We start from the raw sequence: 139933 nt of genomic DNA on the forward strand, positions 1-139933 counted from the left end.
AAGCAATGACGAGGTCCCAGGGAGGTCAGACCCCAAAGACCTGCCCCAAATCTGCCTCCCAAGAGCTCCTTTCACAGCTCCCCAGCAGCACAACTGGCTGTATCCTGGCTGCCTCCTGCCAAACAGGAAGGGAAATCTCCCCCCACACATCCATGGCTAAGTAGCTCTACGTGTCCTGGTGCATTTTTTTCCAGGCATTGTGCTGAAGGGGTTCCCATGGTTCCAGATGAAATGTTCAGCTTATTCCAGTGCTTGACCTGCTCACCACCCCTGCTGACAGCATTACCACTGAGGTGCCCAGTTTGGATGAGATCATTCCCTGTGTAAAGAATGTTTGTTTGAAAGCAAAACTGAGGAGCAGAGATTATTTCTACAACTCCCTGAAAAGAGGAAGGGAGATTACAGATGGGTGGGGGTTGGTCTCTTTACCCAAGTAATAAGTGATGGTTCAAATTGTGCCAGGAGACATTTAGATTGGATATTAGGAAAAAAATTCTTCCCTGAAATGTTTGTCTGGCATTGGAACAGGCTGATCAGGGCAGTGATGGACTCATCATCCCTGGAAGTGTTCAAAAAACTTGTGGATGTGTCTGCTGTGGACAGGGTTTGGTGGTGAGCACTGCAGCGCTGGGTCAATGCTCTGTGGGTTGTCACTCCTGATGCAAAACCCCGCAAATACCCAAGGTTGTAGCTGAAAAGTAGAAATGCTCAAAACCCACCCAGATAACTCCTGGCGGAAATGGAAAATGTTGGCACCACATAGCCCTAAATGGAGCAATTCCTGGAGAGGGGGAGCCTGCTGCTCTTTGCTCAGTCAGGATATCCCAGGCTCCTGATTTCCCATCCACGATGAGCTCAGCCAGCCTGGCAGCACCCTGTGATGGTTCCCACCACCCCCCAGAGAAACCACCCTGCCCAGACGGACAGATGATGACAGACAGTTGAGCTCAGGGCTGAAAAGCAGCTGTGGCACAGAGCCAAGCCCGAGCCATCATCAATTTGGAAACCCCAGGGAGCTGGGGATGTTTGAACTGCTGTCCTCAATCCTGCCCTGTGCTCCCCTGGGGGTTGAGGAAAACCACTTAAATCTTTGAAGCACCCCATGGTCAGGCTCCAGAGCAGTTGAGCAAAGCAGCAAGCAGCTAAATCAGTGTTGTGAGAAATAGCTACTCACTTTTCATAGTTTAGGAAGGTTTATTAAACCTTATCAATAATACAACAGAAGAATTTTTTAAAAGGAAATAAAAACAGAAAAATTAAAAAAAAATTTAAAAAAGGTTACGGCGCCAGGAGCAAAAGGTTTTCCCCACCATGTGCTCAGCTCCCCCACAATGGAGGTTTTTTTCCTTTTTAACCCTTTAACCCCTCCCAAAGTTCTGTCCATCAACCCCTTCTTTGCTGTCCAGTGGTGGAGATCCCCTCCTCAAATCGTGATTGGAAATGTCACCACAGTGACAAGCCAGCCCTCCCAGATGTCCCAACTCCAGCTGTCCCTTGATAACCACGCGCGGGGGTACAACATAACTATAAATCTATAAAAACTTTTCTTAACCTATATACTGATATTTCTCTATTAATTGTGAGAGTCAATCATCACATTACTCATCTATCACAGTGTCCAGTGGTGCTGCTGGGAGAAAGGCAGTGGTCAGCTGTGCCTTGGTGGTGCTTTCCTGGTGTTCCAGGTTGCAAGGCAAGATGTATTCCATTACCATCTGTGTGGCAGTTGTCTTTTGTCAGTGGGCAGTTTGCCTTATCTCTCTCTCTGAGTGCTCACAATCACTCCACCCTCAGGAGGGGACACCTGCTGATAACAGCCATTGAATGTCCCTGCATGGCTGATAAGAACTACAGCATCCCATTGGGAGATGTGAGCCCAGAGGGAGGAGCCAAGCATTCCTACCTGGATATAATCTGAGATCCTGGGACAGCAAGACAGCTTCTCCACAGGATTGCCCAGAGGAACAGCAGTTGCCTCTTCTTCCACTGGATCTTCAGAGGAGGACTACATCCTTTTCTACAGGATCCCTGCTCCAGCAGAACCACACCTCACACTGCAGGAGGGCTGAGCCACAATTCCAATTGGACTGCTACCAACACCCTGACCCACAGGGTGTCCGGCTGGGTTCTGACTCTGGCAGTGTTAGTTTAGTTTACCGCATTGTTTTATTTCATCCTTTTCTTTTTCTTCCCTATGAAAGAACTGTTATTTCCTGCTCCCATATTTTTGCCTGAGAGCCCCTTAATTTAAAATTTATAGCAATTCAGAGGGGTGGGGAGGATTTACATTCTCCATTTCAGGGGAGGCTCCTGCCTTCCTTAGCAGACTCCTGTCTTTCCAAACCAAGATACCTGGGGAAGCCGTTGGTGACACGGATGAACTTCTCCAGGAGCCATCACAGACCACAGATAAGCTCCTCCATGAACCATCACAGACCACGGATAAGCTCCTCCATGAACCATCACAGACCCCCCTGTGGAGTGCAGAGGGCACTTGGCAAGGCACCACAACATGTCCCCAACTTAGCAGAGACACAACAACACAGGCAGCTGCTGCTGGTGCTCCCAGGGGACGGGATAACGCAGCAGGTGCCGGACACCTGGCTCCAGGCAGAACAAAACCTGGGCTCCATGGCTTTCCCTCGACACTGACATCACCAAAGGTGTTGTGGGGACAGGACCCAGGGCTGCCCACCCTCCAGCTGAGGTGCAAGTCTCAGCATGGTTGATATTTTAATTAAAGTCACAAGTTCTGAAGTCGATGTGGTGATGGAGGTGGCTCCACTCTATTTTTGGCCAATTTTAGCCCTGATGCTTCTCCCTGAAGCTGGAGACACAGTTCCTTGAATATTTTAGCAAATCCACATTTTGAAGACAGGCTCAGGGGCAGGCTGGAAGCCACTCTAATGAGCTGCATTCAATCACTCAGATCCCATCGATGGCTCCTGTGACGGTGTTCACAGGGGTCTTGGGATGAGGGAAGAGACGAGAATGTTGACTCCATGTTTCAGAAGGCTGATTTGTTATTTTATGATATATATTATATTAAAACTATACTAAAAGAATAGAAGAAAGGATTTCATCAGAAGGCTAGCTAAGAACAGAAAAAGAATGAATAACAAAGGTTTGTGTCTCAGAGAGTCTGAGCCAGCTGACTGTGATTGGCCATTAATTAGAAACAACTAACGTGGGCTAATCAAAGAGCTACCTGTTGCATTCCACAGCAGCAGATAATCATTGTTTACATTTTGTTTCTGAGGCCTCTCAGCTTCTCAGGAGAAAAACATCCTAAGGAAAAGATTTTTTAGAAAATATCATGGCTACAGGCTCCAAGACACATCAAATGTCCTGCTCTGGCAGTGAGACCCTGCCTGGGTTCCCTGAGCTTTGTGTTAAACTTCACTGTGAATTTTTCAGGAGAAAGAGCCCAGGTCTGGGACTCCTCTCTATTTTTATCATGTTCCATCACTCCCAGCAAGAACCAGACAAACAAGCCCAAGAAATGGGGTTGGAAAGTCTGGAGGACAAAAATAAATGCCCAGACTGTGGTTAGAGGGGCTCAGCTTGGCTAAGCCAGCTTGGACCGGAAAACAAGCAAGCTGTTTTCCTTTGAAATAACACTGGTGCTCAGAAATGCCATCTCATGGGGTCAGGAGAGCATGGATCCATGAGGCAGGAGAGAAGGACAGCCCTGGCCTCAGCATTCCCAGAGAAGTGCAATCCCTGGGCTACATTAAACAGCTCCTTTCTCTCCCTGTCTGCCTCCTCCTTTCTCTTTGCCTCTCAGCCAAGCCTACATCAGGATGCACCAAAAATAACCTTGGAAATCCTGTTTTGGCCCAACTTCGGCCACCCATGGGCAGGGCTGGGGAGCAGATGTGGGACACGGTGGCTTTGCGGTGACATCACCCAGAGAAGATGTGGGTTTGTCTCCTGCTTCACCTCACAGAGTTTCTGTGCAACCCCAGGCAGGAGAGTGGGACACATCATCCCTCGGAGCATCTCTTTCCTCACACCATCTCTTTATTCACCTTTTCACACCAGTTGCTGGAAATTATCAGGTTGAAATAAATAAAATGGACACTCTACCCTGGTGAGATCCCACCTTCAGTGCTGCATCCAGCTCTGAGGAGCTGCAATGTCAGGAGGACATGGAGCTGCTGGAGCAACTTCAGGAGAGGCCACAGAGATGCTCTGAGAGCTGGATTTCCTCTGCTCTGGAGCCAAGCTGGGAGAGCTGGGGGTGCTCACCTGGAGATGGCTCCAGGGAGGCCTTAGAGCCCCTTCCAGAGCCTAAAAGGGTTCCAGGAAAGCTGGAGAGGGACTGGGACAAGGAATGGAGGGACAGGACACAGGGAATGGCTTCCCAGTGCCAGAGGGCAGGGATGGATGGGAGACTGGGATGGAATTCCTGGCTGTGAAGATGGTGAGGCTCTGGCAGAGGGTGCCCAGAGAAGCTGTGGCTGTCCCTGGATCCCTGTAAGTGTCCAAGGCCAGGGTGGACAGGGCTTGGAGCAACCTGGGATGGTGGAAGGTGTCCCTGCCCATGGCAGAGGGGGGAACTGGATGATATTTAAGGTTCCTTACAACACAAACCATTCAATAATTCTATGAAAAGAGCCAAGAAAATAAAACTTGTGACTTCTCCAGACCTGATGGAAGCAAAGAATCTCCCCACCAATGCCCTACAAGCCAATACACTGAAATAATCTGGGCTCTGGGAAGGAGCAACACACAGACCTGTCAGGGCATCAGCACCTTTCTGGGAAGGGAATTTCTGTGAATTCCTTGATCCTGTCAGGGTGAGAAACCCGGGTGTGAGCGTGGGATATAACCCAAGGAGCAGCTTTTCTGGAAACTGAGATCAAGAAACAGAGGAGACAGGAGGCACCAACATCGTTTTAGCAAAGAAGAAAGGCTCTCTGAATTGTAGGGACCAAATTCCCTGCCAGCTCCTCTGCTGGACAAAAGTTTGATCTACAGCTGTTCTTGTGAGCATGGAAACTGCCTTGAACAGAGATGGAGATGGATCCACCAAGTTTCTACCTACCCCTAAATCCTCTCTGATGTAGAACTCTGGATCTTAGTGAAGGATCCAGGAGGCTCTGCGTGCAGGGCCCCGCTCTGGCTGGCCTTGCTGGCAGAGCAAAACCCTCCTGCTTTTTACCTGCTCTAAACAAAGACACAGCCTGTCTCGAGTCTTCTGTACTCCTGGCAGCTCCTCGGGAATTCCTGCAACCCTCAGTAGTGAGAATAATGTGATTGCCTCCTAATGTGAGATTTCCTTTGCTGGGTAAAGTACACCTAAGGGCTGCTGATGTAATTCTCTCATACTAAGCTGATTAAATGCTGAAGAGTTAGAGCCTTTTATAATTTTATTACATTAGATTCCAGAGATGAAATGAATAGAAATGACCAGACAGTGAAGGAGGCAGAGATCTGTGCCTGCAGATTTTAGAGACTCCAAATTACATTCAGACAATCCAGCGAGGTGTCTGCAAGAGCAAATCTAATAACAGAGAGTCCTTCTGTTCCACAATATGGATAAACTTGGGTTATCAGGGTTGTACAGCATTAAAAGGACAATTACAAGCAGACAACACGTAAGGGTCTTGATATCCCAAGGATTCCTGCTGTCCCTTTGAGGAAGACCTTTAGTGCTCCACAGGGTGTTATTAGCACCACTAATGACTTGGAGTGAGACAGGAAGGGCTGGACAGGGTGTGGGAAATGAAACAAGTTAATAATTGGTTGGATTAAGTTGTTTTTTGATTTAGAGATGTGGTAACTGAGAGGCATTTCAAAAACTTTTATTCTGTTTTTAGTCCTATATGAAGGGTGAGACAATACAGATGTTGTTATCTGTACCCCAAAATGCCTGAGCTGGACCACATCTCGGTATGGAACCTCGTAAAGGTTTGGCTGAGTTGGAAGAGAAATCAGGCTTGAAGTAGCCTGGATAACTTTAAAAATCCAGGCAGAAACAGCAAAATGCTTCAGGGGAAAAAAAAAGAAAGAAAGAAAAAGAAAAAAAAAAAAAAAAAAGAAAAAGAAAAAGAAAAAGAAAAAGAAAAAGAAAAAGAAAAAGAAAAAGAAAAAGAAAAAGAAAAAGAAAAAGAAAAAGAAAAAGAAAAAGAAAAAGAAAAAGAAAAAAAGAAAAAAAGAAAAGAAGAAAAAGAAAACCCTGTATCACTGACTTTGGGTCAATTGGCTTATTCCAGCCAAACCCATAATTTCACTCTGGCTCAGACAAATCAGCTGGGACAGAGATCACCATGAGGCATCTGCTTGCAGAGCTCCCTCCTGTTCCCCTTCCGAGGAAAATCTGGATTTATGAGTGGCTTCCAAGCAGGTCCTTGTGCACACCCTTGGGCCATCCTGCCCCTACTGACCACACGTTTGCAGTTGTTGGACTGGGTGATTTGTGATTTATGCCTCTCACCAACAAAGCAGCCAGTGATGGCCACAGGAATTCAGGCACAATGTGAAATTCAGGGGATTTTCATGCTCTGATGTTTTACATTTTTCTCTGGGCACTGCTGTCAGCAAAGGGCTCCAGTATTCAGATGAGGGTCCTGCAAAAGGTCAAACTGAAATTTGCTTGCATATCTGAGCAAATATTTGGGAACAATTTCCCCCATTATTCTCTGAGCTTTACATATGGCCTGCTCAGCCCAGAGAAGGTGGTCCTTGTTAAAATTCTGCTTCTGGGGACTGCAGTGACTTAAAAAACTGCCTGGAAGCAATTCCTAGGCTGACTATTCAAATGCATTTTCTGCAAACAAAAGTTTATTTGCTATGTATAGATAAATGCTGTCAGTGGGCTAATTTGGAAGCACTGTTGATTACCCATTGTAATGAGGCCTATTACATAATTAAAAGTGTTTTCTCCTAACTGCATTTTGCTGCTAATTAACATTTTATGCCATCTACAATGGACACTTTGGGCTGCATCAAAGACATTATTATGCAATTTTATCCTAAGAGCAGACTATGAATTATTAATTAATATCAAATCTGTTGATTAAAGGGTAATTTGTAAGTAAGCCAGTCATAGCCAGGAACATGCTTCACCCATAAATATTCCCCTGAAACACAGTCCAAAATAATATGGAGCAAAGAAAAGGTAGAAGATTGGGAGTGTGAAACACAGGAGACAGGGATAATTTATGAGAACCTCTGATGTTTTTCCAGAAATTCCTGTTGTTGGTGTTTTAATTAAACAGCATCTTCTAAAAAGCTCTGTCATGTCCCAGCAGGATTCACACAGGGAAAACGGTGGAATCCTCCTTCCTTGAGCAAGTCAGACAACCACAGGAACTCGGTGAACAAATTCTCCTCAGCCTGGAAGTTCAGATCAAAAATTTATCCAGTTTGGGGGTGGAAGCAGCAGATGTTGGCAGAGACTGAGGAACACCTACAGGAATTATTTTGCTGTGGCATCACCTTGAAAAACGAGATGTGTGTGAGAGCAAGGCCGCAGTGTGAACGTGGAGAGAGCTGCCTCCCCTCTGCTCACTTACACAACTGCCTAGATTGGCGCACATTTATACAAATGCCTGAATTTAGGTTCAACTGGTCAGAGCTGGTGAATGGATACTGGATAAAATCCTATTATTGGGAAATTCCAAATAATCATCATCGATGCAGCAAGTATAATCAAAACTAAAGACATAGCAGCAACCCAACCAGAATATACAGTCACAAAAAATATTAAATTTATTATATTATATTATATTATATTATATTATATTATATTATATTATATTATATTATATTATATTATATTATATTATATTATATTATATTATATTATATTATATTATATTATATTATATTATATTATATTATATTATATTATATTATATTATATTATATTATATATTCTAATATAATACACATTATAATATATATTATATATAATATTTTATATATAAATTATATAATATCTATTATATATACTGTAATAATTATAATAATATAATAGGTTATTGTCTTCAGGCACATACTTTTGTTGTTGTTGTTGTTGCTATAATAATTTTAATGGGTGTTGTTGTTGTTGTTGCTGTTGTTGTTTTTATTTTACTCATTATTATTACTGTGAATCAGGCTGGTGATGTGCCTGCTGCAGCAGGGCTGGAGACACCTGAGCTGCACTCCACATGCTGCACAGATTGCATCCAGGCTGCTTTCATCCAGCCTAATGCCTGTTGGGAAAAGCTGCTTGAGCAGCCTTGTTTACCAACATGAGCAGGCTGCGGGGAGCTGTGTGGTACCACACACCACAGTCAGGCTTTGTGCTCGAGCTGGAAAAGGGCAAGGGGAGAGGGAAGCATTGGGAGGGATGGTGGTGTTTGCAGTGAGAGACAATCCCAGCTGTGCTCACCCTGTTTGTCACACCCACGGTGAGCAGAGTGGCACCCAGGTGAGAAAAATAGCAAAATAGGTCATCAATTAAAAAATAGGTCAAGCAAAGAGCCACAGTTCATGTCTTGGATGTGCATTGGTGTCCTTGGATGGAAAGGGCTTCTCTGCAGGCTGAAGGAGAACCCACAACATCCACCCCTCCAGAATACTCCTAAAAGGGGAAAATCTCCCAGATTCCTGGTTCAGGCCCCAGCCCAGAGGGGAAGGTCCTCTCCCCTCTCATCACATGAGCTCTGTGTGTGATCTGCCCCTTGCCCAAACCCAGCCTGGCCACAGGCACCTTGCTGAGTCCTGCCAGACCTAGGGGCATTAACCAAGCCCAGGACCACTTAATTAATCACTGTCCTCCTTGCAAGAACAGCACACAGAGAAAATAATAATTGGGATTCATAAGCCCTTGGATACACGATGCTTAATGAGAGCCTCTAACTACAGAGACCTGTAGGAAGATGCAGCTCTGTTTACAGCAGCCCTTTTCATTATGTTTTTCTCATTTCAACTTCTCTCATTATTTCTGGAGGATGCAATGGGGAGCTCCTTCAGACATGCAAAAAAATGAAGCCAGACAGCACAGAGAGGGTCTGGAATGTTTTTCTTTGCAAGACTTGGTAATTCTGAAGGCAGACTAGAGGAAAGGTGTGGTGTTAACATCTTTTTTTTTTTTTTACACTCTGTGTTGCCACTTCACCTTTAGCAAGAAGTTTTGCACTTTGACAGGTCCTATTTCAAGTGAAAACCCCAGTGCAGGAGATGTCACTGATAGCAGATCTCCCACAAAAATCATGATGGTCCCCAAAACTGAATGTCTGTATCCCCCAGTCCCGCAGCAGCTCTCATGGTTTTTTAGGTAGGGTTGTGTACAAGATATCTTTCCAAACGTGTTCCTGGGCATCAGGACTGCAGAGGAAGCATGAAAGAATTAACTGGATGCAAAAAAAGGGGGGTTAAATGGTAGAAAATCATCCCCTTCATTGCTGTTTCCCTCAGGTCTTTAAAACAGTGCCTCACTGGCTGATTTCTGCTCTTTAACCCCCAGAAGGTGGAGATTGTTGGGGTGCCCCATTCACCACCCTGTGTAACTCCATCCTCTGCATTTCCCCTCCTCACTGATGCTTCTCACAGTGAAACCAACCATTCATTGGTAAAGCCATGAAAGCACAGAGGACATCCACAATTCCACCTTGGAAAGCTCTCCAGGTGGTTAAAGCCATGACATATTTCCTGCTCCCACCACGTTGACCTGGGCACTTTTTGACCCTGGCCACTGGAAGAAAGCCCAGCCATCCTATGGACTGCAATTTTTTTTTCTTTTTGTTTTTAATAAACATGTCATGTTTGAGAGCCTATAAATATCCAAGCAATTTATTGCAGATTTCCCACTCTCCGTTTTCCTGATCTCAGCTCCTGGGCTCAGAGTTCAGCCCCAGTCCAAGTTAATACACGGCAGCAGCTTTGCATGGCAATTAGAGGGAGAAGGTTGTGTTCTGGCTCGACCTCTGAGATCAAGTGCTAATGCACTGCTGAAAAAGGCAGTGATCAATCATCCAAACCACAGCCAGCACCACTTTTTCCCTGGAAGAAGGGTTTGCAATAACTCACTCCACACCATCAGTCATCTCTTGGGGACATTCCTGGTGTTTCTCCAGGACCAGGAGCCTTCAGCCCTGGACACTGATTGAACACAACACCTTATTACTCATTTTATGGCAGCAGCTTGGTACCCAGCTCTGGAGCAAGACCCAGATGTGGAGAGCAGCAGATCCCACACCCAGGAGCTCTGTGGTTTGGGGATGTGCCATGGTTTGATGGTGGTTGTTGAAGATTGCAATGCAAGATGTTTTCCATTACCATCTGTATGGCAGATTACCTTTGTCAAGTGGGCAGTTTGCCTTTGAGTGAGCACATCACACCTCCCTCGGGAGGGGACATCTGCTGATAACAGACTATTGAATGTCCCTGCATGGCTGATAAGAACTATAACATCCCATTGTGAGATGCTCCACCCAGAGGGAGGAGCCAAGCATTGCTACCTGGATATAATCAGAGATTTCAAGCATTCCTACCTGGATATAATCAGAGATTTCAAGCATTCCTACCTGGATGCAATCTGAGGTTTCAAACATTGCTACCCAGATATAATCCAGAGGTTCTGAGACACCAGCACGGCTTCTCCCCTGGATTCCCCAGAGGAACAGCAGCTGCCTCTCCTTCCATTGGATCTTCAGAGGAAGAATACATCCTTCTCTACAGATCCCCCTTGCTCCAACAGAACCACACCTGACACTGCAGGAGGACTGCAGCCACAATTCCAATGGGACTGCTGCCAACACCCTGACCCACAGGGTGTCAGGTTGGGTTCTGACTCTGTTCTGACTCTGTTGTTCTAGTGTACTGCATTGTTTATTTTATCCTTTTATTTTTTTCCTTTCCCTATGAAAGAACTGTTATTTCCTACTCCCATATTTTTGCCTGAGAGCCCCTTAATTTCAAATTTATAGCAATTCAGAGAGGTGGAGAGGGTTTACATTCTCCATTTCAGGGGAGGATCCTGCCTTCCTCAGCAGACTCCTGTCTTTCCAAACCAAGACATTGGTGCAACAAATGCTCCTCCCTGCAGAGGGGTTGCTGAAAAGGGAAGCAGTAGGGGAAGGAAAAGTGACCTGGCCATGAATTATGTCTGGGAGCAGTCAAAAAGCAAAATGTTTTCAGGCCATTTCACTGGCTTTTGTTGTGTATTGGAAATCCCAGTCTGAGCTGTTCTCCTGCACAGACCAAAGTGGGGATGCAGCAGCACCCAAGGGGACCAGAGATGAAGATGTGACCCCAAAGGACGAGGGGACACAAGAAGAAAGAGCTTCCAAAAGATATCTTGGAGTGTGGCACAGCTCAGGCTATTCTTTCAAAGGGAGTATTTGAGGACAATTCAATTTTTTTTAATTCCCCCATAAAGAATTTTATTTTCCTTCTCTTACTTTTTTTCTTGTAGAGGGAAGATTTTAGGCAGGGAACAGGTGAAGAGCTATAAAGCCTTCACCCAGCACAGTCCCAACACTGATGGCAGCCTGTCCCTGTGGGCAACGTGGGCTGGGAAGGATGCCAGGAGCCTGGGAAACATTTCCAAATATCTGCCCAGGAGTGCAGCCACTGCATCCCTGGGGAAAAACAAATCTGCTCATCAGAGACACTCCCAGGAAAACACCTCTGGGAGATGGTTTATGGGGCAGGAAGGACCTCTTTGGACAGGATTGCCCCTCACAGCACTCACAGCACTTTGTGCCTCTGCTTCCAGGAGCAAAGCCCCGTCCCAGGTGCCCTTCAGGGAGGCTCAGAGCCTTATTTGCTTTTTTCCCCCAGCTGCATATTCATCTGCTTAGTTTGTAAATCCCTGGAGCCTCGTTTGTCCAATTAGTGCTTGCTGAGTCTCTTGCTACTGGCAAATAATGGGCTCATCCATGCACTATTGCATTACCCAAAAGAAAATTACTTGGCAGCTAAGAGCTGAGGCATCTCAGTGCCACAAGGAATTGGAGGGAGGAGAGGCAGCTCCTGCCCCTTAACTGGCCCTGACATAAGCCCTGATTGCTCAGGAGGGCTCAGCCCCTTCCCTTGCAAGGTGTGAGGTCATTTCAGTGCTCTGGGATGCTTTGGGATTTGAGAAAAACCTGATCCACCCATACCCAAAAGTTTTGCAAACAAACCACTTTACCTTCTCACTCTTCTTCTAAGGCTTCACTTTGCAGGTGCTGCAGCATCCCACAGCTCCTCAGTGGCATTCCTTGCCCTGCTCCCCGTTGCAGCTTGCTGCAATCCCCTCCAGCCAGACCTTTTCCAGCAGAACAAATCATCTGAGCGGGATAAAAAAGATTCCCAAGCATTTGAAGAATGAGGCTGTATTTTTAGCAGCTACAACCAAAAAAAAAAAGCTCTTTTTTTTTCTTCCTCCTTTCTACTGGTTCAGTTCATCATTCAGAGGGAAGGTTGTTGACATTGTTGACACTTTCCACTAGCCAAAGTTGCTCCAAGATCCATCCAGCCTGCCCTTGGACACCTCCAGGGATCCAGGGGCAGCCACAGCTCCTCTGGGCGCCCTGTGCCAGGTCCTCAGAATTTCTTCCTAAATACCAATCTAAATTTCTCCTCTTTTAGTTTAAAACAATTCCCCCTTGTTCTGTCACTGACATGACAGCAGAGCATCCTGTTGGAGACAAATCACTGCTCTGGGGGGAAAAAATAGGGACAAAAATTCAGCATCCAGACAAAGGAGCAAAGCTGATGGAATCACCCACAGTGGGATGTAGCAGAGCCCACAGAGCCCAGGCTTTCTTTACTGCAGCCTGACATTTAGGGCAGACATATATATTCCTTGACAGAGGTTTGTGAGCAGTTTGACCTGTGCTAACCCTTTCCCCCTCCAGCTGGGAGAGAGCCTTGCACCAGAAATCAATCTGCCTTTCCTCCCCTTCTTGTCTGACTGCACCCAGTGCCTCAGGAGGAGGCAAAAGTGTCCCTCTCTGATTTACCATACAACTTCAATAAGTGCATTTTATAGCTCGGGTCGTATCCTTTCATGAGCCTCATTACTTTGGACTGGTTTTATAACGGGGAAAATGTGCCATTAAAGTGTCTTTCTCCAATGGACTCAAGCAGCCCTTCAGTTTAAGCCTCCCTCATGGCTTGGAAAGCTGGAATTTTGTTTCTCAGTGCTGAATAAGACACCAAGATGATGGCATGAGTGTCTAAAAGGTGTGTACAGTAATTGTGGCTGCAGCTGGAGTCTGCTGGGTGTGGCTGGATCATCTCTCACTCCCCCAGGAGGGGTTGGGAAGCGCTGCTCATTCACAGCTTTGCCAAATCCTGCCCCTGGGGAAGGCTCTGTGCCCACAGCTCTGCTCTCCCTTGGCTCAGGGTTGGCTTTCCAGAGGGGTAAAGGAGAACAGAACTGAGCTTGGATCTGCTGGAAAACTCTCCCCATCCACAGGCCAGGCTGGCACTGAGAGAATTTAAATCTCATCAGATTTCAGTGGGCATTTGTGACGGTGTTCAGGATGAGGGAAGAGACGAGGATCTGACTCCATGTTTAGAAGGCTTGATTTATTATTTTATGATATATATTACATTTCTTCTATACTAAAAGAATAGAAAAAAGGATTTCATCAGAAGGCTATCTAAGAATAGAATAAGAAGGAATGATAACAAAAGTTTGTGGCTCGGACTCTCTGTCCGAGCCAGCTGACTGTGATTGGCCATTAATTAGAAACAACCACATGAGACCAATCACAGATGCACCTGTTGCATTCCACAGCAGCAGATAACCATTCTTTACATTTTGTTCCTGAGGCCTCTCAGCTTCTCAGGAGGAAAAATCCTAAGGAAAGGATTTTTAATAAAAGATGTCTGCAACAGGCATTGGGTCAGACCTTTAATTGTTATTCAACTAAAACCAACATTAGAACTGGAAATAAGCCAAACCCAGAGATATTTGCCCAAATTTTAGAATAAGCTTAGTCTGAACTCAGTTACTAAAACCTGAAGTTAATTAAAGCAGAGATAAATCTGAGTATTAACTCTGGAGCAAATTCACCTGGATTTTAGAGACAGCTTGCCAAGGTGCCACACTCTCCCTTCACAAACAGCCCTACCCCTCCACACCTGAAAAATCAGAGCTCTCCTTTCCTTCCTGGCAATGTTCAGCTGTGTAAAGTGCCCTCGATGTCACAGACATATTTGATGAAAAATCCTTTCATTAGGATCTTTTCTTCTGAGAAGGTGAGAAGCTTCAGCTTCCCCATGTTTTGCTGCTTTGGAATGTGATCTGGAGAATTGTTTACCCAGCATGTGAATTGTTTTTACTTGATGACCAATGGCAGCCACAAGATTTTATTATCATTCCTTTCTTTTCCTTTCAAGCTTTCTGATGAAATCCTTTCTTCTATTCTTTTAGTATAGTTTTAATATATCATTTTCTTTTAATATAATAATATATCATAAAATAATAAATCAGCCTTCTGAAGCACGGAGTCAAGATTCTCATCTGTTCCCTCATCCTGGGACCACTGCAAACACCACCACATTTGGTGAGCCCTGAGTGAGGAACATTGCCACACTCTCAATCCAAAATATCAACAACAAGAAGCTGGGGAAAGACCCAGGCAGGGTCTGCTGCCATCACAGCCCCTCTGGCAGGGCTGGCCCAGCTCCATTGAGCACCAGCACGTCCCCCATCCATGGCAGATTGCTCTAAGGAATAACAAAAATCCCCATTTTGTGCAAAGAACAGAGAGAGCCTGTTCCTCAGACCGCATTAAAACGCTGAGCTTAGTGTTGCAACAGGTTTTTCGAACATTTCTGGCTCTGCTGAAACATTTTAATAACCCTGATAATGTTTATCATGTGGTTAGGGGTGCTTGGGGTGGAATGAGCCGTAATTCCAGCTGGCAGGAACCCCAGGAACCAAAGAGCTGCTGGCTCTGTGAGCTGCTGTCCCTCACTCACACCCTGCCCAGGCTGGCCCCAGGGATGGGAAGCAGCACAAAGCCCTTGGGGTTTTTTTGATTTTTAATGGCCTCAGTGACTTAGGCACATAATGCCGCTCAAAGCCAAGGAGGCTTAGGGCCAGATGTTCCATAGGATTCCAGCACGGGCTCCCATGAGGGTTTAAGCAGAGCCCCAAAGAATTACATGGCAGAAAAAGGTGCAACAGCTCCTGGAGCATCACCTGGAGAAGGGACTGAGGGGGATGGAGAGGAGGTGTTGGGTCCAGAGAAGCCATGCCAGACCTGGATTCCAGCACCCCACTCACCAAACCCCTGCTCCACACCCTGAGGAGCTCTTATCCTGCCAGCACCTTGCAAAAAAAAAAAAGCCTTGTATTAATAAATTCCTTATGAAGAGGATGGTTTCAGCTCCCTGGGGGATGTCACTCCTGTGTGGTGCCTGCTGGAATGGTGGGAAACAGGGCTCTGGGTAAACAGGATATTCCCTGCAGGGAAAACTCACATCCCCCAGCAAGCAGGAAAGAGGTGCATTCCTGGAGCAGGGTATTTTCCACTCTCTGCTACAAATAGGTGGACAGAGCCCCAGGCTGTGCTTTTCCTGTTATGTGAGCAAAGCTTTAGGTGGGTTACTGTTTTCTTTTTCTCTTTTTCCATTTATCTGGGACATTCCGGATTTATTTTGTTGATTCAGTCGAACATCTGACTGTGCCACACCAATTTATTGGGGTTTTCACCCTGGCTTCAGGATGTGTGATGTTGTTATGTCTCCTTGCACATGTGCAACGACCCAGGGTGATTTTTACACTGCTTGAAAAGTGTAAAAATGGTTGGAAAGGATTCCCATCAAAAATATCAGACCCACGTGGTGGAGGAAATACCTCCAGTGAGGGGCTGGAGCAGTTGAATTAATGGATTCTTTGCTTCTTTTTTGACAGGGTTGGGATTAAATGGTGAGATGGAATTTATTGTTGGGATTCAGATGTTTGTTAGTTCTTATCTCTGTCACGGTCTCACAAACCCTGAGTTCTGCAGCACTTCACTCTGACAAACTAAAAATGGAGCCCCATCTCTCTCTCTACAAGGCCTTTTAAGGATAAATTGTCCAATTAGGAAATGACACCTAAACTATTTTTACTTTTAACCCAAATAACCAACCAGCCATGGCGGCAATGGGGACTTTTTTATCCAATTACACAAAACCACCCAAACCCATGGAGAAGAATGTGAAGAAGAAGGAGCAACCTCCACCCCAAAACCTCCATCTTGCTTTGTATATATATTACTGCATCTAAAACCTTAAACTCTAAGTTTTCCACCCTGTGATATCACACACTTCTATTCAAACTCCACACCCACAATCCCATTTCTATCATTCCATTTTGGAAGCTTCTCCATGCCCTCAATCAAGGTCAAATGCAGTGTTCTCTTGGGGGTCAGAGCCTGTCAGCACAGAAAGTCTGAAATTCTCAGCATCCAGGGCTCCAGCACTGAACCACAGGGCACTGAAAGGAATTTAAATCCCAGCCTGTGCAGGAGCTGGGAGGCCACAGGAGAAGGTGCTTCTCAGGAGATGTTCACTCTCCAAGGATTCAGTGGTTGGAGCCTGCCCTGGGGGACCCAAATCCCTCAGGAAGGAGGTTGACAGCTGATAAAATAGTCCAGCTCAGAATTGCACCAGAAATTGAGACCTGTGCAATAACAAGTGCTTCCATCAGCTGGTCACTGCTCACCTTGCCCACTCACCTTGGCTGCTGATATCTGGCTTTACTTCCTAAAAATAAAGACAAAGAACAATGCTGTAACAGAGGCACCATTTAAGCCTCCTCTGCAAGGAAAACAGTGACCAACCCGCTCAGGGAAAACCCCTCACCCAGGATGGGGCTCTCTGCCACGGATTTCATCCATCTCCATCGGAAAGAATGTTAGGAGAAAAGTCAAAGTGCTGCAGGATGACTTAACAGCTCCAGTCACCTTGTGTCCATCTACAAACCCATCTAGAGTCCAACTACGGCCTACAGGACAAATTTCAAGTATTTTTTTTTTTTTTTTTTTTTTTTTCGGGCTGCTCTAAAAGCAGGAACATTCCATGATGGATTACAGGACCTTAAACAAGCACATGGACCCTATGGAGGGAATAAATTCAGTGGGAAGGTTGAGTACCAGGAGTCAGAGCACTGATTGACATGAAATTGGCTTTGGTGGAACTGTGCTGATTTATTGCAGCTGAAAACCTGAGCTGAGGTGGGAAGGAGCAGCCAGCAGAGAGGCATGGAATGGACAGGCTTCCCTGCTGGAGGCTGGGGCAGCTTTGGAGCATGGGCCCAGCGTGGCATCTCTGTCTCCAGGGGTTTCCAGGGCTCATTTATTCAACAGGAACCAGGAAAATCCCATTCCACAGATCCCCAGACATACTCCCCTCCAGCAGTGCTGTGATTCCTGCTCTGGGCTGTGTGCTTTGCTCCTGAAGGACACAAGTGTCCCATTTCCCTGCTGCCCCAGGATGGTGGGGGGACACCCAGCACGTTGGCACATCCAGACCAAACCATGTCAGCTGTCCCCTTGCCAAGGCAGAGTCCCCTGAGGTCCTTCAGCCACCCCTGCTGTGACCACTGACCCCTGAACCTGCTGCCACGCCAATTATTATCAGTAACAAACCCTGCAAGGAGCTGAGGGGTGGCCAGAACACACCAAGGGACTGTCACCCCCCTTTCAGGGTGCTGTGAAAAGCCCAGCACAGCCAGGCTCTGCAGGCACTCTGCAGCTGGGCAGCAGCTCCAGGAAAGCTCCAGCCTCTGGCTCTGAAGGTTTTCGGGAGGCTCAGCTCCTCAGCCAGTGCCCAAGGCTGCAACAGGGAAAGGAATCCCAAGGAGGATTGGATTTCTCTGGGATCTGAGCTCCATTGTCCTTTCCAAACCCCAGGGCAGCAGAAGCAAATGCAGCATTTATCAGGAGCAGCCCCTCCCAGACTGGGCTGGCACCTCAAACCTCAAGCTCCACAGAACACCTTCCCACCAGGGCTCCAGGCACCCACAGACCTGCTGCTGCTAATTACCCTTGATGTTAACGAGTCAGGAGCTCCTGAGCCCGTCATTAGGAGCAAAAGGAGGAGATGGATGGGTGGCAGGGGAAGAGTGGGAAGCACGAGCTGCTCCAGGTCAGCGGGTGGGCTGGAGAACATGTGCAACGAGAGACCTTCATGAGCATCATTAATCTGGAGCCTCTAATTGGGACTTTGGAAGGAGCCTTTTCCATCTGTCTCCAGAGGAGGAGGAGGAGGGCCAGAGCTGCCTGGAGCAGGGTGGCCACCAGTGCCTGCCAGGCTGGCTCAAGGAATGGGTTCCATCTGCCCTCTCTGCAAGCAGGGACACACCAACGTGCTCCTGGCCCTCCTGTGCTGGCTCAGCCCTGCAGCCCCTGGGGAGGATGAATTTCCATCTCTGCTTTCAAGCCGTGCTGCTGGTTATTGCTTACCACTGTATCAGCCATCAAAGTTCCCATGAAAACACTGAATGGGACACAAATTGCAAATTAGGCTTTAATTAGAAGCTGGCATCTGCTTTCTGACCAAGAAATACAATGAAGACATCTATATGTTGCTATGGCAGTCCAGAAACATAGATTTCTGTTTCAGGACCCTTTGAAGACAAATTTACTCAGCACTATAAACTTGTATGCCAAAGTGATTAACACTTTAATGCTAATATCAAGCTGGACCAGTTACACGCACTTTATTCATTAGAAGGCATCGTTTTTCAACTGTGTCTTATCAGTATGCAAATGAGATTTTGACTCAGTCATTGTCTGCTCCCAAAAGCGCAGCCGAAGTGAATTCAATTAATGCGATTTACATCCCAATGTGACACGCGGGGCTGTGCCGGCCCTGATAAGGGAGCCAGATGGGAGCTGGGCTCCCGGCACAGCCCAGCCTTCAGGCGAGTTCCTGCATTTAGGAGCAGGCACTGAGCCTCGTTTTAGGGGTTTTGGGATGACTCTAAGACGCCAACACATTCTGGTTTTAACCAGGTGCTGGCAAAATGCCCATGAGGAAATTCCCAGGAGGGGGCTGCCTTTCCTTTTTCCATTTATATTGGACATTCTGGACATTTATTTGTTTCCATTTATCTCAGGGATTATTTTGTTGATTCAGGCAAAGATGTGACTGTGCCACACCAAATTTATCGGGGTTTTCACCCTGGTTACAGGATATGTGATGTTGTTATGTCTCCTTGCACATGTGCATCAGTCCAGGGTGATTTTTACACTGCTTGAAAAGTGTAAAAATGGTTGGAAGGGATTCCCATCAGAAGCTCTGGCCAAACAGGCGTCAAAGAGTCTGCGCCGGCCCTGATAAGGGAGCCAGATGGGAGCTGGGCTCCCGGCACAGCCCAGCCTTCACCCTCCTCCTCTTCCTCCTGCTCCCCTGGGACAGACACGCAGCCAGCTCCAACCCAAACCTGGTTTTCCTCCTCTCTGGATGCTCCTGCTGGCAGTGGAGCCGCTGAGGTGTTGAAAAACACGGGAACGGCTCCAGTGCCAGCCCAGGATCACTCAGGGCGATTGAGGACAAGCTCCAGCCTTTCTTCTTGGCTCGGTGGAGCTTTACAGATGTGCACAACAGCTGGTTCAGCAGCAGCTCCCACTGCAGAGGCAGAGCCTCGCCAGACCCTGGCTTCCCCCTGAACAACCCCTCTGGCTTCTCCCTGATCTGGGCCACACTCCTCATCCTCCTCATGCCTGGAGGACCCTGCTCGCAGTGCTGGCCCTGCCCCAGCCCCAGGTTTGGGCGTGAGCACCCAGAATTGATGTGCCAGGCTGGGGCACTGCTGGGCTGGAACAGAGGGAAGCAGGACCCTCATTGTCCCCTCATTGGCACACGGAGCTTTCATCACAGAGCTCGGGATCCTTCCAGGGCCTCCACGACTCTTTGACACCTGTTTGGCCAGAGCTTCTGCTGGGAATCCTTTCCTGTGGGAACCCAGAACATCCCTCTGGCTGTCCAGGATGGCCAGGACCACTGCCAGGGGGCTCAGAAGCCCTGGCACGGAGCCCAAAACACCTGTGGGTTTGATTATGACCCGTGGAGCAAATTACCAACCTTAGATGAAGATCTGCAAGACACAACATCTTAGGTAGAATAATAGTGAAGTTATCACAGGGTGGAAAAAGTAGATTTTGGGGTTTCTGGTATGGGGGTTCAGAAGGCAAGATGGAGGGAACTGGGCATGTCCAGCCTTTCTCCTTCTTCTTCTTGGCCTCCATCTTCTGCTGTGATGTTGGCACCTTTAGATTGGTTTAGAGTAGAAGCTCACTGTCTAACACAGGTGATAGGTATTGGAAATTGTAAACATTATGTACGTAGTTTTTAGTATAAAGACATAACACCACCCCAGGGGCAGGCAGAGTGCCTGGAACTGTCCTGCTGGACGGACCTTGGCAGGACAGGAGAAAATTTTTTATAGATAAGATACAATAAACAACCTTGAGACCGAGAAATGAAGAGCCCTGACGCCTTCTTCGAGCGCTGGGCTGAGAAAAGAGACTTTCCAACTTTTCTTGGGGTCACTGATAAGCTAGAGATCCCAACATTTTCCAACCATTTTTACACTTTTCAAGCAATGTAAAAGTCACCCTGGACTGATGCACATGTGCAAGGAGACATAATAGCATCACATACCCCGAAGCCAGGGTGAAAACCCCAATAAATTTGGTGTGGCACAGTCAGGTCTTTGCCTGAATGAACAAAATAATCTCTGAGATAAACGGAAATAAATAAATGTCCAGAATGTCCGATATAAATGGAAAAAGGAAAGCAGCCCCCTCCTGGGAATGGCCTCATGGCACCTGGTCAAAACCAGAATGTGGTGTAGTCTGAGTCATCCCAAAACCCCTAAAACGAGGCTCAGCGCCTGCTCCTAAATGCAGGAACTTGGCCAAAAGTGCTGCTGATATACATAGCAGGTGTAAGAACACACACCCACGAGCCTGAGTTAAAAAAAATAACATTTTCCTTAAGTGACTGAGCTTCACCTGGGAATTCAGTGGGTGTTTCTGCCCTTGCCTATGCCAGGACACTGCCCAGGCACTGAGTGGATGCTCCTTGGCTGGAGGTTTGAAGGGCTGGCTGCGAGGCTGAAAGCCACCAGTGCCAGGCCAATCTGTCCACAGGCTCATAAATTTCCTGCGGAAGGGATGAGCCCGTGCTAAAATTCCCAAAGCAGGCAGCATTTATTGCTTTATTTGCCTGATGCTGCTTGCGTGCAGGTGAACCACTGAAGTCTCTGTTTGCCCAGCCCAGGTGGGTGCCCTGTTTGGGTGGCTCCACAAGTTGAATGCCACATGTGGCAGAGCTGGCAGCCCTGGCACAACTGGGGAGCAGCAGTGGAGCAGGGCCCACATCTCAGAATCTCTGCTGCTCAGAGTGAAACCAAGATAGGTTGGAAAGTCTCTTTTCCCAGCCTGGTGGTCAAAGAGGAAGTCAGAACTCTTCAGTTCTTGTTCTCAAGGTTGTTTATTGTTTCTTATCTATAAAATTCTTTGTCTGGCCTGCCAGCAGGTCAGACAGAGGCACACTGATGCCCTTGGGGCAGTGTTATTTTTTTATACTAAAAACTACATTATTTACCATAACTTCCCAATACCTATCACCTATGTTAGACAGTGGTTTCTACTCTAAACCAATCTAAAAGTGCCAACATCACCCAGAAGATGGAGGCTAGGAAGAAAAAAGAAGAAGGACAAGGCACGCCCAAATTCCTCCATCTTGGGACCCCAAGCCCCCATTCTAAAAACCCCAAAAAAATCTATTTTTCACCCTGTGACAAACTAACTATTATTCTATCTAAATTATTTTGACTTGTAATTATTCATGTAAGGTTGGTAATTGTTTTTTCCAAGGGTTAAATCAAAGGCACAGGGGTTTTGGGCTCTGTGCCAAGATCTCTGAGCCCCCCTGGGCAGCCAAAGGAATTTCCTGGGTTCCAGCATATCCATGAGAGTTCATTAATCCAGGGAATGTGCAGCAGGGAGCTGAGTTTGTCCCCAGTGTCCCTGAGCCCTCCATCCCTCCCGGGTCCCCACCCTCCCCTGCCCCTCCTCTTCCATTCCCCAAAATCCCTTTGGTTTTCTGTGGTTGCACAGCTCATTCCCATGGTTTCCATGCAAGGTGGTGAAATAGAGATTTTTGGAGTTCACTTGAATTAGCAATATGAATTAAGCATTTAAAGTTTAGCCTCTAGAACTATGTGTTGAATTTTAACCTTTTTGCTTAAGAAACCTCTGTTGTGGAGTTTAATTATTCTGCATATTGCTTCAATGGGAAAGCTTTTCCAGGCACATCCCTGTCCTGCTTGCTCCCCTCCTGCCCAGGCACGGACGTTCATCCCCCCTATTCCAATATTCCCTGGCCTATTTCCACCTCCTGCATCCCCAGCCCCAGGGCCTGATCTGACCATTTCCCCCAGAGCAACCTCCCCATCCCAGCTCCATTTGGGTTTCCAGGCATGGGTTTGGCTGGGCAGACCCTTTGTGCTGAGAACCAGCAGTACATAAATCATGCTGTGCCCCCTTTCAGCCAGCCAGCACTTTGCTATCCCTGAGCACAGTTAACCTTTTTTTTTTTTCCACAAACAAAATATTCCAGGACAATTATTCACCTTGGCAGAGCGATTGTGGAGGAAAGCAAAGAGGAAAAGACATTTTTGGGGAAGCAAATTCTGCCTGGGAGCTGGATCCGTCCTGTGACCCCCAAACACAAAGTCAATTGTTGCTGAAAATCTTCCCTTTTTAGGGTTCAAAGGACAGGCAATAAGCAAGCTCAGATGATGGCTTGGCGTTAATGAAGCTGCAGAATTGCTGTTTATTCATGCAAATTCACTGTAACCAGCTTAGGTACATTATCCAGCGGGACCAGGGGGGATTAGGGGAGGGAAACTCGGGGCTGGGTATCAGCACAGGCAGTTAAGGTGCTTCCAAATATCCCGATTAATTCCCAGATTGGCCTGGCATTAGGATAACAGAAGAGGCCCTTGTTGTCTGAGTGTTAATGATGGACAAAGTCCCCAGGGGCTGGGACAGGGAAAACAGCATCCCATTGATCAGCCCTGCCCTGATCAATACCTGCTTTGACAACGTGGAAATGCTCATTTATCTGTTACCCACAGGTAATAATGAGAGTGTCCAGATGGCTGAAATAAATCCTGGGGGATGTTAACAACCCCCTCCCAGAATTCTCATTTCTCTCTCCCACACGTTGTCTTATTTATCAAGAGTTCTATTATAGAGCAAGGATTCCATACCGCCGGAGTTTTGTGCCTCCTTGATGTTTTCTGTAAGCACTTCCTCTAAGCACTGACTCTTCCTGGTTCCTGCAGCAGTCATCTGACTCCTGATCCCACCAATCCACTCTTTTATACCAGTTGTTCTTATTGGCTACAGGTGTGGCCTGTTAACATTAGGCCTGCTCCTAATTTTTAGTAATTGCTTCAGCTGCAACTCTTTGGGGGATAAGATTACATTCCATACCACCTTCATTTACCCATACTGTATAATCTCCCTACAATTCCCCCTTCTTCTTTTTAACCACAAAGCTGCAGCATTTCCAGAAGTACATATTCAAATAAATTAACATTATGACATATTTGTACATTTCATTTAGAACTAAGAGTTATGTAAGTGTTCAAACAGCATATTATAGTACAGATATATATATATTTCTAAATGTTAGTTCAGTTTTATAATTTACAAAGTGCTTATCTTCACATTTAACAAACACTATTAGCTGTAATTGATATATTTTGTCAATAGTTTAATATTCAAATCCTGTTTCCCTGAATCCACAGGGTTATATGGTCAAATCCAGTTTCCCCGAATCCACAGGGTTATATGGTTTGGTCCTGAATCCACAGGTCATTCCAAATCCACAGGGCAATATAGTTTAGTCCCAAATCACATCGGGATCACCATTTGTTATCTTATTCATCAAGAGCTCTATTATAGAGCAAGGATTACATATCACCAGTTTCATGCCTCCTCGATGTTTTCTGTAAGCACTTCCTCTAAGCAATGACTTTTCCTGGTTCCTGCAGCAGCCATCTGACTCCTGATCCCACCAATCCACTCTTTTATACCACTGTTCTTATTGGCTACCGATGTGGCCTGTTAACATTAGGCCTGCTCCTAATTTTTAGTAATTGCTTCAGCTGTAACTCTTTGGGGGGGATAAGATTACATTCCATACCACCTTCATTTACCCATACTGTATCCCCCTACACCCACAGGGGCTGCAGATTTCAGACACAGAGCCCTGGTGGCTTGTGCTGCCTGGGGAAGGGCAACCACAAGCCATTGCTGGCCAGAGCTCATGGGGGCAGGAAGCAAAGCAGCTCCCTGGGCTTGTTTTTAGGGGGATTTGGGCACCCACATTCAGTTGGGAATTTGAAGCTCAGAATTACACACTAAAGTAGCACAGAATCTGAAAATTATAAAAGCTAAAACCTGAGGCATCACAGCCGGCTGGTTCAGGTTGTCCAGGGGGTGGTGGGATCACCAGCACTGCTGGGTTGGGGTTTTCAAGTCCCTCAAGTCCAGAGCCAATGACCCTCAGCCAAGCATCCTCACTGCTGAGGGGAGAGCTCAGAGCCCCTGGCAGGGCCTGAAGGGGCTCCAGGAGAGCTGGAGAGGGACTGGGGACAAGGGATGGAGGGACAAGACACAGGGAATGGCTCCCAGTGCCAGAGGGCAGGGATAGGTGGAATATTGGGAAGGAATTCCTGGCTGGGAGGGTGGGCAGGCCCTGGCACAGGTGCCCAGAGCAGCTGTGGGTGCCCCTGGATCCCTGGAAGTGCCCAAGGCCAGGCTGGACAGGGCTTGGAGCATCCTGGGATAGTGGAAAATGTCCCTGCCATGGCAGGGGTGGAACTGGATGTGTTTTAAGGCCCCTTCCAACCCAAACCATCCTGTGATTCTGCAATTTTAAGTTCCTTCTGCTGTGGGGGCCAGAGTTTATTGTCAATTTTCAGTCACTGTAGGGTAAATCCAGAGTGACTGAAGCACACACCACCCCTCATGAGCAGCACCCTTGCAGGTGATGACAGAGTTTGGCATCACTGATGCAGGAAGAGGGAGCTGGAGGAGCTGCCCAAGGCTTGGGGGATGGAGGGAAAAGAGAACAACAGGCTGGGAACCCCATGAATCTCATTAAAGCTTATACCTGGTGCCGCAAAAAGCCAACAAAAAAGATATTTAAGTGCATTTAGCTCAAGTCTGGGGTGTTCCCAGAGCACATGGTGAGCCTGTTCACCAGGAGAACCCACATCCCTGCAAAACAATTGAGCAGCATGAGCAGATGCATGGCAGGAGAGACAGGCCAAGCTGGTGATTTGTAACTTCAGGAAAGTGGGGCACCACTGGAAACGTGTCATTTTTCCATTTGTTATTTTCCTATTTAACGAGGCTGTCCCAGGGGCACAAATATCAACTTCCTTTTCCTTATCAGCTGCAGGGGAGGAAGGAATACCAGGCTGCTGACCCCAGTTGACTCCTTCCCACAGCAGGGCGCTCCATGGATGTTACTGCATCCCCTCCAGGCCAGTGTGTTATCCCAAGGATATCTGTTTCAACCCAAAAAAAAAAAAAATCCCACAGTGCTACAAAATAAAAAACACTGGAGGGGAAAAGGGGGTTTGTTTTCAGCTGAGTCTGTTAAAAATATTGGGTGCCATGAAAGTGAGAGCCTCGTGTTTCCAGGAGCAGCTTTGTGGCCCTAATAACTCAAAATTGGCTCAGGTTGAAGAGGCTGAAGTCTCCCTGCAGGTGGTCTCCCAACCAGCCTGGAGAGCAGGATGGGATAGAAAAGCCCTGGCAGTGCCTTTTAAGTGAAAAGGAGAGAAATGTTTTATTCACCCCAAGAATTCCCTCCAGTTTTTTCCTGTTAGGCTGCCACAGCCAAGCCAGCATCCATTCCCTCCCACCAGACTCCTTCAAACACCCTGAAATTGCAGGGCTGGGGTCGGCTACATAAAATTATGAAGGACCAAGAGAAAAGGAGATATTTGGTAAAGGCTTGACAGGAGATGGGCAGGACAGCCAGGGCTCAACCCCAGACCTTCCTTCATGACAGCTGATGCAGGTTGCCCTAGAACAGAGACTGGACACAGTTAAAGGATAAAGTAGGGATTTATTAGGAGACCTCAGTGGATCCACCTTGGGCAGCACAAGAGCCCAGCCAGGGCTGCACCCAAGATGAACCAAAATGGTCCCAAAATGGACAACAGGTCACGAGGTCTCTCACTTTTAGAAGTTCTGCTCCATCTGCATCTTGCAGTTCATTGTCCAATTCCAGCTTTAGCCTATGCAGTCCCATCCTGCTTGTTTTTCTCTCTTCAGTCCATGTTGTTTGTTCTCAGCTGGGGAGGAAAGTACAGCCTGAAGAAGATTAAAGATTGCCCAGAGAATTTGTGGATGCCCCATCCCTGTAAGTGTCCAAGGCCACGTTGGAGAGGGCTTGGAGAAACTTGGGATGGTGGAAGGTGTCCCTGCCATGGCAGAGGGGTGGAACTGGATGATCTTTAAGGTCCCTTACAACACAAACCATTCAATAATTCTACAAAAATAGTCAAGAAAATAAAACTTGTGACTTCTCCAGACCTGATGGAAGCAAAGAATCTCCCCACCAATGCCCTACAAGCCAATACACTGAAATAATCTGGGCTCTGGGAAAGAGCAACACACAGACCTGTCAGGGCATCAGCACCTTTCTGGGAAGGGAATTTCTGTGAATTCCTTGATCCTGTCAGGGTGAGAAACCCGGGTGTGAGGGTGGGATATAACCCAGGAGCAGCTTTTCTGGAAACTGAGACCAAGAAACAGAGGAGACAGGAGGCACCAACATCGTTTTAGCAAAGAAGAAAGGCTCTCTGAATTGTAGGGACCAAATTCCCTGCCAGCTCCTCTGCTGGACACAGATTTGATCTAGAAATATTTTTGTCATGGGGTTTGGACTTTAATGGTCCCTTCCAACCCAAACCATGCTGTGATAACCCAGGGAAACCTCACAGCAGTTGCAGGCAGGGACAGGACGTGGCAGCTTTGGCACAGGACAGGATGCTCACCCTGCTGACAGACAGCCCAGCACTGCCTCCGCACATCACCCATCAGCCAAAAACCATCAGGGCTTCCCTTCTAAAGGCAAAACAAGCCACAGATATTCCTTAATCAAACGATAACGTTAAAGAGAAATTATATTGGCGTGGGATAATGCTACCCTTGACTCCCCATAAATGCAGGGAGGGGCAAGGTATTTCCAGAGGCAGAAGAAATGAATCCTCGGATACTCCTATCACTGTGACATAATTTACATTATACCCTGGCACCAGTGGAGATGCAATCATGTCACATGATGGATGATCCTGTAGGAGGGTGCAAATTGCTTTATTGACCCACTGAGTCCGGGCTGCTTCAATCCCGTTGGCCAAGGGAGGGATGGGAAGGGGATGTTGCATCCACCCCAGTGAATTTTGGAGGTGTAGGAGCCCCTTTCAAGCCTGTTCCATTTCGTCCTGCCAGCCAGGCCCCATCTCGTTGAACCTGCTGATAAAACCTGCCGCTGCAGGGACGTGTGGCAGGCACAGAAATTGCAAATGAGGCTGTTGCCACCTGCTCCTGCACAGTGCAAATCCCATTCACTCGGGACAAGGAGCTGCTGCCGGGAGCCCCTCGGCTGAGCCAGCACCACACCAGTGCTCCCAGTTCACCACCGTGGCTACTGTGGGATGCCAAATGAATCTCTGTCGCCGGCTGGGGGTCTCTGTACAAATCACAAACGGGACGGGACTGCTGAAGAATGTGCCTTGAGCTGTTTTATTTTCCAGCATCAGTCTCATTACATGGTTATGACAATGGGAAGATGCCATCAGCTCACATCATTACAATACCTGTTTGTAAGCCTTAAAACACAATGCACAGAGCTCCATTATTAAGCTTAAAACTTCCTAATATCTCACTAGATAAACTTTTCTGTAGCTTAGGGAGTTGTTTTAGACAAGTGTTAATACACAGACCATTGTTCTATTTCTCCTTACTTTTCTACATTTTACATCATTTTTCTGCTGACCTATCTCATGGCTGCTGCTTAGCTCTAATCACAGTTCTGCTGTCTCTGAGGCCTGCCTTTTGCAGCTTTCCCAAAACTTTCTGATTTATGGATTCCCACAAATCTCCTCCTCACCTGGATAACACAAACTGAGTAACAAGAAAAGCCCTAAAGCCATCCCAAAATTAAAACAAAACCCCCGAAAGGACATATTTGTGTTTTATATATTAAATTTCTATTTCCCTTGCTGATGTCAGAGCAGCCAGGGCTGGCTCCTCCAGGCACAGTCAGCACCCAGCTGTCCTTCACCAAACCCTACAATTAGGCAAAGCACCATAATCTGTTTTAAACCCCTTTTTCACGTCTCTGTGTGGTCAAGGAAAGGTGGCAGGGGGTTGGGTATTTCCAGGGAAGGAGAGAAATCCCAAATATCCTGTGGTCACTCCATGGACGTCACCTCGGAGCAGGGCTCAGCCTCCAAACCATCCATCTCCAAACCATCCATCCCTGAGCACTGCAGCTGCTGCCCCAACTGCCCAAATCCTTCAGGCTGGCCAAAAATCCATCATCCACTTCCCTCATCCAACCTCCAAAAAAATTCCCTCATCCAACCTCCAAAAATTCCCTCATCCAACTTCCAAAACATTCCCTCATCCAACCTCCTCCAGGAGGAGCAGGAGCTCAGAGCCAGCGGAGTCCTGGGGCTGGGCTGTGCCAGTCACAAGAGGCAGAAAAATGCAAATCATGGTAATTATCTGCTGCAGAGCCCTGTTAATGATTAAGTTTGGGAGGCGCTAACAATCAAGGCTATTGAAAAGAACTACAAGGGTTTCAAAGTGTTTCCTCCGGACCATGTGACGGCAAATTGCTGCGAGTAGAGGGCTGTTAATTCAGATGCTGGTTGCCATGGGGACGGGATGAAACCCCTCCTGCTCGGGGATGCCGCACAAGCAGCCGAGTGTTCCACACAATCGGCTTCAGAGCTGGGGCCACGCTTTGTAAATAAAAAATAAATAAACCCAAAAATGATCTGGAGAGTGATATCGGTGCAAACCTTTCCTAGAGCAAAACGGACAAAAGGGCAGAGGGATCCGGGCTGGGGAAAGAGCTGGGAACACATGGATGGATCCACGGATGGATGGATGGATGGATGGATGGATGGATGGATGGATGGATGGATGGATGGATGGATGGATGGATGGATGGATGAATGGATCCATGGAGGGATGGATGGATGGATGGATGATGGATGGATGGATGGATGTGGGATAGATGGATGGATGGATTCATGGAGGGATGGATGATGGATGGATGGATGGATGGATGGATGGATGGATGGATGGATGGATGGATGGATGGATGGATGTGTGTGGGAAGCAGACCACTGTGGCCCGTGCTCTCACAGTGTTGATGTGGTTCAGCCACGTGTTCACAGGCAAGAGTTTCCCTCTATTCCCAAAATGTCCCTGGCAAAGTGCCAGAGCTAAAAACCTGCCTGGATGCTGCCAAGGCATCAGCAGCCACTGCAGGAGGGCAGGAGCGCCCACTGGCACTGGCTGGGAATTCAGATATGGAGAAACGTGGAGAAACAGGTTCTCCCAAGGCCAAGCACCACTGGCTCAGCTGTGATCACCTGTCCTGATGCATCTTTTCGCACAGCCAGACCTTTGGAGGGCTCTCCCACACCTGGAGCACCTTTAACCTCAGGGACAGCTGAGTGGAGCAGCACAGGAGCCCTGAGGAGAAGCTGAAGCTGATTTCAGCTTGCTCCAAACTCCTGGGATTCATTCCCAGATGTGTCTGAACCCAAGCAGAAATCAAACCCTGCTGCTGGGAGGGATGGAGAAGCTGAAGCCTTTGGGCAGGCTCTGAGCTTAGAGCTGCCAAATTTGGGCTAAAATCAGCTGTGACACCAACAGCTGCTGCACGCGCCGCTCGCTCGCCTTCTGCTCACAGGGCCCAGGGAAACATTTGTACAAAACATGAAATCAGTTCCCAGGGGCTGCTGGAACGCGCCAGGAATTTCAGGAACAAATCCTGCGGGCTTTAAGAGCTTTGTTCACATTTGGGGTTGCAAGCACAGGGCCAGCAGGATTTACCAGTGATCCCTAGGAGTGGTGGGTGTTTGATCAGTGGATCTCCTTGCCTGGGGACACCACGGTTAAGGGAGCTCCAGCAGGGACAGGATAAGCTCATGGATGTTTCCTAAACCCATGGAAAGCACACGGAACCCATGGAAAGTGGGTTCTTAAACCCATGGAAAGTGGCTTAGGATACCCCATGCTGCAGACCACCAGCAGCTGGGAGAGCATCACTACAGCCTGCCCAGCCCCTGGAGAGGGCTTGGAGAGCTTCTGTCCTTACCCTGCCCAAAAACTCTTTTATTTTCCCTGAGGTGACGCACAAAACCACAAATCCCCGGGGGCTGAGAGGTGTGTGACAGCCCTGGAGGGCCACGGTGCCACCCCAGAGCTCCAGCCCGCTCCCCCTGAAGGCATCTCTTGTAAAAAATGCCAATCACTTGTTTTTAAAATTTTAAAAGTTTAATAGTAATAAAATTATTCTAAAAAGTAGTAATACAATTAGAGTAATAATAATTTGGACAAATTGAATTAGGACAATATGAGACAATAAATACAAAGAGTTACGGACAGTCCGGGTACCTTTTTCTGGGCAGCATAAACCCGAAAAAGGACCCACGTTAACAGAGGATTAATCCTTAAAAGCAACAGCCTGTTGCATATTCATACACCTCATCCATGATGCATAAATTCCATTCAAACACAGGATTCTGTCTGGTCATCGTCAACTTCTTCCTCTGAATCCTAACAGCGCCTTCGAGGCAGGAAGAAGTTAGTTTCTTCTGATAATGGGGCAATAAATTCTTTTTCTCTGAAAGATTCAGGTGTCCTGTGGCTGCTGTCTCGCTGCAAGTCCTTTCTTTGAAGAAAGTATCCTACATAGCATAGTTTCTATTTTAACATTTTTTATAACCTAAAACTGTATTTAACACACTACTTAAGAGAATTAATGCAGCATTACTTTCTAACACAACACATATAGTATTCATTTTAATATTTGCGAAAAGCCAATCACAAAATACACATTTTTCACATCTCAGAAAGCAGCCGGCTGCAGAGGGAGCAGCTCTGACGGCTGCATTGTTCCCCCGGGGAGGAAGGAGGGGAACCATCACCTTCCCGCGTGGGAGCCGCCAGACAGACGGATGAATCATTTCCATCGCCACCTCCTCCCCCGGTGCTCAGCATCCTCAGCAAAGAACAGCCGGCAATCCTTCCCCTCCCGGCCCCTCCTTGCCATGAGAGGAAGGGAAAAACCAAAAAACCGGATTGCTGCCAAAACCCCATCCCTGCAGGGTGTGTGTGACCCCCAGACCCAGCTGGGATGGAGCAAAGGCTCTCAGAGCACCAATGGCACCCTTGGGTGCACACAGCAGCCACAAATGTGATTTGCCCGCCCAGGGTTTCCCCCTCAACAGGAACCCAAGCCAAGAGGATGGTGGGGATAACCCTGCTCGTGAGTGGCAGCCTGTCCCCATCCCCAAAGTGAGCCCCATAGGGGTGTGGATGCTGCAGCATCCCCCAGCACAGGCTCCCAGTGGGATGCATCTCCAGCTGATGATGAGGAAAACCAACTAAAACAACTGGGAAAAGGCAAAAGTCAGCATCACACCTCTCCCAGGGGTTCTGCTCCTCATTCCTGCCTTGGGAGAGTGGTGAGACAGCTCACACCTCCCTAAATTCCCTTCCAGGCTGATGTTTGTCCCATCTTGCAACTCCCTGCAGGCAGAAAGCTCCTGCAAAGCCAAGGCTGCCTTCACCACTTGCTCCCATGTCTGGTAGCCAAGGAGTTTAAACCCAAGTAGGAAAAGATGTGAACCATCCAAACCCTCTTAAAACTGTCAGGGGACTCACAGCAGTCCCACCATTGCTCCATGCAATGTGTAAATATTTCAGGAAATTAAATAAGATGCTCTTCACCGTCTGCACTCCAGTTTGGGGAGACAGAGGTAAAAAATTGTGCATTTGTGGTGCTGTTTTATCAACCTGCACGTGGGATCCATCCAGAGCCACCACAGGAAGGAAAACCACTGTTACAGAGGCAGGAATGTTGTATCCTGCAAAGCACCTCCCCTGATCTAAAAGTCTCTCTACCTCCAGGACGCCTCATCCTCCCCAGCCAGCAGAAAACACTCGGAGGTTTCACATAAAAAGAGGTTTTTTCATGGGAGAAAAAGGATGAAAGTAGGGAAAACATAAGTGGAAAACGATGACTAAAATGAGGATGCAGCAGCTCAAAGCCTGTGTGGTTGCTGGCCTGTGCAGGCTTAGCTCAAGTCTTTGGTCTGAGCCTTTCTCCCTTTGCTGAGCGCCCGGTGTACACAGAGCCCTGAGCAAATGGCAATGGAATATTGTGATCTCATTTTAACAAAATTAAAGCCCTTGCAACCCGAGTGGGAGAGCAAGGTAAACAGCACAGGGGAAGGCTTAAATGTGCTTTTCCATCCCACTAACTCCAGGTTTGCTCCAGCTTAGGCAGCAGCAGGACATGGCCACTGCACCCACCCAGCTCAGAGCCAAACCCTCGCCTTGTTCCTGCCAAGGACAAGCCTTTGCCACCATCCCAACACTCAATTCCCATTTCCCTCCCTGTTCTCCCATCCTGACAGAGGCATTTGGTGGCAGTGGACGGGGAGAAGCCTCGGCAGAGCCTCCCATTTCCAGGGGGACTGATTAATGAAAGGCTTCTCTATTATCGGGTTATCGCTCCCCGTTTTTCCTTAATTGAGGCGAGGCACCTCCATCCTCTAAACTTCAAGGATGACAATAATTAGCACAGCGAGTCGTTATTGCTCTCATCATCTCTCCCCTTCAGGAAGTACAAGATCTAAGGCACCAGCCATGAATAGGAAATCCAGCTTTGCCAGGCACACTCTCCCCAACCTCGGAGCCCGCCCCAATCTTGTAATGAGAGGATTAGCCCAGAATACATATGTGGCCCTTTAAAGGAGAATATTTATTAAAAATACATCAATATATCGCTGCTGGGGTGCACATGCAGCTTATTAACAAGAGGCCCCCCTCCTGAGAGGGCTTTTGTCAGCAGCAAACAGAGCTGGGGAGATAAACAGCAGCTCCTGTAATTAAGAGTAGCCCTTGTGTTAATGCTGGTTGCTGTTACAGCAGCTTATTGTCAGCTGCAGGGCCTGGGGAAGCAGGATGATGGCAAAGGCTAATGCTGAAAGGTGGATTTAGTCAGTAAAATTTGAGCCTGGGACATGGATTTTAAGCAAAAGGTGACAGGAAAAAAATTATGCTTGGATTTCGCCATCCTCAGGCAAGATTTAACTGCAAATTAGGAGTTAGAGAGTCACAGAATGATTTGGGTTGGTTAAAGGTCATCTCATTCCAGCCCTTGCCATGGGTAGGGACACCTTCCACTATCCCAGGCTGCTCCCAGCCCTGTCCTGGCCTTGGAGCACAGAACTCCTCCCCTTATTGGTGAAACACACACAGACCTATAGAGATGTATGTGTAACATATGGACATGATGGGATCAGAGCCCCATTACTGGCACAAGGCATGTCAAACGTGCACTGCTGGGGATCCTCTCCTGCTCTCAGTCCCACAGGATTCACCCTTTACCCAGCTCGAGGGGGTGAAATTGCCTCAGCTGCCAAAAGCGCCCTTCAGACAGAGATTCACCTCAAATACCACAAGATTTGCAATAAACTCACCCTGAGCAGCAAGAACACTAATCCCAGGAGAAAAAAACCCTGGGGAGAGTTTGTGTTTCTGCCTGTACAGCCCCCCCAGCCCAGCAGCAACACTTACATGTGCATTTAAAATAAATACACTGTGCGCTGCAAAGCTCTTCAAAAGGCACCTCGCAAGGGGGCAGAGGGCAGACCAAGGGCACCCTGAGACATGGAGAGAACTGCAGAGCCACAGGGCAACCCCAGTGTTGGGACCCAGAACATTCCTCTGGCTGCTCTGGGTGGTTTGAGACTCTGGCAAGGAGCTCAGAGACCTTGGCATGGAGTTACAAACACCTGTGCCTTCCATTTTAGCCCATGGAAACAACTTTGTGTGAAGATTTACAAGCCACAAGGGTTTGAGTAGAATGATGGTTAATTTGTCACAGGGTGAAAAAGTAGAATTTTGGGGTTTTAGAATGGGGGTTCAAGAGGTAAGATGGAGGAATCTGGGCGTGTCCTGTCCTTCTTCTCCTTCTTCTTGTCCCCCATCTTCTGCTGGGATGGTGACACTTTTTGATTAGTTTACAATAAAGACAAACTGTCTAACATAGGTGATGGGTATTGGAAAATTATTGTAAATAAAGTACAGGTAGTTCTAAGTATAAAAAGCCAGCACCACCCCGAGGGCAGGGACTGTGCCACAACCCAACCTGCTGGACAGATCTCAGCAGGTCAGAGAAGGAATGGAATGGATAAGAGAAAATAAACAACCTTGAAAAGCAGAACTGAGGAATCTCGACTTCTTCTTCGTTCGTGGGGCTGGGAAAAAAGAGACTTTCTAATACCCCAAAAGTCATCTCAGCCACAGAAACCTGAGACCCCACATCCCCCCAAAACCAGCAGAGAGCCCAGCTGCCCCTGCCCACCCCCCCAGCAAGGTAAGGGAAGAGGGGAAGCTACATTTACATTCTATTATACATATAAAAATACATAATAGATAAAATATAGAGATCAGATATTGGGAAGGAATTCTTCCCTGTGAGAGTGGGGAGGCCCTGGCACAGAGCAGCTGTGGGTGCCCCTGGATCCCTGGCAGTGTCCAAGGCTAGGCTGGACAGTGCTTGGAGCACCCTGGGATATTGGAAGGTGTCCCTGCCATGGCAGGGGATGGAACTGGACAATATTTCAGGTCCCTGCTTACCCAAACCATCCTGTATCCAATGATATTTAGAAATTCCTGCTCCCTGAGTGTCCCATTTTCAGGCCTTTTCCCTACAAACCCTTATTCTCAAGAGAGCAGTTGTGTTCTCACACACACACCGACAATCAGGCTGCTGCTGCTCGTTCTCCTCCTCAGGTTTCAGGGGCCCTTTGAGAGGACAGAGGCATCAGTTTCTCTTTGTTTCAGCTGGGTAACAAAAAATGCCTCACAAGGCTGGGAGCAGGGACTGATCCTGCTCTGCCAGGGCAGCATCTTGGTGTCTCCTTAAGCCAAGATTTTCACTCCCTCACAGGGCAGGACTTCTAGGGAAACAAACAAACAAACAAACAAAAAAAAAACAAAAACAAAAAAAGAAGCAGGATTTTTAGGCCAGACCTCCTGGAAAGCACAGCTGACTGGTTGGGAGTGCAAGTCCTGCTGTCACTGAGTCCCCAGCCTGAGGCATGTGCAAAACAACCTTTTTTTTGCTGTGTTTAACACCTGGGTGAAGGCTGGGCCCCCATTCTGAGTCACTGAAGATCCAGCAAATCATCTCAGCCATGTGGGGGGAAGCAGCACTGAAAATTTCAGCTGTTGTGCTTCCTCAGCCAATTCACCCCTGCATCCATTGAATTAATAATGACCAGCCAGGGCCAGCAGTGCTGATACAGACCAGCTCCCTCTGCTCCTGAAATATTTATTGGTTTTAAAGAATTCTATCCCCAGCCTGGTGCAGCTCAGGTTGTTTTCTGTAGGGTTGGATGAGGATGAGCCCATTTGTTTAAGCAAGAGATCAGGTTCTTCCAGGATGGCCCTGGGCAGCATTGGCGTGCTGCAGGAACACTCTGGCTCTGGATGTGAGCTTTGAAATTGTCTTTGGGGTCTTTATTTTCTCTGCTTTCAGCCTGGTTGAGATGGTGAGGGGTGTTTTACCCAAATAAATCCTGTGAGAACATCACAAAGGCCTTGAACCTTCAGAGTCTCCACCCTCTCGTGGTCCCACAGTGACACAAACAGGGCCCACAGCCACACTTGACAGTGGTTTTGTTAATATCAAAAACTGCTGAAGGCCAGGCTGGAGATCCAAAGCCCATGGGACCCCTCAGCACAAAATCTGAGCTGGATTTGAACCCCAGATCTGCAGAATTTTACAGGGTGAAACTCAAAGCTGTTTGCCAGGCCCCCATCCCATCTCCACTGAGGGGTCCTGCCATGGTCACACTGGGGTTGAGGCTGAAGTTCAGGGTCTGGGGGGGTCACAGCTGCACAAAAAATGCCCAAACAGCCAGGTGCAAACCTGCCCTTCCCACAGTGGAAGGAGAAACCCCTGGGCCTTGCCCGTGCACAACATGGGTCGCTGCAAAAACACGAATAAAACAAACCCACAACATTTCCAGCAACATGGAAGGAGCCCAGCTGGAGGGCCTGCGTTTCCCCAGTTTAATTAGCTCCTCAGTGATGCAGAGCAGCTTCCCCAGGAGCCTGCAGATGTATTTTTAGGTGCAAGCACTCCAGAAATAGAAGCATCCCCACAGGAAGATGCAAACGGGCACCAAGGAGCCATGTGCAGGCTGGGCTGTGGATGCAAAACCTGCACCCATCCCCAGCACAGGGGACATCAGAACAGGGGCACCTCCAGCAGCCACCCCAGCACCCTCCCAGAGATGCCCTTGGAGAAAAAGAAACATAGAAATTCAGAATTGAGGTGTTTGGTACATCCCTGTGTGATAGCACGAGGAGGGGTTTGCAAGGGGACACAGCACAGGGGACCTCCCCAGTGAGCTCCTGAGCAAGCCTTGGCTTTCCCATGGGTTCTCCTGCACTTCTGCTCATTCCTACAGACTTGGGAAAACTCCTCAAGACTTCTACTGATGGGTTTGCTGTGGCAGTCTCACAGAGCAAGACATCCACATGAAGGTCCAGAGGAGGCCACCTCAGACCCTGATCCTGCCCCTGTGACAGGCAGAGCTCTCAGCAAAATCTGACCCTTCAGGAACGAGTCCAGCCTGATTTTAAGCAAGTCTGGGAGAGAAGACACCCTCTGTGAAGATCTTTGGTTAAATCTCCCTCCAAGGAGCAGCCCTTGCCCATTGCTCCCCCCACAGCCACTGCCCAGGGGATCCATAGGGATTTGTGGCACCTCCAACAGGATGTGAGAGAAAGCTGGAATGCTGGGAAAGTGCCAATCATCTCCAATTTGTTTTAAAGCTTTTGGAGACTTTACATCCCAGAGCATCACCAGAGGCTTTCTCCCCAAAACCTTTCCTCTCCAGCCAAGTCTGGACCCATGGAGGAGTTTTTGCTGGATGTTTAACCTTGAAGTCTGGCAGAAATTTGGAGTTTTTCACCTTCTGGATGCTCCCTCAGGAATTCCCACTCATCCAGCAGAAGCTCCCTCCACTCAGCTTCCACCAAGACCCACAGAAGATCCCCCAGTACACCCCCTGTGCCAAACCCAGCCTGGCAAGACCCTTGGTGACCACCAAAGTGCAAACAACCCCTGAGAGAGATGCAGGAGACAGCCAAGGTCACACGGGGAACAGGGGGACACGGGGACCCCCGGGAGGACACAGCTGTGTCACTGCAGAGGGTTCTTATGGCAAAATCAGCTGAATTATTTGGGGTGGAATTAAAGCTGCATGAGCTTTCCTTTTTTAATCGCAGGAATAAATAGCTGAGTGAGTCAGTGCCTGAGAAAAGGCAGCAGCAGCTCCTGGGTAAACAACCTGCTGCTCCCCAGTGCTGGATCCAGCCAGGAAAGGCTGGGAGGGACCCAGGAGAGGCAGCACAAATTCAGGGAGACACCTCAGAGCCTTCCCCTGCACCTCCCAGTGATGTGACAGCTGACCTAGAGCAGAGGCTGGACAGAGTTAAAGAATAAAGCAGGGATTTATCCAAAGCATCTCCTCCATGGATGCACCTTGGGCAGCACAAGAGCCCAGCCAGGGCTGCACCCAAGATGAACCAAAATGGCCCCAAAATGCACAACCAGGCACGGGGTCTGTCCCTGGGATCAGTTCTGCTCCATTTGCATCTTGCAGTTCATTGTCCCATTCCAGCTTTAGCCCAGGCAGTCCCACCCTGCTTGTTTTTCTCTCTTCTATCCATTTTATTTATGTTCTTGGGCCTGAGGTTTGGGTCATTTGTCCTTGGTGCCCAGCTGGAGCAGGAATTGTTTTGTCTCCCTGCTCTGTACACAGAGCTCACCATCCCCTGATATAAATCCCAGACCCGCACACTAAAGCAGCACAGAATCTGAAACATAAAAAAGCTCAAACCTGAGGCATCACCATTCCCATTTTGAGGGAAGATGCTGAACTGAAAGCAGGAGGAGCCGGGTTTGTACAGGAGCCAGGCTGCACAGGCAGCACCTCACAGACAGCCCTCAGCCCCACATCACCCAGTGCAGCCTCTCCCAGTGCAAATCACCTCCAAAAAATAAACAAACACCAGAAAAAATCCAATTGCCAGCATCTGAACATCCCACTTTGGGCTTTTTTCCAAGCAAAGCATCCCTGTATCCATTAGCCATTGTCTCCCTCTAGTGCAGGCAGACACCATCCTGCTCCTCTCCTGCCTGGCTGGGCACCAGGGCTGGAGTTCTGCAGAGATCCCAGCCCTGGCAGCACACCAGCACCAGCCCTACCTTCACACTGATCAATCAGCTTCCCACAATTTTAAATTTTTTTTTCTCATCCCATTTTCTCCCAGGAGGGATTTCTCAGTGACCACACTGGAGAGGAGCAGTGTTTTCTGCAGGGCTGGAGAGGACAGTGAGATGAAAAGAGCATCCTTCCCTCTTGCCAGGGCTCCTGGGGAACCAGCCTGACCTCTCCTCACCCCTCAGAGAGGGGATCAGGCTTTGCTCAGCTGAGCTTTCCAGGGGATCTTTCCACAGCTGCCTCTAACACCTCTGTACATCCCCTAAAGCCAAATAAAAACCTGAGCTTAAATTTCAAAACGAAAAAGATCTCCTGTCCTCCCCAGGGAGAATTCCTGCCAAGAGAGAAAGGGAATGATGCTGCAAATCTCTCCCCTTTTCAGCTGAGCACTGCAGCAGCACCTTCACCCCCTGCCCTGCAGCTCAGCCCACACAAAGTCAAGAGCCTGGAGACACAGGAATGATCCAGAGGCTCTCCAGGCTCTGCTGTCCCTTCCAAAAGCATTTATTTATTTATTTATTTATTTATTTTATTTATTTCTTTATTGAATGAGGCACCTCCAGCATTTACAAACCACCTTTTGAAGGAAATTAAGGACATCACCTCACCTGCAGAGCCCAGTTCCCATTGGGATGGTGTTCCAGAGGAGCTTTCCCAGCATGGGTGGCCAAGGGGACTCCCCTGAGGGGCAGGAAAGAATCAGAGCCATAGGGACACCCCCAGCCCAAACCATCACCACTGAAACTCCTGGGTGATGTTCTTAAATCACTTTAAATCAGTCAGACCTGCATGGGTCCAATAAACTGCCAATTACACCCCAAAATAGGTGTTTGGTCACCTGCTAGAGCCTCTGACCCCAACCAGGGCAAGTGGGGAGACCCTCCAGGGCTCAGGTTTTCCTTGGACCTGCAGTTGCAGAGGTGTTTCTACTTTCCACATCAAACACCCACACAAGTCAGGCTAATGGCATTTGAGTTTTAACTCCATGGAACACAACACTTCAGTGGCCACAGCTGGAGCCCAGGGGTAGCTCCTGCTGTGAGGAAACCACATTTTCCAGGCTTTTTTCTCCCTCTTCTGAGCTATTTCACAGCTCTCAGCAGGACTTGGCATGATGCATATCACTGGAACCATGTAAGGAAGAGGCTTCTTTACCTCCTGCCTGGTGAAGGCCAAATATTAACTAAAAAACAGCACAGAGGGGAGTGTGAACAGCTCAGGGTGAGCAGTTTGATCTGTTTCCCCTCTGCAATTAACCCCCAATTAACGACTGACCCCTGTTTTATCACCTTCCCTCAGATAATCACATCCTCAAGTGGTCTAAAGAATCAAACCACCCCTCAGCTTGCCCACTGCAGAATCCCACAGGACTGAGAGGTTCCTCTGACATACAGAGGAGGGGCCACCTGATCTCCCCACAGAATCCCTGTCCCATCAAAGACCCTGCCCACACTTACTCCCAACAAAGCACAAGGGAACAGAGCATCCAAACCCTGTCCCAGAACTCCTTCCAGCCCAGATCCCACCCAGGGGGTGGATTTAGGGGCAGATGGACACACTCTGCTCACCACTGGCTTTGTCACATCCAGTGTTTCCAGCTGTTCCCCCCCTGGCACTCCCTGATCTTCCCCAAAGACAACACATGGCACAGAACCACAATTTACATGGCCCTTTGATGGGGATTTCTTGTCTTTTTTAAAACCTGGTGCCTCCTCCTCTGCCCAAAAACAAGCACAGTGGGTGCAGCCTGATGCTCATTTTGGGGAGGGGAGAGGTGGAAACCTCACCTGAGTTATCCAAACTCACTTGAAAGAAGAGAGCAGGAACACCTTGAATAATAGCATCCCTTTATTTGCTGACACCATTACAAAAACCGATTACATTAGCAACCAAAAAAAAAAAAAAAAAAAAAAAAAAAGGAGTGTTTACTTGAGGTTGAAGTCAGAGGCAGCTAATCCCAAAAATGTAATTAAGTAAAACAGTGTACAACATCAGTATTAAAATGTCATTTCCCACTGGTGACTTTACCACGTTGGAGTTTTCTGAACAAGTTTTATTGAGCAAAATAAGATAAAAGATTATGTGTTTACTGTCTCTCCAGGAATGTAAAGGTCTAATTATCCAAACAGGTTTGTTTTTATTATAAAACTAAACTCTGGAGGTGTCTACAGAGTTGGGGTTTTTTCTTTAAATCAGTAGTCTAACAAGGATTAGAAAAGACAAAACTCTGTTCAGTGTTTCTGACAAAGTAGAAAGGGTGAAAACATAAATAAGGCTTTAATTTGGCAAAATATAATACAATGCCTTCTGCTATCCTCAAATGAACGATTCCCCCGTGATTTCACTCTGCAAGAGAAACACAAAGCACCAGGTCAGAAGAGCAGCCTCCCGAGGAGGGTTAGAATAATTCCATAATTCCAGCACCTTGCCTGCATTTCCTTGGTGTCAGGCACAAGGAAGCCCAGGGGAACGAGCCTGGGTGGTGGAGGCTGAGCAGGAACAGCCTCCCAGAGCAGCCAAGGTGCAGCAGCATCTCCCTCCCTCCCTCCTGGACACCCAGGTACCCTCAGCCCCTGCTCTACCCAAGCAGCTCTGCTGCCCCTGCTTTACAAAGGCAGGAGCATAAAAAGCTCCTGAATCAGGAATGCAACAAATCCCATCCTCAGCAGATGAAAGCAGCTCTGACACTCCTCAGTTAGTGCTGCCTCCCAAAACAAACAGTTCCCAGTTCAGACCCAAATCTGCATCAGCTTCCTTTAAAAGTTCCATGTCTTGAGCTTATCCAACCTTCAGCTGACTCTGGGTTATTTAACTTTATCTACAACTCCCGGAAAGGTGAAGTTGGTTGCACTCAGCTGGGGCTGGGCTCTTTCTCCAGCAGCACTGACACAACCATCACAGCCTCAAGCTGCACCAAGGGAAATACAGGTTGGATATCAGGAAAAAGTGTTTTACAGAAAGAGTGAGAAAGTTCTGGAATGGCTGCCCATGGGGGTGGTGCAGTCCCTATCCCTGGGTGTGTTTAACAAAGCCTGGATGTGGCACTGGGTGTCAGGGCTGAGTTGAGCTGTTGGGGCTGGGTTGGACTCAATCTTGAAGATCTCTCCCAACCCAGTGATTCTGTGAATTCTGTGAATCACCAGGTTTCCAAGCTGGCTGAGTATTAAAATTAAAGTCTTGTCCACGTGTCTGTAACTGTTCAAGAGCTCATGGCAGGCTGGTGCTCAGACACTCCCAGCCACTGCTGTGGGTTATTCCATATCCTCCATCCCAAAGCAATCAGAGCATGGGAGTGCAGACAGTTTGCTGGTGGAGCAAACAAAGAGGAAAAAAGGCTCTGGGAGAGCAAAACTTGGGGCATCCTGCTGCAGGAAGTAGCAGGGAGGGGTGGAGTTACCTCCCTACACGAGGGACTCAAGATAAGTCTCAGCTAATTGACATGTGCATCCAGAGAGGAACAAATCCAGTGCCTACCAGGAGCTTTTTATGATTTGCATGTGGAATTTGGATGAGCATTAGGAAAAGATTCTTCACTGAAAGTGTTATCAGGGTCAGGCATCAGAACAGGGCAGTGATGGAATCTCCATCCCTGGATGTGGCACTTGGGGACATGGTCAGTGCTGGCCTTGGCAGAGCTGGGGGAAAGGCTGGATTCAGTCTCAGAAGGCTTTTCCCACCTGAATAATTCACTGATTGCAAAAAGTCTCATATTCTGACATGAGAGCTGTTAATTTGAACAAAGCCCCACCATAACACACCAGTGTCCCTCCCAGCAGCTGAACTGGGGGGGTCACTGTCCACACCCACCTGGCTGTAGTGTCCTCATCCCTTTGACAGCATTTGGCTTACTGACACCAGCAGCTTCTTGAGGTGACCCACATCCTGGGTGAGATTCACCACCACATTTCTCCTTTTATCACTCAATTCCTGGAAGAAGGAAAAAAAAAAAAGGAAAACATTAAAAACTCATTTACAATCTAATTACCAAGAAAGCTCAGAATTAGATCCTCTGTATAAAATTACAACTCCTGGTGCAGAAGGGAACAATTCTTGTCAGTCAGAGGGTTATGGCCATGTTTTAGGAGAACATGGTTCAAAGTCAAGGAGCCCTTTCCTGTTCCAGGAAATCACCTGCACATCCAGCTCCTACCCCCCTGCCTGGGACTCCAGCCCTCTCTGCTTCCAGGAATTGTGCAGGTAACCACAGCTGATCCAGCCCCAAAGGTTATTTCCCCACCAGCCTGGCTGAACCCCACAGATGTGGTTTATAACACAGGCCAGGGTGCACAGATGATGCCTCAGGTTTCAGTTTTTCTGTTTTTCAGATTCTGTGCTGCTTTAGTGTGTGGGTCTGGGCTTTATATCAGGGGATGGTGAGCTCTGTGCACAGAGCAGGGAGACAAAACAATTCCTGCTCCAGCTGGGCACCAAAGACAAATGACCCAAATCTCAGCCCAGGAGCACAAACACCGTGGGCTGGAGAGAGAAAAACAAGCAGGGTGGGACTGCAGGGGCTAAAGCTGGAATGGGACAATGAACTGCAAGGTGCAAATGGAGCAGAACTGATCCCAGGGACAGACCTCGTGCCCGGCCGTGCATTTTGGGGCCATTTTGGTTCATCTTGGGTGCAGCCCTGGCTGGGCTCTTGTGCTGCCCAAGGTGGATCCATTGAGGAAGATCCTTTTAATAAATCACTGCTTTATTCTTTAGCTCAGTCCAGTCTCTGTTCTAGCTCAGCCTTCCCAAGGCACCACAGGCACCACTCCTGACCCCAGAGCTGAACAGCCAAACTCCTGCTCCACCAAGGGCTGGGTGTGACTGAGGAGCTGAGGGATGTGTCCTCAGCAGTAGCCAACAGCCCAGCCCAAGGCAGCTCCAGCTGTGAAACAGCATTTGGAACAGCTGCCTGGAGACCCACACCCTTCCCCACCCACAGCCATCCCATGGATTCACCCTCTGCTCCAAACCCCTGGGAAATTCCCATTTGCCAGCAACACCTGGACTTAAATGAGGGCTTCAAACAGTCCAAGCACCAGAAAACAGGAAGAAAAGGAAAAATGAAAGCTACCACAAGCTAGAAAGCTTCCTGTGCTGAAATGAAAATGCTGAGCTTGTGTTTTGAAACAAAAGTAAATGCCTTTTTTTTTTTTCTAAGAATTCAACAGTTTCTTAATCAGGAAGTGTCACAGCTGAAGATGGATTCTCCCCCTCCTGCCTCCCTGCCTGTCAGCCTTGCTGGGCTAACAGTGCTGTGTAATCCCTGTTTTATTATATATTTATTGATTAATTAACCCATTTTATTATATTTATTGATTAACTCCTCCAGAGATGCACAGAGCACTCCACATCCAACACACACCCACCTTACTGCTCCTTACTCAGCCCAGAACACAGACATGCAGATCACCTGCAGGAGAGCTTTTCCTTGAAATTTAACAGCACAAAATAAGCAACTGTGCCATGGTGTCAGCAATGCAGAAGTACCCAGTGCTCCACAGAGGTGTTTGCAAGCTCTCAGCATCCCTCAGCCCCGCGCTGGTGTTACCCACAGAATGAGACTGATGCATAATGTGGGTGCAAATCTCTCCCCAGAGCTCCAGGGAAATTAGAGGGAGCTCAGAGAGGGCCATTTTCCCTGCTCCCATTTGGCTGGAAATGCAAAATGAGCAGTAAATCAAACTCAAGCACCTGCAGCATTACAGGAACCACTCTGGGCTCAGACAAGAGAACAAAACAATCTACAGCAAAGCTCTTACTCCTGTGCAACTGGAAAACATTTTTCTACTGTAACAAAATCACTGGATCTGTATTAGGGTAGCCTTAACCTGTTTTACCCTTACTAAAGTAGAAAACCAGGTCTGTCGAGGCTGAGACTTGGCTTAGCAGTGTCACACAGCCTGATGGAAGTGGAAAGGTAAAGGCAATTAGCAGCCAATAGATGAATTAATCCAGCTCTGACCAGCAGTGAGGCAGCCTGGGCAGCAGCACAGAAGCAGCAGGAGCAAGGAAGGAGCCCCCAGTGCCCTCCCTCCCTCCCTGCCTCATTTACTGCATCCCCCTTCTGTTCTGTGACCTCACTGATGTCAGGCAGTGCTCACTCATGAATCACAGACACATCCCCAATCCTCCTGGGGCCAATCCTGACCAGATCCCAATGGATTTGGGCTCAGCACAGTCCTCCTGCAGCTCCTGCTAACCCAGGGGTGCACAGCTGCCTCACACTGCTGAGCCCCAGCCCTGTGCTCTCCATCACCTGGGGGAAAGAGGGAACATTTAGGTCAGATAAACAGAATAAACCCTTCCCTGTGAGGGTGGTGAGGGCCTGGCACAGGGTGTCCAGAGAAGCTGTGGCTACCCCTGGATCCCTGGAAGTGCCCAAGGCCAGGTTGGATGGGGTTGGAGCAGCCTGGGATGGTGGAAGGTGTCCCCATCCTCAGCAGGGAGTGGAACTGATGGTCCTAAAGGTCCCTTCCAACCCAAACCAGTCTGGGATTCTGTGATCCATTTCTTTGGGACAGGAGGTTGAAGAGAGGAAGAGGACGGTGGTGGGGAAGCCCCTGTGATTTCAGACCCAGCAGCTACAAGAGGAGCTGGACAGTCTGGACAGATCCCCCTTGGCTGTTTCACACACTTGGCATTCCCAGTTTCCAGTGATGGACTGCTCTGCACTGAGATCTGGGGGGGAAAGCACATTACATTGCACATAAGCCTCAAAATAAGCTCAGTGCCTGAGCAAGCTGCTGAATATAAATGACTTCCTTAAAGCACACTAAAAGCCCCCTTTAGTCATCAGCTGGTCCCATAAGTGACAAAGCAGCTGATTAGAAACCCCAAATGGTCTATTTTAAAATAGAAAGCAAAAGAGTCTAAAGAAAACACTCTGAGTGTGTTTGAGGGTTTATGCAAGTATCATTTCTCAATTTTTGTGGGTTGGTTCCAGCACCCAGAAGGAACAAATATGTTCATTTTCAAGCATGTGTTTTCAGGTCTTTAGTTAAAAAAAAAAAAAGATGCACTGTTGCTAGGTGGAAGTAGCTGGAAGACTTTCTTTTTTGATCTCAGAGCTATTTTCAGCTGGGTTTTTAGGCTTCTGGGGAGACAGTTTCCTTTTCTCCCCTCAAAAAGAGTCAAAAAAAAAAGGCAGCAGAAAAGGCTTGGAGAAAAGATAATGTTCTAATTCCAGCCTCTGCCAATGGCTACCTGTCAAGAGTGCTGCTTAGACAATTAATGTATTTTTACTAATGAAGGCTTAATTGCAGGTTTATTAGGACTGTTTTTCCACACTCCTCTTTAGAATAAAGCCATGGATATTCTGGCAGAAACCTGGGCCCCACGATGTGCAGCAAGAGCAGAGCAATGAGAGAGCCACAGGGGTTTTGTGAGGTAAGGCAATTAAAGCAAACAAGCACATCTGGGCCACCACAGGGCACATCTGGTGACAGCCCAGCTCAGGAGGGCTGCCCAGAGCCACCAGCCACAGATGCCATGGCTGATGGCTCTGATGGCACTGCTGTCCCTGTGGATAAGCCATGAAGGCACAGCACAGCGAGCTGGGGAGTGCTTTGGAGGGGGCTTTTCTTCAGCTGCTGCAGACAGGGACACAGCTCCTGACTGGCACTGATGCCTCAAGTTTGAGCTTTTCTATTTTTCACATTCTGTGCTGCTTTAGTGTGAGGGTCTGGGATTCATAGCACGGGATGTTGAGCTCTGTGCAGAGAGCAGGGAGACAAAACAATTCCTGCTCCAGCTGGGCACCAAGGACAAATGATCCAGATCTCAGGCCCAAGAGCACAAACACCGTGCGCTGGAGAGAGAAAAACAAGAAGGATGGGACTGCATGGGCTGGAGCTGTAATTGGACAATTAACTCAAATATGCAAATGGAGCAGAACTGATCAAAGTGAGAGTGTCACAGACATATTTTATGAAAAATCCTTTTCTTAGGATTTTTCCTCTTGAGAAGCTGAGAGGCCTCAGGAACAAAATGTAACCAATGGTTATCTGCTGCTGTGGAATGCAACAGGTGCATCTGTGATTGGTCTCATATGGTTGTTTCTAATTAATGGCCAATCACAGTCAGCTAGCTCAGACTTTCTGTCCGAGACACAAACCTTTGTTATAATTTTTTCTTTTTCTATTCTTAGCTAGCTTTCTGATGAAATCTTTTCTTCTATTTTTTTAGTATAGTTTTAATATAATATATATAATAAAATAATAAATCAAGCCTTCTGAAACATGGAGTCAGATCCTCATCTCTTCCCTCATCCTCAGACCTCTGTGAACACGGTCACATGAGAGACCCCATGACTGGTTGCCCATTTTGTGACCATTTTGGTTCATCTTGGGTGTAGCCCTGGCTGGGCTCCTGTGCTGCCCAAGGTGGATTCATTGAGGCTTTTTAATAAATCCCTACTTTATTCTTTAACTCAGTCTAGTCTCAGTTCTAGGTCAGCCTTCCCAAGGCATCAGCTCCAAAGCCCCTGGCCTCCCCTGGGAGCACAGGGAGGGCTCAGCAGCTCTCCCATCCTGCAGGGATCAGCTCCCAGGGTTGGCACATCTGAAATCTCCCAGGCCCAGCTGCATCTCTGGCTCAGCCACAGCGAGCCCAGCACAGGGCTCCATCAGCATCCATGAGTGATGAGCCTGGAAAAGCCATTTCATTCCTGCTAATGACTGCAAAGGCTTTCCTGCAGCTCTCCTCAGAGGACCCCGAGCTTCCTCTCACAGCTGATGAAGCCATTTAGGTTCAGCAGCTAAAAGGAGCTGATATAAATTATCTGTGCTATCAGCAAGTTCTCCTCTGCCCCTCAAATGACAGCAGTTCCTTCCACTCTGTCCCTCAGAAAAAATGGGGAATGAGCTCCATTGACACCACTGAGCTGGGAAAGAATCTCCTTCAGCCTTCCCAAATGCCCTCTGGGAAGCTGTTCCAGGGCTGGTGTGAAAGCTCTTTTTGCCAGAGATGGGAAAAGCCAGTGACAAAGCCCTAGCCCTTGTGCAGGTGGTGTCTTTAGGGCAATGCTCTGAGGACCAGCTCCACACCCAGCCGTGCTCACAGCAACCCACAGGCTCAGGGGAGCCACCTGTATCCCAATTCCAGACCCTAAAGCTGGAATGTCACTGCTGGAGGATACAGGAACACCTCCAGCCTGCAGAGTCACCCACCCACAGCACTCAGGGCTGAAGCTCATCTTAGCAACATCTTGCTGCTGGGCCACATCAAGGTCAACACAAATTCCAGCTGAAATCAAGTTCTGGCTCTTGGCCACAGCTGCAGAGGAGCAGAAGGAACCATGTTCTGGCAAGAGAATCTCTGAGTGTTACAGGTTGTGCAAGACTGCCTTTCTTTGGCATTATTGATGTCAGAAGGGCCAACCCCACAGTGTTTTCAGCCCAATTAGTCATCAGCAGAGTTATTTTTGGCTTCCCTTTTCCCTTCTTGAAGGGACAAGTCTGGGGATCTCCCCATTTTTGCCCAAACCAAACAAAAAACCCACCAAAAGCCCAGAATCCCTCCCCTTCCTCCTTGCAAATGTGAGGCACGGGAAGGAGGCCACGATCCAGACAGCAGCAAAATTCCCAGTGAATCCTTGACACCCTGGCAAGCTGTAGCACTGGATAAAGCCCCAGTCACCCAAACATCCTGTTCCTCTGCTGGGCCTCACTTCACAAAGTTACCACTTTGAGATTTGAGTGGCCCCTGAGCAGGAGCTCCAGGAATCACTCACCGAGTCTGTGCAAACGTCGCTGTTTTCAATAACATTGGCATCCCCAAAAACCTTCCCAATTTCTCTCTCCAGAGCTGCCAAAGACTCCTGGGCCTGTAAGGGAAAGAGAGGATTAAAAAAAAAGACATATTAAAAAAAAAAAAAAAGAAAGGAAGAAACAGGGAAAGCACAACAATGAGCAAAGCCCCATCCCCCTGAGAGCATCAGAGACACAGGAAATCTTTAGCTCTGTCTAAAGATTTCTGTTTTATGCCACATTTGCAGGAAAGATTTCTGTTTTATGCCAGATTATGCCAGGAAATCTGTTTTAGGCCAGATTTGCTCCAGGGACCAACCCATTTGCCAAGAGTGACATGTCTCCTCACAATCAGCATGTGGCATGTCAGCCTGTCTGCATCTGAGAGCAATCCTACAGGGAAACCTTAATAGTCTCACATCAGGTTATCAGGTAAAAATCATGCAGTAAATTTCACAAGAGCAGGAGTGCAGGTCTCCAAAACCCTAACCCCAGCTCTGTATTTATGTAGGCTATACCATGAACCATGGACATCAGCACAGCTGGTTTTGTATGTCAACACCCAACACAACTATCCAGAGCAAAATGTTTTAAATTCTTTATTACACCAGGTTTCCTTTAGCTTCTCACCTCCTCCAGTGTTTTAGTGATCATCTATCCCTGTCCAGGACAAAATATGCTCCCCTAACAGCATTTCCCACTCCAACCCTGGAAGAACTCAGCCCAATTTGATATTATCCTGGAGGAACAAGGTGCTGCAGAGGCTGGAGCCAGAGCCCAGCACTCCACAGGCTATTCCTGTCTCCATTTACCAATTCTCCCATGACACGTTTGTTTCTAGAGTGACAGACAGCACTGAGACCTCTGATGCTTCAAGATTTTCCACTCCAACCCATCTTGTCATTGGGGAAAAGCACAGGAAAGCCACCTGTTTGTCCCATCACGCTTGCACAGATCCAACTTTTAGGATTTGCAGTTTCCTGGGTTACACTGGATATGTCACCACATGCAAAAGGGCAGATGCTTTGTAAAGCAGCTTGCAACCCTCTGCCATTTGAGACTGGATTTAAAAACTTGTAGTGTGGGTGGAGGGCTGTGGGATGGGCTTTTTGTTAGGCTGGGGTTTCTTTTAAATGAAGAATTGTCAACCCCAAATCACCACTTGTACCTATTGGCATAAAATTATCGTGAACAGGGGAGTCTTTCAAGAAGGATGATTAAACAAGAGCTTTTAACTGCAGTTTTATAATTTCATTTTAGCTGCAGTTTCATGCATTTCTGACATGCAGGTAGAGCTCTTACAGTCCCAGCCAGTGGAGCAAGACACCCCACCAGCTCAAATCAAGTTCCTTCAAATCATCATTTCCAGCACTGCAAAACTACAGACATTGAGGGGTTCTGCTAACATTTATATGTGCAACTGCTAAGGGTCTCTGCTTACCTTGGGCAAGTCACCAGCTACTTTTTCTCTCTCGTTTTGATCAACTTTGAGTTTTGATAGTGTTTCATTTAGCTGTGTTTTCAGCTGCAAAAGAGTAACCAAGCAAATCAGTTCCACTCCCACACACAGATCTCCTCTGTCTGTCCCAGGGATTAACCCAGTGCACACGGACTGCAAAGGGAGTAAGATTTACTAACAATTACTGCACACAGGGGATTAGTGGACATGTATGATGAGGTTTACCAGGACAGTCAAGGAGAAGAGACTCCATCTGTAAAGATAAAGGTAAAGAATGGAAACTGCAGAAGACAAAAACATGGTTGGCATTGGCTTCCTTACAAGTGGTTTCAACTTTTCAACTCCATTCCAGGAGGAGCATCAGCCTCTCCAGCATTCTTATCAAGGGAGTCAGCCCAGACTCCAACTTAATTCACAGCAAATATACAAAAATGAAGATTGTCATCTTGCTAGAGCAGGCTAAACAGTCTCTCTACTGCTGAATAAACTAAAAAGCTCTACTTATCATCTTAATAAAGCACCACTTACTACAACTATGTTGACTTAACCAGTCTGTTAACGGCACATCAAGGCATAAATCACTGACAGGGGGATATTAACTTGTCGATTGTGTTTAGATTCAATCCAGAATAGTGGAACTGTTTCAATCAAGAGGGATGAATACTTGCTACTGGCTGCAGCCAGTACTTAAACTGCAGCCTTTCCAAAGGATACACAGTTTTTTAAAGGATATTTTGATTGCTCTTCAATACAGCACACAGAACCAGGCAGAGCACTTGAGGCTTGAGCCTCAAACAGAAGTGCTAACAAGGAGCTCAAGTGCCAATTTTGTTGGATTTGTGCCTCTGAAGTGTGCTGTGCTAATGTTCACTATTCCTGCTGTCAATCTTCCTGGAAGCCAGCAGGAGATTAAAGGGGGGAACAATGGGCTACTCAGAGCCCTGAATTTTTACTGACTCCAAACCTACACATTGTGTTTGTCTCACCCTTGGAAGGTTTCCCCCTTTGCAGCACCTGGGCTGGTGAATGCTAGGCTTACACATTTGGAGGAAGCTCCTCTGCATTTTCACTCGCTTACCTTTTAAATAGTGGGGAACCCGTTCTGAAATGCCACAATTTCTATTCCTCAGGAATAGGACACTCAGGACAGCATTCCTGAGGCAGCTGCATGGAGCTGGTTGTTTAACACACCCTCACAACTCCCACCAGCACAGCACCATCACACTGCACTCAAGCTGCCCCAGCAGGGAGCTCAGCTTTTTAAGCTTCTGTTGTGCACAGACATAATAAATTGTTGCCTCAAAGAGGTTGGTGTTTACTGATTAACTCCCAGATATGCATTCAATTCCCATTTTCCTTGCTTTCAGAACGAGAGGCTTTGCTTGCTGAGGCTAGTGTACCATTAACTTCAGCACACTGTTACTGTGGTGGTGGTTATTTTTCTCAATCAGCTATTTCAGCCCAGTTCCATCAGTGGCAGTAGCCTGGTTGTCCAAACATCCCACAGACACGGTGACAGGGACAACCCTCCCTAATTCTGGCTCAAAAGCAGGAAAGCACTGGCCAAACACAAGCAGAGGAAGGCTCTGACTGCTCCTGCAGCCTTAAAAAACAGGTCACTGAAACAAGTGAGAAGGGAAAGGGCTCAAAATGGAAAACCATGCATCCTTAGGTCTATCCTGTTAATCCCAGTCCTTCTTGAGAAAGCTGCTATAGGAGCATTATTGGCTGGAAGCATTTCCAGCCAAACAGGCTGTAACACATGCAAGCACCAAGCCAGCACAGCCATTCAGCCACAGCAGGGTGTCAGCAGCTGAATGGCTGAATACTCTGAATTCATCCAACTTTGGGTCTGGCCAATTTCTGTTCATACAGAGCAGGATGGAAAAGGCTCTGCACAGTCAGAGCAGGGATAGCACTGCTGCATCCTCAAAAGCTTTTGGGGGAAAAAAAAATCCACCAGAGGAGAATAATCCTCCAGTCAAACTGATGAGAGCACCACTTTTGCTGCTCCAAGGACATTACATTTGCTGCTGCATATGCCTACACTGCAAATCTTCTCAAGAAGTTTCAGGAATGAAAGTCTTACAGACTTTGGGAAAAAGTCTTAAGAACCAGACATGCTATTGTTAGGAGCAGAGAAAAGAGACAAATTGTAAAAGTCAGACTACATAAATGATTTCAATGGACAAAAATATCAGGCTGAAGAGGTTAGCAGAACAGACAGGATTTGAAATAAGTCTCCGCTTCAGACGTATGCTGGGAGCCTCGTTTGTGCCCAACAAGCTTCTTACCAAATTTAACTCTTCATTCTGTCTTACTGCTTCAGAATATGAATCATCAAGTTTTTTCTGCAATTCAGTCAAGAGATCTTTGAGCTGAAATGAAGTTTAGAGTTTTTAGGATTTGTCTCCTTGGTATGCCCGTTCTCTTCTGCTCAGTTATTAGTGTGCTGCTCTAGCCTAAGGTCACAAGCACACAAACTCCTCAGCCACAGGGGCTAAGCACTAGGTTAGTTTGCCAGGCAACTGGTAACCAAAAGAAAAAAAAATACAGCTTGGACAATTGGGTTTACCTCTCTGACTTCTGAAACATAAGTAGATCGTTCTATTTCTGCCTTTTCTAGTTCACTTTCCAAATGTTCTCTCTCTTTTTTAAGCTAGAAACAGAAAAACAGAGTTAAAACAGATGTTTCCAGTGCTTTCTTGCAGTATCAATTGCTTGATTACTGGCTTGATTATTTGCTTATAATTGGCTGTAAATTTCTATCAAATATTCCATGATGTTTAGAGAGCATTTCAAGCCCAGCGATCGCACAGATTTAAACATCAGATTGCAGATTTGAACATCAAAAATAAGATAAAAAGTGAAAGAATCAAGCCCATGATTGTCAACAAGCAGTGAACTGCTCAGTCTCCCAAGAAAGAGCCCCAGTGGGTGAGTACAGAAGTAAAAACCAGAACAACTTTCCAGCTTCTCTGCCTTTTAAAAACCCTGCCCCAAAGGCTCAGGTTAAACTGCAGCACAGGCTGGGAGAAGTTCAGATTTACAGCACAAGCCTAAACTGTGTTTCAACAACAGAAAGCTTCAAAGACAAGAAGAAAAAACCACCTGCACCTACAGTTTCAACTTCTTTGTTTTCTTCCTTTAACCTCTCCACCTCGTGCTGCAAAGAAGTGACCACGGAACGCATCTGCAGTTTGGGGGAAAAAATAAAGATATTTAGTTGGCTTGGTCTGAGACAAACTCTGCATAAATACACAAGGTTGTAGAAATTATCTACAATATTTTATCCTAAAAATATTAGAGATTAAATCAGAGTGGTTGAACAAAATAAGATGCTCACTCAAATAATTCAATTTACTGAGTCTACACCATTCCAACCTATTCCCAGCTCAAGTTCTTTGACATACTTAGAAGCCCACATGCCTGAAAGATTTGGAATAGAAGCACTAATCCAGTTGTCCATTAGCCATGGTAAGGAAAACATCCTTCCCAGACTGGGAGTATTCACCATCCATGTACCCAAACCCAGCATTTTTAGCCTTTTTTGGGGCTGTGTAAGTGCAGCAGATGGCAGCACATCTATAGTTCCAGATCTGACAGCCTTTATAAGCCACTCAAACAAGATGTTTATAAATCATCTGTTTGCTGCCAGGCTCACACAGTGGCACTCAAATTTACTAAGCAGAGATATTTTAGAAATTACTTTTTAAAAAAAGCTGTTTGACCTACTTTAATTCTAGATTAGAAAATAAACATAAAAGCTCTTTTTCTTCCCACTTTTGCTATCAACAGAGCCTTCCTAAAAGGAAAGCTTTGCAGGCAATTTCAAATGTAATTAGTTGGCCATAATGGATTGAGCAGCACTTTAACAGCTTTCAGAAAACTGTTATGATTCTATGATACTTCAATTTTAGCACAAAGAGTCCATATCTGCTCACAAATATATTCAGATAAAACCTATGTACTCAATAAAAGCAGAGTCCAAGTCACCAAGATCAGAAAAATTTATATTTCTGGGCACATTAATGGGACACTTGTACAGTCAATCTTTGGCTTCCTATCCCATCAGCATTAATATTATTATTTATTATTTGGCTGTTTCCTGCAGCATCTGCAAAAGAGTCCCCGTCCCTGGAATTGTCCAAGGCCAGGTTGGACAGGGCTTGGAGCAACCTGGGACAGTGGAAGGTGTCCCTGCCATGGCAAGGGGTGGAACTGGATGAGCTTTAAAGGTCCTTCCAACCCAAACCATTCTGTGACACAGATTTATCATAATGGCCAAAGACCTTATACCTGTGCTGTTTGTTTTTCTTGTTTCTGTAAAAATGGCAACAGAAATAGTGACACAAATCTAAAGATATCAACAAATCCTCAATTTTTCAGTCTCTTTAGTGAAAATAGATTCCTTCAAAAATGAAAACCCAGCCTTTACAGGAAGCAAAGTATCAGAGCACCAGAACACCACTGATATGAGGAATCATTCCTATTATACTTGTTGCAGGCTTCACCTTTTTCATCCCCTGGCCATGCACACATCAAACCAGGCAGCCAGGGCTGTTCCACACCTGCCTTCAGAGAGCTCAGACACCCCCTGTGACTTCAAGCAGAGCCTGCCTGGTTGCTGAGGAAAAAAAAAAACAACTTCAGAAATACCTGTTTAAGTTCCTTCTGTGATTCTTCAACTTTTATCTTCCATTTGCTTTCTTCCTCTTCCACACTCCTCTGTAGCCTTTGTAAAATCCCCTCCTAAGAAGAGAGAGGGATTTGAAAGCTCAGAGCAGAAGAAAGGCAGCTGGAACATCACAGAGGTGACCAGGCATCCCACTTACTGTCTCTGCCAGAACAGATTTGTATTTCTCACACTCCAGCTGCAGCAGGATGTGCATTTCCTCAGCCTCCTTCAACTTCTGCTCCATAGCCTGGCAAAGGAGGAAAGGCACCACAAGAGTCACATCCCAGTGGATGGATTTCAGTTCTATTCATCTTATTTCAACAAGCTGGGATCACTCCTGGGGAGGTCTGTCTTTCCAACCCACAAAAAAATAACATCAAGTGCAGTGTTCACCTACAACTCTCAATACTCAGTCACAAACTTTGAGTTACTGTAAAAAAAACTCCATTACTTGAAAAAAAAAAAGAGAATGGGGATTTTCAATTTGATGAACTCACAATTCCACAAGGTACTTAGCAAAGATGCAAATACATTTCTGTGAATATCTGAACAGCAGGTCGCCCAGAGAAGCTGTGGCTGACTCATCTCTGGAAGTGTTCAAGGCCAGGCTGGATGAGGCTTGAACAACCTGGCCAAGGCAGAGGGGCTGGAAATGGAAGATATTTAACCCAAACCATTCTAGAATTAATATGAAATAATTTTCTTATGACTTGCCTGAGAACCTGAACTTCCCAACCCACAGCACAATTTTCAAGATTTATACTGGACAAATCCATTATCCCACACACCAGCTGTCCATTTTTTGTGCCTACCTTGACATCTTCAGATCCTGAAGCCTCTCTTAGGTATTCTTTAGCCATCTTCTCAAACCCACATATCCACTCACTGTGGCTCTGTTGGGAAATCATTCAGTTTAGGCTGAGAATAACCTCAGGAGAGCTCTCCTCAGGACATTTCCCTCCCCACTGCTGAGGGAGCAGTGCCCCAAGTCCCTGGAGCTCACACACAGCCCCATGGCTGTTGTTCAGCCACACACAGCTGGCAGCAGCCCAGGAGCACGAGGGGATGAGACACACACACAGTTCAGGGGGGCCTGGATGAGCTGAAATGCAGCTGGGTGACAGAGGGCTCCCTGCAAGTGTCAGGGCTCTGCATAAGCATTTGAACATTCAAAGGAATCTTCCCCCAAATCCCTGAGCACTTCAAGCAGATGCTGTGTAACTCTAAGAAGGTTGTTTTATAACGTTACAGAAAGTCTTTTTATCAGGACACTTCCTTTAGCACATTTGGGAACAATTTTAAATATGAATATTCAAAACCTCTAGGGGTTATAAATGAAATGCACCCATGTTTCCAGACTCACTTGATGTTATTCACCCCATCTGAACCCCATGAACCCAGGGCATTTTCCCTGAAAAATCACTGAAATTCACCAAAAATCACTGAAAGCCATCAAAAATAGAAAATAGAAAATTGGAAATCAGTGCTTGAGAACAAAATAAAGCCCCCTAAATTGTATTAAGTGTCACTGAGGCACTGCAGCTCCTCTGGAAAGGTTGGGAATACAGAGATCCCATTGTGCCAGTGAGCAAACACAGCAGGCATTATCCACCCCTGAAAATTTACTATCTCAGTGAGACACAAGGTAAAACAGACAGGTAAATCAGATGTTGGGGCATAAAAACCAGAAGATAATAACTTTTATTTTGCTCTTTTAACACTTCTTGAAGCAACTCATCCATAGCTTTGCTTCCCTGTGCAAGTACAGGCATCACCAGTGAGAGATACTCTCAGCTCACTGCAAAACCCTTGGGACAGAGGGGCTGTGAGGAAACACTCCAGGGCTGCCTAGCCCAGCAGGAGCAGAGCTCCCTGACCCCAGCAGGAGGTTAAGAAGATCCACTTCTCTTACCATGTTGGGAGGGAGAGAGACTTTGGGGAAGAGCTTCTGGAGGAGCTGGCGCGTCTCCACCTCGGCAGCTTCCAAGTGCTGCTGCTTCTCCTAAAGCAAGAGGAGGGCACAGGTGACATTGGGCACCACACTCACTGACCTGGCAACAGCCTCTCCTCTGCCTACAGCAATTTACTTAACCCAGGAAGTCTTTTTCTAAGTGAGAAAGGAGCTATAGTGTCTAAAATTGCAGTAAATTGCTTCAGAAATGGGCACCAAATTGCTTCAGAATTTGGCCTTTGCATTTGCTCTCACTTAAGCTTTTATTTTCTGAAGTTCTCCTCCAATCTAGCCTGTTTGTACAGAAATTACACCATTGTTCACTTGTCCACAACACAAATTGCACTGTGCTGAGTAACTGCACCCACAGATCACACCAGCCCTGCCACTCAAGTGAAGTGAGCTCAAAATCAAATAGTTTAGTCAATCAACTATTTTTATTTTCCAATCTGTATTTTTAAGATAATTTTAGGTGTGAAAAAAATCACCGTAAGATAACGTCATCACTTCAGAAACAGAGAATTAAAATCAAAAGGAAACTTTGTGTTAATGCACATTTGAACCAGGCCAAGAAAGTAAGACTTTCAAACATTACTTTTAAACACTTAAGAGGAAGCCACTTACATCCTCTTTTCCCAACCCTGGATGCAATGGGAGATAATTATTAGAGCTGTGTGACAATCTCCAGGTGTTTTTTGTTAGTGCTGTGCAAATATAAATACCCAGAGCCACAGGCACCACAGATCTGCCCTTCCATGTATTTAACATTAAAAGCAGAGCAGCCACAGGACATGTGGGTTAGTTTAGCCATACAACACTCAGCCTCTCATTTAAACTTAAATGTGGAAAGCCTGAAACACTGCACACAAGGGCAGCTTTCAGCCAAAATCCTCCACTGATAATTTGGGATGGTTTTTTCCCTTTGACATCAGTGCTGCTCTGAGTTCCTCTGCTGCAAGGGATCGGTGGCGTGAGCAGGTTGAGATTCAGAGACAGAAACAGACAGGAGACATTAGGTGGTGAGGCTGTGCTGGGTGTTAGTTGGCAGCAATTTAGGAGCCACCATGAAGGGGCAAAAGGCTTTGCTGAAGTCCTCCAGCTGCAGCAGAAAGCAGGCAAGCACTAGCACACAGTGAGAGCAGGGACAGGCTCCTGCCAGCACAGAGACAGCTCCAGAACAGACACACAACCCCAAAGCAGAGCTCCTCTGCTCCTGGCTGCCTGACTGCTGCTCTTAGGGTTAGTTGGATGCTTTTTTTTTTTTGAGTTCTGCACAGTGGCAATGAACACTGAATCAGGCCCATGGCAAACATAAGCAATTCACATCCCATATCATTTTGAACATTGGTCCAATATTCCCTGTTAAGCTTCACGTGCTTTCAAGGAGGAAATTCGCAGCTGTGGTGAGAATTTTCTGAGAAGCTCCCAGATTTTTTAATAATAATTTAGTTCTGGTTCTTCCCAGGTCCAACAGATCTGCTCAAGCACAGCCAAAGCCCAGTAGAAGAAAGCAGGTTGCTAACCAGCACAGCTTTTCATCTGCAGCTCCCCACAAATCAAAACCAATTCACAACAGCTCTAACAATTATGCAAACAGAAATCAAAAGTCAGCATGCCCACAAACTAACCATTCAAAAAAAAAAAACCAAACAACCTAAAGACAACAGGAAGAAGCAGAGGTGAAAGTATACGAATGATCACTCAGAAGAGAATATACTTAAACTGCAGTAAAAGTTAAATGTCTCCATTTCACTTAAAGAACCAGCTGCAGATCTGCTTCTAGCTTAATGCATCATTTCTAGCAGTCAACATTACAACCTTGGCAGTCTTGTTCACTTTGTCCTGCAGCAATTTTTCAGTTGATGCCAATGCTTCCATTGCTTCCCAGTTTTTCTCCCGAAGGTCCTAATCATTTTTAGAAAGAATGATTTCAGTTCAGCCAATATTCAAACTGTTTGTGCTTTTACTTCAGAGAAATATTTCCCATTACATTCCACCATTTGCATTTAAATGCTGGTTACTGCAAGGTGATTTTGCTGGGGAGTATGACATACACTAGCAAAAACAAGTGTGATGTTCAAAGAGTCTGAATGAAAAGTGGGAGGGAAAAATGCCAATTTCTGCCCAACCTGCCCCTGTGTCCAAAACTGATGCAAATGTTACTGCAGAGCATTATCACCACAGCAACCCCACACTTTGACTGCACTTGTAAGAAGAAAAGAGGGAAGTTTTCAAAAGTAGTGAGGAACACAGACACCAAACCACAGATTACACAACAGAGTGTTAGGCATGTTGCAGTGCAGAACCCAGCACGGACCCAGGAGACATGGAGGTGTGCACAATTACACCCCTGATCCTGCAACCGCACCTCAGCCCAAACCCCGGCGCTGATTTCGGGAACGCACAGCTCAGGGTTTGCAGCTCTCTCCACTGCACCCACAGAGAGCTGGTTTGGTGCTCAGCAGCCCTCCTGGGAGGCTCTGGGATCTCAGAAGAGGTGAGCACATCCCAGATCCACGTGGGAAGGCCACGGTGCCACCCTCCTGCGTCTTTCTTGGCGAGGTCATCAAACGTGTACTCCACAAGATGTCAACACAATCAGTGAGAGCCTGAGAGCTCTTCTAAGAGCAGCCTCACAGCTCTTCTGAAGGATGGTGGGGCCTTGCAGCAAGGAGATTACAGTGCTTGGGATTTAGATTTCATTTTTCCAACCCTCAGAGCAAACCTCCTTTAGCAAAGGGTTATTTTGGAAAGGTTGCATTTTGAATTCATCAAAAGCCTAGCAAGGACCTACACTAGTTTTACTTCACCACTTTTATTAGCCCACAATCCTAAGGGCTGTTCACAGGATATAAACACAACATTGGATAAAACTGAGAAAAAGCTGGGACCTACAGGCCTGGTCTGCCTTTAGCAGCAGCCAGACTTTGCCTGCAGCACAAAGGGTATTGAGACCTTGTGACTCTGCAGGAAACAAACCTTCTGTTCTACCTTTCCAGCTCATCTGTCTGCTGAGACTACTTAGCCTCTTTCTCTCTACTTTATTTCAGCTCTTAAACAGCACTCCTTGCTCAAAAGTTCTCAATATTTTCTTTGTGCACTTTCCTTTGATTGTCTGACTATTAAGAAATAAAGCTTATTGCCTGCTATTCATTGGATTTTACAAGGTATCAAGGAGAGACAGGTGAGATAAACACCCTGTATTTTAACTTTCTTCCATATAAGTTAAAAGAGAACACTCCCCTGCCTGCACAGGTAATGCATTACAAGGAAGTAACTCCACAGCTCTGTGATAGAAGATACAATCTTTAATTCCATCTACAAAGAACCCAGACTGCACCATCAGCAGCTGCAGGAAGGCTCAGTCCTTCACTTCTTTTGGAAGATCAGGATTAGCCACTTTCATGAAGGGGAAGAGCCAGATCTGAGCTCCCTGAAGCTAATTCCTGCCCCATGTCCCCACACAAGGACCAGAACTCTGTCAGAGCACAGCTCCTTTCCTCCTCCCACCCTCCCTGCCCTTGGCAAAGGACATGTTTCTGAACAGGGTTAACCAGGTTTGAATCCAAATCCAAGAACCTGCTGTGGGATGTGTCCCCTAGCAAGTCTCCTTCCACTCATCCAATCAACAAATCCAGGAGCTGACACAACTCTGAGCAGTGAAGTCAGGTGTGCTGGGTCACTCCCAAGAGGAATGGAGCACCCAGGGACACGATACAGCTGTCAGAAACACTCTCTGCAAAATGCCCCAGGCCTCAAGGAGTGCTGGGAACACAGGTTTGGCTGTTTTGGGGGTTTTCTGGAGTGGTGGGGGAAGAATTTCCTTACGTTGTTCTTTTTCCTCTGCTGCTCAAAAGCATTTCTCTGAGAGGCGAGCTCGCTCTGGAGATTGGCAATTTCCTTCTCTTTGCCTGCAACCCTGAATTAACAAAGGGAACCACAAACAAGTCAGGAGACATTGAAGAAATTCCCAGTGAAGCACTGACACCCTTTCCCACACACTAACTCGCCTTCCCTTCCCTTTTCAGCTCTCTCTGAAAAGCTGTTTTCACTGACTTGGCAGCATCGCCTGCTTCCCACTGCTCCCTGAAGCACTCAGCCTGAGCAAACCCATTGTAAAGCTGTTGTTTGCCTACAACAGGCATCTGCACACATTTAGCAGGGCCATGGAAAGGCAACACATTAGCTGAGGGTAGAGTCAGCCAGCCCACGCCAGTACAACACCACAGAACAGGCACCGCCTGCTGGAGGAGAGTGTTCCCTTTCAAGCACATAATCCACAATTTGTAAGTCATTTAACTTGAAAGACAAATAATTCAGCCAGCTAAAAATGCATGACAGTGGCAATTTGCTTAGCACAATATAGCATTAGCTACCACATAGTTATTTAATGTGCTTCAGCCCCACATTATAACACACTTTTACCCCTGAGGTTTTCCCTGGAAGAGATTTCCACATGATTTTGTAATAGGAACAACACTCTGCTAAGCTGAAGTTCCAAGAGAAAAGCCTGTCACTTTTGCTTGAAACACCAACATTTAACTCTTTAGCCATAAGCTGAGCTGGCATGCATTCAAAATAACATCAATCAAGACTTGCTTCTATGGTGGGCACAACATATTGCCAGCACTGTCTGTCTGCAGGAGATTACACCTGAGGATTAGCACTGTGAGCAGAATCTCCCATGCTCAACTTCTATAAGACAGTAATTTAATTTATTTCTTTTTTACTGGCCACTTCATGTAGTCTGATATTGTACATTTGGCATTTATTTCTAAATTTCCTGAGCAATTAAGTGAACTGAATCAATTCTCTAATGCATTCAACAACCTGGCAGTACTCACACTTGCAGAAGCTCCTCGCTTTGGACAGCCAGAGATGCCTACAAAGAGATCAGAGATGTGTTAGGAGCAGAGCAACAGCAAAGACCAGGATGTGCCTTGTTCACAGGCACTGCTGCAACACCACAAAGCTGCACTCTGGGCCCTTGAGGGAATTGTGCAGCCTCCTCTGGCCAGGAACACAGCAGGCATAGGGAGGAGCACAAGGCTGCAAATCCATATGATAAAAGGAAGCAGGAACAGATATGCAAGAGCCAGAAAAGCTGGCTCAGTACAACCCAACCCCAAAGGTGCCCCTGGATTTCCATGGGCAGTACAACTCCTGGTTTTCCATGCCATCCATGCAAGCTACCACCACTCACTTTTGACTTCTCTCAGTAACACTGCAATTGGAAGCTGTACCTGTTTGCAGTTCTCCTGCTTTAATTCCTGTATCTGAGCTTTGAAAGATTCATTTTCTTTTTGCACATCCTGTTGAAAGAAAAAAGGCAATATACACTCAATGTATAAACAGATATATTATATATGGATATACACTCATATACATATACTCTATATATATATAGAGATATACACACTCCTCAAGATAAGGTGTTTCTATCAAAACTTTACCTGTAACTGTTTAACTTGGTTTGCAATTTCTCTCTCTTTTTCTTCCACCATAGCTTTCAACTTCTTCGTTTGTTCTTCTTCCCCTTTCAACCTGCAGAGATAGTTTGGAAAGTAAGGAGAAAGGGTTAAAGTAGGGAAAAAAATGTTAAAAGAATTTATGCTAAAAAGGGACAGCCACTCACACTGGGGCAGTTTGTGCAGCAGGAGATAAATACATTTTGTGTGTTGAGGCTGCCTCAGGTACCAGACACAGGCTGTACCTGAGCTCTGCTGGGACAGCAGCACAGCCCAGGAGCTGCTTTGCAGACAAAGCCCTTTCTGGCAGTCTCACACAACCTTCCTCTGACTTGGAGCAGCCAGACAAAGCAGAGGAAAGCCTGGCAGCATTCCTCCATAAAACAGGAGCTTTGAATTGGCTATTTCATCTCATCCTGAAAATGGCACAAACCGGATCTGTTTGCTGCTGCCACCGACTGAGCCACGGGCACTGCAACCTCCAACATGCTGAACAGCAGGAGGAATTAGCACCAGGCATGAGAAGCAGCAGCAATTCCACTGGTTAATAGAGCCCTGGGTGCACATTCCCAGTGTGAGAGCACACAGCTCAGGGCAGGGACACCAGGCATGGCAGCAGGCACCAGCACTAACAGCTTATTTTAGCAAAGCCCATGAAATTCCTGACAGCAATTCAAACATTCCAGCTGGAGATAAACTCAATGCATATTCCCAGCAGGCACTTGAGGAAGTGCTACTCTGCATACTCACAGGTTCTCCACGTCCTGGACTTGGGACGCAGCAGGTACCTGAAAAAGTAATTCCCAGTCTCATTTTGATGGCACAGTTTCTAAATTAACAGCACGAGAAGGGGCAACACACAGCTTGCAAGACACTTGCCAAAGAAATACCAGGAATTTTGCATCAGGCATTGCTCCAAGAATATCTAATCACATAATGGATTTCAGAAACAGAGCTTACACCAAGCATCCCAAACTTCACACCAGCCAATTGCTCTCCATTCCATCTTCCCCCTGGGATAAATGCCTGTGTCTAGACATCCACCCAAAATAAAAGTTCAACTCAGTCTCCTCCTTTTACCATCAACAAAAAATCCAAACTGAGCCAGAATACCACCTTATTGGAAAAATTCTTCCATTAAGTAACACCTGGCTTCGAGGCTGTCCAGTTGTCTGCTCTCAAGTCCAGTGCAGGAAATCAAAAGCCAAAATATTCCAGCCCAGGGAAAGGCAGGGAGGAATCACAGCACAGCCTGACCACTTCAAGAGATTCTGCTACATTCAGTTACAGCCAAAGCTCCTGCATGACCAGAGCCCTGCAGAGATGCTGCTTCAGCCTGGCAAGGAGGTGGCTGGGACACAGCTGGGGCTGTCTGTGAGCTCCAAGGCTTTCAGACCACCAAAGCTCCTCTTTATGCACAGTATCATCCCAGTTAAAACCTCCCAGAACTTGCTAGCCGTGTAAAACCTGTTTTGGATGAACACAGCTGAACTAGTGGGCTCTCTGCATTATAAACAGCTTAGTCAAGTTGGATTTAAAACATCTCTAAGTTGAAGCCAATGCAAATTCTCTGTGTGAGGTAGAGGAGAAAAAACAGCTTCCTGTTCAACCAAGCAGCACTCCCAAACCACATCCACTCTGCAGGCTGTACCTGTTGGAGTTGTTGCAGGTTCTGTTGTTCCAGCTCCTGAACTTTACTGGTTAATTGTGCAATTGTATCCTTCTGACCCTTTGGATAGATAAAAAGCAATGTTAGAAGTGTGGCTTTATTTTTCCCAGCCAGACAAGCTGCAACAGAATTTATTTCCCTTCAGAATATTAAAGCAGCTTACCTGCAGACATTCTCCTTTCTTAACAATCTCTTTCTCCTTCTCTTCCAATAAGGCCTCCATGGTTTTCACCTGCTTTTCCTTCCCCTTCAACCTGTGCCATTGAACACACACAAACACAGCATAAACCCTTTGCTCTTTCATCCATCTGGAAATAAAACATCCTATGATTTACAGCACCTAACAAAAGCAGAATCTGTGATCAAAGGCACATGCACAGTTCACCTACTAAAAACCAATGTGTGAGCACTTCTACTTCAGCCTGGGTTAGCAGGAGATGCCCTTGATCAGTGGCACTGCTCATTAGGTAAAAGCAAACTGTGCTGACACACTGCAGGGGTTTCACAAACGTGTGCTCTCCTCACCCAAAAACACTTCCCTGCTCCTCCCCAGCTGGGGATACAAGGGACTGACTGATCATTTCCCCACCCTACAGCTCAGGTGTTACCAAAGCAGGTTTTCCACCATGCCTTGCCCACATCCCTCCATCCTGACTTGAATTTAAGGGGTGCACAGGGCAGACCAGAACGAACAACTGCACTTACAGAGTCTGAAGCTCTTTGACTTGTGATGTTATTGTGACCTAAAGAAAATAATCAGCACTTCAGTTCAATGCACATGGAAAAGGCACACAAATGCTAAAAATTGCTCTATGGAGAAACACAGGGAAAAACTACCAGACATTTTCAAAAGTGGCACCATTTACTGCAGTAAGCATAAATGCACTTTTTTTAATTACAAGGCACCAAGTGTCTCCAACTATTTACATTCTCCACATTTAAAATATGACTTCCAGAGCAGCAAAGGAAACAGTGCAAATGGGAACAACAAGCAGGCCCACAGGAGACACAGAGGAAGAAGCTGAGAGTGACTGTGACCACCAACCACCTCACTGTCAACTGCAGCTCCAACCACAGAGATCATCCCTGGCCACTGAGAGCTTTGCATAAGGAAGTGCTTTTTGGGGCTCTCTGAAAAGTCAGCAATCCCTTAAATTCCCATTCTTAGGCTGAATGTGGATTGGAGATGTAAGATTTAGTGGGAATGTTACTTCTGAATGCTGTGTGAAAGCCTGACAGTGGTTATCTGCCAATCCTCTACCACAACACAGCAGGAGTTTCAGACATTCCCAAAAATCTCTCTTCTGTTTGCAGGAAACCAAAAGGTGCACAGATACATCACCTTTGGAGCAAGCATTCCTCACAGAGCATTCCAGAAACAGCAAATCTAAACTGCATTTTTTTTTTCTGGGCTCTGACAGTTCCAGGGAAGGAAATACACACAAATAACTCCCTCAGTTCCTGGAAATTTGCTTTGGAGGAAAAGCCCAAGGCGGAAACACATTCTGTGAAGCTTTGCCTAAAAAGGACAAAACTCTAACCCTGAGCAGGGGGTGACACGTTGGAATGTAGCTAAAGGGACTGAAAAGAGTGCAGACCAAAATCACAACCCACACAAACAAGCACATTTCCTGACAGCACAAAGGATTGAGCTGCCTGCAGAATGGGCTCCCTGAGGAAACGTGGGCTTCCCTCGCTTTGGATGCCAGACAGCAATCATGCCAAAAAAGCCCATTCTCCTCCATCCCTGCATTCCTGACAGCTAAAGTAAAACTGACTGTGCCAAGACTGAACTCTTTTTGGGCAATGGGGAAAAAAAAATAAACAGTCTTGGTTTTTACCTGAGCCTGTAGTATTGCTCCAGCAACACAGAAAGGCCAGACAGGAGCAGTAACTTCAGCACTTGAGATTTCCAAGTTGTCACCCCCAGGGATGCCCCAGGGTTTCATGTTTACTACAGGGACAGTGTGCCCAGGCAGAGCTCATGTTGCAATGCATTAAACTACAGCAATTCTTGCCAAAGTTTATACTAAAAGCCCAAAAAGCTCAGGCTTCCAGAGGTGTGTGGTTTCTGAAGGATATCATTAATTATCCTACATTTTTATGGCTTTATATCCAAGAACAGTGTAGCTCCAGCATGAAAAAGTTCCTTACCCAGGGACATTCACCAGTGAAACAGAACACACTAGAACAAAAACAGTGAGCAGCACATCCAAGGCAAGGCTGGTTCACACTGCTGCCACTAAAGTATTTTACCTGTTTTTCCATCTCAAGCTGGGAATTTCCTACTTCTTCTTTCAGAGCCTCTATTTCCTGTGTCAAAGCCTTTTCAATGACAAAACAAGACAGGGTTGGACAATGGAAACACAAAAACACCACAAAAATGGATGCTACAGATTGATCACTGTAGAATGCCATGCAGTAACAGACAAATGTGGTTGTGGCACCAACACACAAAGGAATTGCAGGGATTGCACACAGATACCTGAACAGTCTTCTCCTTGCTTGCTACTTTTAGGATTTCAGCTTGTAGGAGTTCTTCCACTGATTTTATTTTTCCATCTTTCTCGTGGATCCTTAAAAAGAGCAGAGAAACACCATAAGCTGGCTGAAAAAAAATGTGCTGCTCAAGCAAATAAACAGAATTTGGTCCTGCTATCACATCACATCCCATCACCAGCTTCAGGGATCCACAGTGGGACCAGGCAGGAGGAACAAATAGGGAGAATAAGACTGGGACTAGTGCAGAATCAGCTGGCTTTATATGACCAGCAGTTCACATGCTAAATCAATACTATTACAGTCAAAAAATGCAAATTAAGAAATCAAGAGTGCCTGGAATGACACACACTTAAAATCAGCCTTCACTGGACATTCCAGCAAAGTATTTATCAACTTAAAACACACAGGGGACAATCCTATTCCTTTTCAAGAGCCTACTGAACAAAAATGATTATCTGACAAATCAGAGCAATTCCTCACCTAGTCAAAGCCAGGTTTATGAAATTAACTGCTTAGCAGAGCAGCAACTGAATTTTCAGCAGGTATTGATCTGCTGTGACATGTTTCAAAAATGGAAATGCTTCCTGCCACACACACACGTCACCCAGCCAAAAGGCAATTATTTCAGGGAAGCAATACACTTGTAGTCATGGAATAAAGACAGAGAGAATTAATCAAAAATTAAATCTGTGCACTAACTTACACTTTCTGCAGTTCCTCCACCAGTGATTGGAAGGAAACCTGTGAAAAACAGAGCTTCATCTTAGGAAAAACAGAACAGAGCAAAACAATCTGTGAATGTTGAGGGGTGAGGATAGAGAGCTGCAGCTCTCTGGCACTGGAGGAACTATGTAGCAGCCTAATATTTTACTTATCTGGCTGCTCCTGAGAAAATTAGTCTCCAGCTCCTGGCAAAGCGGTAATACTCAGCTTGCTGCAAGTTCCAGGAAAACAAAAGCAAACCCACACCAACTTTACCAGGAGAGGGTGAGGTTCAGGACCATCATTTCATCAGCTGCCCTTTAATACTGACACTGTTGCACATCTCCACAGGGTCACTGTGCCTCCCCTCTTCCAGACATGATTTTCTAGGAGCTAATTGCCCTCCTGAGGTGTCCAAGCAGAGCTGGATGTCAGGGAAAGGCCCTTCCTGACCAGCACATCAGAAGTGACAACACTGACAGTGTCACTGAGCAGACACAAGGAGAAAGGGGATAAGTGACACCTGCAGAGTGGGGATTCACACTGGGAAGCTCAAGCATTCATCATGAAGCTGAGGCAGTACAAGCTGCCTGCCAGCCATGCCTGCTGCTCCAGGCTTCTGCAAAAGGAGACCCAAACCATTTCAGAGCATGGCAAACTCAAAGAATTCACAGAAATCACTGGGTTGGAAGAGATCTTCAAGATCATCCAGTCCAACCCAGCCCCAACTCAACCCTGGTACCCAGTGTCACATCCAGGCTTTGTTAAACACACCCAGGGATGGGGACTCCACCACCTCCCCGGGCAGAACATTCCAGAACTTTATCACTCTTTCTGTAAAAAACATTTCCCTGCTATCCAACCTGTATTTCCCTTGGCACAGCTTGAGGCTGTGTGCTCTGGTTGTGTCAGTGCTGCTGGAGAAAGAGCCCAGCCCCAGCTGAGCACAGGCACCTTTCAGGAGCTGCGCAGAGTGATGGGGGCAGCCCTGAGTCTCCTTTTCTCCAGGCTGAGCAGCCCCAGCTCCCTCAGGGGTTCCTCACAGGGTTTGTGTTCCAACCCCTCACCCTCAAACTCAAACCAGCCCCAGGCAGCACTGCCTGGATCCTGAACATCTGCCCTGCTTCTGACACTTCTGCAAAGGAAAGATTTGACAGAAGCATCAGCTCCCAGACCAACGCTGAAAGAAAACAGGATGCTTTGCCAACAGGCTTCAAAGGCAACTCCACCTTCCTCCCTTGACTTTTGCAACCACAGCAAGATTCTTTCAGATTTAGTTTAGGTGTAATAAAAGTTTTAGATGAAAAGTACTACCTGTTCTGATTGCTGAATTTGCAGGCTTTGAAGTTCTTTTCTCAGAGATGAATTCTCCGTTCTCAGGGCCTTTGAAAGCAGACACAGAGATAATGAAAGCCTCGTTTGTGGGGGAAAAAAGTGTTAAGCTTGAGAGAAAAGTAATTTCTTTTAGAATAAGTGAAAGACTTTGAAAGTCTGGAAGAGACTCCCCTCTGCAGGTGTTGGAGCCAAAGTATTCAACAGACTAATTATTCACCACGGATAACTTGGAGTGGACACTAATTTATAGGAAATTAGGGCAACGTGAGAGTGCTGTAACTGAGCCGAGAGGTCAGAAAAACAAATGTAACAAATCATATTACAGCCCATCTTTTGTACAGCCCATTTATTTATTTGTATTTACATAATACTGGGATTCTCCCAGAGACAGGCTTCTCACCACTCTGGGAATATAAATAAAAATTATATAACAGCATGGGCTTTAACAGTCTAGATCCTACTCTAGAGTCAATAATAACATCCAAAATAAAGAAGAATTCAAAGATTTTCATTTGTACAGAACAGTACTACCAGAATAAAAATCACAGAATCTAAACATCACTGTCAGCATTATTAAAAAATTTGTAAAATATTATTTCAAACAAATAACTTGCAAAATACCACCACCCCTGGAGGGATTTAAAAGCCACGTGGGTGTGGCACTTGGGGATGTGGTTTGGCAGGGCTGGGGATGGCTGGGCTTGATCTCAGGGGGTTTTTCAGCCTAAAGGAGTCTATGGGGTGCTCACAGCTTTGGCTGCTCAGTCACCTCAGGGTTTACAAGCCCTCCCCAGCACAGGGGGGGCAGCAATGCCCCTGGAATTCAGGCACGTTAGGAAAGGGAAGAACATTGTCTTGGCTGTGCCCAGGTGGACACAGCCTTTCCAGCAAGAGCCAGCTCCAAACAGACAGGGGGATTTCTGTACTGGCTCTCCAGGCTTCTCATCACTGCCTTCTTTAGAAATAAACAGGAAGGAAATAACTTTATCACCATCCCAGAAATGTCACTAGTTCATAACCCACTTAACCCTTCAGATTATCAACTAAGACCAAAAAAAAGGAAGTTCTATAATACCAAGTTTTTACAAAACACCCTTTCCTCAAGAGAGGTGTGCTGGGGATTAAATCAAATGTACAGCTCTAGAAATATATTCCCATTATTCCAAAGGGTATTTTGGCAAAATCTGTCCTAGACTAAGCACAGAGAGTATTTATTCTACTCCACTGATGCTCATGCTTAGTCTGTCTTACATAAAAGGTTTTAACCTCATCTTCACAAGGTGCTTTTCCTGTTCAGAAGGAATTCAGACTGAACTGTGAGCACTCCAACATTCATCTTGCATAAGAGCACTTAATCGCCATTTCCCCATGAAAAGATCATAAGAGGGATTTTACCTTCAGCTCCTCCTCTTTAGTAGCCACCTGGATGAGTCCTGCCTCAAGCAGCTCTTCAACTGTCTTGATTTTATCATCCCTCTCTCTCATGCTGAAAAAGCAAGAGTGAAAATTAAGAAAAAAGAGAATTTAACTTTGAAGGCAGTTAGCTATCAACAGTAACCTTACTGCCACCAAAATCTTTATTTTAGCTTCTGATTCAAAACAAAGTCTCTTACCTTTTTTCCATCTGCTCTATTAAGTCTTTGTTTGTCTATGAAGAAAAAAAAATAGGGCCATCATTAATTGGATCAATAATAGTTTGGGATTTAAAAAGCAAATAATTGGAAAGCACCAACTTCACCAGAAGCTTGGTTACAACACTAATCCAGAAAGGAAAACAAAGTAGGGAGAGAAAGTCCTCATGGCATGTGTCTAATACTGATGCTGGAAAAAAATCAATCTTTCAGGGGAGGGACAGATCCAGCCCAAATGCCTTGATGGTTTTACACTGCTGGACTTGCAGCCAGCTCAGTACCTGAAAAATCTGCCCCTTTTCAGCATTTATCAGAACCACAAGCTCCACCTGAGGCTCACTGAGCAGAACATTTGTGATTCCTCAACTCCACCACACTGTGAGAGAGCAGGTGGGAAACATAAACCAGCCTGCAAGCAAAATCACCTCCAGCCCTTCAGGCAGGCCACCAGATCAGCCAGAGCCAGAGGAGCAGGGGCTGCAGGTCTGGTTCTCCAGCAGAGTAAAAGGAGCAGCTCCAAAAGGGAGCTCCTGACTAACAGGAGTACAGGAGAAGTTTCCTCTCCTGCCAGTCTTATTCCAGTGTTTCAGGAATTTTTGTCATTCCACAATGGTGCAAAGTCAGGGATGTTCATATGGGCTCTCCCAGAGAACATCCCAAAGGAGATGGAGCTGAACAACACAACAGCTTTGAACCTGCAGCACCCTGTGAGCACCACTGCAGCAGGTGAGCCATGGGCACAAATACAGGGCAGGAGACAAAAGACATCACAAGGTAAAGACTTTTCTACTTCCAAGGGACAGAGTGGTTGCAGAAATAAGTTCTTGCTTGTGTTAAGCTATGTAAGTCTTCAGGAGTGGAAAAAAATCCAGATTTTGTTTGGACACTCCTGACTAGGTCTACAAGACAGCCACAACTGCCTTACTTGACCCTGCACAGAAGAGAAAATACCTAAAAAAGCATCAGGTTTTGACATCAACCAGCTCAGCCTACAGCCAGGTTAAGAAAAAACACTGAAGAAATTAAAAGCACAGAAGATATTTGATAAAAGCTCAGCAAACACTGGTTGTACCTGCTCAGACAGCAGAGTCTGCAACTTCTGAACTTCAGCTTGCAGAGCTGTGTTTTGATCCTTCAGAACCTGGAAGAAAATGGAGGCATTTGATCAGTTCAGAACTGCAGAGCCTAAATACAGCTTTTCCATAATGGCAAAGAGGCAATTAAATAGCACAGAAGTCATTACAGAGAGTTCTTTGGAAGCTTCAAGAGTCCTTTCCTTCTCTGTCTTGCTTTTCTGTATTAAGGACAAAAGTATTGTCCTTATGTCCCATGAGAAATTCAGCTGTTACCATCTTTATTCCCTGGCAGAGAATCAGACAGTACCAAAAGTGAGAAGCTCAGAAAAAACATTTTCCTCCTAAAGCAGCACCAGCATTGTGTCAAGATTTAATAACTGCCTCTTACAAAAACCTCATCTGGTGAAACAAATCATCCAAGATCCCCTTTCTGAGTTCCCTTCAGCTGCCTCAGTGCACAGCAAGGACTTGGCAGTCCAGCACAGAGAGGTTTGCACAGCTCCCACACCTGGGAAGAGGTGGATGGGAAGGACAAACAGACTTTGCCTCTCCTCCTGCATTCCTGCTCCATACAATGGTCACAGCAGCCCTTAACAGACAGTGTTTTAAAATCCTCCTCTATTATTGCTTTTTGTCTTTTTGAAGCCTTGCTTGGTGCTTTACAAAAGTGAAAAGCAGGACACACGGTCTGCAAAAACCCCAAAATCTCACAGGGAAAACACAAGCAGGAAAAGACAGCAACAGTAAGGATCAAATGCACTCCTCTGTTTTGAACCTGGCTTTTCCCTCTTTCATGTGCCTGGGAAAAAAAGCAGCACTTCCTTAGGTGGAAGCATTTAGAACAGCACTGGTCTGGTTTCTGTTTGGGATCAAAGACAGGAGGAAGGAGAGAACAGCAGTGCACATAATCTTCATGTTGAGAGCACACTGTGGATTTCTGCACCATCACAATGCTGATGATCTGCATTCAGCTCTCTATTCACCTCCCAAGAACTGCTGGAACTGCCTGCAGGTGATTTTTGCCATTACTTTAGCACTGAACTGATTACAGCACATAACCATTCATAACACCTCCAAGGCCTTTTTCCTGGGAACAGTTACTACAGGAACCATCACACTAAAAGGATGCTCCTATTTCTTCTCACATTCATTTTCACCTCACCTACCATTTATAATGTTCCACCACACAAAGCCCTGAGAGTGGCACTAACTTGAGACTTGCCCACTTCCCCCAGCCTGCCACCTCTTCCCACACTGGTTATGCACCTGTGACCCAGCACACAAGAGTCAATCAACAGCTTTATTCCAAAAATCAACTGAAATTGTGCTTTGTTTCCTATTTCATTAACTGAACAAACTTCTTCCCTCTTCTCTTCTGACAGCTTAGAGAAACTACAGAGCCCTGGCAAGCAACTCTCATCAAAACCTCTTTGAAAGTGGCACTTAAATACAAGAATCAAGTTTACTGCCTGCTTCAAAGAGCTCCAGGAGACTCCAGAGGCTTCTCCAACAAAAGCATCCTGCCTCTGCCACTGCCCACTCACTCTGTTCCTCACTAGCAAACTCACCAAGGTGACAGTGGCAGCTTCAGAAGGACTGACCTCACACCAGAAACATCAGAGGAGCAGCAGCACCCACCACAGGCTTTAGAGGAGTTCAAGGGATGGAGTCAGCACCTCTCTCTCTGTTTCCAGCAGCCCAGGCTCAGAAGAAAAAGGCCAAGGTGGCAGAGGGCAAGGAGGAATTAAGCTGCTCTCTGCACACACCACCCAGAAACAAGCAGCAGCTTTGCTGTGCAGACCCCAGATGTCAGAACAAAAGCTTCAGCAGTTGAGCTGCAGCCTTATGAGAAAATGTGGGAAGAGGCAGAGTTAAAATAAGCATTTTCACATCTGCCTGACAGAAAACAGAGGCTTGGCATGATCATCCAAGCAGCAAAAACTCCAAACAAAAGCACCAAGGCCTTGAAAGGCACATTTGCAGGTGGAATGCAGGGAAATCACAACAGTTTTTACTGTCCAACCTCCTCTAGCAGAATTCAAAGCCCTCTCTCTCCACAAGTCAGACACTGCATTTAACTTGTGTTGTCCCACCTCTCACTCTGCTGTGACATCCCACATTGCTCCTGCCTTACAAACACAACACTCTAATTTACCTAAGCACCCAAAGGTCAGTTCAATTTCACTGTTCTGCAGCTGCTCCACAACCTCTGGAGACTGGAAAATTTACTGAAAACCAGCACAAAAACACGTGTTCTGTTTCTTACCTTGAATTCTTCTTTTGTGTTTGAAATCTGAGCGAGTTCTTCTCGAAGCTGATCTTCAAGAGTTCTTATTTTGTCATCTTTTATGTGAATGCTGAGACAGAGCAGAACAGTTAAACACATTTCCCCATCAAAGTCTTACAAAAAGCATTACTAAAAAGAACATAAAAGACTGATAAACATTGTTTATCAAATCCCAGAGCTATTTACCTTTTCTGCATCCTTTCCAGCTCATGTGCAGCAGCAGCCTAGATTATAAAGAGGATTAACACAGACTTAGGATACATCACATGATTCAATCAACCTTTCATTCCACAATATTAAAAAGCTAGAACAAGTCATTTGGCCTCCCAGCACATGACTGAAATCAAGAGTGAAATGGGTAAGCTTGTCTTCATGCACTTTTACAGCACCAATCTACAAGCATGCAATTATACAAAGGGAAAACCATCTCCAAGAGATTCATTTGACAACTGGGATTATCTCTAATTAAACACTTCATTTCCACTTCTGTAATGAACAGGCCATATAGCAGCAACACAGGGACAGCATTTTGTTTGGCTCTAAGAACATCTCTGTGGTGAGGCAGGGGGAGCTGTGGGCTTTGGGGTTTTTTTGGGGGGGATGTTTATGACTCTTGCATGCAAATTCCAGGCCTGCATATTCACAGGCAGCTGTGCTCACTCCTGTGAAGTGGCCTGCACTCTGCATGCCTGGAAATCTAAACCAACCAAGCAAAATGCTTCCAGTAACTTGGATATCCAAGTAGAAGACTTTGCTGGTGAAGGAGAGGGAAGAATTAGGGCTCCGAGCAGCTCTAAGAACTGCAGGGAATCAGATCTGAGCCCAATCCGGAAGCCTCACACCATTAAGGTGCTTAAGCAGAGCTTGCTTAAAGCCAACAGATCTGCATTTGCATTTATGACAGAACAGGTACTGGAAGGGAGGAAAAGCAAAACAACTGTTTCACCTGTTCATTTGTCAGAGCCTGTAACTTCTGTACTTCTGATTTCAGGGAGAGGTTCATATTCTGTAAGACCTGAAGGAAGGAAAAAAAGAAATGCATTTGCAGTTCATACACAGAGTGTCTTTCACTCTCCAGGGTGAAGTTTCAGGGGATTTTTGGAAGGAAAATCCACAAGTTTCCTTATCAACAGCTTTTCCAGCGTCTAGCATTGGCCTTGCCTAGCAGAGCAGACCTGTACTTGAAAAGGCTGTTTCTAGACCCAAGGACAGCAGCCTTGGGGGCTTCATTCTGTACATGCAGCCAGATCAGCTGGCATTTGCACAGCTTTTATTGTACCTTGAGCTCTTCCTCCTTGCTGGTTAAGTTGGCACGTTCATTGCCTAATGAGTCCTCCATCTGCTTGATCTGCTTGTCCTTCTCTGCAATCCTGCACAAGAGGGAAACAGAGAGAGATCAGCACAGAAGATGTAGATGGAAGTGGTGCAGGAAGCATCAGGCTAAACCCAAAATACACCCTGGCCCTTCAGCCCAGCTCCTGCTCCAAATCCTGCTGACTGTACACTTTGGGTCCAAAAGCTTTTCCATTTTAAATGCTGTCTGCTTGCCAAAAAATTTATGAGACATTCCCTAGCTCTGAAACACAACCAGCAGCCCATGTCCCAGAGGGAGAAGCCTCCTGGCACAGCCCCACAGCCCAAATAACAACAATTCTCACAGTCACGCACATTCCTGCACGCTGCACTGACCCTGCACACAGGCAGGGATCAAGAACACAGGAGATGCTGTTTTCTCTGGAGCTCAGAGCTACAGCAAAACTCCAAACCTGAGGCCAGACAGGGAAGGGAAATCTGTAGGAAGCTGTTTCCCAGCTCCCAAGGTGGTCTCATGAGGAGTTAAAAGCACAAACAGCAACATTTCCTTCAGCAGTGCCTCCCCTATGCTCTGCACGTGAGTGGAGGGAAGGTGGCAGCAACACCTCCCAAATCCCAAAATCCCAGAGGAAATGGATGCTCACACTTTGTGCAGTTCTTCTGCCAGGACTGAAGCAGAGGTCTGCAGGAGGAAAAAAAAAAAAAAAAACAAATAATTGGAAGTAAAGCAAGTCAAAGAATGCCCATCTACACTGAGCCAGGAATAGCATTTGTCTGGTTATTTTAAACTGGCACAGGATGCTTCCAAATATTTCCTGGCTAAGGAACATTGAAGGAATACCAACACATAGCAATGGCCCTTCCCTTCTGGCCTGGTGCAACATGAAGGGAAAAATGACCCCTAATATTTGTCCTTCACTAGATTCAAACAAGCCACAGGCTCACCAGTACTTCCCTCCTAGCAACTGAGTGCTTTATGGAATATTCTGCTGACATAATACTCCAATTAAAAAAAAAAAAAAAATTTGAACAAGGGGAAAAAGAAAGGAAAGGGAAAGGGGGAAAAAGAGGGAAAAAAGGGGGGGAAAAGGGGGGGAAAAAAACCAACCCACCCAGTGCATCAGGAGTTGTGTTGTGAACAGAAACAACATCACAAATTCAACAAGTAGCATTTTTCCTTCTGGAAAAAGCCTGTCCCTAGGCTGTCACACACAACAGGGCACGAGAGACCCACCACACTGGATTTGAAGGGACCTCTGCAGACTGTGGCAGAACTTCCATGCTCACAATTCCAGTCCCTTTTAACAACTAAAGGAGTTTCATCACCCCTGATATCCAGAGCAGGATGCAGCCCCAACTCCCTTCTCCAAAATGTTATTTTCACCCCCACTGTGCATGCTGGAAAAACATCCCTGAATTTTCATGGCTAGCTGAGGCTGCCTGGGGAAAGCACACACCTCCAGCACCCTCCCTGTGTAACTCACAACCAAAAGTCCAATTTCCATAGGAATTTATTTCCCAAGCCCTTAAAGGGATGAGAGGAGCAGGCCATGAAGATGCTGGAAGTCTAGAGTGGCTCTTCCCTCATTGCTCTCCCCACCCAATGGGTTAAAGCACTTCAAGCAAAGCCAGATTTTCAGCCTGATGTTGAATTTAATCAAATTCCATCAAGCACATCCATGATTAAAAGAAGGAAGCATCCAACTGCACAGGAACAGTCTCCACTTGTACCCCCAAAGCCTTTCTGAGCTGATTTCTGTGACCTTCCTCTACATGGAGGCAACTCCAGTGATCCTGAGGCTTTACACAGTGTTTACAACAGAAATAATGTCTGTAAGAAACTAGTTACACCAAAATTTAAAATGTTAAAATAACCGAGAAAGGCATTGTGCAGGTTTGGTGGGGTTTTGGTGTGATTTTTTTTTTCTTTTTTGCTTCTGCACAGAAATCAGCACTAAAATGAACAGACAGCTTGATAGAGGAGCTACCACAAGGGAAAAAGCACAATCAGGTGGTTCACAGGAGGACTGCAGAAAGACCAAAAGAACCACAAGACAGAATTGTAGACATGCAAAGCTACAGGACAAAAACCATTGAAAAAGGTACTGTACCCTTTAGTTATAAATTAAAGCCATTATGGGAGGAAATAAATGGATTTTTCCCCAAAAAAAAGAAGCTTAAAGTTTTAAAACAGTTTAAAGAACATTAGAAAAGAGGATGCTAATAAGTCTCTGCTGTCAGCATTGCATCTCATACCCAGCTACAAAAAGTCTTACTTTTAATGAAAGTTCACAAGTCATGACTACAAAAGGAAGTCTGAGAACATGCTGTACCTGGGCTGCCATTTGTGAATGAAACTTCTGAAGCTGAGCATTCAAAGCATCATTCTGCTCTATCAGCTCCTTGTAAGAGAGCACAGAAAGAAAAGCAGGCTGAGATCTGCAGCTACTCCACTTTTGCTAGGATTAGCTTTTAGCCATGATTATGTTAGTAAGAACAGTTCAGCATTTACATGTCAGACACTTTACAAAAGATGCTGGTTTGTTTTTTCTCCCCACTACAACCAACCAGTGGGAGTGGAAGCACCAGAACCTGTTCTGTATCAAGGAAAAACATTCCCTGCTCCACCATAACCCATCTGGTTTCCCTGAAGCCCTCAAAGGTTATGTCCATGCTGCCTCTCACCACTTGATGCCAGGAGGAGGGCGATCACACAAAAATTAAAGGTTTGCTGCTCTGCCAGGGTGCTCCCCACACCATGGATCATTTCACAGCTTGGGAAATGGGGTCAGCACCTTTTCCTGACTTGCCCCAAGTGTGAGGTGGCCCCACACATCCTCAAATCACCACACACAAGGTCTCACTCCATAAAAAGAGTTTTTTCATCCTTTTTTCAGTGGGGAAGCTTCACTAAAGCAGCATTTCAGGGATATTTCTGTGTTTCTACAGACACAGAGTGAAAGGGAAAACCCCAAACCCTTAAAACACTCGAGGAATACTACCTGCACCTGCATTTGCATGGAGTCCTCCTCAGTAGCTCTCTTTTGCTCAGCCTCCAATAACTGCAGCATCCTCTGCTCCAGCTGCTGTTTTGACACCATTGTATCAGTAAGTTTACTGTGCAAGCTCTGGATTTCATTGTCTTTGGCCACAAGCTTATTCTGCACATCTGCAGCAGAAATGTCAGGATTTTAATTCAGAAGTCAATATTTAACTTTGGGGGAAATCATTTTCACTGTAAATGGGGAGGCTGATTAGGAACCTCACCCCAACAAGGCTCAGCTCCCCCATCAGCATTCAGACTACCTGGGATCCCAAAACACTTTCCCCAGGGGTGCTGAAGCAGGGCTGACTTCACCTGAGCTTTATTTAAGACATTTATTCAATAATGCCCTTTTTTTACAAATGGCAACAGCCAGTTCATTGCAGTAAGAATTATTTGGGAATTTTGTGATACTTGCCTTGTTGTGCTGCTTCATGTTCTGCTGTTCTTTTCCTGAGATAAGCCTGGATTTCTTCCCATCTTCTCTCTGCTTCCTGCTGCTGGACCTTCACATTGAAGAAAGAGTTGATGAGAAGAATTTAATTAATTTCTTTACCTTTAATTTCTTTTTGAAGCATTCAGAGTGCATCTCCTCAGTGCTAGTCCCAAAACATATGGCAATGAAGTGAAATTGTTTCTTGTTTCCATTAGGGCACATCAGAGAGACAGAGTGCTCTGTAATCCTCCTCCTAGACTAGTTCAGCCCATTAATTTGAAAGGCAAATTGTGAACAGGATTTCATTATAGGCTCTTAACAGAATGGTTTCTGTAATATGAAAATGTACCATCTTTGCCTGATAGTTCAGAATTAACACCAGAAGCCAGACCAGCCAAGCATCCCATAAATCTGCATTCAGTAATTAAAACATCTCAACTCTAGATACCAATTCTCCACCTGCCAGGGCAAAAGGCAGGGAGAACTTCTGGTATGTAAGATTTAATTGCAAATATTAAAGAAATCATGAGCTCTGGATTGACATTCTCACCTGAAAACACTTTCTCCTCTTAAAAAAAAAATCAAAATACTTTTTCTTCCAAAGAAACAGAAAGATTTATCTACAAGCCTGTCCACTTACGTTTTAACTCTTTAAAAAGTATATTTATTTTTAAAATCTATTTATTTTATTAATTTATATTTAAAAATTAAGAGTTAATTAACTTAACTCTTTAAAAAGTAGATTTATTTTAAAATACATTTAAGCAAAAGCATGTAGCTTCAAACAAAAACCTCACAAGGACAGTGCCATCTGGATGAATGGCTCTGAAGTACCAACTCCTGTCGGAACTGTACTCTCACAGAAAGCAAAGTAAAAAGCTTAATTGGTGATGTTGAAAAGATATTTACCTGGAAGGTAAGTTTCACTTCTCAGGGAGGTCTGTAATCACTCAAAACCCAGTGCACTGAATAAAACCATTAAACAAAGCCCTAGGCTGGCTGAGCCCATCTGAAACAAGCAGCTCAAGCAATTCCCACCTGCCTCACATCCCAGTTCAGATAAAACCCTGAGCACAGCCTGACAGGCAGAGCAAACCCCAGGCACCTTGAGCTGAGCCACTGCCTGCTCTGCATTCTTCTTCTGGAGCTCCTCTTGCTGCAGTTTGCTGCTCTTCTCCCCCAGCTCATTCATCAGCCTGGCGTAGTCCTGGCGCAGCTTGTTCAGCTCTGCTGACTGCCTGCAAATAAAAAAACAAACATTGCCACAGGTTTGCTCCTCAAATGTCAACAGCAAGTCATGCATTTGCAACCAAAGGGTGGGTTTGGGGTGTTTTCCCCCTCTGAAATGGTTTTTGCTAGGAAAGGGATGAGGGTCAGGTACTCCTGGCCACGGCAGCAGAACCATCGGTCCAGGTGAGCAGCACAAGTCAGCAGCCACAAGGCAGGGTCAGGAATTAAAGGTCAGCAAGGAGCCACAAGCAGCAGCTCCTGGAAGAGGTCTGCAAGCTGCCTGGCAAGGTTTGGGCAGGCTGATGTCAACTAAAGAGGCTCAGCAGAGGAAAGGTCTCACATTGAAATTCACATTCTTTTCCTCTTCCCATAAAGGATTATTGATCCTTGCTTGCAGAGGATTATTCCTCCTGGACTAACTGCACACTTTTCTTCAGAATATTTGTTGCCTCCTGGCCTTGACCTGACTATTAACTTATGGAGGTATCTGATGCACTTTCTCAGCTGGGAGAGAAGATGCATTTGTTCAGCCCAAGGGAAGAATTTTAAGAGGTTCCCCTTTGTGCCTAAGCAAGTAAAAAGCATTTCACTTTTATCTCAGGTTTGCTTGAATTAAAGCCTTTTCAGGATAACTGTCTGAAAGATAATGATGCTTCATATAAATGAACAGGACACATAAAATGAAGGGGTTCCACATCCTTCTCTGAGCACTTGACATTCAGTAATAAATATCTGAGAGAGGATATTGTGTCAGTTTTGTCTTCTACACACCTTAAACAGGGTGCTCAGCTTTTAGCTGCACAAAATCCTCCCTGCCAGCTCAGGGGTAGCCCAAGTCATAACTCCCAAAAGACAAATTTTGTTTTTCCAACCATTTGCAACACCAGCAAATAAATCCAAGTGCCACCCCCGCAGCACCAGCAACTGCAGGGTATTGATATGTAAGTTTACAGCTGCTGTTGTCTCAAGAGGCCACAATCAGCACCTCTTAAAGGATACACACCCTGCCAAAAACACCAGAGGTGCCTGAGCACTGCTGCACTTCTTTCTCTTAAAGCCTCAGCAGCACAGCCTAAAAGCTCAGGCTTCAAGTTGAAAAAAAGGCAAATATTTGTTCTGAAAGCCCTGGCTCAATGCAAACACCACCAGCTACCTGTCCAGCCCAAAATATTTGTGTTCCCAGCTTAACCACTAATTCAGAGACAGCCAAGGACTTGGAAACAAAAGAAGCAGAAGCCAGAACAACTCTTCAGGGGAGGCTAAAAATCACAGAGAGCTCCAAAGAGCTGCCAACATACTTGCTCTCCATTTGATTGGTGGAAGTGCTGACAGCATCTCTCAGGATACCATTTTCCTGCTTCAGGTGGCTTATTTCTGCCTCCATCTGCTCACGGAGCTGCTGGAACTGATGGGGAAAGAAAGATCAATTCTGGAAAAGATTAAGCTAAGGAGCAATAAAAACAAAAGAAACCAGCTTGTACAAGTAGGTAAGATATCACAGTAATTTCAGGAAATAAAACTAAGTGGATTTTTGGGAGAGGGAGAGCTTTGTTCCTTCCTCACACACCAGTTCTTAAATTAAACTGTGCTACTGAGACCCTTGTGCTCATATCAAAGCACAGGTTTCCTTTTATATCAGTGCATCAACCTATTTATCAGGCAACCTTTTTTATTGTTTAAAAGGCTACCTAAGTGTTACTCAGAATACCAATGGTTCAGCTACATAAACTGAGATATTTATCAATAACTGGATACCAATATATCACTTTTCCAAAGGGAAATAAAACAAACATGCTGTGAATTATCATTAGACAATCTTCCTTTACTGTTCCTTTCAAAAAAAACAGGAAGAGTAAAAAGAACCTAACAATACAGAGATTACAGCATGCAAACTGCAAAAGGCTACTCCTCACCCAATATTCTGATTTTCAGCAAGGTTCCAAAGTTGAGGCAGAAAGAAGCCCTGATAATCCAAGGTTCAAAATGGTGTGAACAAAGGCAAAGACAGGATTTAAAGAGAAAAAAATGGACTCTGCATACGCAGACACAGCAGAGCTGGTGCTGGAGCCCAAAAGTCTGCTCTGAAAATCCTTGAGCACACACAACACTCTTCCTTTATCAGTGCCAGTCTGCAGATATGGCTGACACCATTCCAGGACCCAGTTTCATCAAGTGGATGATTCATCAGTGAGCCTTTCTCACACCAGAAAATCCAAATAAATGTTTGTGTAACAACCCAGCAGCAGGGAGCAGTCCCTTGTAGGGCAGCCACCTCCAGTTCTGCCCCAAAAAAACATAACAAGCTGGGCCTTGGACATTTATTGGGGGGGGGTTCTTTTCCTTGCCTGTTTTGTTTTTTAATGCCAACAAGATCCCAAGAAAAGCAGGGGCACAAACCCCAGCCAGCTGGAAGCTGTGACCATTTTCAGCTCCTCTGCCATGCTGCAGCACATCAGCAGAGGGAGCAGGACCAGAGCACTGCATCTTTTGTATTTCCTTTCTCCAGCTCAGCCTGGGACAGCAGTATTTGCTGAAGTCTCCCAGGTGTGCCCAAGTCTCCTTCCCCAGCCAGCAGCAAGAGCCTCTCCTTGCCCAGTTATCTACACAGGTTCCAAGGAAGTTTCCTCTGCTTCAAAACTGCAGAGATGCTGCTCTCCAAAGGGCCATGACAGAAGATACAAATTTGAAGTTGGGAAGTTCACATGTTGGGCTTGATGCTGTGACATTCATGCAGGAAAAATGACTAGAATGAAATCTAAGCCTAAGATGGGCCATTTTCCTTAGAAAAATCTAAGTTAAACATTTAAATCTGATGAAACAAACCCTTCTGAGGTCACTCCACTATAAAGCAACTATAATAGAAAGTAACAAGGGTCTTAAAAAACCACAAGTGGCTGCTCTGCAAATACTTCCAGTGAAGCACTCCCTCAGGCACTGATATTTCACGTGTATTATGCGATGCTGTCACTCTGTCCTGTAATCTTAGAGACATTTATCTGCTGGTAAATGATCATCAGCATTAGTGGCTCCCTTCAGCTGAGTATTTCAATTAGACTTTACACTTTAATTGAATAACATTTCAGCAGAACACCAGGAAGGAAAAGTCACTAGATCAGGGAGCAGCTGCCTGGCCAGCACTGGGCTTTACACACCTCAAAAAAACCATCAGTGAGAACTCCCTTTCCTTAAAACCAGGAATCCACCACAAAGTTTTGCAGCGATTTCTCAGCAGTTATGCATGAGCACCGACTCCAGGAGTTTTGGCAAAGCATTTACCTTCATCTTCATCTGCTGAGACTCCTGGTAGCTGACGTGGATCTTGCTCTGGAAGGTGCCGTGCTCCTTCTCCAGCGCGTTGATGCGCTCGCGCATCTTGGCCGTGAGCAAACCGTTCCTCTCCTTCTCTGCCACCAGCTCCTGGGGTGGGAAGGGACAGACAAAGGGAAACAAGTTGTCAGGACCCAGGACATCCCTCTGGCTGTCCTGAGCAGCCAAGACCCCTGCCAGGGGGCTCAGAGACCCTGGCACAGAGCCCAAGACACCTGTGGTTTTGATTATGACCCGTGGAGCGAGTTACCAACCTCAAATGAAGATCTGCAAGCCATGACAAATTAAGTAGAATGGTAGGGAATTTATCACAAGGTGAAAAAGCAGATTTTGGGGTTTTTAGAATGGGGATTCAGGGGGGCAAGATGGAGGGATCTAGGTGTGTCCAGCCTTTCTCCTTCTTCTTCTTCTTCTTGGCCTCCATCTTCTGCTGTGATGTTGGCACTTTGGGATTGGTTTAGAGTAGAAGCTCACTGTCTAACATAGGTGATAGGTATTGGGAAGTAATTGTAAACATTGTACATGTAGTTTTTAGTATAAAGACATAACACTGCCCTGGGGCAGGCAGAGTGCCTTGGGCTGTCTTGCTGTGCGAACCTCAGCAGGACAGGAGAAAGAATTTTACAGATAAGATAAAATAAACAACCTTGAGACTGAGAACTGAAGAACTCTGACTCCTTCTTTGAGCACCAGGCTGGGAAAAGAGACTTTCCAGCTTTTCTCCAAGTCACTCTGACCAGCTAGAGATCCCGACAACAAGTCAAGTCTCCCACTGCTGCTTTCTTAAGGCCAAGAGTCTTTTAAGATAACTAAAAATGCAGCAAGTGTGCATCAAACTGAAGTTGTTAGAGCTCTGGATGCTGAGAATTTTACATTCGCTGTGCTGACAGACTCTGGCTCCCAGGAGAGCACTTCAAAATTTTACCTGAGGCTGTGAAACAGGTTTCCAAAATTGATTGATAAAACTGGGATTATGGGTGTGTAGTTGATTAGAAGTGTGTAATACCACAGGGGGGAAAACTTAGAGTTTAGAGTTTTAAAATATAGTAATATCTATAGAGCAAGATATAAGTTTTAAGGCAGAAGCCAGCCCTTCTTCTTTACCCTCTTCCTTCTTCTTTACTTCTTCTTCCTTCCTTCTTTACCTTCTTCCTTGTTTACCTTCTTCCTTCCTTCTTTACCTTCTTCCTTCCTTCCTTCTTTCCTTCTCCTTCCTTCTTTACCTTCTCCCTTGCTTCCTTACCTTCTCCCTTCCTTCTTTACCTTCTCCCTTGCTTCCTTACCTTCTCCCTTGCTTCCTTACCTTCTCCACCTTCTTCCTTCCTTCTTTACCTTCTCCCTTCCTTCTTTACCTTCTCCCTTCCTTCCTTACCTTCTCCCTTCCTTCCTTACCTTCTCCCTTCCTTCCTTTTTCTTCACCTTCTTCCTTCCTTCCTCTTAACCTTCTTCCTTCCCTCCTCCTTCCTTCCTTCTTCCTGGGTTTGGGTGGTATTTTGTAATTGGACAGAAAAGTCTGCATTGCGGACTTGGAGTGATTAGTTATTGCATTAAAAGTGAAAATAATTTAAGTGTCATTTCTTAATTAGATAGTTTAGCCTTAAAAAACCTTATAGCAAAAGATTGTTAACCATTTTATACCTAGTTAGTGAAGAACTGCAGAATTCACTACCTGTGAAACTGTAATATAAATAAGAAATAATAAACACCTAATCTGAATGCAAACTATTGTCTGGAGTACCTTGAATCCCAACCTCAACAAGAGAAAAAAGCAGCCAAAAACCAACATTTAATGGTTTGAGGATTGAACTCACAACCTTCCTGAAGTCAGCATCAAATCTTCATTCAGCAAATTTACAGAATCAAACCAAACTTCCAAAACCTGACACTGATCCTGTATTATCATGAATCTCAGGTTTATTAAAAAGTTTGCCAATTTAAACATTGATCTCGTGTTGTCTCAGAAGAGATGGGAGCCTCATTTCTATCAAGTCTGGCCAAATTACAGAGTCCTAACAACTAAAACCACAGATATCACAGAGGACAAAGCTTTAGACTTTCATCCCAAGTTTAGCAAAATGAAGAACAGGTAAAGCACCATGGCAAAATAGAGCACTTTAGAGCAAAATAATTGCTTTGCAGCAGGTTGCAAAGCCAACAGCTTTGCCACAGGAGATGGGCTATTAGTGCACTACAAAGGCCAGAGAAGCCCTGAATCCCACCAGCATGATGCCACATTATAGCTTTCAGATGAAAATACACATTGCTTTTTAATCTTTTATTAGCCAGTAATTCAACCCAGACACCTGAGAAATCCACAGAGCTCCCCCTCTGCAATATAAATGCACTTGCTGTAGTAAGCAAAACCATTAAGTGCAGCTTTCAGCAGCTGCCATCACACAAATAGGAATTTGTACCGCCCAAGCTTCAGGTGTTTTCAGCCACACAAATCCTAACACTGCCAGGGAGTCCTGACACAATTTAAATGCTCTAAATTACTAGCCTGAATACCCTCCATCTCTTTGGAGTAATTATAGTCTTTTTCACCTTTTAGTTTAAATAAAAGCTATTCTGTTTTGTAGATCAAACCCCAAGTTTTAAGCCACTTTTGCAAATACAATACAGACAGCTTGAAACAAATCTTTCTCCATGTTTTTTTTTTAACTAAGATGCACTTAAAAGAAGGGCGCCAGGACACACTGCAGCCTCCTCTATCCCTGCACCAATCCCACCATTCACTTGTAATTCTCAATAACCCAGCTACCCTGCCAGGGCAGAACCAGAGATCCTGGGAAAACTAACTTTTCCCTAGTTTGTGTTTTGCCAAATACCTCTGAGTTCTGAGGTACTCAGCTCCTGCTCTCATTTATCCTCTCCAGGTATTATCTTTATCAAGATCCCTGCAGGAATCACTGTGCACCTTACAGCACCTTTAGCTTTGACAGTGCTTTCAGAGAAACACATTAACTGGGAGATAAGAGCTTTTATCAGTCAAGCTGAGCTTTATCCCTTGTTTGTCCTGATACCTCAACATTGCAGCAACTTGGCTTTTATCCATTTTCTCCCAGCTTTTCCCTTCCCCAATTCAGATGGGAAACCCCCCCCCATGACTCCCACCTCTCTACAGCTCCTGCCTCTCCTTCACAAGCACCACTTTGCAGATGTTTTTTCCCCAACCACATCTGCATTTCCCACACTCAGATTCCTTCATCCATTCCCTCTGCTCCTTCAGCAGCAGATCACTCTCTCCAATTTTATTTTGCAGTCCTGAGCCAGTTTCTTTTTTCCCTCCAAACACATCACAAATCCCTTCTCTCTCCAGTTAGCCATTGACTATCCCAAACCTACCTCTTGATCCCACTTGTAAACAGCTGTGCCCTGCCAGGAGCTCACACAACACCCACTCCCCTCTTCCCCTCTCATCTCCCAACTCCTGCATCCTCTGGCCACTCTGCTCCCACCTTTGGCCACCCAGCTTTCTGTGCCCAAATTATGTCCTACGACGTGGCCTTCCTGAGTCTAATGCTCATGTGCTTCCAGACCAGCCAAAACACACAAATCTTTCTCCTAAGCCTCCAAAATTCTCATATCTGCCTCATTATTTGGTCTACTGTAACTGTTTTCCTCTGAAACATTCATAAAAGAGTAAATTTTCATAAAGCAGTTTTGACAGTGATGCATCAGCATCCCTCTAAGTCCAAAGCAATCAGAGCTGCACCTCCAGGGGCCAAAAGCAGACATTCTGCACTTTCTGCATCTTCCTTCTTGAAGAAAACCAGTGATTGTTGTGCCTAAAAACACACAGGGATGTGAATGCTACACTATGGACCAAATTAAAACTGTGATGCAGGAAAGACATTTCATATTTGCATCCACAGAAAGTCTCACAGTAGTGAAGGAAGTGCTTTTAAAGTAATCATTTGAAAAGAAAAACAAGCTCAGCTTACAAGTCTCAGTAAATTGAATTCTCTGGAAAAACTACTGGAAAGTAACTGAATAAATACATTGTAAAGTCAAATGTAGTGTCTTGGCAAGCTTTTTCAGTAAAAATATTCTATCTTTTGGCTTAGCTGAGTAAACCAGCATTTGCTGGCTGTTAGTCCTCCAAATCCCTGCTCCCCTCTACACCCATCAACATTTCAGTATTTACCTGGGAGAGCTGCTTGCACTGCTCCTTTGCCACAGCTGCCTCCTCCTTCACTGCTGTGAGCATCTTCTCCTTGTCCTGGAGCTGGTGCAGAGCTGCAGCTGTCTCAGCCTTGCTGGCCTGCAGGAGGATGACATAAAAATAACCACAAGTAGTGGCACAGCACATTAAAAGGCAGCAGAGCAAACCTGAGAGGAGGAAACACTCCCTCCTGCTCCCAAATTTTCCATCTGCACGATGCACGTGGCACCACCAGTACCCAATTCTGCCACTAATGGATTCATGAGGCAAAGAAATGCATTTTGAAAGCATGGAAAGCAATTAAGAGGGTAAATGGGCTCTTAAGGTGCTTCCCATTGGAAAAGAGCTGCAGTGGGGAAAACAAAGAACAGCCATTAAGAGAAATAATGGGAAAAGATGCAGAGATGCTGATTCAGTCAATAACTGTGGTTGGAAGGACTTCCAAGATCAGCTGGTCCAGCCCACACTCAGGCCAGGTATAATTCAACAAATGTAATTGCCTGAAATATCTCACCACAAAGGGAAAAAGAAACACTGATCTGGTGTCTCCTTCCACTTCCCAGGAGAGCGTCCAGCTGATGTAGTTACATTTCTGCTGGCACACTGACACAAAAAGTTTCAGAGATACTCCAGAGAATACACCTAGAGGAACAATTCCCATGCTACTTGCATACTGGTGCTACAAATGAAATAAATGTAATAAAGAGCACAAATTCTATGTGTTTGTGCTCAGATTTGACTCAGGGAAGTGCAATGGTTGTGCAGTCTCAGCCCTTGCAGGTTTCAAGCCCAGACTGGATAAAGCCCTGAGCAGCCTGCGCTGACCTCAGAGCTGGTGCTGCTTTGAGGAGGAGGTTGGACTACTTGGACATCACTCACTAAAGTGTGATAACTGAAGAAGGAAAGCAGTGTCAGTACCATAAATGGACCCTGAATTTGTTTGGAAATTCTCCTTTAGTGGTAATGTGCATGCCTGCAGTACAAACACACTGTCAGGGACTTGCATGAGCTACAGAGAGAACACAATTCACACTTCCACCTACAGAAACCCACTTTTTTTTGTTGTCTATAAGCCCAGGAACTAGTTTTCATCCTAAAGGTTCAGCTTTAACACCAAACCTTCCTTTAAAGCAAAAAAAAAAAAGGCAGAGCAAGCAGGGTAGCTGCTCAAACAGGCAACACCATTTCAAGGGCAGCACTACTGAGTTCTGTCTTTAGGGGTTTTGAAGATGCAACTGGACAAATCCCTGAGCAAATTGCTCAGAATTCAGTGTTGGACCTGTTCTGAGCAGGCAGCTGGACTGCAGAGCCTCCTGAAGCCCCTCCCAGCCCAAACTGTGCTGTTATTCTGATTATTGCATTAATTGGACTGACAGGGAGCCAGTTCTGCATTTCTGGTACCGTGTCTGCAGAGGAACACAGGACTGCAAGAGCTCAAGTGTGACACACAGGATGTGACAAGCACAAAGTGACACCCACAGTGAGTCATGGCAGGGAGGAGTAGGTGTGTGCCCAGCAACAGGACCAGGAGCAATGGCCACAAACTAAAACACAAGTTGCACCTCGACGTGAAAAAAGAGCTGCTTTCCCTGGAGGATGGCACAGACCTGGAACAGCTGCCCAGGGAAGGGGTGGAGTTTCCCTCTCTGGAGACATTCCAAATCCACATGGACACATTCCTGTTCACCTGGCTCCTTAGCCATGGCTTGGACTGTACGGCCTCCAGAGCCCCCTTCCACCCCAAGGATTGTGAGATTCTGTATTGATGAGATATTGGTGGACACCATTCTCTTCTGTGTCGACTACAAGAATTAAAAAGAACTGCCAAGCACTGGCACAGGTTGCCCAGAGGGGTTTTGCAGCCATTCCCTGAAGGCTTCAAGATATCCAGCCTGGATAAAGGCCTGAGCAGCATGGGCTGACCTCAGAGCTGGTCCTGCTTCAAGCAGGAGGCTGGACCACTCCAAACCCCTTGAGGTCCCTTCCAAACCTGCAGTGCCCTACAATCCTATGAAAAATATCCAAAGAAGTCAAACTACATTGTATAGACTTGCAAAACACAGAATTAGCTGATCAAGTGCACAGCCACAGGAACTTGTTCTGAATTCCCCCCATAGCTTATCCTATTTACACATTTGGGAAAGATCACTCCCAAAAGTCACCAGCCATCCCTCCCGGTGCCAACACACACGTGTCAGCAGCAGCATTCCTGCTTGATTCCTTGCTCTCCATGGCCATTGCTGCTCTCCCCAAGTGGCCAGAGCCACCCCTGGCATGGCAGATGGCAGCACAAAGGCATCTGACAGCTCACTGCTGCATGCCAGGCAAGCACAGAGCAGCTGGAGAGAGCCTCCCAAAGGCAGACTCTGCCCAGATCCCACTGACAGAGCTCATCTGACAGCACCCCTTCCAATTTCTGTTTGTTTAATCAGTTTTGTCTTCCTTCCCCCCACACTCCAGTCATTCACCTTCTGCAAGAAATCATGAATTGCACCAGATTTTTCCTTTAACACCTCCACTACACAGCGGGCCTCATCTTCAGAGAAGATCATATTCTTCATGGATGTTACAAAATCCTTGAATTTTACTTCAGCATTCTCTGCAACACAGAAGGGAGGATTTGTTTACTTTGGACTCCATACAGAATTATTTATTTTGCCTTGAAACAGCATGTGATGGGGTATCATTATGCATTATATTTAATTCCAGTCTGAAATGCCAAGAAGCAAGAGGTCATGAACATTCAGCAAAAACAACATCTCTCCAATTTAAACCCGATAACAATCTGCCAGCTGATAGTTTTGGGAAAAGAGAAAATCCCACCACTCTGTTTGCACAGTTGGTAACGTTTATAGTGTTGCTAGCAAGAAGACAAAGCATGACACAGATTTTGGAGGAGAAAAATAGCATAAATGTGAAAAATTCAAGAGTCCTTTCCAGTGTATCATGACAGTAATTTAAACTGAGCTCTCAATTTGGAGGACAGCCTGGCTGCACAAGCAATATGCACATGAAAAGTTAATTAATTAAAAAACTGGCACATTTTTGATTACAATATATGGAAGACAAAAATATTAACTTCCAAATTTAGATTGAGGGAACTGCTGCAAGAAGAGTTCAGCAGTAGGAAGATAAATCAGTAAGATCCCTCTTAATGGCTGACCAAGTGTTTAAAGAGACACACACAAGGAAAGACAATTCCACTGAAACAAAACTGTTTTCTCTAATAAAAACCATTGCTCACAAACAGGCTGCTCATAGACAGGTCATTAGGTGGCCCTCTGACTCCAGAAAATAGGAGCACAACACCAAGGCACCCCATATCCCTGCCAAATATTCACCAGTGCCCAAAAGTGTGTGAAGGGATGGGAAGAATTAAAAAAAGCAGAAGCTCAGTAGTGATGCTTGGTCAGAAGTTGTCCCATAGATCATGAAGAGAGGTCTGGTCACCACAGGTGCTAAACATGCCCCAGAAATCAAGTTAACACATCAAACCCAAAGATCTGTCTGAGAAATAAATGAAGAACAAAAAGGCAGCAGTGACTCTATGCCCTAAAAGAAATTACCAAGCATAAAATCACTGAATGACAGAGCATGGGGAGGGAGTGCTGAGGAATTCTAGCACACTCTGTCCTAGTCCTAAACCCAACTAAGTCTTCACTTCAGCTCACACCAGTGTTGCACTGACATCACCAGTGATGCTGCTACCAGGAATATGCCAAGATGCTGAGACCACAGCCCAGGAACTGATCCCAGCTGGGCCAGGAGCAGCCCCAGCCCTGTGCTCCCTGAAGGCACAGAGACCTTGCCCTTGCACCCAAGGAGCTTACAATTAGAGCAGGGCAAGATTTCTATACTGGGAGGGCAAATCCCAGCTGACACAGGAGAATTAGGAGTTCATGGAGAAGGTCACAGCGTGCCAAGGAAATGAGAAGGGACAGGAGCACGTGAGGGGCTCTGATGCTGCAGGACAGTAACGTGCAGCCACTGAGCCAGCAGCACAACAGGAGCCTCAGGAATGTGGGAATCTAATTAAAGAGCTGCCAGGAAGCTTTGGAGGGGGTATTTTAGAAGACAAGACTAAAAAGAGAGGTTCCAAAGAGTGAAGTGAGTGAGCAGACAATATTGGAGAATCAGCCTCCTGCCCAAAGCTGAGCTGGGTGTCACTGCTCAGCTGCCTGGCTTCTCTCTGGCTGCTCACAAACTTGAGGTCTCAACTCATCAGGCTTTGAGATGGTCAGAGGCCTATTTAAAGCTTCAGAGTGGAACACAATGCTCATTAATCACTCCAGGCATTTGTGAGAGAGTATGAAGGAAGTTCTCCTGTCCCAAGCAATTCCAACTGCACTGAAGGGAAAATTCAGTCTCCCTGGAAAGTGCCAGACTCTCTCCACTGACAATTTGCTTCAGGTCATTCTGTATTGCACTGGGTCAGCCTCAGATAGCTCCATGAACAGCCCTAGAGCATGCAGGCTGCCCTTCCAGCCTCCAGCAGACCCCAAGAGCTTGTGCTGAACCCCTGGGTTTGGAGTCCATCCCTGTGAGCAGTGTCTGAACTCTCCCCTGTGAACTCCCTCGCTGCATCTGTGTGGTCTGTGATCACCCCTTTGCTCACTGGGGACACAAAAGCCCAGTCAGAGCTGAAAGAACTCAGATGGCACAGAGCCCCTTTCCACAGTGCCAAAGACAAGGCAGAAATGAGCACACACAAGAAGAGCATCCTGCAAAAACGTTTTCCTCAAATCTCTTCTTCACATTACATCAGAGAGGACCCCCCTCCCCACACGTCTTCCCTGCTGAAGTTTGCAAGCAGGCTATGCCAGAAACACACAGAAATATCAGTTTCTTACCTTTATCTGTTTCATTCTTCAGTTTCTTGCCACTGCTCTTCTGGATGCCCTCATTCACATTGTGTTTTACAACTTCAACCGGCTCACGCTTTTCCAAAGTGCCTGAGTCAGAATTATCCATCAAAGGAATGTAAGTAGTTGCTTGAATAAGAGGTTCATCCACCAAAACTGTAATCATAAGTCCACAGGATGGGTTAAAGCTTTGTAATAATTGACACCAACATTTTTAGAAAAGGTGCCACAACATTAAGAGTTGAAGTAAAGAATTTCTAACCTCAATAGTTAATTACATTCTCCATTTCTATTATCTTTCACAGTTTAACTCATTAAAGCTCTTCAGGTAAGTCCATTAAATAAAGGTCTCTAATGCATAGTAATTTAATAGCTTCAATTAAATTTCTACTTCCAAAGCTGTCTTTTAGCATTTTAACAAGAAGAGAAGAACCTTTACATCTGACTTTCATTTCACTTTAGCAAGAAAGTTGCACGTGGCATCAATGGTTTTACTTGTGGCTGTGGAGAAAATCATTCAGCATCCCTAAAATATGAATAAAGCCTTTTGTCCCTATTCTGTTAAAAGCTGGTACTTCACTGGCAGCATTTTCATGGATTACATCACCTGTGAACTCAGCCACTTGGGCAGAACATGCAGCAGGGGCAGCACTCAAGCTTATTTTGTATGCAGACTCCACTGCCCTTAATGAAGATCTCTCATCTGTCAGAGCAGGTTTGGGCATCATTAACATGCAGAGAGGTGCTCAGAGGCTCTGCCTGACCCCAGCCCTCCACTCCCACACTGCTGGATCACCGTGGTGAGGAGCAGCCTCTGCCCCAAGAGCTCCTCAGCAGAGACAAAAGCAGGAGAGGGGAGAGCAGGAGTGACAGAGCTGCAGCTGCTGCTTGCCCAGCTCCTGCTCCACACTGCCTGCAGGATGCCAGAGGCTGAGCATGGGCCAGCAGGCAAATCCCTGCCCCAGCCAGCCCAGAATGCAGGGCTGATGGAGAACAGATGCCAGGCAGCAGCACAGAGAGAGGAGGAACTGGGTGGGATGCAGGGTTTGGGCATCAGTGCAGAACAAGGATGCACTCCTGGCTGCCAGAGAGCCAGTTATGAAACACTGCTAAATTCTGGCTCTGTAAAAGGAGGAGAATAGGCCAGATGGACCTTTTTGTGTCACCTGGTGTCTCTCCACTTAAGCAGCCAGCAAACACCTGCAGGTACACCGCAAGCTCAGGAGAGAGGAGAGCTCTCCTCTAGCAGAAACAACCACCAGCTGCTCTCCTCATATTTTTTCTTCCTCTTCTTATGAACTTCTCTCCCTTTCAACACCTATTTAATATCAATGAGACATTTTGCAATATGAAATCCCCACAGTCATGTCTTGGCTAATCCTGGTGTCCACCACAGCTCATTTTTACACTGTCATTTTGGAGAGGTGGCTTGAAAAGAAAACAGTTTGCATTCAAATAATGCATGAGCTATTGCCCTGTAGCACTGACAGCTCAGCTTTGCTGCTGCTGAGCTGGTACTGAATTTTACTGCCCTGTACAGACAAGTTTGTGACCCCTAAAAAAGTGCAATGCACCCACTTCCATCAGGAAAAGCACAAGAATAAAAGGTGATTCCATCCTGAGTTCCCCATCAGTAGGTTTTTTCCAGGAATCATTTAGGAGTTTTCCAGTTATACAGGAACCCTACAGAGCTTGGAACTCCATCCTGGACTGAACAGGGCCCACAACAGATCTGCACCCTCATAACCTGACCAAAGTATAAAGGGAACAGTGGGCAACAGTGTCTCCTCCAGGAGCAGCCCATCAGCTCCTAACTTCAGAGCTGCCCCAGCAGAGAAGAGTCTTGAGGAGCTAACAAGGTGGCCTCACAGAACTTCATGGTCACCCTGTGCCCAAAAGCCAGACACAACAGCAGTCATTGTAAAAAAATAAAAAAAAAAAAAAAGAGAAAAACACACAGACACAGAGGCACAGTGAGCCAAGAGGACACAAGAAGCAGCATCTTGGCAGAGAACAAGGGATGACAACAGTGAAGGCCTTGAGAGCAAAGATGAACAGTTTCTGTTGGAGCAAGAGCCAGCCAACAAAAGGACAATAAGAGAGGAATGTGGTCAGAGCAACTGGCTGAAAAAACTGCACTCTTGTTTGGGGCAATGACTGCAGCAGTTCCAGACATGCCTTGCTCAGAGCAACTTCAAGTCTGCTCATTACTCCTCATTCAAGTGTGGATATTTGGATCCAAGAGAGCTCAGAAAGGTTCACAACATTCATTATCCCATGCTCAGTGGGGCCAGATGTTCATAAAATTTCACAAGATCTCAAGCTCAGCAATCTTTCCTACCTGGAATTCCTGCTTTTTCAAATCAACAGTTACTATTCTCTGAGCTCCTTTTCCAAAGGAAGAGGAACTAAAGCATGGATGGCAAAAAGGTTTAACAGTCAGGTTTATCTGAGCAATGTCACAGACTGGATTCTTACCATTATCAACTTTCTGCTTCTTTGCAGAGACCTTCTTCTTCCCTGACACATTTTCTTGCTTTATCTCCTGGTGGAGCAGCACTGGCTCTTGCTTTTTGGCAGGAGATACAACAGAATCAGTCTTACTATCTTGATCATCTGCAACAGACAATTGAGACAATATGTGCTCTTCTGTGTATTCTCAGCACTACCTTTCAATCAGCAGATCCGTAATAACAAAATTCCCCAATCCCAGGAAAACAAACTCACATCTTTTAAACCAGAACACAGATTTATCCCCATATACATACACACACAGACTCACACACACACACACAATTCCCAGATCAGGTGAGACCCCAAAGCAACAGGAAGGTTTAGCAGAGTCAAGAGCCACAGCACCCAGTGATTTTTAACACAGGAATCTCATGTGCAAGCAGAACACACAGCAATGCAAGGAACAGTTTAACAACTCCAATCCAGCTTTCACTGTGACAGAGCAGACAGCACATATTACCCATATTATTTTCTTATTTAGAAGTGTACTTTTCCCCTCCATGAAACCACTTGGGCACTTTAAACACACACACCCCCAATAGCTACTGGGACTGTGAGAAGCAGAAAATGAGTGTTTCCCATTAGGGAACTGTTCTTTTTAAAAGCAGTTTCTAGTGAGAAATCTTTTTATCATTTTGGACAGCCCGTGCTATATTAAGATTCTTGTCAGAGCTGACACACACAGCACAGGGCTCTGGTGTCAGCTCCTGTAATCAAGGAGAAGAGCTCGTTGTGGCTGCCCTCAGAACTGTGCTTGCAGACCACATTTTAACTGTGCCACAGAGATTTGCAGAGAACACCCACAAACAAGATTGGATACTTTCTCTGTTGGTAGTGGGTGGGTCTTTTTTCTCCAGTTTTTCCAGGTTTTTTTTCAGAAAAAAATCTACCACATCAAGCAGCAATGTCATTCTTTTTCCTCACTCCCTGTGCAGACCTGCTGTGCCTGCATCTCACAAGGGAAACTGCAAATATCTTGGGTTTCATTTATTTCTAGAACAGGGTATTTTTATTCTTTTTTCACTTCTATTCCTAGTCAAGACAACCACATTGAGACATATCCTGATGAGGATATGGTCAAGACAGTCAGAAGTGATTCTGGTGAGTTTTTGGTTTGTTCCAGGTTGGATATTTCAGTCACAACAGCCAGACCAGTTTTAGCATGAGTTCCATTCAGTTAAAGAGGTGTAGCAGGTGGGCAGCAATGAATCAACCACCAATCCATGACTCAGCCACCAAACACCTCTCTGTGCATTAAGCCTGCACTTAGAGTGATTTATTTTGCAGACTGCTATTAGGTTTCTTGAGATGCCCTCCCTTATCAGAGCAACCACTCTTAGGACTCTGCTTTTTCACTGCCTGGCTCAGAATGCACACAGCAAAAATATCTCCTGACTTCTCTCAGGTAATCAGAATTTTGATTGAAAGCAAAGCAGCCAAACCACAGAGCAAAGCAGAGGAACGAGCTACTCTGTTTCACTTCATCTTTAGCAGAAGAAAGCAAGGACGGGAGGAGGAAAACCAGAGCACTGCTGCCAGATGAAAAACAGGGGGGAAAAAAGCAATAGCTCATAAAAAAGGAGAAGGTTAGAAGGGAGCTTTGCCCCGTAGAGATCAGGCAGAACAGTGTTGTGAGAGACACTCTGTGGCCTTGCAAAAAGCAGAACACGGTTTTGGCGTTCTGTGCAAGAAGCATATGCAACATCAGATACCCATTCCATTTTTCTGCTTCTTCTGCCCAGGCTTCTTCTTAGCTGCTGTTGGTTCAGATGGTGGAGTGGGCTGTTTTGTAACAGGGACTGGATCAACTTTCTTGCCTGAAGACTTGGATCCTTCCGAGTCCTTAGTTACGTGATCATCTTGGTTGGCCTTGTGCTTCTTCTCCTTCTTCTTCCTCTCCCTGAGGCCGGCGGGAGCCTCGGTGCCACCCGAGGGGACAGCAGGGACAGGCTCCTCATCCGTGCTCAGGGCATCAGACAGCTTAAAGTCCCGAGGGGCACTCTCTGAGTCAGACTCGTGGATGTTCCCGTTCTGAGCCTCTTTCTTCTTGTTCTTCTTCTTCTCGGTTTTCTTTTTGTCGGCCTTGCTGGGCGGGAACTTCAGGTCCCGCTTCTGCTTGGCGAGGACCTCATCGTATAAAGTCTCTTTCATGAAAAGCCAGAAGAAGAGGAAGATGACTGTAATAACCACAGAAGGGATGAGGATGATGAAGTAGGTAGACTCGTAAAACTCCATTGTGCTTTTTCTTAGCTATGATTTCTTAAAAAACCTACAGGAGAAAGAGGGAAAAAAAAGAAGAAAAATTAGGTTTTGAACAGGTTTTCCCTCAGTGTTATTTTCTCCACCAATTATAATAATAAAAGAAGATTTCTCCTTGTTATAGAGCAGCCTCAAAGTAGCTTTAATAAAATTACCAAACTACATCAGCCATAGAACAGCTTCTGTAATCATTTACCACTTGCTTCAAAGTTGTTGGCCTGGATAGGAAAAGTGCAGTTTGCCAGAATGCTGATCTGGGGAGGGAATAATTCCCTTCCCTTGCTTTTCTTCATCCTCCTCACTCTTCCTTCCCACGTGACTTTCATAAAGTTAAAGCTTTTGATTTCAGAAATACATGAGACAGCACTTCCAGAGGCTGTGAAATAGAGACCAGTAAGTATATGAAGAACTCCACTTCTTTTCTTTTTTTTCTTTCATAAATCAAATATAATCAATTAAGATTCTTATCCTGGCAAGCGGGAGTTAAATTTCACCTTCCTTTTGTTCCCAGATTTATGACAGCTTCAGAAGTGGAATGAGGAGAAGACAGGAGAGAGCCCTGAATTTTAGTCAGCCATAAAGAATCAGGTATTTTCAAAACTGCTTTTTGAAGTCTAAAACCCAGCTTTACACTCAGGAAAATTCCATACAATTATTGGGAAACAGGAAGATCTGTTACTTATTTTGAACATGTGATGGTATAAAAATTCCAGGGCACTTATACAGACCAGATGATTCCAGGATAATTTACTGAAAACAGTATTTTTGTCCCAAACGTTACATTTATTTTCTTTCTAAAAAAGCAGGAACCAGAGAGTTAAAAAACAAAAATCAGAACAAGGTTAAAAAAACCTAACTTTGGGGTCAAAACAAGCCAGATTTTCCCATTTCACAACTGATTGCTATAAACAGACCTGGATTTTTGCAGGAAGAATCCAAATCTTCTCCAGACTGCTTGCTCCAAGAAGGAAAATAAACCCCCCCAAAAACCCCAACCGCCACCTAATATTGAAAAAAAAATCCACACTTAATCCAAACTAATTAGGCAAGTGCAATTCCCAATCCACCAACTCAGTTTGAAACCCATCATGGGAAGCACATGCCACAACTCCATTTTCCTCTACACAAGAAAAAAATGACTCTTCAACTCCAGAGTCCCTTGGGACACCCATCCTCTTGAGGAATGAAAGGCAAGGGATTTAACCCAGGTTGTTCAGAATATTTCCACTGCTGCTTGAAAAATGAAAACAGATGTGCCTACCCAGGGCACAGGGAATAAAATCCACGGAGACGCTGCGTGGTGCAGGAAGAGGGCAGGCTCTCCTTGCCTCTGGGCAGGAGATTTACTCATTTCAAGTTGTTTTACCTCAATTCCTGACTGCTTTGGAAGCTGCTATCACAAACTGGCTTGTGCCATCCTGCCACACTGCAGAGAGCTCGGTGTGGAGTCTGGCTCTGGCTCAAGAGGGGAGAGTTGTTAGATAGAATAATTTCTGGACAGAGAGGAGTTCCTGTGATAATATATTTGTACAGTGCATTGAGCAGCACAGAAAGCAGGGCTCGGGAACTCTAATTTGGCTATTAAGTTATCCAAATAAAAGACTAACACTTCAATACACTAATTATTCATCAGTTGTCTTAACATTAAGTCTCCTCCCAGTTTGTATTTATTTTCTGCATGCACACAGCTCACTGAAAATTACAGGGTCTAAAATTACATCCAGCACAGAAAGTTTTGGAAGGGCTGAGAGGGATGGGAAGAAAAGCTTGTCTTTTGGGGGATAAAAAGAGCACAGATGCTCAAAACTAAGCTGGAGCTTTCAAAATGATTAATTACAGCTACTTGATAAACCCAGCTCCCTGCACTAAGTGATCTAATATTAGTCATCTCTTGAAGGAAGCAGATCTTGAAAATTTGTCTCAGCCAAAGTCAATATTGAATGCTTACGGGGAAAAGCTAATCCCCAAAGTAAATATGTAATTAAGCAGATTTTTCACAAGTGTAATTAAGTTGATCATTCCAATACACTGCTGCAGCAGCTACAATAGCCAAGCACAAGGAGCCCAGCACAGCCCAGCTCATGACAGCAGCACACAGCCAGCCATGAACTCATGGCATGGACAGGCACACCCTGCACAGCTCCCATCTGACACCAGATGCTCAGGACAAAGCACAGGCTCAGGGTAACACTCTGGTGAAGAGCTTCAAGGCTCTTCAAGAGGGTCAGGAGGGCACCATGGCCATCCAGGCAGGACATGCTCCACAAAGAGAGACAACATGAAAAGCTACAGCTGCTTCCAGAGGAGCCATAAATCCACAATGACAACAGCTAGTCTGGGTGGGGAATGTGTGCTGGACTAGCTGGGCTCTGATCTCAGAGCTGGACAAGCTCTGCTGAGCCTCTGTCCCCCACCCTGCTCCCCCCTCCCTGCACTGCCCCAAAAACGGGATCAGCTCCCAGATCTGGAGCATGACACTGCAGTGATGAGCTCCAGAACCTCTCCAGGCTCCATTCCTGCTCCTGTCCCCCTCCTGCTCCTTGCAATTCCCCAGGAACAGGATCATCTCCCAGATCTGGAAGACGACACTGCAGTGATGAGCTCCAGAGCTCCATTCCTGCTCCTGTCCCCCTCCTGCTCCCTGCAATTCTCCCAAAACAGGATCATCTCCCAGATCTGGAGCATCACACTGCAGTGATGAGCTCCAGAGCATCCCCAGGCTCCATTCCCCCTCCTGCTCATCAGGGCAAAGCCAAACACAAGCCACACAGACCTTTCCACCCCAAACACTGATCAGAAGAAGACTTCTGAATTTATGATCAGATCTGACCTCTGAATTCCATACACAAATCTAGTTTTTCCCATAGAAGCACAGTTAAAAAAAAAAAAAAACTAAATCTAAATAAAAGTCTCAGGGTGTAACTAGAATTGATTAAGTACACAGGAACAGCAAGCAAAAGCTCTGCTCTGATGGCCATACACTAATTTCTCATCTCAGCCCAGCAAGGGTATTTAAAACTCACTCCAGGAGGATCCCACTGCTGCTGGCTCTGAGCAGAATGACAAAACAACATCCATCACACCACCCCCTGTCAAAATGTCTTTATAAAGTGGCATCCTTGCCATGGGGTAAATTGGCAGTGTTTTGGCTCACACACAGTTTCCAGTTGTGCTCTGACAATCTACAATTACTAACAGTTTCATCATTTCTATTTGTGTTTCTGTATTACACTGAGAAGCCATCTAGGAAAAAACAGAACCAGTCTATAGGGGGGGAAAAATTCTGTGCCAAAAAGAAAGAAACAGGATGAAGAAATTCATTCTATTAAAACAGAAAAAAGCAAATGCTGCATTGACACACCTTCACCTACCAGCTTAACTGTTCCATTTAGTTTTATCATCCTGGTTAGGATACACTCTAGAAAAAAAAGCATTTCTCCTCCAGAAGTGCTGCAATGGGACTTTTATCACTTGCAGCTCTGAAGTCTTCAGGGCAGCTGCACCAGCTCCCCACCCACCCAAACCCACAATCCCAGGCAAGGCACTCCCAGTGCAATCCCACTGCACTCCCCTCCCTACTGCCTACAGAGGCACACCAACTTTAGCTACACTTAAATTTCAAGGTATTTGGTTAAATACTCACCTTTCATCTGTATTTGATTGATACTCAACCTGCTCTTGCTCACGTTTCCCAGAGCCCAGCACCCGTGCCAGGCTCCCCCCCCCGGCAGCCACGCTCCCGTCTCACCCGTAAATTCCAGACCTCACAACATCCCTTCAGTCATTCTGAAAAAGGGGAACAAGCTGCATCTGTCCCAGGCCGTGCACAGACCCAGTTACTGTTCCCATCCTGCCTTTAACAAAAGAATTGCACTTTTGTTCCCTAAACAGAGCCCGTGCCACAGAAAAATAACTATTTCTGAACTCCAGTGTGCTATTACTGCCTGCACCTGACTTCTCCTGCCAGTTCATGCTGCCCTGGATTTTCTAACCCACCCTCTCCCCTTCTGAATTTAAATCTCAAGTTTCACCCTGCACAGATACCACATTTCACGGGATATTCATTCAGTTTAGGTCCAGGGGATTAACTTACTTGAGAAGATAGAAATAAATTATAGCTCCATCTGGCTAATGAGTCACTCATAGCTTAGTCCCAGCACATGAGAAGCACGGCTTCTATAAAAGCTTGGGTCCCAAAATGCACATAATCTTCAGGGATTTGTGCCTCTTTGAAAAACTAACATTAAAGGGGGAAAATACAGGTACCAAGGTGCCTTTTTTTAAATACTAAGCAGTTTAAGAGATACCACGTATGATTCAGCCAAGGCAACAGCTCCTTTAATTGGGATATTTCCCTGGGATTTTCTCAAGCTGGCAAGCAGACTCACATCCAACAGTCATTAGGAACACAGCAAGAAGTCTCAGAGCTGTATCTGGATTCAATAAATTCCTCAAACAGATAACATTATTTTGGTTCTCCCTATTCTGCACGCAGCTTGGAACACTCTCCGTATCAGCCAGCTGCAAAGAGGATCCTCTTGAAAACAGCTTCACTCCCAAGCTCTTCCTCCCCCAGAGCTTTTCCAGAGATGATGCCCAGCAACTTGGGCAATTAAACCCAGATCTGCCACAGGCAAGGTATGAAATTAAACAAGAAGTTCAGCCACTCCATGCCTATTCCACAGTCATACAGCAAGAGCAACCAGCTCTCTGTGATTTGTTTGTATTACCTGACTAAAGCACTGCTGGGCTCAAGCTCTGGGAAGGGGATCTGCCAGAAAAACCGCAGGGTAGTTCATTTAACATCAGTGTTGGTAGTGCATATGGGAAAACTGCAGAATTTCAGCTTAGGTTGGTTTAGTTTCGGGTTTTTTAAGCAGTTTTGGGTTTTTTTCATGTCCCAAGACAAGACACAAAAGACAGCAGAGCTGCTGGGATGTGACACAAAGAGCTGTTGGAGCAGGCAGGGATTTTAGCCCATCAAACTCACTTGAGTTCATTAACAGCTGGCTAACTTCAGCAGGTGAGCCACACTGAGCTCAGCATTCCCAAAAACACCCAGTGCAGAGAACACCAGCAAGGAGCTGACTGCACCCGAGCAGTTTTTTCACAGGAGAATTAAGGTATTGCACATAAACCTCATCTGACACCTACAAAAAGAAAAGGCACAGCTTCCAGTAAGATCACACACAATCTTCTCACGGGTCACTTTTACATTGCACAGTTTAAAGTCATGCATGAGGCACTCAGCTGCCAGAAAAGCTGAAGGTCCAAATGGACCTGTGAGTTTTGATCCCAGGGGCAAATCAGAAAATTACAGAAGAGACTCAATAGAATATCCTGAGTTGGAAGTTGGACCCACGAGGATCAGAGTCCAACTCCTGGCCCTGCAGAGACACCCCAACAATCCCCCCCTGTGCCTGAGAGTGTGTTCCAAACACTCCTGGAGCTCTGGCAGCCCTGGGGCTGTGCCCATTCCCTGGGGAGCCTGGGCAGTGCCCAGCACCCTCTGGGGGAAGAACCTTCCCTGATATCCAACCTAAACCTGCCCTGACACAGCTCCAGCCGTTCCCTCAGGTCCTGTTGATGCTCAGGAAGAAGAATTCAGAATCTGCCCCTCCACTTCCCCCCCGTGAGGAAGCTGCAGGCCAGGATGAAGTCTGTCCTCAGTTCCTCCCCTCCAGGCTGAACAAGCCAGGTGACCTCGGTCACTCCTCTCATGGCTTCCCCTCTAAACCCTTCCATGGCCCTTGGGTACTTTCCAATACCTTTCTAACCTTCTTATATTGTGGCATCCACATTACTCAGGGTAAAATTTAACCTACATATTGATATTCTTTTTAAAGAATATAGTTTTATATCTCTTATTTCCATGCTCTGTTTACACCAATCTTCCCAAACCCAAGACTGGTTGGGGGAAGCATAATAAACAGCATTTCAAGCTCTGAATTTTTCATTTCAATACTTGCCCTGACAATGATTTGTGCAGCCCCAGGAGAAAGCTGCAGACACTCAAAAAAACCAACTGAGCCATTCAGGTGTTAAAACTACTCTTCCCAGGAAGGAGACCTGTTCAAGGGAAGCTCAACAGTGCTTGACACCCCCTCCAAGGTGCTGACAGCAAGAGCAGTGCAAAACTTGTCAATAAATCTTGCTCTCCGCTTTATTTCACTGATACAATTAAGCCATTTGCAGAGCACAAGCTCAGTGCTTCAAATACCCTCTAGGTAAATATTTTCCATTCCAAACATGCCGCTGTTTGTACCATCTGTTGGGCTCTGTCTGCTCCCAGGCGCTTGATGTTAGTTAACACAGACAAGCTCTTTATTAAATTCCAGAAAGAGTAGCTTTGCTTCAACAAAAGCCTTTACTTTCAGAGGGGTTTTTTTTTTGATACAGCTTCAGAGCCAACACCTGACAAAATGCAGCAGCAGTGCTGAGAGGGAGCTGGGAGCACAATAAGGCTGCACCACCTCGCTACCAGCACCAGCACATGTCCTTGATCTTGTCCCAGTGCCGGCAGCAGGGAGCACCCAGGTAGGTACCTCCCACAAGAGGTTTCCACCACAGCCTGGCTGTTTGGGCAAGTTCCTACAAGATAAGGCAGGGCAGGGATTCACCAGGAGGCAGCTGACGCCCTGAAACCACCTGGGCTGGAGGATAAAGCCCAGCACTGGAATTAGCATCAGTGAAAGTGCAGCGAGCAACCTGGGTTTAGCAGGGGATCAATGCACACACACCTGCTGCTGGCACAGAGCAGGGAAAAGCAGGCTCTGCATTCCTCACACTGATATCCCAAACTGCACAGAGCCTGGCACAGCAGAACCCCACCAAAGCATGGGCACAAATACACTGGTATGAGCCAGAGGGACCAGGGATTGTCCCCTGTGCCAGGCACTGATGCAGCACCTCCAGTCACAGGGGCAGTTTTGGGCTCCTCATGAAAATAAATTGAGGAGCTGGAGCTTGTCCAGAAAAGGGAACAGAGCTGGGGAAGGGTTTGGAGCACCAGGGACAGCAGAGGGGGTTCTGCCTAGAGAAAAGGAGGTTCAGAGGGACCTTCTCACTCTCCACAACTCCCTGACAGGAGGGGGCAGCCAGAAGGCTCAGGCTCTGCTCCCACAGAACAGGGACAGGACAAGAGGAAACGGCCTCAAGTTGTACCAGAGGAGGTTCAATGTGGATATTGGGGAAAATTTCTTCATTGAAAGGGTGGTCAGGCACTGGCACAGCTGCCAAGGGCAGGGGTGGAGTCCCCATCCCTGGAGGGATTTAAAAACTGTGTAGATGTGGCACTTGGGACACGGGACAGTGGTGGCCTTGGCAGTGCTGAGGGAATGGTTGGACTCGATTTTACAGGGCTCTTCCAACCTAAAGGAGTCTATACTGCTCAGCACAGCAAAGTTTTAGGAAATTAAAACATTTTTTGCAGTATTTGTGAGGGGATGTTACTTGGGATAAAAACCAGCATGTGTCAGGACTGGTAAAAAATGTCCTTGGCTCCACCAGATGCCAGAAACTGCAAGTTTCCCCTTTAAATCACCAGCAGCTAACACACACCCCCTATTATCCCCAGAGTTCGAAGATAACAAATTATCTTTACACTACCTTTTTCCAAAGTGCCTGTAAAGAATCAAAGGTTTCTTTCTTCCAGCAGGAATTACTCAGCAAGTCTGCATCTTCCCATCCCTACTTCCAAGGAGTCCCTGAGGCTCCCCCAGCTCCTTCCTTCACACATTCATGTACAGACATGCTCTGCCCACACCACCATGAAGTATTTGAGAGGCATTTAAACACCCAAGCAGCCAGCTCAGGCTTTTGGGTAAGCATTTCCCCTTTCCCTGCTCTCCACGCAGGCAGGGACCAGATCAGACATTTGCTCTTCAATCACCGCCCGCTTCCGTGCACAGGGAACTGGGAAGTGATACTTCTCAAAATAGGAAGGCATAAAAAAAAATCAGAGGATTTTCTCAAAATAATACTACAAATAAGAGCCAAATCTAGCAGACTTATGGCCAAAGCTGAGCTGAGGTTCCCTGTCTGAGCAGCAGTTCCATCTGTCGTGTAGTTTTTGAGCATCAAGGGATCTCCTGCAACATGAGCCCAAAAAAAAAGCACAAACCTGGTACAGACTGGAGCCAGGACTCTTGGGTCAGACAGGCATTAAACACACACAACCACACCCTGAAATCTGCTTCTGCCCAGCACCTGGACAGGAGGGAGGGACCAGGCCACACCTGGTTTTATTCTAAGTAGCTGTCTGGGAAGTTCACAAGGGTTTGTAAAATCCACGCTCCACAGCAGCTCAGCTTTACCACACACAAAAGCCACTTACACAGCTTTAAAGTGCTGCACACCTCAACAAAGGCCTTAAGACAGCTGTTGTGGTCTAGTGTATAAATAGACATTCACAAGATAATCCTTACCCTGGACCCACAGAAAGCCTCAGGGAGCAGCTACCAGCCCCTAAAAAGCCAGGGCAGGTACAATACAGGTCTGAGCCCAGCTGGGTTTGCTCACTCTGACACAGCCTAATCCCCTTCTGACGCAGGAAGAAGTTGCATTACTGTAAGTGTGTTCATTCTGCACCTACCCCTGGCATGCTCTATTACTTTAACTCAACTAAAACAAGGTCTGAAACATCCATGGGAATGATGCCCTTGACCACCCTCTGGTCATAAATGAGGCAGAGCCCCAAATTCCAAGGAAAAACAAAAAAAAAAACTTAAGGTCACCTCCTGAGACATTTAGGGCAGCTACATCCCTTTCATCTCCTTACATCCAAGTGTGGAAAGAAATTTTTGGCTGGGAGGGTGGTGAGGCCCTGGCACAGGTTGCCCTGAGAAGCTGTGGCTGCCCCTGGATCCCTGGTATTCAAATACAGTTTGGATGGGGCTTAGAGCAGCCTGGTTTAGTGGAAGGTGTCCCTGCCCATGGCATGGGGGGGAAATCAGATGGTTTTTAAGGTTCCTTCCAAACCCAAATCCTTCCATGATTCCGTAACAGAGGAAAGCAGGTATGAGCAGTAGCTTCTCAGTACTCAAATTCCTCTCATACCGTCACAGCAATCAGCAAAGAGAAAACAGCTGGAATGAAACATTTTCCCCTTCCCAGTGTATACAGCAAATATAACCATATAAATATACATTCCTCTACTATGAATTCTTGTTAATATTTTAAAAAACAAATGTGAAATAAGAGAAGACAGAAACAAAAGAAGCAAAGGCCTTTGGTCCAGCTTTTTTTTTTGCCTTTTTTTTTTTTGCCTTAGCAGATTCTGTGAAAGTATGAATGGCATCTGAGCACTGGGAGGCTAATGCTCATTCAAAAAAAACAACCCAGGTTTTTATACACAAGAGCTGCAAAGAGTCAAGAAGAAAACTCGAGTGTATTACCTGCCTGTTTCATCCCAGGGGAGGTAAAATCTCTTTTTCTGCACATCCCCAGCAGCAGATTTTTCCCTCCCCGGGCAGGCACAAGCTGTTCTCCATCTGAATTCAGGGCAGAGCAGCCGCCCTCGGCGCCACAGCGACAGGAAAACCACGACAGATTGCTAAAGAGGATGGCATCTTGTTTATGGGTTGTGTTTCTAAAGTTTGGACATAACTGAGAAGAGATCAGTCTTAATTTATTGCTCGATTCTCTGGATTTCTACTCAACTTTGCCCTTAACTGTACTCACCAGGCAACTTTTTAGCTTATTCACTGGAATTCCTCCACACATATAAGAAAGTTTGCAACCTACCACTTGTTCTGCAGCTCTCCAGACCACCTGGTGCTAAAGCTTTTCTCCCCAGTTTCTCACTAAGGCAGCCACAGCGACAGAGAATCAAAAAATATCCTCAATATAAGCATTCAAGGGCAAGCAGGTCACTCAGAGCAACTTTAGCAGGTCCCTGTAAGTTGGATTTATTAACCTTTGTACCCCCACACCCCGAGGGTGCAGAGGCTGCCAGAACTACCCCAAATCGAGCCATGCACAGCCCAACAGTGTCACTGCTGCTGCTTCCACCAAGTTTCCACCCACACTGAATGAGGTCTCACAGGAGCTCAGGGAAGGAGGAATGTGTACACCGAGGTGATGGCACAGGAGGAAGACAAGAAACCTCAAAATAAATGAATTTGGAAAATTTCCTACAGCAATGTATCACCAAGGGTCCTCCTGCAAGAATATATTAAATTCATCTAAGAATATTAATCTTGTTCATATTAGAGTTTCTTTCCAAAAATAAATCACATAAAGATATTCTTAGTCTGAACGCCATAAAAGTGACTTTATCCAGACTTATTTTTGAATGTATATTAAAGGGATAAGAACAGAATTCTTCTGCCAACAAAGACAGGTATTAAGCTAAGAGAATCTATTTAGCTTCAGACTTCTTAACCAGACAAGATTCTACTCAAGTGTGCACATGCTGTCCTTTACCCTGTTGCAAAAGGAACAAAAGAAGAGGAAATGACTAATCAAAGCAGCAGCACATTAATATATTTTGGTATGTGGAAAGGGAAAATTGTAGCTGGTATTTTTAACATTCCCAACAGGAGAATGCAGGGCCATGCATACACCAGGCACGGAGGCTCAGCAGTTCCCAGGAGGGGAAAATAAATTAAAAAAAAAAAAAAAAAAGAGAGAGAAAAAGTGAAGTTGCATCCCAAAGAGGAGTTCTGTATTTTCCATTTTTCAGTATGAGCTCTGCTGGAATGAGAGCCTGGAAAGGAGGCAGGGCTGGGGTCAGCAGCAAGGCCTGAGTGATAACAGGTGCACTTTGCCTGAACTGCAGGGAAAGCCCAGCCTGGAGAGGTGCTCTGAGGGAACAGGTGAGAGTTTCTTGGAGCACTGCCACCAGCAAACACTCCTGTAAATCCCATCGCCACCCTGCTCTGCTGGCTGCCCTCTTCCACAAGCTGATAAGAGATAAGGCAAGAAAAGTGTCCCGGGTGGCATCCAGCAAGCCACAGCTCACCCATGTGCCACCCATCCCACACCATCCCAAGCTCAATTCCCCCTCAAAGCTCTCCATTCCCTGCAGGAGCAAAGCACAGCATCTTCACAACTGTCTTTCCTGGCAGTTACTTTGTCACTGAACCCACTGCTGTCCCAGTTCAACTGGATTTAACAGCTGGGTTTTAATCCCACATTCCCCCCTTCCCAAAGAATGGGAAGTTCTTTGGGGCAGCCACAGTGACAGGCTTGCTCAGAGCAACAGGGCAGGAGCCTGACTGCTGTGATAAACCCAAAATTAGAGCTTCCAAACCCCTTCCTAAAAGAGATCAAAACCAATCAATCCAGCAACAGCCCGGCCATTTGTGCAGTGGGATGGCACAGCACAAAAGCTTTGCTCGCTCAGGAAGAGGAGCTGGACTGCTGCCTGTCTGTCCAGCTCCAATTGTTCCCACACTTCATAATTAAGGGCTACAATTCACCCTTTTTCTAATGCCAAACCCCCAAAAAGGCTCCTAACAAAACCACTCTAAATACTACATGGGAAGAGACTGTAATCTGTTCAGATTCCCTCCCCTTGCTCCAACACTGCTGGATGCAAGGAGACACAGAGAAACTAATGTTTAATGTTCTTGCAGAGAGATTTGTGCTCAGCCACAAGCCTGAAGCTTAAGCAGGTCTTTACCCTGGTATCACAAAATGACAGCCCCAGTCATTCCAGCAAAAAGATTTTCCCATTATTTCTGTGCAGTGTGCTGTTCCACACAGCTATACAAAGAGGTTGGACCACTGACAAAAATAAAAAAAGCTTCGTTAACCTCTCAGTGACTCGACAATCCTATTGTTGAACAGCAATGGACAAAAGGAGAAGCCAGCAGCAGACAGATGCTCTCATCTATCCAAATTCCTAGAGGAAAATGAGATTGAGCTGTGCTGGGAACAGGCTGCAAGGCAGAGGAGAGTTGTTAGCTCAGAGGGAAATCAAAACTTCAGTGATTGTGAATTATATCAGATCTAGATGCTTTCATGTGGTTTCTTCTAACTACCTGGAGTCTCAAGACATTATTTATTGCACAGATTATGTCTAAGCAGCTGAGTGATTTCAGTTGTCTCTAAAGAGAAAACTACTGTCAATGTGGCACAGATGTAGCTAAATGAGAGCATCAGAATGCAGCAAGTGAAACAAGATTGCTGTACCTCACCATCAGACTGAGTCTTGATAACTCTTCAGCTGCAAACAGTGAGGAATCAACAGGGAAGTTCTTTCTTCTTTGTCACCACACACACAGTACAATAAAAGAATGGGGGGGGAGAAGTATCCACCAGTTAAACAACCAAAGTTCACAGAGTGATAATAAATTTTCAAATGTGCCAAGAGTTTAGAAGTCAGGGCTATGCAGTTAGTTTCTCAAGAGCAAGATTTTAAAAGGGCAGCTTCAGTTTAGGTTGGGTGACTGGAGGAACAGAGACTAAACACAGAGAAGTCAAAGTTTCCTGTAAGCTGATAGAGGAATCATAAATGAAATTATCACCAACATGCACAACTACCAAACTAGAATTTAGGGAGTACTACGAGGCTGGAATTGCCTCCTCTTCAGCCCACGCAGCCTGCTAAGCACTGCATCAGCAGGTCTATTTTTACTTTTAATACTCTACGCCACAGTGGTGGGTCAGAAAGACACACAAACACTGGAAAATCCCAACAGCCAGGCTTGAGCAGGCATTACTGGCTACCCTCCCTTCCTCTGTGCAGGAACAGCTCTGCTGCCCTGAGCTGCACCCAAGGAACAGGACCCTGCCCAGCTTCCTCTGCTCCCACCTTGCAGGGAGGGGCTGCAGCCACAGGACAATGCTGGCCTGGGGACAAATGGGCAGCAATGGGCCACGGCTGCAGTTTGGCTGCAAGTTGGGAAAACACTCTCAATCCTCAGTCCAACAAGGTGCTCAGAGCTGGAATGGTCAATCTGCAGCCTCTGCATGGAGCAGGGGCACTGTGGTTTATTTCATTCTTTTGCTGGTAGCAATCAATGAGTTTTAATCCATAGTCACATTAGGAATGATACCTCCAAAGAGGGGTGGATTTTACTTCAGTTGTGCATTACATTTAAAATCATTTGCCAGATTAAAGCACTCTTCACACTCTACTTACAAACTCTCTGAACACAGGGAATGTTTAGAGGTATGCTCAGGGCTGAACTTGGACCACAGAAGGTCCTGCTGGTGATGGGGCTTCCTACAGCACTGATATTGTGACTTTCTGCTCCAGCAGAAATTTGCACCAGCTGAAGGCTGAACAAACTTCCACAGTAGATATGAATTAGTTTGTCTGCTCCATAGCAAAGCTGTCCTTCAACAATTATCCTAAAGCACATTATCATGCAGGCATAAAGACAGCACTTCTATATCCAAGCCAGATCCCTCATGTTGTAGAATATGGTGCTGTTAATACTGCTAGAAACAAAATTTCAAAATGGTTTAGGAACAAAAGAGGCTTTAGAAGCAATCCCTGCAGCACTGGCACCATACAAGTTACACCAGTGCATTTCAAAGTATAAATTGCATCATGAGCAAGAACTTCTAACTCTATTTGAAAGCACAACATGAAGTTTTAGAAATTGCTGCTGAACTGTGGTCATTTCCCTGCTGAGGCAGGTGAAGTGCTAAGGCCTTTCTCTGCTCTCCTTTGAGACACTGCACGTATCTCATTTATCAAGGGCAGCACTAAGAGCTCACCTCATCATCCATCCCGAACACCTCCTGCACTACACAACAAGAATTTCACACAGCTCCACTGAGATGCCATCCTACAGTTTCCACAACAAGGAGATGTGCTCCTGAACAGCACAAAGCTTCTGCTCACCTTGTTAACCTCTCTGTGCTTCACTGCCCAGTCTGCTGCAGGCACTCACAGCAAGAAATGAGACACAGCTGGTGTCACCTCACGGGGTCATCACCCACACTCTTACCTGATATCCAACCTAAACCTGCCCTGACACAGCTCCAGCCATTCCCTCAGGTCCTGTTGATGCTCAGGAAGAAGAATTCAGCATCTGCCCCTCCACTTCCCCCCCGTGAGGAAGCTGCAGGCCAGGATGAAGTCTGTCCTCAGTTCATCCCCTCCAGGCTGAACAAGCCAGGTGACCTCGGTCACTCCTCTCATGGCCCTCTAGACCCTCCCATGGTCCTTGGGTACTCTCCAATACCTTTCCAACCTTCTTATATTGTGGCATCCACATTACTCAGGGTAAAACTTAACCTACATATTGATATTCTTTTTAAAGAACATAGTTTTATATCTCTTATTTCCATGCTCTGTTTACACCAATCTTCCCAAACCTGAGACTGGGGGAAGCATAATCAACAGCATTTCAAGCTCTGAATTTTTCATTCACACAAAGCTTCTTCTCACCTTGTTAACCTCCCTGTGCTTCATTGCCCAGTCTGCTGCAGGCACCCACAGCTGAAGAAATGAGACACAGCTGGTGTCACCTCACGGTGTCATCACCCACACCCTTTAGGCTCTGGCAGGCAGCTTAGGAAGGTCACATGTGCTCAGGAATCAGTGCAGTGTTTCAGCAGACCCCGAGGCAATATTTGGCTTTTAAAACACCCAGCGGAGGGGACCAGACCCCCCTGCAGCAGCAGGGAAAAGGCTCCAGCTCCTCCACAGACTTGCTTTATGCTTGAATCACACCTGAGCCACACAGTGAAGGAGCTTACCTTTACCACCTTCCTCATGCAGCTGTTGATGGCCCAGGTGAGTGATGCTGAGGGTTGTTAATGTTCCTCTGAGCAGCAGCAGCCCAGGGGATGCTGCAAACCCTCCTTACTGGTCCCAGTTCATTGCAAACCCCCACATACAGTGCAATTTTGAGAGCTGGGCAACACCACATGAGAACCCTGCAAAAGGTGTGTTCAAAGCACATCTCTAAAGTTTTCCTGGTGCATTCCACTTGTCCCCACAAGGACCAAGACTGTAGGAGTCTCCTGAAGAAACTGGAAACAGGGAAATGCATATTTGAAGAGTTTTTGAGTTCAAGTGAAGAACCCAACAGCCCAGAGTTCTGCCCCCAAAACAGCCTCCTAACACAAGCACACACACCCTCCCCAACGTGCTCAGCACTGATCTGAACCCAAAAACATGCCAGGTTGTTAAAAAGGACTAAAAATGCTCAGCAACAGAAATGCAGAGTAATTGAGGTCATTTCTCTCACGCTTCTCTGGGTTCTCACTCCCTTTGCTTTGCTGTCCCACAATCTGCTCCTCCTTTGGTGTGCAAGAATTGAGCAAACACTTCATTGCAACCACACAGATCTAAACCTATGTGCCTCCAACTTCAGTTACATCTCAAACTATTACTCCAGTAGCCTGTGATGCCAAGCAGGGATTAAAAAATCCACTTAGAAATAGGTACACCAGACCTGAAGCCAAAAAATTCTTCTTTTGGCACACAAACAGCATAGGAGGAGAGGTAAAAACTTGGAGGTGGACGGTGGGGGGGCTGAAAAAGGCAGGATTGTAATAGAAACCTCTGATCAAGTATTTTCACAAGCCTATAAAACTTCTGAAACCCAACCCCTTCGCCAGCACTTCTCACATGCCTCAGACTGCAGACCATGTTATGCAAGTTCTAATTGTGCCTCAACAGCCCTCCCTCCCTCCCACGGGCTCTGCACCCCAGCAAATCCCTGTGTGGAAGTACACTGAGGCAGAGAAGAACCCTCCCACACCTGGCCTGGGGTGCTGCCACCTGTGCAAAGAAAGCCTGGCCTTGTTGGGCATCTTGAACCAGGCTCTAACCCCTTAAAAGCTGCTAAAAACCCCTCTGGCTTTACACACACAAACCAAGCTGTGAAAAGGTTCACTAAATTTAGCATGCAACCCAATCCTAGTGGTGGTGTAGCACAGGCTGAAGATATGGAAGTGACCTTAGGTGAAGGCAACAAGGAAAAACTGTCAGTACTCCCATTGAGCTGCCGTGGGAAAGCCCAGAGAACCCAATAAAATCCTAACAAAACCTCCACAAATCCTCCAGGCAGCTTGGTGGTTTCCAAGGCTTTGAGAAGCCACCTCCACCTCTCTTCTGGACAATGCTGCTCCTTGTCCACACTGGGGACAGGGTTGGGAGGAACCTTCTCAGCACAATTCTCCAAGAGCTTGGAGAAGTAAAGCTTGATGGAGCTCCACCACCACTGCTGTAAACACAAAACCAGGCAGCATGAAGAGAAAAAGCAGCTCAGTCCTTTGTCCTTCCATCACAGCTGGAGCCACACGTGCTGCCAACAGGTGTTGAACCAAGCAAAGGTCAGCAGGTGTGACAGGAGATACAGCACTGACCTGTAAACTCCATTTTCTGCCAGTTCCCAGCACCACACCCCCTGAGAAGTGCAGACACTGCCTGCTCCAAGGACAGGACACGGAGTCTCCCTGGAGAACACCAAGCTCAAGGAGGCAAAGGAGTTTCCCCCTTGTCCTGGGGGAAGGGCCCTTCCTGGCACAGCCCCCTAAACCCCAATCACGTCCCAGATCTGAAAATGCCCTGTAAAAGCTCCAGTGGCTTTGAGCTGCTGTAGCCGTGGTGATGCTCTCAGGTACACCTGGAGCTGAAGCAGAGATGCTGCAGCTCGTTTCATGTACCTGTTTTTAGGTCCTCACACAGAATTAAAGGCAATAAAGGTGAAAGCCAAGCTGGGATGTCCAACACTACGTGATGGCTTAGAGGGCAAAGCAGCACTGAACACCAAGGCAGCCTTTCAAACCACTTTGGGAGGCAAGAAGCAACATCACTGACCCTAACCCTGGCCTCCCACCCACACCAGAGAAGAGACCCTGAAAGGAAGGGGCACATGGGAACAGTCCTGGTTGCTGCAGGAAAGCAGTTCCATGTCCCATCACAGAATGGTTTGGGTTGGAAGGGACCTTAAAGATCATCCCATTCCAACCTCCTGCCATAGAGCAACTATCCCAGTTTGCTCCAAACCCTGTCCAGCCTGGCCTGGAACACTTCCAGGGATCCAGGGGAAGCCACAGTTTCTCTGGGCAACCTGTGCCAGGGCCTCCCCACCCTCACAAGGAACAATTCCTTCCTAATATCTAATCTAAATCTCTCTTTGTTTAAATCCATTCCCCCTTGTCCTGTCACTATCTGACAATGAGCTCACCCACCAGCTGACTGCCAGTGGCTCATGTCACAGATGGGACCAAGAAAAAGGCACCACCAGCTCTCTGCTGTTGACCTCCTGGCATCTTCACCTGCAGGTGCTTCACCTGTGCTTTCCATTCTGTACAATGGGCAGGTAAGTGCCATGCCAGAGCCTGGCAGCAGCACAGGGCAGGTGCCTGATGGAGAAACACCCATGTGAGCCAAATGCCAACATCAGCTTAAACACCCCTGCCACACAGCACTTCCCACCCAAGGCCTGGGAACCATTCACTTCCTCCAATAAATTGGATTTTTTAATTTCTTGTCATCAAGTGTAGACCTTCCAACTTAAAACCCCACAGCAAATTGGCTGGGAAAGAAAAGTAGTCATGGCCAGTGGTCAGATCAAACCAGTAATAATGAAATTAGGAGCAGACTGATATTATAGGCTCTCTTGTGAGTCAGTCATGATCCAGCCCAATCCTGGTGAGCTCCCTGAAGAGCTGCACCTTGTGCAACAGCTTAGTCATCATCTTCCTTGACAGCTACGCACTTACAAACGCATTTTGAGTCCACTCACATTTTCCCATGAAAATCTTCCCCTCTGCCCTACTACAGGCAGGACAGAGCAGAGCAGTGCCAGCCTGGGAGTGGGCAGCTTGTCCCTTGCAGGGGAGGAGATAAAGCTTTTATCTCCCAGACTCAACAACTTCCTTCCTGTGTGGCAGCAGGCGGACAAAAGACACCTTTTCACACCACAGAAAGGAATGAGATGTACTAAAATTTGTCACAACCCTGAAATAAAATACCCTGCTTACTGTTTTCAGGCCATACAGGAGAGTGTAAAACAGAACTAAGCCAGCATTTCTTCTACAAGGAACTTGCAGGGTGGGATTTGGAAGGCAAAGAATAAGGAGCCCAAAATAACTCTGGTTGAGTTTATATTGCTCTGGCAGCTAAGCAAAAGTTGGTAACACCGGACTGAGGTACTTCCCCTCTGCAGGATGAGAGCTGGATTGTTTTTGGAAGCACCATGAATCACGGGCATAAATATACCACGTAATTCTGAACTCCAGCTTGATTTTCCCTGGGTCATTCAACACATGCTCAGCGAGCTGGACACCAGACAGGCAGGCTGAGAAGGTCACCTATTCAATTAATAGGTGTAAACCCCAAATCAGAACTTGTGTTTTGCTGGATAACATCAACACACCTCTTCTGAGAGAAAAAGAGCCTTCCCTGATGCTCCTCCATTTGTCATTCAACTGCAACTTGAAGGAAAACAGGTGTTTTGCTCTATTTCCTCAACTTCACAGCATAAAAGGGCTGAAAGATGCTTCCTGCAACAGGGGAGCTGTGATGCAGCAGCTCCAGCAGAGCAGTGATTTGCAGGATTGCCTGGCTGTGAGCAGATTCAGACAAGGAAGGCAGACAGAGGGATCAGCCAGAAGGAAGAGTGTCCAATGGAAAAAGAGAAAAAAACCCTGCAAGAAGAGCTGTTCCCTGTGTTTCACTACCACTGAAAATCCTGCACACCTGAGAGCAAAGAGCTGCAAATGCAAGCAGAGGACAACACTATTTATAATAGGGATTATCAGTGCAACAAAAGGGAGTAGCTTGTCCACATGACTGATTTACAGACACTTTCTCCGAGTTACAATGCAGCCCCAGTGATGCACAAGCAAAGATGAGCTTTCATTTGAAACAGAAAAAAATGCTATTCCTCTAAATAAATCTTCATGGGAAGAAAAGGGGAAGAAACTACTTTTACTTCTCTTCAGTAACAGCAGTTTAGAGCTGTGGATTGTGGTAAGCAGGGTAGTCACAAAGCACAAACAAAAACAGAGCATTGCAGAAAAGGAGGGGAGCTGAAAAGAAATAACTCTGATTACCCCTCAAACCTTACAGCTCCTGCCCCTCTCCTCTCCCTCCCACCTCACACTCATTCCACAGCAAAACTCAAGGCTTGAAGCACCCAAAAAGCTTGAAACCACTTGAAGCCACAAAGCTTAAAACTACTTCTCTGCACCACAGAGTGGCAAGGAGATAACGTTCTTTATCTGTGTTGGTGCAGTTAGAGATTGTTTCCAGAGTTTTCATGTAATGGATACCAATCCTCTTTTTTCCTGTTTTCTACAGTATCTAAGTGACTTAAAAAAAAAAAAACCCTCACCTCTAGTTAAATTGGAAGAATTAAAAAGGATCATGAGATTTGCATTCTTTAGCACCTCAGATTATTAGAGTTTCCACTGCCTTGACTTCCCCTTCCAACTCCACACCCAAGCTCCAATTAAAGAATCTTCATATTTGGGTGGGCTTTGGTATTTCTTGTACCAAGACACTGGAGCATCCAGGCTCACAAGATGGCCAAGGCAGCAGAATTTATGCACTCCCAGGAGAACTCTGTTTAATTTTGCTTTATGGAGAGATCCTGCACCAAGCCTGCCCTCTGCCCAGGACCTATATTTAGGGACTGAGCTGACCCGACAGTGCCCCTGTAAGCTCATTTATTGAGATTCACTTGTTCATTCTAATATAATCTAATTAGATGCAGCAGTCCTGTACACAGGCATGGCAGTGACCAGGAGAGGACGAGTTCAAACACAGGGAACCCAGCCCAGGTGCTACTTAGTTCTCACAGAGAGGGAAAAAAAAAAACCTCTTGCAGAGGAATGGCAGGAATTACAGATGCCTGTGCACTATCTCAGAGCAGCACCTGGATCCACTCTGCTTCTTCCCTCCACCAGGTAAAAAACAATTCCTCAGCTGGAAGCAGCAGAGTCCAGATCAATGCATGATGCTTATCTGTGGAGGAACACTTATCCACGAAAGGGCTGCTGCTCCTGCTCTGAAATTACTGGAAATGGGGGCCAAAAAAAAGCAGGAATCAGTCTCTAAGGCAGTGCCCACGCCAGCAGGCACAGATGCATTCCCAAACTGCAGACCACAGGCATCAGCCTGGAACAAGTGCCAAAGAGTCCACATTGTAAGAAAATACTTTAAAGGCTCCATTCTGGCAAGAAATAGGAAGTTTTCAGAGCTCCCAAGTACCCTCTCTCCTGCCACCAGATGTAGTTCAGGCATGCGAACAGGAAGAAGCTTTTACATTTCTAAAAACATAAATAAATACTACTTTTTTTAAAAAAAGTCACCATGTGTTTTATTTGCTTGGACATCTTGTATAACATGAGAGGAGAAGCAGATTCCTAGGAGTCATGGGCTGGTAATTCTCCAATTTATCATCTCCATAGTTTATGCACAGTCATTAACAAGAAGTGATTTGTCTGGGACAGATTTAGCCCAGCAACTCCCTGTCTCATTAGCCTGAAACAATCACCCGAGGAATGTCAAAAAGTTTGTGAGCTTAGTGCAGCAATCAGCCCCCTCCAAAATATTCCTACTTTTAAAAATAGCCCAATCCTGCTGCTTTGCCAACGCAGAGCAGGAAGTGCTAAACACAGATGCATAAAATTCCCTTTATATTAAAAAAAGGTTCTGATGGGTAAAGGCAAAAGGTTGTCACTGACAAGGAACTCCTGAGAATATCGATAAGACAACAACTCAAGGAGACTTAAAGACTTCGACTCGTTTAACCTATGAAAACAAGGGGTCAAGAGGGGATTCAATTGCTCCAATTACATCAGGGAGGGAAAACAATCATTTAAACCAAATGGAAACGCTAGAACCAAAACCAAATTACACAAACAGGCCACGAGCACCGTGAGGATGGAAATTCAGCAACTGCTCGAGACTTCAAGGAGGTTCCCCAACAGCTCTCCTGCAGAGATGGAGAAAGAATAAACTGATCAAGTTTCACCTGGGAAGAAGTTGTGTTATGAAAGGCATCTACAGCAAGGATGGGTGCTAAAAACGGGGAAATTAAACTTGATTTGGGTTGCTGCCACAGCTTTTGGAGTGAAGAGTGGGATGAAGAATTACCTCCTCCTGCCACGCTGCCTTCTGCTTCCTCCCCATCCCTGCGGGACAGCACAGGGGGCATTCACACTATTTACTCAGGCACATCACTGGGCTATGACCAGGGAACTAAACTGGGAGCTGAAGCCTCACAAAGTCAATGGTGAGAGGTGGGTGCCTTGGCAGCAGCACGGGAAGGGATTAGGAGCAACCAAGTTTGATGCTTAAAATAAAACACATGTCCTGTCCCCTGTGTCCTCACACTTCAGGGTCTTGAGTGTAGCTTAAACACAGACCTGGCCAGCACCTCTGAAACTCACAGGGAATTCCAGTTCCTAAGGGATTTTTTTAGCCAGCACCCAGGGTCAAGAATGATTAGACATTTTCGAGCCATAACCACCAAATCTCCAACAGCAAGAGCAGATGACGCAAATGAAAGCTGTTACAGAGCTAACCAAGCAACACCACAGCTTTACACAGGCTTGAGTAAGTCCTTCCCTTTTCTTCAAGGGGTTTCAGAAACAAAGTAGTCATCAGGTCTGTGACGGGGGATAAAGGATAAAATCAAAATCTCACTGTGTCCTTCAGATCCTGCTGCTGCTATTTCTGAGAGCGGAAAGCATCTTCTTGAGAGCAGCTAGAAATGGGAGGTGGTAGGAAAAAAACTACCAAAAAAGGTATTTGGTAATAACTCTACCAGAGAATTAGTGTTTCTTTCCAATCCCCAACCTTTCACTGCTGCAGTTACACACAAAAGTTATTTTAATCACAGTATGCAGAAAGCAGCATCAGCATATGAGGCAAGAGAAAAAATATGTGGTAAAGCGAGTTGCATGGCCTGTTGGAGGGCAGAAATTACAGCACAGTTACAGGCAAGAGGTCCACGAGACAGAGAAATGCTTCCAGCCCAAGCCAAACAGGAGGATGATAGTGATCCACCGAGAGAAAAGGCAAGGAAAAACATCAGAAAGGAGGTGGAACACAGGAACTGAATCCCTTCTAAACTTTTGCAGCAATCGGTTTTGACAGCCCAGCAAGAGATTTTTGCCTTGTCATAGGTAAAGAGATGTTAAATAGAATGGTTATGTCAACTAAATGCCATTTGTGTTGGTGGACAGAGGCAGCAACAGAAACACTAAAGGAATATGGGGGGAAAAGGGAGAATTTTAAACAGAAAAAAGCTACAACGGGGTATCCGCACAGCTCCTCTTCCACAAAGTGAGAAATTATCTTTGAGGTTTTCTAAGTGCGACCTCAAAATACACAGCAGTGCCTTAGCGGGGGTGTTGGGGGAAAAAAGGTCATAAAATGACAAACCTAAAGCACACGGGTGGATGCACATCACTGGAGAGCAGAACTTGTCACTGTCTAATGCAGAAAAGACACTAAGCTACGTTATTCTTAATAACCACCTACTCAATTAAAATACTTCATCAGCTGAAGGCAGCCGGGTACAAAAGGTGCAGCTTTGCCACATTAACTCCTCTTTCCTTCTCCACAACTCGCAGGCTGGAAGAAGGGAGTCAGCCGTGAGTGGAGGAGAGGTGATGGGGGCAGGAACACCTCCAGGGTTAACAGAGCTGCACACAACCCCGACCAAAGGACAAAGGCAACCTCAGGAACGAAATGCCACTGACAACACCACCTGCGAGGGTGGGGAGCAGCGTTTGCGAGCATCTGACACCCGCACGGGCACCCGAGGCGGGCCGGACCGCGGTAATGAAGCGCAATGCTCATTAAAGCTCCCACGGCCACCCGGGCGCTGCAGCAGCAGCCGCCTCTCGCCAAACCTCACCCGGGGCTCCGCCAGCCCCGGGGAACGCTTCGAACCCCATCTCGGGCGGCAATTGCCGCCCGGCCGCCCCTCGGCGGGCGGTTTAACGCAGCGGGCTCCGGGAGCACCGCGGGCACGGCGCGCTTGCCCCGCTTCACCCGGCTCCGGGGGGATGCGCTCAGCAAGCACCGGAGCCCCAGCGGAGCCCCCCGAACCCCGCCGGCCCCACGGCAGCGGCCTCTCCCCGCCGTGGGGCCGCGCCCGGAGCACCCCCGGCCGGGCCGCAGCCCCGGGCCCGCCGCGGCCTGGGCCCGCCGCCCCTCGCCGGGAGGGCCCGGCCCCGCGGCCGCCCGCGGCGCTCCCCGGGCGGGACTCACCGAGACGGCGGCGGGCAGGGCAGGGCCGTGCCGGGCCGGGGCTGCGGGGACGGAGCGGGAGCGGCCGGTGCTGCGCGGCGCGGGCGGCAGGAAGGGGAGGAGGCGGCCCCGCACGTCCGCCGCGCCTGCGGCCGGCCCCCGCGCGTTAAAGGCACCGGCACCGCCCCGGCCGGGAGCCCCCGGCACCGCCCGGCCCTGCCCGGCACCGAGCGCGGCCGCAGCCCGGCAGCGGGGGAGCCCCGGCAGCGGGGAGCGCCCGCCCGGCTCCGCCACGTGTGTGGGTGCATCACCCGCAGCCCGCCCTGCGCTGGGGGATCGCCCCCGAGCTCCCCACGTGGGGATCCCTCACCTCGTCCTGGGGTTCGCCCACCCAGGCTCCCCCCATGGGGGGATCCCCAGGGATCACCCACCCACGTTATCCGCACACGGGGATCCCCAAGGATCACCCACCGAGACTCCCTCCATACAGGGATCCCAGGGATCACCCACCCACGTTATCCCCACGTGGAGATCCCCAGGGATCACCCACCCAGACTCCACCCACCCAGGCTCCTCCCACGCAGGGATCCCAGGGATCACCCACCCACGTTATCCCCACACGGGGATCCCAGGGATCACCCACCAAGACTCCCCCCATGCGGGGATCCCACCACCCCCAAGTTCCCCCATGCTGCAATCCCTCACCTGTTCCTGAGGATCGCCTACCCCGACTTCCACCAGGCAGGGATCCCCAGGGATCACCCACCCCGAGGGGGATGCCCAGGGATCTCCCCACCATACCCCACCCACGGACAGACCTCCCGGAGGTAGGGATCCTCCCATCCACGTTTCCCACACGCAGGGAACACATCCACGCAAACCCCACCCGAGGTGGGAATCACCTCCCGCACGCAGGTCTCCCCAGGGATCTCCCCACCCGTGTGCGGGGCCATTCTCCGCAGAGCTGCCCGATGCAGAGACTCCACTGCTCGGGCTCACCGGGCACAGGGATCGCCCATCCAGCCCCCCAGTTCCAGCCAGTTCCCACCATTCCTTCTCCACCCCCTTTCCCGGAGCTGACACAGGCGTGGGATCCCAGGCACCCAAGGCAAGCAGACAGAGCACACCCCAAAGCCTCCTCCAGGACATGGAAGAGACCGGACACCTCCTCATGACCAGGAACAGGGCTTGTCTTTCAATTTCCCTTAAATGTCTTAAAAATGCCCGGCAGCCCTGCCTGCAGCACAGACATACCAGGGGCTTATTCAGTGACATCCCAGCAAGCTGTGGAGTCTGCAGGGAGGGAGATTAACTGGATTTTTTCGGCTCTGACTTCTTAAAGCCCCAAGTTCTTCTTCCTTTTGACGTGGATCCTTCCCAAAGTGCTCCCAGGGCAGATTGCTTTCCCCTGCCGGAGCTCAGCGGCTGACCACGGCTCTGTGGGTACCCACGGGGATGGAAACTGCTGCTCTCTCAGTTCCTTGGGGACAGCCAAACAGCCCAAGAAGCCACCGAGGGCACCCGTCCAGCTCCATCGCTGCGGGACTAACATTAACCCTCAGCTTCCCGGAATCCCAAACACGTTGGGGAAAACACAAGAAAATGCAGAGGTTTTGGCTCAGCAGCACGGCTGAGCCAGCGGTGGCTGCGGGGAAGTTCTGGTGCTGCTCAGGTATCCCCAGGCTCGGCGTGCAGCCGGCAGAAGGGATGCTGGCATCACCCCAGGGCTTTGCACCCTCCCATCATTTCTTCTGACCTCTGGCAATGCCTGCTTTGACTTCCAGGCCATTTGTTTATTTATCCCACAGCACCTTTGAGAAATCACCCGCTATCAAAGAAGGATTCGCACGGAGCTGCGGGGAGAGCTCAGCGTTCCCCTCCCGGCCAGCCATGCGTGGCACTCAGCTGCAATCCCGCCGCATTCCCAAACTCTCCGGAGCAGACAAAGGCAGCGGCATGAGGTGAATACTGACTGAGAGAAGCTGTGCCTTTGCCTGGGAGGTGGAGCGGGCCCGGAGGGCTGGCCACGGGGGTGTGGAGGCGGCCGGACACTTGGAATGTGTGACCGGCCATCAGCTGGCCAGGCAACGTTTTGCTGCTTCATCCCAGAGCTTCCCTGGCTCAGCACATCCCGGCCGGTCACTCGGCTGCTGAGAGCAGCACATGATCCAGCCAAAGGCAGCATCCCCACCCTGAGCTTCCAAGGTGAAAATTTAAGGCCAAATCTTCCTCATATTAACCATTCCAGGAGTGGTAGCAGGGCTCGGCAGCAGCAGATTCTGCAGATGTTTAATTGCTTTTGTCCACAGTAGAGTTTTCCAGCTGGCATCAGAAGCAAACCACGGCCTCCCAGGAATGGGATTTGCTGCCTCACGGTGGGTGAGGGTCCTGCCAACAGATAAAGATTGGAGCCACGAGCCTGGGAAGGGCATTGGAGGGAGAGAGCTGGAATGCTGGCAATGGAAGAGCAGAGAGTGCAAATTCAGCTGCTACAGCTACAGAGGGGACAGGCACCGATCTCGGTGCTCTGTGACAGTGACAGGACCTGAGGGAATGGCTGGAGCTGTGCCAACAGAGGTTTAGGTTGGAGACGAGGGAAAGGTTCTTCCCCCAGATGGTGCTGGCTGTGCCCAGGCTCCCCAGGGAATGGGCACGGCCCCAAGGCTGCCAGAGCTCGAGGAATGTTTGGAACAGGCACAGCATGGGATTGTTGGGGTGTCTGTGCAGGGCCAGCAGTCAGACTCATGATCCTTGTGCGTCCCTTCCAACTCAGGATAGTCTCTGATTCTATGATTCTGAACTTTCTCCTCTTCCTCCTTCCAGGATTCAAGGTTGATTTCCTCTCTGGGTGGTCACTGCTTGCTCTGAAGGATTTCAACTGAGAACATTCCACTTCCTACCAGCTCAGAAGTCTCTGGTCCTTCACACCTTACAGATTTGCCACAACACCACAGCATAAAGGACTGAAAATGCTTTAAAATCCTATGTCAGATACCATTACCCAAAACATGAACAATCTCAGTTGTGTGGACTGGGAAACCTGGTGGAAAACCTCACCAGAGAGCCACCCCTGTGCCAAGCAGCCAGGCAGGCAAATGGTGCTGAATGTCCTGACTGCAGGGAGGAAATCATGCAAATTTTAAAAAAGCCACTGAAATCCCACTCACATTAGGCAGCCACTCATGGGCAAAAAGAAAAGGTTTTAAAATTCTGCAGGAGCCCCAAGTCATTAGTTTTGTCAGGAATTTTGCTTTCTCAGATCACAGGGAAAAAGCTCTCAGATCTGTGGGTTCAGAGGGAGCCCAAGAGAAAGGCAAGCTATGCACTGAGCAGGGCTGTAAGTCATGGGGGCTGATTATTGTTAATTTAGCATTTTATATAAGAATGTGAGAGATCCTTATCAAAGCCTGAAACAAACGCCCTGCATGTTTCAACACCTCACTGAATCCAGCTAGGGAGAAAAAAAAAAGACCAAATGCTGGATTTTCTCTCTCTTTCTTTATTTGCATTAAAATTTTTTGTACTATTTATAATCATGAATCCCTGCAATTGACAGGAAGTGGAAATTAATAGATTACATGCACACGTGCCAAAAAACATTTGAATTGCTGCTAAAGAAGGTCACAAAAATTACTAGAATTTTCTTCTCAGAGTAGTCATTTAGGAGTAACTCCATTGTGGAAACTTGAGTTATATGGAAAAAGATGTTTGATCCAATTCATCTGTAAGGGAATAAAAATAAATCTGTCCTAAGCAGCATCTGTCAGCAGAAATGACAGTGGAAATTCTTGCAAGAAGAGTAAAAGCTCATAATGAAAAAACAACAATCTAAACCATGACATTGTATGTGAGCAGGATGAAAATCCATCAGGCTACTAGCAGTCTCCACATAATCCCCACACTACCACAATGTAGATATGCTGTTAATTAAATTGAGATGGTCACATTTTGTACGGCTGGAAATCCAGTTAATTAAGTGAATTGTTCAAAACTGTTCAGAATTCACTAGAAAAAAATATTTATTTAAAAACTACAGTCACCTTCCATTTCTGGATTTCATCATTGTAACAGAGCACTGAAAAGCCCAAAATTTGGTTTAAAACTGTACTGCTCAATTTTATCACATTGAAAATATGAGCAGCACAATTAGAGAGACACAGACAGCTGAGTGCCCATCTCAGTGACTGACATCTTCAGAGTGATCACACTGAAATCATGATTTCTGCCAGTCTCCCTTGAGGCTCTTCAGTACCCACCTCCCAGCACAGGCCTGACACCAGTCACTCCCAGTTTTTACATTTGCAAAGTAAAGCAGAAATCTCAATGGGAAAATCCCTCTCCTGCCCTCCCCAGGCTGCTGTTCCTGCACCAGACACCCAAACCAGACCTGTCCCCCCCCTGCAATGCTGTGGTTTACACCCAGCTGTGGTTTACAGCCAGCTCAGCAGCAGGAATTGCTGCCTGATGCTCTAAGTGCTGCATCCCACCCAGCTGTCCCAACTGCACAGCTCCTGGCCGTGCCACAGCCTCCCCTAAATCCCCCAGGACAGAGCCCTCCCAACCATCCTGTGTACTCACACACGCCAGCAGAACCAAACAAGCACCTAAATCCCTGCAAGATCAGGGCCTGCCATCACTCTGAATAATCCCTACTCAATTTCAAGTCAATTATTATTCTTACACCTGCATCACATGGTTTTAATTATCCTTTATTTTCCCCAAAAAAGTTTGATTTTGACCAAAAAGCAACAGCTTTAACTGGAAGCACTCACTGTAAAGGAAAACCTATTTGCTGTGACTGCAGCAGGTCATCAGGTCTGGGCCACAGAGGTGGAATTTAATTTCTAATCTGGAGATCTCAAGCCTTTGGTATCAGATAGAGCTAAAAGGATCACAGGGAAGCTGGACAGAAAAGCAGCTTTCCAAGCAGCACAATAATAACCATGCTTTGAATTCCCATGAGAATGCCATTTCAAAGCAAGTTCCAAATTGTTGTCTTCTTTCTTGGTGGCATCCCAGCAGAACATGATTTTTTAAGAGTGGACAGTTAATGGTTATTGTTAAGTAAAGCAAATGCAGAAATGACACAGAAAACACCTTGTCTCCTGTAAAACACTCCCTTGTGTGGTGGAGCAGTGACAGTCCAAATCCTTTTCTCCCATTCACCGTTCACAGCACCTGCTCATTATTTATGCTCTATTTATTTATTATGCTATTTATTTATGCTATACATTAATCTAGGACAGGTTTTAAATTAATACTCCTCTTCATCAATACCTATGGAATGAAGATATTTTCCTTTGCAAAGAAAAACCTTAGCAACACCAACAGGTGTCCCTCCTCAGCACCTGAAACGTAGCAGGATGGACAGCAAACAGAATATGAAGTGAGAGATGGGGAGTGTGGTATTTTCGGGGTCCCCAGGATGAAGGAGGAATTGAGAATCTGACTCCATGTTCTTAGAAGGCTAATTTATTATTATATTATATTATATTATATTATATTATATTATATTATATTATATTATATTATATTATATTATATTATATATATTAAAACTATACTAAAGAATAGAGAAAGGATACAGACAGAAGGCTTAACAAGATACTAATTAAAAACTCATGACCCTCAAGAGAGTCCAACACAGCTGGACTGTGATTGGTCATTAAATAAAAACAATTCACATGTTGGATAAACAATCTCCAACCACATTCCAGAGCAGCAAAACACAGGAGAGAAAAATGAGATAATATTGGTTTTCCTTTTCCTCTCTTCTCAGCTTCCCAGAAGAAGAAATCCTGGCGAAGGGATTTTTCCAGAAAATATGACAGTGAAACTGGAGAAAATAAAGAAATGCAGAGTCAGACAGAGCTCATGCTCTGAGGGCTCCTTCAGCCTGAGGATCAGGTGTCCCAGGGCTGGAGCAGCTTGCAAGGCTGGCTCAGCATGTTCTCCTCTGCAGCCAGGGAAGGACGTGGATTGAGCTCTGCGAGGCATCGCGGGAACAGCGCGTGTCAGGTGTGACAAACCTCTGAGGAAATGTGCAGCAACCACCCTGCCAGCCTGCCTGGAGAAATCAAAGAGCCATCCCAGCTGCTCTTGCCACCACAGAGTGGGTTAATATGGAGGTATTTTGTCTGAGGTTTCACAGGGGATGCGTCCGCCTGCCTGGAGCAATGAGTGTCACACCAAGGTCCCCAGTTTGCCATCCCTGGTGGTGACACACACCTGTGTCCCCAGGGTGGCTGGAGACTTGGAAATGTTCACAAACCCTTCCTGTTCACGATCACGTCCTGTTCTCTGGTGCCTCAGGAGATCCAGAAATTCCCAATGTTGCAAACTCGCCGTGCCTCCCTCTGCAAGCTTCTATTTTAGCTCACACCTAAAATGAGCAAATATTCTTCTCTTCACCTATATATCTAATTTTGTTTTACATAGTAATAAGCCTATCCCTAGTGAACCTAAAGCTGCCCACATTATGCCTAGACTTGTAAGGTATCTAAGGGTTTCTGTCGTACTGTTCATAAGGTCTGGGGGGCAGAAAGGGTTAAGAACCAACTCAGATTCTCTAGGGAAAACAGAAAGGCACCAGAAAAGGCAATTCAACTGATTTTACCCAAAGGGACAAAAGAAGGTTTAGTAGGTCCTTTATAAAATGTCAAAGAGAAAAGCTTTATTTTCCCACAGGGAAAAACATACCCATTAACAAATTAGGTGAAAGCTGAGTGAGATGTAAAAGGTCTGAAATTCCTCAATGCCTTTAAACTGTCTGTCTTCACACACTTCATTTATTTTGGACAGCAGCACTGCCCATGCCAATTTGGGAGCAAAGGAGACTGTGAAAATACCTGGGGATAAATGTATTTTAATGTTGATAAGCAAATCTTAATTGATCTGAGCAACACTCTTTGGGTTTTAGAGAACAACTCCCAAACTCAAGCCCATATGGGTTCCTCATTTTCCTCAGAGCATCACTGAGCAAACCTTTACAACTCTACCTGAGTGGAAACAGATTTTAGGGGAGCTACTCTTATATTTATGAGTTGGGTAAATGCCCATTGAAGGGAGGCCAAAGCAATGACAGCATTTAATTATTCCTGACAAGTCACAGGGAAAAAAAAAAAACAGGAAAAAAAAAATAACACCTTTGTAACGAAGGGCACTGTGACAAGTGAGCTTCCTCCACAGCCTGCAGATACCAAAAATATATAAAAATATTCCCTGTAGTATCTTGGAAAGTATGGGGAAAATGAACTCCTATTCCACTTCCAGAGGCTGACCATAAAAGCCAAATGCTGTTGGAGGGAAACTGCAGAGACAGCAAGGAGGAGGGAGGAAGAGCCAAATGGAGTGATGAAGCTGTAACAAAAGGGATCTCAGGCTGGGCTCCTGCTTGGCTGGGATGAGCATGGAAATGAGATGAAGTGCAGGAGCATGAGGCAGCAGAGCTGGGCACAGACTCCTCCATCACAGCTAAACTAACAGCATTTATCAGCAGAGCACGGGTGAGGGGCTGCAGTGACAGAAACAGGACGGTGTTAACAGTTAATTATGTGTGTTAAAAGTACAGAACCATCAAGCAGGAGGATTGGAGCTTCTGCTGACATCTGGCAGCGTTTTGGGGAAGCTTTGTTTCTCCTGAGGTCCTCATTGATTCAGGAGCACTGATTTGTTGACGTTAATTGGAGGAAGAGGTAATGAGAACTGACTAATCACCAAGCTGTGTGCCCTGCAGACTCATTCCAGTGTCAGTCATCCTATCTTGCTGATCACTCAGCCAAAACTCAGTTTTAGGGGGAATTCAGTGATTGGTCAGCACCCTTCTTTGACTCATTGTATTTGCATTTGGTTGTACAATAAGCTGATAAGAGCTGTGGTGGTGTCACAGCTCAGCTGACACAGCAGTGGAGGCATCACAGCACGTGCTGTAATTCCTGGAGAGCTGGCACTGAAGGTCTGGACATGCTAATGTCACTGCTGGTGTCTCCAATGTGACTGTGACCCCTGCAAAGTGAATTAGCAGAGCTCTGCCAGCATCTGCTGCATGCACACCTCTCCTTTTCTCTGCAAACACACAGGGCTGCTATTACTATATTGTTTTTCCAGATAAGGCTTAAAGGATCAGTATTTAATTGCAGCAGTGAGTTCAAGGTATGAGACACAGTGTTTGCATTAGAGAGATTTGTCACAAAACTTGGAGGGAAACAGCAGCACTCAGATGATCCATCACACACTCACCTCATTTAAATGCAATTCAATTCAGCCAGACCCTTTGGCACAAAAGTGGGAAAGATGACTTAACAAAAAGCACAGAAGAATACTTCTGACCCCAGGTGTCAGCTGGATTTGCGTGTGACATTCACAGAGGAGCTGTCCAAGAAAGCCTGCAGCCATTCATTGCTAGGCTGCAATTAAGGTGGCAGCCAGTGTTTAAAACCCTCCTCATCCCATTCCCCCACTTTTCTGGCCACATTTTAAATACAACACAGAATGAAAAATAAAAATAGACTGCTGTGCCCTGCCCCACATGAGGCTGGGCCAGGATGAGTGGATTGCTGGGCAAACAACACACAGAATGCCTTCTTTTAATCAGTTTGTTGCCTGACACAGACAGGAAAATTAAATGAAGTTAACTGTACAGTTTTCAAGTCACCATTCAGCCTTTCAGTTGAGACAGATGACTTCTACTTACAGTGCTTCTTCCTCTGGCATTCAGTGGAAAATTTGGCAATCCTCTCTGGGTCTGGTTCTCAGCAATTCTCTGACATGGGGGCAGTTAGTGACTCCATTGCACATAATAGAGCTGTTGAAGCCAGGAAAAAAAAATTGGCTCTTTTCTAGCCAGTTTACCCCTTTCCCATCTGACAGAAGTGATTTTCTTCCCTGCTCCAAAAGCCAACACACCCTGGTCTCCACCAGTGAGCATGGCAGGCACAGCACACAAATGCTCAGAGTGCCCTAACGTTTGCAAAAAGTATCAAATTCCCCCATTTCTGCCCTTCTCAGGGAGTAAGAGAGCCCCAGTTTGAGCAGGGCAAAGAGGCAGCCGTACCTTTGTGTGATTGGGGCTGCATCACCTGATCCAGGGAGGGACACACAGGGCTAGGGGGTAAATGGGAACTTACAGCCCTTCCCATCACCCAGCAAATGTGGGAAATGACCCCAGATTCTGGCTCAGCTCCCAGCCATTGTAACCTCACTTCTGCCACAGGGTTACTCCTGACTTACACAGGTAAAGTTAGACCCAGGTATCAACTCTAATGGACCTGATTCTGTTCCTGTTTACATCAGCACAATGTGATGATGATGTTAAAGAATTCACAATTAAAAGCCAAATTACTCACTATTACTCAGTGAGTAGTCATGGCAACTTCTTTCCTTCCCCAGCAATAAATCGTGTCTGCTGATACTGCCAGGCACTGATCAGGTCTGGAATTAGAATTATGGGACAGATAATATGAGGGTGATGGTCACACTTGTCAGACCAAAGGCACTCCAGCATCTCTCTCTGAGTTGCTTTTTGGGCTGCAGGCATTTCTCAAGAGCTTTTCCAGCTCCATGCAGATCCTTTCCTCCCACTGATTTGACTGCAGCTCACCTGCTCCTGTCCCTGACCCTCTCCAAGTTCCCCCTCAGCACCTCACTCTATTTACATCCCTGCCACGAGGGGAATCAAGGCACAGGGACCAAAACAAGGCTAAACTACACAGAAGGAACAACCTCCACAACAAGACTTGGATCCTGCTGTTGACAGAGCAGTGCTGGCTCATGGACTAATTACAAAGTGCTGAATTTGGAGACACTTTGTGCATAATATATTGATTTTTTTTTCCCCTTGGAACGTGGTCCAGCTCTCAGTTGTTCTTCTACGTGCTCCAAAGGCAGAGCTTTAATGCTGCAGGCAGAGAGGGCACCAGGAGATGGAAGCTACACCTGAGGCAAGCTCCACTCTTCTGAGACAATCACACCTATGAAGGTTTAGCATAAAGCTCAGGAGAGCAGAAAGCAGAATACTGTCAGTCACAAGCTTTTCATTCTGAAACTGGCTCCTAAAAAAGATAAGATAAAGCCAAACCAGATTAACCAACTTCAAAGCAAGCAGCAAGGCATTTAGGGCATGCTAGAATAGAATGCAGCTGGGCAGAGCACTGATGAATTAAACAGGTAGAGGTTCTTTAATGACTTGCTCCTCGTCCCTTCCAGGTTTTTGGAAGCTTCCTGTGATTAGTCCCATCCCCTAATGAGATTCTAGCATCCAGGTGATGCAGCAGTGCCTGCTACAGAAATGTTGATGGAGGTGAGCTAGCAGGAGCTCTGAGGAACAGCCTCCCCCAATCAGTTATCCAAGGAAGAGTGATATTGAATGACTCTCACAAAGGACACACAAAGCACTTATTGTTGAGCTAATCATCAACTTTCTAAGTCAAATTAACCAATTTGCTAATTAAGGCTCATGGCAACCCCTCATGACAGTAACTCTGCAGCGCAGTGATTCATCAGCCGGTCACAGAACTGGGGAGGGGCTCCTGCCGAGACTCACCCGGGCCGGATCGGGATGGCTGCTGCTTCCCAAAGGAGTTTAAAAGGTGGGGGGAAAGAGAATGGGAGGAAGCGAAGAGAGGGAGAGGGGAAAAAGGGGGTAGGTGGAACCCCAGGCAGTTTGGGAGAGAAAAAATATTTTTTTAAATATGCATGGGAAAAATAGTTGCTTTTTCTAACATTATTTGATTTAGATGATCAGAAATTAAGCATGTAGGTCTCATGAGTTCTAAGTGATACATTTTGCATGAACATCTGTCCAACCATGGCAGGGGTCAGTCTCCTGCTGAAGAAGGAAGGAGCAGAGAGGGAATGACGCCTCTGCTGACTAAGAAGGAGACACACAGAAGTCGGGAGCAGCCCAGGGGTGCAGCTCGCTGGAATGTTGCTCTCTGGACCTCCCACCGCCTGCGCCCTCACTCCCTGGGGCTCCCAGCACTGCACACTCCCTCATGGAGCCTCCCTGGAAGAGGACATGAGCACAGAGCCCTCCTGAGGCACAGCCATACCTGCCCTCCTCTGGGCAATGGCCAGAAGACCCTTCCCTACAGCAAAGCAACCCTGGAAGCTTGAATTGCACACACAGTGTGACTCTTGGATCCTCAGAGGCTCTCTCAGCTTACTAAACACCTTCCCTTCCTCAAAGGGGTAAAGAATCTTTCACCCCTTTAACCTGAGACACCAAACTCTGTGACTCACCCAAAATCACAGCACTTCCTTGTGCCCCTGCCATTTGTCCTTATTCAAGGCAAGAAACGACACCAGTATCAAGAGATTTGTGTTTTCTGATCCTCTCTGATGTTGAACACCATAATTTGACCTTCTGTATCTCAGGTTCACAAAATGCAGACCAATCAATTCCCAGGGGCTCCAGGATGAGCACATCTCCTCTCCGGGGGGTTCAGCAATGAAGGATGAATTAGCTGAGGAAATTCACAGCGCTAAAGCTGCAATGCTACAGGCAGGGCCACACCAGGAGCACCTCCAGCTTCCCAACTGGAGCACAGCAATAGTGTCACACACCGGGGGAGCACCAACCTCCTGGCCCCCTGAGATGTCACTGCAAGGGCAACACTCAGCACAATCCCTGTGCTCAGTTCAGTGATTTCTGTGGGCAGGGCAGGCCCACAGGGCTGCCAGGGAGCAGCTGGGAGGGCTGGGCTGGCACTGCAGAGCCCCTCACCTCACCACAGCCCTCAGTGCCCCATCCTGTGGTGCCCACAAAGGCAGCTGAGACCATGGAGCTGTCTGCAAGCACCCCAATCACCTGCCAGCCCTAAATGGGACGTTTCAGATTTAACCATCCTGAGCTGACCTGAGCTATCTCCACCAGCCTCCCTAATTCAAAGTACAACTTCTCTGAGTGCTCTCCTTGCTTTGCTGCCTGATTTGCCTCCAGGACAGGCTGTGTGATGTAAACCAACCTGCTTGAGGCTGGATTTTTCTGGAGCTGGGAGGATTTGGCACCTTTTATTACTCACTTGTAAGGTGAGTCCCAGAAATACCACAAACAAGCCCAGCAGGCTGCCTGAGGAGGGAAGGATGCTCAGGTATGCTCTGCTCCTTGGATAAAGGGCATTAATCTAAGCCTTTGCACCTCTGGAGCAGTGAGAAGAGCCTGGCAGCACCTCCCAAGGACCTGCTGCATGTCTGAGCTTTGACATCTTCTTCCAAAGGGTTTCTTCAGCTCAGCTTGCTGTTTGTAAGCAAATCTCACAGCAAAGTCCTGTCTGGCAGAGCAGCAGGTGCAGTGATCACAACATCCACCAGCCCAGGCAGGCACAGGGATGTGTTCCCAGCTGTGCCTCCACAGAAATCCATCCATCCATCCATCCATCCATCCATCCATCCATCCATCCATCCATCCATCCATCCATCCATCCATCCATCCATCCATCCATCACCACACAGCAGCAGGACAGGAGAGAAGGAACAAGTCAGACAGCAGCTGCTGGTATCAACTCGAGTGGCAGCCAAGCCAAACTGTGTCAGCAGTGTGAGACCCCCACAGCATCCAGCAGCCATGAGCTCCTTCCTAGGAATGTGCTGCCTCACACCAGGACATGGGAAAAGGGAATGGCCCTAAATCATCACTCACAGAAGGCAGAAGTACACTCCAGAGGGGAAATGCCTGCACGGGGAGGACAGTGAATGTAAAGAGTAAAGGCTTCTCCCTGTCCCCCCTAAGCAGTGCTAGCCCAACTGAGATTAAACCAATTCATCCCAATGCCTTCAGTTTGAAGGTTACACTTTTGGCTGGGGGCCTCCTCTCGAAGGACCAGATGTGCCTCATTGCACTTGATGAGGCACGTGGGAGAAATTAAGGGGCACATGACACTTGCTAAAAAGCATCACCTGGGAAGGTCTAAACTACATTTAGTACTACTAACTACAAGGTCCAACTCATTTCTCTTCAACCCTGCAGAGGAAAGCAGGCTCAGAGGCACAAGTTGTGTTTTTAAGCTCCTGTAAAGCACACGAGAAGAGCACCCTGGTTTCTCTAATCCTGCAGGATGGGGCAAACCCTCTCAGACAGCCGTGCAGGCAGAGCAGAGGCTCCAAGGCTGCTTGATGAGGGTAAAGCTCCCAGCTGGGATGGGCTCTGCTCCCTGACAAGCCACAGGTGCTGTTCCCTGGGGGTTAAAAGCAGGGCAGGAGCAGGGCTGGGGGCTTTGTGTCAGTTGCTGCACCCATGGAGGGCGTGTCGCCGCTGGAGCGGTACCTGGAGAGCTGCAGCGAGCAGGTAAGGGAGGAAGGAAAAAATCAAGTGAGGAGGGGGGAAAAAAAGAAAATTACGCTAAGCAAAAAAGAAAATTACGCTAAGCAAAAACTAACTGCGTTGGCCGGGAATCGAACCCGGGTCAACTGCTTGGAAGGCAGCTATGCTCACCACTATACCACCAACGCTGCGCTGAGAGCAGGGCCGCAGCTGCAGGAGAACTGCATCGTTATCGCACTCCTGCCGGGTGAGCCCGAAATTCCACAGTCCCGGGGGGTTCCTCCCTGTCGCGAGGGGTTCCTGCTGTCCCGGAGCTGCCGGGAGCATGGAGGAGCTCTCTGGAGCGGGAGCTCGCTTGCACTCCCTGCTTGAAGGGGTGCTGCTGCCCGCGAGGGTCAGCCCGGGCGCTGGTGTGGGTGCGCACCGAGAGGGCAGCAGGCTCCCGTCTCCTCGTTAGTAAATGTCTGCAAATATTCCTTATTTCGGTGTTCGGAATGGTCGTACTCTACCCACTGTAAACAACGTGTTAAGTCTCATCATTCCCTTTTCTGCTCCCCCAGCCAACCCAGTAAGATGTGCTCTTCAGAGGGCTGAGGAAGCATTCCAAAGAAACACTTGAATAAAAATGTTGTTTTGTTTAAGGAGCCTTGTGCAAATGCTTAAATTCCTAATTTCCAACAGGAAAAGCTGTTGTTAAACAGTGTAATTCAAAGCAAAAGCCAAGTGTTCAGTTGGTTTAGTTAGGCTCATCCTGATCTCAGGTGGTTGTAGGAACAACTGGGAGAGGGCTGGATTCCACAGCTGAGCATCCTCCTTACTCAGGGAACAAAACTTCTTCTCATCCTGTTGTAAACTACTTTTCAGCTCAGAAAACAGGCTTAACACGAGCTGTTTAAATCCAGAGACCATCCTATGGCAGTGGGTAAAGCCCTCTGAATGTGCCTTCACAAAGTATATGACGTGGTAATGTATAATACAGCTTTTAGAAGTGATAGTGAGCTTTTTATATTTCACATTTGCTGGTATCCTTGATAATAGCAGATGTGTGATATCACTGCAGGGAGGGGAAAAAAATAATCCAAGTCTGTTCCTTAAGGCAGCTGGGTTTGATTTGTGTCTACCTGAGTTGCAGGGATTTTTGCAGTGGCAGTGAAAAAGGCTGTTTCCCCTCAAACTGCCCCAAACTGAGGGATCTCAGAAGGATCTGTGAGTGAAATCTCCTCCCTGGAGCTGCTGGGAGATGGCCAAAGCTATGCAGTTGGTGGGGCCTTGGTGAAGTTAATTAACCCAGAGTCCATAGCAATAACCCTTGGCAGCCAGCCCAATGCAAACATGGTCTTGTGCCCCTTTTGCAGCCTCTGAGCGTCTGTCTGACAAGAAGGAAATTTTCCCCAGCACTTAACCCTGTCAGGGCTTTTCCTCAGACCTCTTAGGTGCAAACCTGATCAGAAAGGAAAATTTGCTTTCTGTTTCTACCTGCTCTATGCAATTTACTCTACTTTTTGAAAACTTCACAGCTGTGTGACACTTCCAGCCTCATGTACCACTCATTTCTTCATCAGCTTCTTTAAGATATGTCACAAACTGGCTTTGGTTGTTTGTGGGGTTTTTTTTTACTGTTATGTTCATTCCTTGATGCCCATTAGTATGATGTCAGTAGTCTCACAGGGAGCTTTTTGTATCATTTTCTCTACATTGTGGTTCCTACAAAACCTTCCTAATGAGCTCCTGCACAGCTAATCCTTAGTCCACTGGAATTCTTGCTGAGATTGTGACTTCCTTCCCTTGCTGCTGCCTTGAAAAAGATCTATTTAAAATAGATGTATTTTTGTGATTCCATAAGATTTGATTTGTAACTATTAATTACGTATTTTACCCTTTTTTCTGAAGGGTAAAGGAGTACATAGATTTATCCCTCCCCCACCAGATCTTCTGTGGGGCTCTGCATTTAGAAGTCAGTTTTAGAAGCAGTTTTAATCGTGGGTGTTGGCAATGCTTTCCTGATTGCATCTGTATTCAGGCTAGTGAGGGTTCTCTGGGAGGATTTGTCACTTTGTCAGAGTTCTCCAAGTGTCTGCAGGCAGATATGCTGCAAAGTAGGAGCAGAGATGTCCCCGTGTGCATGGCTGGGTTGCCAAGTGAGCTGCCTACAAGAGAGCAGCACTAGCTCAGGGCTGGGAAGCATTGATCTGGAAATCCTGCTCCTGCTGGAGGTCAGGCACTTGCTGCCAACTCCAGGGCCTCAGTCTCATGCACCACTCCCCGTTCTGATTTGTGCTTGGACTTTTCAAGTCCTTCTGGCTCTTGAACCTCAAAATGCCTGATTAAACACAAAACCTCTTGTATGGATTCTTTAGTCCAAGCTGTCACCTGCTGTGGATGTTGGCAGAAACCACCTTCAGAAAGAAGCTTGTGCACCAAAGGAGAGGGAATAAATCCTGTCATAAAACTCTTGTCTCATTGACATGATGATGCTTTTTAAACAGCTTTTAATAATAAATAGTTGATGAAGGAGGACATCAGCATGACAGAGCTTACTTGCAGGTGTGTTGTGTGCTTGGTTCTGCTGACTGTGGTGAGGCTTTTTTTAGTCCCATCTTCTCATCTCTAGCTTCACTCAGGCTGGTGGCCTCCAGGAGCTGAGGAATTAATTGCTGCTGGTTCTGTGAGCTGCTGCCCTCTGTTGCACAAAGCAAAGCTGACACTGTCCCCTGCTAGCCGAGAGAGGAAATGGAATAATATACAGAATGGGAGATAAGACAGCCAGAAAATGCTGTCTGTCTTCCTTGGAAGAACTCATGAGTGTGATAATGTGACAGTGGCTGTGAAGGGTGAAGTGCCACAGTTGTACCTGCATTTCTCAATTTGTGCTATTCAGGAATTCTCTAGAGTGCCCATGGACTGTGGTGAAAATGCATTATACAAGCTACCTGGATTTTTATACACTCACAGACAAGCAAAGGACACACTTTCAATTTTAAAACTAGTCTTTGCTAAAATATATATTTGGGGAAAATTATTGAAACTTCCTCATTGACGATTAATCTTAATTTACTCTCCCTGTTACAGTAACTGTTTTAATACAAGACTCCTTAATGGCACTTTTTCTTAATTCAAGGATGACTTCTCCACTAGTCCTCATCTGTTCACTCCTATGAGCCCTTATGATTTAGAACTTCCAATTCAAGCATCTTCCCAGTTAAGTCAGTCCAAGGAGCTCCACACAGACTTCTCCTCTGTGGACCTCAGCTTTCTCCCAGATGTCACCCAAGATAACAAAGAAGAAAACCTCTCTGAGGATGGTCAGGAAACCCAAAAAGAGCTTGAGGGGTCACTCTCAAGTAAGGAGGACAGTGGTGTTTTCATGGATGAGAGCAGCTTGTCACATCCAGGTGCAGCTCAGCCATCTCCTGAAGCTCCTGCTGTGTGTCCTCCGATGACTCCGATCACCCCGGAGACATCTGCCTCAGAAAGTTCTGGAATAGTCCCCCAGCTGCAGTAAGTTATGTGTTATTTATGTAGCACACACACCATAGTCCGAGTTTGGCTTAAACAGCAAGGTGTTGCTCTGACTTTTCACTTGAAGAACGCAGCATGCATGGCTTGGTCTTAAATAACTGAAAAAATTACAAGAGTAGTTTTTTGTAGGAGTAGTTTTCTTCTTGAAGGGGAGAGGTGGAGAAAATGAACTGACAATATTGGGTAAAAATATGAAGATTCTTGAGAAGGAGGATTTCCTCCAGGAAACAGAATGTGAATGATGACAGCAGACTCCAGGGGTTTAAAGATGTCACTCTGCTTTTTCAAAAGGAAAAACAAAACTGAGTGAGAGAACCTCTGGCCTCATTAAGGATGCTGTCCTGTCTAGGATAGAGCAAATCTGGAATGCTTTATACCTGTAGAAAAGAACCCACCCCTGCCTACCTTAGGTGCTGTAGTAACTCTAAATAGTCAGTAATGGTTCAATCCCGAGCTGTGAAAGGCTTCAGTGATGCAATTTTTGGAAGACACACAAACTTATAATTCAGAGACTAATAATTTCACACTTTGTTCTATCTCAAAGTGCAGTTTTGGATTGAGTTACTTAAGTTTTGCCAGAAGTAGCTCAATGCTTGAGTGGGGAAGAGACAGGCAGGAAATCAGTTGATGGCAATTATTAATTGGAATGTGACTGTACTGCTGGGGGGTGGCTCTGCAGTGGCTGGATTTTGCAATGAGAGAATTCTTCCCTCATTCCACAGGAATATCGTGTCAACTGTAAACTTGGCTTGTAAACTGGATCTGAAGAACATAGCTCTGCATGCCAGAAATGCAGAGTATAACCCAAAGGTAAATCTTGGACTCAAAGCTTTACCCTCACTTCCCTTTCCCAGTGCTGATGTATCCCAATGCTCCTGTGACTGTGCTCTTAACTCACCTGCTCCTAGCTGGGTGGGAAATAACTTCAGGGTGGGAAAGAAACACTTAAAAAGCAAATATGTGTTGTGACAAGCTTGGAAAGTGTTAATTTTTGTAAGACTGAACAGAAATACAGTTTAATTCCTGTCAGGTTTTCCTTTGAATTTGTAGAGGTTTGCTGCTGTGATCATGAGAATCAGGCAACCACGAACAACAGCCCTCATCTTCAGTTCAGGAAAAATGGTCTGCACAGGAGCAAAAAGGTATTTTCCTGATTGTCCCCTTCCCTCTAAAGGTCTGGGTCTTGCAGTTATGCACATATTCTGATGAAGAATGTCTGAAAAGTCTTGCTTAAAACATCTAGCAAAGGACTAATTGCAAGAAAAGTGAAGCACTGATATTGAAAATCTTGCTTTCTTCATGATGGCACCTTAGCAATTTCTGAACTGTGTACTTCTGTCCCTGAATTTAGAGTGAGCTGAGCAGACATCAGTAGAAAAGCTGCTGAAATTCCCAGAAATTGTTAAGGGACTATTTGCATTTCTCACCGATTTTTAAAGTGTTTAGGACATAACTTGTGTCTGTCAAGTCCCTCTTCAGTGTCTGTGTTCACCAGTCAACACATCTGCCTCTAGAGGAAATGGGAATTGGGGAAAGCAAAAATTTATTTCTGTACTCTGAAGCTTTTTTCCCCTGAAGTTCAGCAGAGACTGCCTTGGTTTTTATATGCCTGAACAGTCAATTAGAATTAATTAACTCATGTTTAAGAGACCCAGCCCCTACCACCACCCCAGGTAGGTGACTGTACTGGTGCCTGCAGTCTAACTCCTGGATCAGCACTGAGCTGTTTTGAGGAACTGAGAAACCTCTCAAAAGGGGAAGTGCTGAGTGATGAAACATCTCCAGTGGGTTCAACCAGACCACAGGAAGGTGAATGAACAAGTGCCTTATTCCTTTTAGCTCTCTGCAGCAGTTCTGGGGATGGAGCCTTGCTATTTTGAGTGGCAGGATCTCTTTTTCTGGAGTGCAGATTAGCACAGTGGTGGCTATAAACTGAATTCCACCTCAAGAGCAGAGGAAAGCACAAATAAAAGTCATTTTTTCCCCTTGGCTCTTCCTTCAGTGAAAAGCCCATCCCTGGAAGTGTTCCAGACCAGGTTGGACAGGGCTTGGAGCACCCTGGAATAGTGGAAGGTGTCCCTCCCCATGGCAGGGGGTGGAACAAGATGGGCTTTAAGGTCTCTTCCAGCCCCAGCCATTGTGGGATTCTGTGATTTGAGGGCTGTTTGGAGATTACAATCAAGGTTTCTTCCCTCAGTGAAGAGCAGTCGAGGCTGGCAGCCAGGAAATACGCACGGGTGGTGCAGAAGCTCGGCTTCCCTGCCAAGTTCTTGGACTTCAAGATCCAGAATATGGTGGGGAGCTGTGATGTGAGGTTTCCCATCCGCCTGGAGAGCCTGGTTCTCACCCACCAGCAGTTCAGCAGGTAGGAGGAGATCAGGTGCAGCCCTGTGCACCTGGCAGCAGGGCCTGAGGCCGCTTCAGCCTGGTCTGTGGGTTTGCTCTGATGCCTTGTAAAGGCTGACCTAGAACAGAGACTGGACAGAGTTAAAGAATAAAGTTGGGATTTATTAGGAGGCCTCAATGGATCCACCTTGGGCAGCACAAGAGCCCAATCAGGGCTACACCCAAGATGGTTCACAAAATGGATGACCAGTCACAGGGTCTCACACTTCTATTAGTTCTGCTCCATTTGCATCTTGCAGTTCATTGTCCCATTCCAGCTTTAGCCCCTGCAGTCCCACCCTGCTTGTTTTTCTCTCTCCAGCCCACGGTGTTTGTGCTCTTGGGGCTGAGATTTGGATCATTTGTCCTTGGTGCCCAGCTGGAGCAGGAATTGTTTTGTCTCCCTGCTCTGTGCACAGAGCTCACCATCCCCTGATATGGAGCCCAGAGCCACACACTAAAGCAGCACAGAATCTGAAAAAGAGAAAAGTTAAAACCTGAGGCATCAGCTCCACTGTGGATTTCAATACTAAGGTGGCCTCTTAACTCCCAGCAAAGCAAATTCCTGTCTGCAGGGATAAGGTTTCCAACCTTCAGGCATGAAGCCAAACTGCAGTTGCAAAATACAGAATTGCAGGTATACTGTGTTTTTCTGGGATATTGTTTTGGTTCTGTTTGCATGTTCTTTAGCCAAGAATTGAAAGAAAAGCTGTAGCTGAGCGAGGGCATGTTGTACCTGTGAGATCAGCTTGTTCAACACTAGATATTGCCATCAGGAAGGGATGATTTCGGCACTGACAAAGCCAAAATTCAGTTGTCTTTTGTTAGCACTGCATCTAACAGTTTGCATTTCATTTAGGAACTAGATATACATTAAATATTTACATTGGCTGTTATCTTGTCTTAGTTGCACAGGATGCTTCTTGATAAGGGCTCTTTGCAGACTAGGAAGGATTTACTGTGAGGCTCTGGCACAGGGTGCCCTGAGAAGCTGTGGCTGCCCCTGGATCCCTGGAAGTGCCCAAGGCCATCTTGGATGGGGCTTGGAGCAACCTGGGATAGTGGAAAGTGTCTCTCCCCATGTCAGGGGGTGGAATGAGGTGATTTTTAAGCCAGGCCTTTCCAAGCCAGGCCATTCCATGATTTGAGGACTGTTTGAAGATTATAACAATAAAGGTTCCAAGGTTATGACAAATCAGAAGTGGCTCACAAGTCTTTAAAAGTCAGCATGAGGATCCTCCACCAGCTCCAGCTGGGCTTAACAGGTTTTCTCTTCAAGATGTCCAAAACCTGAGTTGCCTTTCTCAGGGCAGCTAGATAAAATCAGTGTGGTTAATTACCCTATTGCTGCTGTAATTAAAGAGCATTTTATTCATACAACACTGAAACAGATTTTGCATTT

At 46.5% G+C, this 139933-nt stretch overlaps 2 protein-coding genes and 1 non-coding gene across 13 annotated transcripts in view; 1 reads left to right on the forward strand and 2 right to left on the reverse strand.

Annotated features, from left to right (window-relative positions):
- Positions 1-40439: 40439 nt before the first annotated feature.
- KTN1 (kinectin 1) lies at positions 40440-120528 on the reverse strand. Of its 11 annotated transcripts, none has more exons than XM_030949224.1 (44): positions 120418-120528; positions 95695-96251; positions 93947-94084; positions 91457-91624; positions 89075-89205; positions 86589-86705; positions 82391-82531; positions 80413-80519; positions 78990-79122; positions 77867-77954; positions 77408-77574; positions 76739-76807; positions 75050-75087; positions 74371-74461; positions 74038-74106; positions 73278-73315; positions 73071-73161; positions 70801-70869; positions 69711-69745; positions 69493-69583; positions 68077-68145; positions 66764-66801; positions 66044-66134; positions 65815-65883; positions 64264-64301; positions 63722-63812; positions 63541-63618; positions 62640-62677; positions 61875-61965; positions 61665-61733; positions 61266-61303; positions 60250-60340; positions 58240-58326; positions 56383-56472; positions 55283-55363; positions 54628-54717; positions 54452-54544; positions 52914-52985; positions 52368-52451; positions 52087-52170; positions 49775-49858; positions 48318-48410; positions 42398-42517; positions 40440-40936 (listed from the first exon to the last, which is right to left on the reverse strand). In XM_030949224.1, the coding sequence occupies exons 2-43, from the start codon at positions 96215-96217 to the stop codon at positions 42413-42415; spliced, it is 4068 nt and encodes a 1355-aa protein (XP_030805084.1). In that variant the 5' UTR covers positions 96218-96251; positions 120418-120528; the 3' UTR covers positions 40440-40936; positions 42398-42412. The 11 variants fall into 11 exon arrangements, with proteins under 11 accessions (XP_030805084.1, XP_030805091.1, XP_030805085.1 ...); XM_030949231.1 differs by lacking the exon at positions 120418-120528 and adding an exon at positions 119391-119449 and having other exon boundaries at positions 95800-96251; XM_030949225.1 differs by lacking the exon at positions 120418-120528 and adding an exon at positions 119391-119449 and having other exon boundaries at positions 91457-91558.
- Positions 120529-132600: 12072 nt separating this feature from the next.
- Positions 132601-139933, forward strand: part of TBPL2 (TATA-box binding protein like 2) — a 9278-nt gene continuing 1945 nt past the window's right edge. Inside the window, exons 1-5 of the mRNA XM_030949920.1 lie at positions 132601-132651; positions 135746-136125; positions 136869-136956; positions 137197-137288; positions 138344-138511. Coding sequence (XP_030805780.1) covers positions 132601-132651; positions 135746-136125; positions 136869-136956; positions 137197-137288; positions 138344-138511 — 779 coding nt within the window. The remainder of the gene's footprint in view (positions 132652-135745; positions 136126-136868; positions 136957-137196; positions 137289-138343; positions 138512-139933) is intronic.
- TRNAG-UCC lies at positions 132744-132815 on the reverse strand. The gene has a single exon. It is a non-coding gene; the product is annotated as a tRNA-Gly (tRNA).

The sequence above is a fragment of the Camarhynchus parvulus genome, chromosome 5, assembly GCF_901933205.1.
Source record: "Camarhynchus parvulus chromosome 5, STF_HiC, whole genome shotgun sequence".
NCBI lineage: Eukaryota > Metazoa > Chordata > Aves > Passeriformes > Thraupidae > Camarhynchus > Camarhynchus parvulus.

Coding starts and splice junctions, on each gene's coding strand:
- KTN1 (XM_030949224.1), bottom strand. CDS start 96,217: ATGGAGTTTTACGAGTCTACCTACTTCATCATCCTCATCCCTTCTGTG. Junction 75,088..76,738: donor ATTCACAAATGGCAGCCCAG/GTACAGCATGTT, acceptor TTCCTCCTGCAG/ACCTCTGCTTCAGTCCTGGC. Junction 52,171..52,367: donor ATGTTTCAGAAGTCAGAGAG/GTAAACCCAATT, acceptor ACTTCATTTCAG/CTCAAAGATCTCTTGACTGA.